The sequence below is a fragment of the Zea mays genome, chromosome 4, assembly GCF_902167145.1.
Source record: "Zea mays cultivar B73 chromosome 4, Zm-B73-REFERENCE-NAM-5.0, whole genome shotgun sequence".
NCBI classification, from domain to species: Eukaryota; Viridiplantae; Streptophyta; class Magnoliopsida; order Poales; family Poaceae; genus Zea; species Zea mays.
The window spans coordinates 160,248,837-160,393,015 of record NC_050099.1 but is presented as its reverse complement, the minus strand read 5'-3'; the positions used below and the strand labels follow the sequence as shown (position 1 = coordinate 160,393,015).

Here is a 144,179-nt window from a genome sequence, read left to right as displayed (position 1 = left end):
ATTCTAGGAACTTCTTTTATTGATTTGCACACATAGCTCATTTATATACCTTTGATCATGTCTCTTTCATATGCTATGACTAATGTGTTTTCAAGTCTATTTCAAACCAAGTCATAGGTGTATTGAAAGGAAATTGGAGTCTTCGGCGAAGACAAAGGCTTCCACTCTGTAACTCATCCTTCGCCATCACTCCGAGCAACACTCCGTCTTTGGTATAATCTTCACTCATTTATTTATGACCAAAGGGGGAGAGAGTAATTCAAGGGCTCTAATGACTCCGTTTTTTGGCGATTCATGCCAAAGGGGGAGAAAGTATTAGCCCAAAGCAAAAGGACCGCACCACCACACCACCACCTAATTTTTTAAAAAAAAATTCAATTGGTATGATTCTCAATTGATAAATTTCAAATTGGTATCTTATTGTGTTCAAAAGGGGGAGAAAAGTAGTATTTCAAAATTGATATACCAAAACCCTCTTGAACACTAAGAGGAGAATTTCATTTAGGAGGAGTTTTGTCTAGTCAAAGGAAAAGCATTTGAAACAGGGGGAGAAAATTTCAAATCTTGAAAATGCTTCACAAAATCGTATTCATTTACCTTTGACTATTTGCAAAAGAACTTTGAAGAGGATTTACAAAAGAATTCGCAAAAACAAAACATGTGGTGCAAGCGTGGTCCAAAAATGTCAAAAATTGAAGAAACAATCCATGCATATCTTATAAGTATTTATATTGGCTCAATTCCGATCCAAGCAACCTTTGCACTTACATTATGCAAACTAGTTCAATTATGCACTTCTATATTTGCTTTGGTTTGTGTTGGCATCAATCACCAAAAAGGGGGAGATTGAAAGGGAATTAGGCTTACACCTATTTCCTAATTGATTTTGGTGGTTGAATTGCCCAACACAAATAATTGGACTAACTAGTTTTGCTCTAGTGTATAAGTTATACAAGTGCCAAAGGTTCACACTTAGCCAATAAAGAGACCAAGAATTGGGTTCAACAAAGAGAGCAAGGGATAACCGAAGTGTGCCCTGGTCTGGCGCACCGGACTGTCCGGTGTGCCACCGGACAGTGTCCGATGCACCAGGGGACTTCACGCTGAACTCTTCACCTTCGGGAAAATCCAGAGGCGCTCCGCTATAATTCACCGGAATGTCACGGTGTACACCGGACAGTGTCCGGTGCCCCAAGGAAGAGCGGCTCTAGAACTCGCCAGCCTCGGGAATTTGCTCCGCTATAATTCATCGGACATGTCCGGTGTACACCAGACTGTCCGGTGAACCAGCAAAGCAACGGCTACTTCGCGCCAATGGTCACCTGCAGAAGCATTAAATGCGCGCCAGAGCGCGCAGAAGTAAGACACGCGCGCGCTGGCACACCGGACACTCTACAGTACATGTCCGGTGTGCCACCGGACATCCAGGCGGGCCCAGAAGACAGAGCTCCAACGGTCGGAACCCAACGGCCTTGGTGACGTGGCTGGCGCACCGGACATGTCCGGTGTGCACCGGACTGTCCGGTGCACCATACGACAGTCAGCCACCACCAAACGGCTAGTTTGGTGGTTGGGGCTATAAATACCCCCAACCACCCCACATTCAAGACATCCAAGTTTTCCCACTTCAACTACTTACAAGAGCTCTAGCATTCAATTCTAGACACACCCAATTGATCAAATCCTCTCCAAACTCCACACAACGCCCTAGTGATTAGTGAGAGAGATTTGCTTGTGTTCTTTCGAGCTCTTGCGCTTGGATTGCTTTCTTCTTTCTTTGATTTTTCATTGCGATCAAACTCACTTGTAATTGAGGCAAGAGACACCAATCTTGTGGTGGTCCTTGTGGGAACTTTGTGTTCCAAGTGATTGAGAAGAAAAGCTCACTCGGTCCGAGGGACCGTTTGAGAGAGGGAAAGGGTTGAAAGAGACCCGGTCTTTGTGACCACCTCAACGGGGAGTAGGTTCGCGAGAACCGAACCTCAGTAAAACAAATCCACGTGTCACACCTCTTATTTGCTTGCGATTTGTTTTGCACCCTCTCTCGCGGACTTGATTATATTTCTAACGCTAACCCGGCTTGTAGTTGTGATTATTTTTGAGAATTTCAGTTTCGCCCTATTCACCCCCCTCTAGGCGACTTTCACCCTTGGTGAAGCATGAATCGACCGAGCTCCCCCTCGATCGTCTCCCTCTTGGTGATCTTGGTCACCTCGTCTCCTTCGTGCGCGGTCTTGAGCACGTTCCAAATCTCCTTTGGACTCTTCAACCCTTGCACCTTATTATACTCCTCTCGACTTAGAGAGGCGAGGAGTATAGTAGTGGCTTGGGAGTTGAAGTGTTGGATTTGTTCGACCTCCTCCGAATCATAATCCTTGTCCCCTTCCTTTGGTACCTGCGCTCCATACTCAACAATATCCCATATGCTTTTGTAGAGTGAGGTTAGGTGATGCCTTATTTTATCACTCCACATAGAATAATCTTCACCATCAAACATAGGTGGTTTGCCTAATAGGACGGAAAGTAATGGAGTGCGTTTTGAAATATGAGGATAGCGAAGGGGCATTTTACTATACTTCTTGCGCTCATAGCGCTTAGAAGTGGTGGATGCCGATTCCGAGCCGAAGGTGGAGGGTGACGAAGAGTCGGTCTCGTAGTAGACCACCTTCTTCATCTTCTTCTTCTTGTCACCCTTCCGTTGGGACTTGATGGAGGAAGAGGATTCCTCCTTGTGCTTGTGGGCGGACTGACTCTCTTGAGTGTGTTCTCCCCGAGCTTGCGGACTTGTCACCGGTCCCGATCTCCCTCATGGCGGATGCTCCCGACATCACTTCGAGCGGTTAGGCTCTAATGAAGTATCGGGCTCCGATAATAATTGAAAGTCGCCTAGAGGGGGGGTGAATAGGCAACTCTGAAATTTACAAACTTAAGCACACACTACAAGCCGGGTTAGCGTTAGAATTAAATGCGAGTCCGAAAGAGAGGGCGAAAAAAATCACAAGCGAATAAGAGCGGATGACACGGTGATTTGTTTTACCGAGGTTCGGTTCTTGCAAACCTACTCCCCGTTGAGGTGGTCACAAAGACCGGGTCTCTTTCAACCCTTTCCCTCTCTCAAAGGGTCACTTAGATCGAGTGAGCCTTTCTCCTCAATCAAATGGGACACTAAGTCCACTACAAGGATCACCACAACTTGGTGTCTCTTGTTTTGATTACAAGTGAGTTGAACACAAGAAAGAAGGAAGAAGAAAAGCAATCCAAGCGCAAGAACTCAAATGAACGCAATTATCTCTCTCACTAGTCACTATTTGATTGGAATGATCTTTGGACTTGGGAGAGGATTTGATCTCTTGTTTGTGTCTTGAAATGAAGTCTAGAGCTCTTGTATGAGGTTTGATGGCTGAAAACTTGGATGCAATGAATGGTGGGTGGTTGGGGGTATTTATAGCCCCAACCACCAAAGTGACCGTTGGTGAGGGCTTCTGTCGCATGGCACACCGGACAGTCCGGTGCGCCACCGGTGACCGGACACTGTCCGGTGCGCCAGCCACGTCACCCGGCCGTTGGGTTCTGACCGTTGGAGCTTCTGACAGGTGGGCCACCGGACAGTCCAGTGGTGCACCGGACAGTCACTATTCACTGTCTGGTGCGCCTTCTGGCGCTGCTCTGACTTCTGCGCGCACTGTTCACTTTTACTGTTCTGTTGCCGACGACCGTTGGCGCTGTGTAGCCGTTACTCCGCTGGCACACCGGACAGTCCGGTGCTACACTGGACAGTCCGGTGAATTATAGCGGAGCGGCTCCTAGAATTCCCGAAGGTGGCAAGTTCAGAGTTGGGTTCCCTGGTGCACCGGACACTGTCCGGTGGTGCACCGGACAGTCCAGTGCGCCAGACCAGGGTTGCCTTTGGGTTGTCTTTTGCTCTTTTTATTTGAACCCTTTCTTGGACTTTTATTGGTTTGTGTTGAACCTTTGGCACCTGTAGAACTCATAATCTGGAGCAAACTAGTTAGTCCAATTAATTTGTGTTGGGCAATTCAACCACCAAAATTCATATAGGAAAAGGTGTAAGCCTATTTCCCTTTCAGTTATCACAGACCACGTGAATCTGCAATCAGAACATATGCTTTGACTAAGGCTGATAGATCATATTCGCAGCGCCCCCGAGAATAGATCAAATGCCAATAAGTCAAATGTGGATATGATATTAATCCCAGGTATATCCACATCTACATCAGGTAGAAGCATTCAGACCAATATGGTTACTCCTCAACAATTTCTGGCAAACTCCATATACACAGGAGTACACACCGAACTATAGGTTCAGTTTGGCTTTTGTGCGTTTAATAGAATATTGAAGCATTACATTATATGGGCATTCCTCCCCCTAATGCCAAGATGTTCTAAAAGCATACAGATAAAATCCCCAACCACAATCATCCAGTTGTGGCCAATGTATTCTATTGTGGTGATTTATTTGGGAAATCTTACGCATATTACAGATCGGGGTTTTATGCAGTGAGCTTTGGACTTAGATTAATGTAGTGGCATGAATACTACATATTTTTCCTTCAACATGAAGGGTTAGTCTCAACATCCAGCGAGACACGCAACAACAAGTTGCTTCGTGTTTACAATTCTGCAAACTTATTGTTATTATTACCAAATGCACAGTAAATCATTAAGATTTAGACTAACATGCACAACACTATTTTATCCATAAGGGTCCTTCAGGGGCTCATGAATACCATTCGTCGTTTAGAGCCATTAGTTGACTTCAGATCAACAAGTAAAATGACCATCAGGGTCTAACGCTCACTAAGACATTCACTGGTTGCATTGTGCGTTTAAGCATATAGGAAAATATGTGTGTAGATAATGGTAGTAAAGTGCACGGCATCAGGCCAATGCTGCCAAGCAAATATTTTTATATGCATAGATGTATAGTCCAGCTCGTTTTTATCACTGCTCATGGTTTACCCATTTACTCATACTATTCTGAAATTGGGTATCAATTTGTGAAATATTTTTAGGTATTATAATTTTGAGAGAGAATTTATAACAATAGTTAATAATTTGTGATGTTGCCAGCAGGGCAAACATTTCTCCTCATATTATATACCAATTTGTTCTATAAAGCATTATTTCGATCTCTTCATTGTTCGGCAAAAAGAGAAGCTTTGGAATAGAACAGACAAGGCCAAGAATTCATTTTTATCTGGGAAAAATCACCATATAACTAGCTTTTCATGAAACAAATGATGATAATTGCTTGGCAAGAACGAAACAAGACTGGTATCCGCCTAGGATCCGTCTTCAACAACAGATAGTACTGCTCTCATACGAAGAAATCATCAGGAGTAGAGAGGATACAATAGGTCTCTACAAGATCTTCATATTTCTATCACAAATTATCATCACTAATAGTCTAGTGGTCAAGACATATGACTCTTCTGGCTCCGAGGACCAAGGACATGATAATGTCTAATCTAGCTTCAAGCTCTGTGGTGATGTGGGATTTCATAGTTATTTGTCTACTCTTCTCACTTCTGGTAGATCGGAGGTAGATAATGGTAAGCATGACAAATGGTGGAGTTCAGTGTAGTTCGGCTACATAAATCTCAGGTATGTGTCCATTCAGGACCGACCTTTACCATTTAGCTTACAGTGTGTACCAAATTGTCAAAGACTATCCCGAGTTAATTCAGTGACTATAAGTATTTACAATTCCGAGAGATGTATGCGACACAAGCATAGAGGTCCTAGATAGATCGAGTAAAGTGGTTCGACGGGAACACACTATGGTTTTCACACCAACATAGTGAAAATTTTCTCAGAATAACATCTCGGTATACTCGCAACTTCGTGTTGCTGGCGATTACATGTCCTTTTATCTCATAGTTTGCTTCATGTCATTTAGCGACAAAGAGAGCAATGTGCTAACATCTGGTTGAGCAATGTATGGCTGAGATTTATAGTCTTAAATCATTTGGTAAGGCCTTTTGCTTACTAATAGAATCCCAATTTGTGATGTCTTCTATGCCAAAAAAGCTTTCATGCATTATATTATATATCTTCGGGTTACTTCGGGTAAAACTTTATGCATGAGGAGAGATCAAAGAATTAACTTATCTGTGTTTCATTGTATTTCAATTTAATTTCTCAGATTATTCAAGCACTATAGAGCTTGATATAGTTGTTATGGCCACTTGGCAATATAAATAAATATATGATGCCACACAAAACAATCAAATAAAATATAGTTAAACAACATTGTTTACGAAGGTTGCGCTATGATGTGACTTCATGGGCTCGAATAATCCACCACATTTCACGCGAGTACAAGCTCCAGCGTATCTGGCGCCAACGCGTGTGCGGTCATCAGGGCTATAACAACACAATAAGCCTCTGTAACAAACGCAACAGGCGCAATTGTGGCTCCACACAACGTGCGCAACAGGCGCAATTGTGACTCAATGATGACGACAGACGAACAGTGTCTGCAGGGCATGCAAAAAAACGCGACCCGACGATGACAGTACAACTCAACGGGAGCGGTCCGACTAAACGAGCGTGTGACATAGCAATCACATGACGCAGCCAAGTTCGTATGACACAAATATTGTGTCGTGTTGCTAGGGTGCAGCCAATGCCATAGCTCAGCCGATTAATAATGTAGTCTGATCAACGTGTTTGAGTACCCACTATATCATTTAATCGCTCGACGTGAGTCTAAAAGCTCAACGCAACACAAATATTTAGAGCGATATGAAAAATACACAACATAGCCTTCACATGCATTTTAATAATTTTCTGCTAATTATTTACTACGAGAAATAAAAGCAGAAATATAAACACAAAAAATAATGCATGAATATAACATATTAGATGTAAAATGCATTTTCCCATATTTAAGTACGTATTTTTCTACTAATTATTTGCGACTGGAAATAATTAATTAAAGTAGAAAAATGCTCAAACCGCCATTTGCATGAGATGATAATTGTTTATTGGTTGCTGCTCTTTTTCTTTTTAGCTACACGTAATAGCATTTTACCAGGCAAGGGAATGAGATTGCATACAGGCTGTCATGGACACAACAACTAAGGGAGTGCGCCCGAGGGCTGAGCCGCTGAGGACCACTAGTTCCAAGCCACTTCATTAGGATCTCTAGCCATCGCATGCATTACAACCACTCGTTCTTATCCAGGCACTAGTTGCATGCATGCAGGACGTGCGTGTGGTCTCTCTGTCCTCGCAGCAGTTCCATCTCTCTTATTTTGACCCACAGCTATCCTCGGCTACAATCGCTTTGACTGATTCTTTAGGAGCTGCCGCTTGGACAGATTGGTTACGGAGCCGCCAGCAGGGCGGTTCGCGCGGCACAGGCACGCGGGGTACGCTATCGAAGCAGTTCACGCGGTGCGTGGCCAGCAGAGCCACCGTCGTCGTGTTTTTTTATTTAGCCACGATAAACAGTAGATTCATTCTACTCACAAAGACATACCACTTGATTTCTAGAGACGGAATCGAAGGCTGTCGCGTAGGACAGTTCGGCTAGATCGGGGGACCTGCCGGCTTGACGAAGAGTTGATGCAGATCTGATTCCCAGCAACGTCGAGGTAGAGCGTGCTGATAACGTGTTGAGAACTACGTCACCACGGATCACCAGATCCGCTCCCTTCCCTCCCGTCAGCAGTAGAGGCGCGAGAAGTTGTGGAAGACCCGTCTCCCTTCTCATAAGCACGACAGAGAAACACATGAGACACGGTTATAGGATTGGACCTCTGGCCTCTTTCTCTTCTCTGTATTATGAAGTGGTGTACAAGTTCCTTATATAGAGATGTGAGACCCCTCAGAGACAAAGCAAGTATTTGCCCACGTAACCCTAACTAGGGTTACTTAACACGTTTGTCCAGACATTATCAGCGCGTATGTGTTGCATTGACAGAGCGGAACAGCCACACAGGCTAGACGTATCTATCAAGTAGTAATAAAAACAATAAAATAAAGTAAATATTACATGTAACAAAATAATACAAGTTTTTAACAAATACACCACACTACTCATAAGTCTCATACAAATCGATTAAAGTTTATTATTTATATATTGGTACATCATAAACTTTTGAAAACATTACAATAATAAAAGGGTTAGGGTAATTCGGGTAATTTAGGAAAATCGGGTACCCAAACTCAGGACCAGAATTACCTAAACTTAAATCGGGTTTTCAAACCTGCTGTCCGAATCAGTGATCGGGTAATTAGGTTCGGGTAGATCAAGTTTGGATGATGAGTAGCGGTTTTTTTTCCTAGCTCTACTAACTAGTATGCGTATGTCCACTCCATTTTCATATCGATAACACGACTCGGTTACTCGACTGGCAGACATGCATCGTCACAGTAGCCTTTTCATTTGTATAATTAAAAATATTTAAAATTTAATTTCATATTCTGGTGCTTAAAAAATATAATTCTAGAAGTCTACCACTTTAGAGAAGAGCGATAGGGATCTAGATGTAAATTTGTTTTATTCTATTTATAAGTTGGTCCGTGTGGCCTATTTTGAAGGCAATAACTAATATGCAATGATAACTTATGTATAAGTGTGCTGATGGTGGAAGGGTTTAAGTATTAAATGTGATAAACATGATCGTAGTTTGTTAGGGTGTTTTTTATAAATCTACATGAACTGATGGTGGAAGAGTTTAATTATTAAATGTGATACTGTTGAATTATAATCTAATAAATCATAAACCTCGCTTCAGGCTTGCACATAAGATCTAATTGTATATTAGTTCGTTGACTATTTTAAAACCTTGCCGCAGCAGCGCCCGCCCAACTCAGGACCAGATTATAGAAGTTGCATGGCTGGGCTCTTCCCTGTTTACGTTAAGATGATCATGGGCTTCGTGGGCTGGCCCAGGCGCCCAGGTAAGCACGGGCTATTCTGCCTAGCTATTGACATTTCTATTTCTATCTATTAAAGCCGAACGAAAACCTGAGTGCTCGTGCGTCCACGTCATCTAAATTCCTATGCACCGTTCGATGATATAATGACGGCTAAGAATGCAAGTGCTCAGCTGCCGTCCACTTTTGCTTTTCAGCGTTTTATGTGGTCTGTGGCATCCACCGGTGCCTCCAAAAAATCAACATACATGGGTCACTGCTGAGTTTGTCGCCTCCCTGTACTGCCGCCGGCCCGCTGCGCTCACCGGTGACCTCTCCTGCTCGCGCCGCCGGAGTTGGAATTCTTGCTTGCTTTTCAGTTGTTAGCTGCTGCGCGCTGTGACTGACTGACGGTGATGCTGATGAGCCGATAGCTTAACTACTAACTACTGATAGAAAAAAAGACATTATTTGTTCTTCTATGTTAGAATCTATAATGACGAATCACTGCTCATCGTTGTACTGTATCTGCGTGTGTATTGTTTGCTTCGATCTTCCTGAAATGGACAGTTTGCTTCGGGCTTTCCCAACTGGACAGACAGTGACCGTATGCATACACATTGATTAAAATATATAATGAAAATGCTTACTTGAAAACCTTAGTTACCTACACGTTTTGAAAATGGTAAATCAAAATGGAAAAATAACGATATTCTCTCTTACCACGTTCTCATAATATATATTCTAGATCTTTTACTGCACGAACCTAATTGTCTCCAAAGTAGTACAGCCTAAAAGGACATGCATACAAATAAAGTACGTTCCAATAAGTGTGGCTTTTTCCAGGTTACAAAGAAGCTAATATATCCACCGTTCAATAACCCTCCTTCAATGTACTTCACTAATAAGCACACCCATACATCCAGTTGAAAGATATTGAACTAACAATTACTTTACTAACAAACAACATGATCTTCAATCCGATATTAGATAAGAAACTACAAGAATATAATTCTTCCTCCTCCTTTTTGCAAGTCATATTCATAAATTTATTGACTATACCTCTCTGTACTAAATAAAGTACATAACACAAAAAAAACTCCATTTTTCTCCTTCTGGACTACATAACAACCACCAGTCAGGTCAAAGGAAAAACTCGCTATGACCTAACTTGGATCTTCTCTAAAAAGGTTAGGCTCCTGAATATATATATAGCTTCATTTTGCACCTACTTGGATATTACCTACTGCACGCAGAACAATTACCTTCCAAATTATAATGCTCCTGAACTCCAATAAACTGTCCTAAAAAATGCTCTGCCCATTTATTTTTGCAAAAATAATTAATCAATTATCTACCCTTATGTATTATTTTACACAATATGTATGCAAGCTGACAAAGGAACATCCTACATAGGAAAACATGAACACGAGGTGCATAAAGGGTAGACATGCTTCTCTGAAAAAAGCATATTTCCTGCTATTCACGTGTCGTTTTGTTGCGGTCTTCAAGATCAATATTTTGTTGTTTCAGGGAATTTGTATATACATATATACACCTAATCCGCTGTCAACTGCGTTGCTTCATGAACTCTCTGAGAACTTCCTTTTGGTGCACAATTATTTTGTCAAGACTACAAACGATAATTCTATTGGTCACATAGATGCTATACTTGCAAACTACTTATGATGCTATACTTGCAAACGGCAAGATTTCAGTGCTACATATATATAACTGCTAATATAGTGTTACCGTCACAATGTAATACACTTTCATAGTTCCATATATATTACTTACTATACCTACAATTTGTCCCTGTATATCTACACCATTTTTTCTCATTGTGTACATTGACAAGGTCAGCTCTATGCATCTATCTTTCGGGAAAAAAACCTGCGAAAGGCGCGGGCAATTTACTAGTATAATAAATTCCTCATGTAAAAGAGCACATAGCCTGGTTCGAATAAAATCCTCGTGTGTGAGTGTATGATTGTCATTTTTACCTGTAGTTGGATCCTAGGAGGCCCCAAAACACGAGTCAGTTTAAGGGTCTGTTTGATTGAGCTGTGGCTGTGAGCTATGAAAAAAGTTGTTGTGAGCTATGAGCTATTAAAAAACTAAAAATCGTTTGATCGAAAGCGCTAAAAACCGTTAAAAATCTTTGATATATGTTTTCACAGTTTCATTCAAAAGCCACTAAAAACATGTCCAAGGATGCTTTCATTTTTACACTGCGAGAAAATCGGTTTTTAGAAGAAAAGTTAATTTCTGGATCTAGCTCCTTGGTTTGACTTTTAGCCTTTACAGGACAAAAACTAACCAAACACACCCTATATCTGTTGCTTACTTTATTTACTAGCTGATAGGCACCACGGCCCGAACCAACAAAATAATTAGCAGGCGTACGTTCTGAAAGGTGGTAGCTGTAGGGAGAGGTCTCTCCGTCGTGCATGTCCGAGCATATATATGCCATGCCCGGCGTTCGTACGTCCTTTGACATGCATCAGGGAACTGGTGGGCTCTTCATCTTGACTCCCTGCCGTCTGATGCATGCATGACTTCTTCTCGCTACCCTCAGAGGCTATGGAGTCGTCTTCCTCTGTCTTGTCCACGTCTCAATAATCTGCCCCAAGTCAACCGACCGACACCCAACCAACTCCTAACCTAATCAATAAAGTTACTACAATCTCTTAATGTTCAATTTTAAATAATCGGTTCTTCTTGGATCCAAGTCTCGAGGATGGATTGGATTGGATTGGTTTGCGGGGCCGTGGTCCCGTGGATGGCCTGTGGTTGCAACACATTCATTCAGGGCCTCTTGACTTGGAGACGAGGCTTGTTTTGGACAATGACAAGTGGTGCTGCATGTTTCGAGCTGTGCATGCGAGTCTTTGGGCCTACTGGAAAAAAATGTCAACATCGTTCTTGATCTATTTAGGTCATGCTTCCCTTTTCGCTCTGTGGAAGGAAGACAACCACCCCCGCGTTTTACATGGTCATCGTGTAGTCCGATAGCACTTTCATTTCTTGCTGTACAATATATAGCCTACCTAACTTGCCATACTTTATTTAATTTTTTATTACTAAGTTTAGTTTCACAATTCGAACGATTAATCTTAGATAAAGTGTGTCACAGTTAGCCGCGAACCAAACATATTGACTTGGCGTGGGGTTGGAGTGTCTGCCTAGACTTTTAAACGGAGCTTTTCATTTTGTTTTGTTTCAGCAGTACGATCATTATTCCACGTTGGAGAGCAGCACTGCGCTTCCGCTGCCTAGTGGGTGCATGAGACGACAGAGTGCCCCACCATCCACTCAGATTCGGGTTTGATGTACACAGGCACACAGCCGGCGACAGTGACGGCTCGTTTGTTTATTTTTTCTTCTCATCTGGCCGCGCCTTAATTAGCAAGCACGAGAAGCTGGAAATTACCTTGTCCGTTGTCAACAGCTTTATTAGCCCTTTAGAAGACGAGAAAATGAAACCCTGTTGGACGATAAACTAGCTAGCTGCTAATTCATTCCACATGCATCCTGTCTTTTAGACAACGGAAACTTTTCCAGTAGCCTGACGACAGGCTTTGGTTCATTCCACAAGGCGTTCATATGCATGCTTGCTATGAGAATGAGGGCTGAGGCCACGAGATCTTGTAATGATGGGTTACGCCACTGGGTGTGCGTGTTAGGTGGGCCAGATAGTCAGATAAGCGAGGGCGATTTGATTTGTCCTGCCTTAATTGTTGCAACGCCGGGGCTGTGTGTCGTTCTTTCTCCGGATGCTACTCACGACCAAGCCTACCTATAAAAATATACTAGTATATGCATTATCAAACATATATACGGAACGACAAACATCATTATTATATGTAAAATCTATATGACAAATATTATCAATATCGTAAAATAACTTCACGTACTATATTATTGGCATCGGTCGAGTCGTGACTGCGTCTCCCGCCTAGGGTTAGCCTCGGGCGAGTCGTGACTGCATCTGCCGCCTCGGGTTAGCCTCGGACCTCGCACTAGTAGAAAAAGGCTCAAAGCCTGCGGTACGGTATATTTTTATAGGCGGATTCGGTTATCAACCGCCTGTGCTATTTTTAGTGGCGGTTTATTAAGAAAACCGCCACTAGAAATCGTATTTCTAGAGGCGGTTTCTTATGAAAACCGTCTGTAGAAATCCATGATTTCTAGTGGCAGTTTTCTTAAGAAACCGCCTGTAGAAATTGATTTTTAGTGGCGGTTTTCTTAAAGAACCGCCACTACAAATCATTTTTATCCTTAATTTTTCGAGTTTTTCAAACGAACTCGTATGATAAAACCATCAAAATAAAAGTTATAAATCTCTAAAAGTTATAAAATTTTGTAGTTGACAACTTTTTATTTGAAATCATTTCGGCTCTCAAAAATTGTATCTAAATTTGTCAAATTTAAAATTCAAATTTTGCAAACGACCTCGGATGAAAAAAGTGTCAAAATGAAAGTTTTAGAACATCAAAAATTATTCAACTTTGTAGTTGAGAACTGTTTTATTTGAATTCGTTTAAGGTCTCAAACAAGCAATTTACATTCAGTTGGTTGTAATATGTGGGCAACAAAACTACAAACTAGACACAAAGCATGTCATAGCCGGAGTGATAGAGGAGGGTACGCGTGAGGGTGAGGTCAGGGGTTCGATTTCTAGCAACCGCGTAGTACACAAAAAATTCCGCGACCTTCGACTTCGACGAAGACAGACAGGTGGGGGTGGGGTGGTGGGCGATTTCCACTGGCGGTTTTATTACGCCGACTGCTAGTGAAAATCGATTTTCACTGGCGGTTCTCAGTTACCCGCCTGTAAAAATGATGATTTCTACTAGCCCCTAGCACTGGCGGTTACGAAAAAGGCCACTATAAATAGTTTTAGGACCGCCACTATAGAGCTTATCTGTACTAGTGTCGAGCATGCCGTAACTGGATATCCCGCTCGAGGTTGGCCTCGGGCGAGTCATGACCGCGTCTACCGTCCGGGGTTGTCCTCAGGCAAGACGTGACTGCGTCTCCCACCGGGGTTGGCCTTGAGCGATTCGTGACCGCGTATGTGTCTACCGTCCGGGGTTGTCCTCAGGCGAGGCGTGACTGTGTCTCTAGCCCGGGGTTGACCTCGGGCGAGTCCTGACTGCCTCTCCCACCTGAGGTTAGCCTCGGGTGAGTTGTGATTGTGTCTCCCGTCCAAGGGTGGACTCGTGTGAGTCGTGCCTTCGTCTCCCGCTCGGAGCTGGCCTCGGGCGAGTCATGATTGTGCCTCCCACCCGGGGTTGGTCTCGGGCAAGTCGTGACTGCGTATACACATTTTCGATCCATGTGCAGTTTAAAAAGCAGTGAATATAATTTTACAAACTCTTCTGAAAAACTCATTGTGAAAATACCACCAGAAGTAAAAGATTGATATTTTACCTAATCAGCAGAAGAAAGTTCACTTTGTGTTTGTGTGCAAGGGACAACACGAAAGGACCAGCTACAAATTAAACAACATCTCGTATGTAAGGACAGGAAGTGCTAGTGGTGTGTTGTGGATGAAAAAGTAAAGAACACATTCTCTAGGATATTCTGTCTCTTAACCATTCAGAATGTTCTGTACACAAAAAAAATCTCATGTCCAAAGAATAGTTGTTTAGCAAGTTGCTTATTAGTAGTAGTTTTCAGTTTAACATCAACACGTTACTCGGCTCCTTGTTGGTAAACAGTTCAGGATCTGAACTTATGGAAGAGTTGGAATGCTTAGGCGATGTCGTGATCTAGGAACAGAACCAACACATCCACACATATGCTTAGGCGTTGTTCTCAGTAGGAAAAAATATATGAAGATGACGCCTACAAAGGAACAATTGAATACACACCTCCCGTTGTCCTCACGGTGGGTGACGACATCGCCTATGGTGCCCCTTTCCCACTCTTTAATAGTAAACGCAGTGTGCTGGTGAAGATTGAATGAGCACGGCGTGAGGGAGAGGATGAGGGGGAATGTAGAGCGCTGATTGGGGGCGCAGATTTGGGGGCAGCTCCTATGGAAGGCGAGACCGGTATGGTGGCGAGGAAGGAAGGTAGATCCCGCCTCTTGTAGCTGGAGACGTTCTCGAAGCGGTTCTTGTAGACGGAGACGTAGGTGAAAGGCGACGGCTCGACAAAGAGGGCGATGCGAGGCGTCCATGTTAGGTTCTTAATTAGAGTAATATAGAAATAACATGAGTGGTATTGTGAGGAATGAGGAGGGATAAAGGTGACAGTGGGCCGGGGACACGCGTTGGAACTTGCTTAGGACGCCTCACTGTGTTTGTTTGGGGTTTCGGTATTCCACCAACGGTAAAGGCTAGGTTCAGAACTCCATTTTTCTAAAAAAGTTATATTTTTTCCAAGAAAAAAAATAAAATAATTTTCTTTGGAAAATATAAAAATAGCCCCAAAGCTTCTTTTTTTACCGTGTTGTTTGGCACCAAAAAGAGCCAGCGGACGGTCCGGCCCTGGAGCCGGACAGTCCGCGCCTGCGCAGAGTAGATTAGGGTTCCGAGTTTTGTGCTATGTTTGTTGGCTAGATTTACGGAATTAGCTTGGAATCTAGTCGTGTAAAGGGTCCAGCCCCCCTCCTCTATAAAAAGAGAGGCATACGACCGATTTGTAATAATCATCAATCGAATCAAACACTTCTATTTCGTATTTTATCCTAGGAGTAGTTCTAGTCTAGTTTAGGTTTAGCCTCTCGATCCCCAAATTCTCCGCCTCTCCTCGACTCTACGTCGATTAGAGGAGTCTAGGTCGACCTGCCCGAGCCTAGACAACTCCTAGGATCTCTCCTCCCCGACGGGGTCCCTCCCGGGAGTGAGATCCAGGCGCCGCCGGCGATCTTTCGCCGCCCCTGCGCACGCGCGGACCGTCGGCCCCAGGGCGCGAACCGTCCGGCCGTCAGGCAGGAAACCCGAGCTCCTGCACCAGGTCGCGGACCGTCCGCGTCTGACCAGAGAGCACCGCCGCCTCACACCAGGTCGCGGACCGTCCGGCCCTGTGCCGCGGACCATTCACGCCTGACCAGAGAGCACCGTCGCCGATTCTTCTTGACTATTTGGCGCTCCAAAAAAACGTCAACACGTGTCCTGGTAGCCGCAGTATTACTATCTGAAACGTTTGCGTTTGACCATATGTCGACGAGACGACCACGGAGATCACAAATATAATGGTTTTTTTTGGCAGTGCGAAATCTGCTGAATTTTATTAGCCCCGACCAAAAGGAGGCAATGCAGCGTAACGTAGCCACGAAGCTACACCGTAGCGTGGGTCATGCGGAATCGCGTTGATTAGTCGTCCATCCTCCCAAAAAAAATACGAGGAGATGCAAAGGAGGATCATATCATATTCATATATAAAGCAAGTAGTAAATGATGTTTGCTCAAACTACCATATCCCACGCCACAGGGAAGCTTTTCAAGTTTTCTTCTTCTTTTCGCGCCTAAAGAAAAAGTTCACCGGATTTTTTTTTCCAAAGCTCGATCGGAAGTGCTCCGGTGGCAATTTTTTTCCTTTTTCTTTTTCCGCTCATGGTTGACGAGGCATGCAGATTGCAGGCCAGACCGCTAGGCGCATGCATGCACGGCACCGGCGGCACGCCCGGGAAGAACACGGTAGCGCTTGTGCAGCTGTCAATGTTCGCTCGCCTGCGAATCAGAGATCGACGTATCGTCGTCGGTGGAAGCGATTCGCTAGAATATTGTCGGCCAGCCCACACCCGGCCGCTGGAGAACGCCTTTGACCTTTGGACATCCCCTGTGTGCAGATTGTCAGTGCTTCTGTACAGACTTCCCATCGTTCCATTGTTGTCTCTCTCTCTCTCTCTAGTGGAGGATTTGGGCGACTTTTTTGGTCGAGGTTGGTTGACCTTGTTTAGACCTGCTAGCTTGACCTTGTAGGCCGAGGGTCACGTCTGACCAACAACTATTCTCCCAGTCCCAGCTAGGGCACAGCAACCCAACCACTCTTTGTCCTTTGGCTGTTCCTCTCATGCATGCATCTTCATTCCCACCTGCTGCATGATTGATTTCCTCGGTTCGCGTGATCACGTCTTGCAAGAAAGAGACAGCTCCAGAGAGCACGGAAGAAGAAAGAACGAACAAAACTAGCTGACAACAGTGACGCGGTCGAATTATTATTATTATTATTATTATTATTATTATTATTATTATTATTATTATTATTATTATTATTATTATTATTATTATTATTATTATTATTATTATTATTATTATATACAAGTGTAGAGAACTTGTAGTGTAGAGTACTTATTATATATATATATATACAAGTGTAGAGAACTTGTAGTGTAGGAGTACTTATTAATTTGATGAGTACGCTGCTGGTACAAACACATCTACTTATATTATTCGATGAGTGACACATGTAGCAGTGCAGCGAGCGAGGTGTCGAGATGATGGCTCCGAGCAGAGAGCAATTGCTTGAGCAGTGCAGTGAGGAGAGAACGGGTAGTCGCGGTCGCGGCCGCGGGCAGGGTGATGCGAGAATCCACTGCCGCAGGGAGGTGGAAGCGTGCACCTCACGTCGCGGGGGAGCCGCAGGATTAGACAACACCTGGGCCCTTCATCGGATTTCCGTCGCCGGATCCATTCCACCCCGCCCGCACGTCGACGAGGTTTCTTCCATTCCTGTCCTTGGGGCGTTTGGACGACGGTGGTTTCTCTCCTTTTTCCTTTGTGGAAAGGAATCAGGGATGGTGGCGAGCTAGCTGGTCCTGTGGTGGTCCATTACACTCTCCTCTCCCGACCTAACAAAGCGCACAGCTAGCCAACCTCTCACGCGCTGTCCCATCACACGAGAAAACGCCAGGTTGACTTGGGCACGCACTAGGACTAGGCTACAAGCCGCAAGAGTTTCAAGTCAGAAGCAACGCTCTCTCCAACTCCGACCTGGATATATGGCTACAGACGGCGCAAAACCACCACATGCATGCATCCATTTAATTCCTGCTGGCTGCCAAAAATAAAGTGGTGGATTTTTTTCTTCCTCCAGTGATCATTGATCGAACTAAAAGCAATTAGAGGAGAGAGAAATCTCGGTGTTAATTACAACTGCCTGGTTTCCTCGTTGTCCCTGCATATGCTTGGCGTGCAGTGGCTGCCGACTCTGATCTCCTGCCATACAATCCAACCGACCTAATTTACATCCTCATCCCCTACTAAAACCTTAGCTTTACATTTGATAACCTCTCTTTTACTTTGTTAGTCGACTGGGAAATCTAGCCGTATATATTATGGTTTGGTCCCACTTATTATCAGCTGTAAAACCCTCGATCTCTCCCTTACAATGAAAAGGGAGACGGCCGTGGCCCACCTTGACGGGGGACAGCCAGCATCGAAATATACACTATCTGTGTGTTTGGTTGCTCAGATGTACGCGTCCAGACCCGTCTCATGCGTTGACTGAACAAGTGCATCCGTTTGGTTACCTGCGTAATGGAGCTAGAAAATGCATGCACGGGTGCAAGGTAGGTTATTTTGGAGAACGTTGGCTGCATCCGCCACTAGTACAATTTGGCTCTATACAAGCGGTAGGATTTTTACATCACAGACGGTTCGGTTAGAAAACCGCCTGTGATGTCCCAGGCGGTTCAGTACGCCTGTGATGTAATAGTATTACAAGCGGTTTTTGTTTAGGACCGCCTGTGGTGCTCTATCATTTTCACAAGCGGACCCTAAGACAAAACCGCATGTGATTGTAAAAATATGAAAATACAATTTTAATATGAAAACAATTTTAATTTTTAACAGAAATATGCAAATACAATTTAAATGAATTAATATTTAATTTTTAACAATAATATGCAAATACAATTTAAATGAATTATAATAGCACACATAGATAACTAGAGAGATTTTAAATTAATTGGCAACCACAATTCATAGTCGATCATACATGATAACAAATACAATTTGATTCATACAATTTTTCATGAACTACCATTTTTCCGCATGTATGGCTTTAAGTTCTTATCAATTTTCTTTTCCACACGCTTGATTCTCTCTGGACCGTTAAAGACGAACATCTCTTCATACTTATTCTATTCCTCATCTTGGTCTCCCACATTCTCAACTCCAACAATTTTTTGCTTTCCAGAAATAACTACATGCATCTTCTCATCTGCTGGATCGAGTACATAGAACACTTGTGCAACACATTCGGCGAGAACCCACGGGTCATCTTTATATCCTACTTTCTTTAAGTCTACCAGTGTGAGTCCGTAGTTATCCACTATCACCCCCACGGGATGTTGTACCCATTGGCACTTAAATAAGGGTATTTTCATGCTTGGGCCATAATCAAGTTCCCATATTTCCTCTATGAATCCAAAATATGTGGTCTTCTGTCCATGTAGGTCAAAAGCATCGATACGAACACCGCTATTTTGTGCAACACTTTTCATGTCTTTTGATTTAGTGTAGAATGTGTACCCATTGATGTCATATGCTTGCCATGATGTCACAAAACACGATGGCCCAGAAGCCAAATTCTTCATTGTTTTCTCATCCGAAGAGTCTCCGAATGGGATGTTTTTATCCATTAACCATTCGCTGAAACGATGTTTGTGCTCCCTCATGATCCAGTCCTCTGTGCGGTTCTGATTTTCTTTACGAAGCTCATTCAGGTGTTCCTCTATGTAAGGCTCGGCTATCGTGAGATGTTGTAGTACACTACCATGAGCACAATGTACTAGCTTGTAATCCTCAACGCGAAAAGTTTTCTTGCCCATTCTCCCTCTCCCACATAGTTTACCCTCATGTTTAGGTACAGGCACACCTATCATTGTTCCGTCACTGATGTAATCTATACAGCTCTCAATCACTTCTTCTGTAGTGTATCCCTCCATGATTGAACCCTCTGGGTGAGCGCGATTTCGCACATAACCTTTTAATACTCCCAGGTATCGCTCCAACTGAAACATATGATGTAAATATAGTGGCCCTAATATTTTTATCTGATCCACGAGATGTATGATTAGGTGTACTTGCATATCAAAAAATGATGGAGGAAAACACATTTCAAGCTTGCACATAGTCTCGATGATGTATGCCTTTAGATAGTCCAAGTCTTCTAAAGCTATTACTTTTTGTGAAACCGCATTGAAAAAGTAACACAAGCGTGTGATGACAACTTTGACATGCTCTGTTTCGAGGGCTCTTACCGCAATTGGGAGGAACACCGTCATCATCACATGGCAGTCATGAGAGTTGTAGCCAAATAGAGACAAGTCCTTCATCCTGACTAGTCTGCTGATATTGGATGAGAAACCTGTGGGCACTTTGACCCCACGCAAACATTTGCAAATCTTTGTTCTCTCCTCAACTGACAAGTTGTAGCTAGCTGGGGGGAGGTAAGGCTTCCCTTTGCCACTATCCACTGGATGAAGTTCCGGTCTGATTTGAAGATCTACTAGATCATTGCGTGATTTAAGTCCGTCTTTTGTCTTACTCGGCATGCCCAGCAAGGTTCCAATGATGCTGTCAAAAACATTTTTTGTTACATGCATCAAATCAATGCTGTGGCAAATTTCCATATCCTTCCAGTATGGGAGGTACTTGAAAAATATTGATTGCTTCTTGAAAGTTGTGTAAGTTGAAGGGTCAGTTCTCTTTCTCTTTTCTCCTTTGTTTTTTCCCTTTCCGAATACAACATGAATGTTCTTTACAATTTCAAAAACAAGTTTCCCACTATAAGGCTTTGGTGCACCTTCACTTTCCAGTTGATTGTTAAATTCCTCTTTCATCTTTCGGTACTTATGCTGCTTCATCAAGAACCGTCTGTGTCCCATGAACACCAACTTCTTGGATGATTTAAGGTACATGGAAGCAGTTCCATCGACGCACACTACACAACCATTCTTTCCTTTAGTCTTTTGCCCTGATAGTGTGGCGCCACCGGGAGAATCATGGATGGTAACAAATATAATTGCTCTTAAGTTGAAATATTCACGGCAATACTCATCCCATATTCTAACTCCTTCATTCCAGAGCTTTTTCATATCTTCCATAAGAGGTTCTAGGAACACATCAATATCAACACCAGCTGATTTCGGACCTTGAATAAGAATAGTCAACATAATATACTTTCTTTTGTGACACAGCCATGATGGAAGGTTGTACATCGTTAAAGTCACGGGCCAGGTGCTATGTACACTTCTTTTTTCACCAAATGGATTCATTCCGTCTGTACCCAAAGCAAATCTTACATTTCTGGTTTCTTTGGCAAACTCAGGATACATAAGATCGAAATTTTTCCATTGTGATGCATCAGCAGGGTGTCGAATCTGTTTGTTATTCTGCTTGCGATTTTCAGCATGCCAACGCATAAGCTCAGCCTCCCTAGGGTTTGAGAACAAACGTTTTAAGCGATCAATTACTGGAAGATACCACATCACCAAAGCTGGGTTCTTTGACTTCTTTTTCCCATCCATGTCATCAAAAGTATCATCGTCATTTTCAGGTCCAATAGTGGATTTCTTGTTTTTATTTTTCTTCGGGAATTTTTTTACACAGTCTTGATTGTAGCTCTTCTTGTATCGACTGACATTGCAAACTGGGCATCTTGATGCGTTCTCAAAATCGCCACGATACAGAATACAATGGTTCGGACATGCATGAATTTTTTGCACACCCAGAGCTATGGGAGATATAAGCTTCTTCGCTTTATAAGTGCTTGTTGGTAGTTTGTTGGGTTTTGGTAGTAATTGAGACAGAAAATTCAAAAGGTCTGTGAAGCTAGTATCAGACCATCCGGCGCTAGCCTTCAACTTCAGAAGTTCTAGAACTGTACGCAGTGTAGTAAACTCTTTATCACAACCCTTTGATTCATCATATAAAGGTTCTTTTGAGGCACTTTCCAGTCCCTCCATTTTAGATAGCCCTTTCTGCGATCCCACAGAACTTAACATTTCTGGTTCCATATGGCGCAACATCTCTTCACAATCAAATTCTTCAAAATCTTGATTAGCATCCACATTATCCACTTTACCATCAACTTTAAGATCTAAAATTCCGACAACTCTCTCGTCATTACCAGGCACTTCACACGGATCCAACTCACCATGTTCTGACCATATCGTGTAATTGTTTTTAAACCCTCTTTTTAGCAGATGTGATTGGATTACTCCTATATCTCTCCAAGCTATCTTATTATCACAATCGATGCACGGACATAATATCTCCTTGCTCTTTCGCAAATTCGCGTGCTTGTTGGCCGCTTCAATAAAGCTTCTCAAATTTCGAATGTATGACGGATGTGGTCTTGGCACATTGTACATCCAACCTCGGTCCATTACCTATCCCTATATTGATTAACGTCAATATCGAGATGTAACATGAAAAAATAAATGTTCATGAAAGTGAAACAAGATCATATCGAGATGTACCTAGCACATGAGACAATTTTTTTAAAAAATATCCCTAATTAATTGAATTTAATCCCTAAATCATGAACGAATTAATGTGCATGAAAATGAAACAAGATTGCAGCAATATAGGTACCTTGAGGTGAGACAACTCTTCAAAAAAAATCTTTAAATTAGATCAACTACAAGTCCAAATCTTGGAATTCCTGAGTTTTTCTTCAATTCTGGTCTATATTACAAAATTGAGGCAAAAAATCGTATCAAAATGAGAAAGAAAACAAACGGAGATCATATATATGCATAAACTCTTGAAATCAAGCCCGAAAATCAAAAACAAAACCTTCTCCCCGTAGATCAAAAAAATCCGCCGCCGCTACAGTAGTGTGCAGCCTAGCGGCGTGTCGGGCTCTGGAAGTTAGGGTTCCTGCGCTGGAACCACCGAGCCTTTTATACTACATACACATCACAGGCGGATTTTTAGAAAAACCGCTTGTGATGTATAACATCACAAGCGGTTTTCTATTTGGACCGCCTGTGAAGTTTACATATCACAGGCGGTCGAAATAGAAAATCGCTTGTGATGTTATACATCACAAGCGGTTTTTTCTAAAAATCCGTCTGTGATGTGTTTACTATATAAAAGTCTCGGTACGGTGGCTTAGGGTTTAGGTTTCGCCCGGAGCTGATACTACGCCGCCAGGCTGCTGCACCGCCGTTCACGTCCCCGTCTCCGAGCCGTGAGCGCCCGCCACGCCGTCGCCGAGCCCGAGCCCAAGCGCCACCGTCTCCGAGCTGGGCGCCCGCCAGGCCGCGCCGTCCCCGAGCCCAACTCCGCCGTCCCCGTCCCCATCTCCGAGCCCGAGCGTCGCCGTCTCCATCTCCGAGCCCGAGCGTCGCTGTCTCCATCTCTGAGCCCGAGCGCCTCTGTCCCCGTCCCCGAGGCCAAGCGCCGCCGTCCCCGTCCCCGAGCCCGAGCGCCGCCGAGCCCGAGCGCCGAGTGCGCCGCCGTGCCCATCTCCGAGCCCTCGGTGCACTCCTTGATCATGCCTTAATTACTTGTTACAAATTCATGCCTTGATTACTTGTTTTTGCTAGTCATGCCTTGATTCCTCGGTGCACTCCTTGATCATGCCTTGATTACTTGTTACAAATTCATGCCTTGATTACTTGTTTCTGCTAGTCATGCCTTGATTCCTCAGTGCACTCCTTGATCATGGTGCACTACATTGCAGATAGTGTACATTAGATTAATTATCAGTGCTTAGATTAATTATTGTTAATCTTATATTGTTAATGTTGGTCATTATGCTTATATTGTTGGTGTTTTCACTTACATATTTTGTTAAGGTCACCATTTTTGCTTTAGTAGCTTGTATCCCTTGTGATTAAATGTTGGTCATTATGCTTATGAAGAATTTTGTCATGGATAGTTGATGCAACTACTAGGACCCCTTCTTGGTAGAAAATCTCCATAGTGATTGGGGCAACAAGTCTATTTTTAGTGCTTATGGCCACATACATCATGGAAGTACATAGCCATGGCAATGTTATTATCTCCCTATGTTATAAGACTTGTTCTTATCTCCCTTCTTAGTTTTTTGACTACCTATCTTTGCTTCCCAACCCTATGTTATAAGACTTGTTCTTATCTCCCATCTTTGACTTGTTCATAGCCATGACAATGTTATTTGGACCCCTATTTTTGCCCTATAAGCCACATCCTTGTTTTCCCTCTGATCCCTGCCTTTGTTGCGATCTCAATTTTGATTGTGAGACTTGGCCATTTTCAGTTTTAGAGATGGAAAAAGAGCCACTTGACATGGTTGAGAGCTCAGTTCGAGTCATCGAGACACATGTTGACATCATTCGCAGTCTAGTGACTGATGGGGTTGTGGATACTAGTGAACCGGAATCAGTGTACACACTTAAGACCACTTTGTTTCAAATTGGAGATGTATGCGACATGCTTGAGAAGTGTGCTCTGTCCATCAAAAAGTATGCTGACTCCAAGAGGGCTAAAATTATTCAAGATGAAGCCCTGCAATATGCTGAAGATGATGAAGCTGCAGATGATTTGGAGGAACTCCCAAGCCCAGATCTCCTTACTCAAGCCGACATATTGGAAAAATATTTTGGAATTGAGTATGATAGCGACCAGTCAAGGGGTTGTTGATGTTTAGTCCTAAACAACACGATATGAGTATCGTAGGTTTCACTCTTAGAGAGAATGTATTTTGTATGAACCTCTTAGAGAGTGCCAAGTCAATGAACTATCTTCGAGTACTATTGGGAAGTGGATCTCTTTGATGTATTTTTTTTTCTAGTGATATCGATGGTGCCGAGTAGCACCAAATTTGGACTTGTGTCCATATCTATAGATGCTAGTAGTTGAGCACTAGCGCCTACAATCTTGACTACCTCATCCCTATTCTCTGTTTGGGACTTATATGGAGAATGGCATCGGCGGAATGCCTGAATCGGCGGACCCCAAGAAGAGATTAAGTCCTGTAGTCTACCACCTCCCGTTATTTGTGGGCTTCACCGATGGCTGGAAACATTTGGTGATAGCAAACGACCTTCGGGTTGAAGACGTCTGCGAGCTTGTTAAGGGGCCAGACGATGGTGAGCCGGTGTACTATGTCCGGATGTGTGGTCACAAAATTTAAAGCTGCCCCGGCTGCATGTGTGTGCTTCTCTTCTCTTAGGTGGGGTGCTAAGTGATCTTAGTAGCCGACATAAGAGAAGAGAAGCGCACAGATGAAGCCGGGGCGGCTTTAAATTTTGTGACCACACATCCGGACAGAGTACACCGGCTCACCATCGTCTGGCCCCTTAACAAGCTCGCAGACGTCCCCAGCCCGAAGGTCGTTTGATGTCACCAAATGTTTCCCGCCCTCGGTGAAGCCCACAAATAACGGGAGGTGGTAGACTACAGGGCTTAATCTCTTCTTGGGGTCCTACAGGGCTTAATCTCTTCTTGGGGTCCTTCAGCATGGCTGTGATGTTATAATGCTGAAGGACCCCAAGAAGAGATTAAGCCCTGTAGTCTACCACCTCCCGTTATTTGTGGGCTTCACCGATGGCTGGAAACATTTGGTGATAGCAAACGACCTTCGGGCTGAAGACGTCTGCGAGCTTGTTAAGAGGCCAGACGATGTTGAGCCGGTGTACTATGTCCGGATGTGTGGTCACAAAATTAAAAGCTGCCCCGGCTGCATGTGTGTGCTTCTCTTCTCTTAGGTGGGGTGCTAAGTGATCTTAGTAGCCGACATAAGAGAAGAGAAGCGCACAGATGAAGCCGGGGCGGCTTTAAATTTTGTGACCACACATCCGGACAGAGTACACCGGCTCACCATCGTCTGGCCCCTTAACAAGCTCGCAGACGTCCCCAGCCCGAAGGTCGTTTGATGTCACCAAATGTTTCCCGCCCTCGGTGAAGCCCACAAATAACAAGAGGTGGTAGACTATAGGGCATAATCTCTTCTTGGGGTCCTTCAGCATTATAACATCACAGCCATGCCTTCTCTGTCTAACTGCATTGGAAAGTGCCCTTCTATCTGCGAGCTTGCTTCCCGAACCGATCCTGCCCCGTAGGGGGGTTTGGGCTCGATTTCTTTTGAATCACCTTTTCTCCAAGTTCCCTTATTGATGGAACCAGTATATCAGACTAATAGTATATCCCTTTATCGATGGAACCAGCTTGAATGGCAGACAACGAGCAGCCTAGTATGGATGTGGTCTGCACCGGTGCGTCTAACAAAGTTGATGAAGACGCGACCAAACTTGAATGGCAGACAACGAGCAGCTCCGGTGAAGGGAGCGGGGAGGATAGTTCTAGTGACGACAATCCTTGTACTCCTATACCTCCAAGGAAGAAAAAAACATCAGATGAGCTTGATGCCGACTATTGTCGGCGTTTCGAGACAGGGGGGTCCCAAAGCCGACGAGTGAGTGTGCCGCGTGCCCCAGCCCAGATGGGTCGAGCGCGTGGGCGAGCGCGAAGGGGGGAGAGGCGAGGTGGCCGGAGTCGAGCGTGAGAGAGGTGGAAGTCCCGCGGCCTTCGTGTTTGTCCCGCGCCCAGGTCGGGTGCGCTTGCAGTAGGGGGGTTACAAGCGTCCACGCGGGTGAGGGAAGCGAGCGGCCCCAAGAGAGCGCCTGTCCCGTCCTCGGTCCCGCGCGGCCAACCCTCTCTAAGAAGGCCCTGGTCCTCCCTTTTATAGTCGTAAGGAGAGGATCCAGGTGTACAATGGGGGGTGTAGCAGAGTGCTACGTGTCTAGCGGAGAGAGAGCTAGCGCCCTAGGTACATGCCAATGTGGCAGCCGGAGAGGTCTTGGCACCTTGCTGGCGTGATGTCGTGGCTGTCGGAGGTGCGACGGAGCCTGGCGGAGGGACAGCTGTTGGAGCGGTCGAGTCCTTGCTGACGTCGCCCTGCTTCCATAAGAGAGCTGGGGGCCGCCGTCGTCACAGAGCTTGTGGAGCGCCGTCATTGCCCATCCGGCGGAGCTGGCCGGATGGGACGCCGGTCTTGTTCTCCGTGACCCGAGTCGATTCGGGGTAGGACGATGATGGCGCTCCCTGTTGACGTGGCGGGTCTGTGCCCTAAGCAGGGTGACGTGGGGGCTCCTCCGAAGCCGAGGTTGAGTCTGTCTTCTGTTGCCGAGGCCGAGTCCGAGCCATGGGGTCGGGCGAGGCGGAGGTCGTTCGGCCGAGGCCAGGGCGGAGTCCGAGCCCTGGGGTCGGGCGAGGCGGAGTTTCGTCGTCTTCCGGGTCTTAGCCCGAGTCCGAGCCCTGGGGTCGGGCGGAGCGGAGTTCGCCGTCTTCCGGGTCTTAGCCCGAGTCCGAGCCCTGGGGTCGGGCGGAGCGGAGTTCGCCGTCTTCCGGGTCTTAGCCCGAGTCCGAGCCATGGGGTCGGGCGGAGCGGAGTTCGCCGTCTTCCGGGTCTTAGCCCGAGTCCGAGCCCTGGGGTCGGGCGGAGCGGAGTTCGTCGTCTTCCGGGTCTTAGCCCGAGTCCGAGCCCTGGGGTCGGGCGGAGCGGAGTTCGCCGTCTTCCGGGTCTTAGCCCAAATCCGAGCCCTGGGGTCGGGCGGAGCGGAGTTCGCCGTGGCGCCTTTGGCAAGGCCTGACTGTCTGTCAGACTCACTCTGTCGAGTGGCACCGCAGTCGGAGTGGCGCAGGCGGCGCTGTCCTTCTGTCAGACTGGTCAGTGGAGCGGTGGAGTGACGGCGGTCACGTCGACTCTGCCGGGGGGGGCGCGTGTCAGGATAAAGGTGTCAGGCCACCTTTGCGTTAAATGCTCCTGCAACTCGGTCAGTCGGTGTGGCGATTTAGTCAGGGTTGCTTCTGAGCGAAGCCAAGGCCTCGGGCGAGCCGGTGATGTGTCCGCCGTAAAAAGGGGGGCCTCGGGCGAGACGAAAGTCTCTCGAGGTCGGCTGCCCTTGGCCGAGGCTAGGCTCGGGTGAAGCGTGATCGAGTCACTCGTGTGGACTGATCCCTGACTTAATCGTACCCATCAGGCCTTTGCAGCTTTATGCTGATGGGGGTTACCAGCTGAGAATTAGGCATCTTGAGGGTACCCCTAATTATGGTCCCCGACAGTAGCCCCCGAGCCTCGAAGGGAGTGTTAGCACTCGCTTGGAGGCTTTCGTCGCACTTTTTTGCAAGGGGACCAGCCTTTCTCGGTTGCATTTTGTTCCGGTGGGTGCGCGCGAGCGCACCCGCCAGGTGTAGCCCCCGAGGCCTCGGAGGAGTGGTTACACTCCTTCGAGGTCTTAATACCTTGCGTAATGCTTCGGCTGGTCTAGTCGTTCCCTCATGCGAACTGGCCGTAGCCCGGGTGCACGGTCGGGGCCCAAGCTCTCGGGCTGGTATGTTGACGCTGTCAACGGTTTGGCCGGAGCCGGTTTTTGCGAGAGCAGCCCCCGAGCCTCTGCACAGGGCGAGAGGACGATCAGGGACAGACTCGACTTTTTATATACGCCCCTACGTCGCCTTTCCGCAAGGAGGAGGGGGGAGTGCGCCATGTTACCCTCGATGGGCATCGAACATGGTGTCTCCGGTGAGCTGCAAGCGGGTAATCCGAGTGGACGTCCGTGCCCCGTTCGTTGGGGGTCGGCTAGGGGCCCAGAGGCACGCCCAAAAGTACCTGCGGGTGATTTGCCGGACCCGGTCCCCTGGCGACGGGGTCCGAGGGCTCGATGCCTCCCTCCGATGGGATTCCGTTACAAGATCGTTCCCGCTGGTCTCGGAAATGTCCTAGGGTACCTCGGGAGCGCAGCCCGAGCCTCGGTTATGTATCGAACGTACCCCTGGTCATCCCTCGCTCGGTGTCTGAGGCGACTGTGAACCCTTCGGGGGCCAGCCTTCGAACCCCTGATCAGTAATGGGCGCGGAGCCCGAGTAGCCTGAGGCGGCCATGGAACCCTTCGGGGGGCTGGCCTTCGAACCCCTGACCAGTAGTGGGTGTCGGGCCCACGCGATCTGAGGCGACTGTTGAACCCTTCGGAGGGCCAGTCTTCGAACCCCTGATCAGTAGGGGGGCTCGGAGCCCGGTTCCTTCGCGGAAAAGGATCCTTTTCGGGGCATCCCCCTTTCCCGGTCCCTTTTGCAAGAGATAGAGAAAGAGGAAAAAGGAAAAGGATACGAAATCGAACGACGTGGCGTACCTTTTCTGACGCGGTTATTACGGCGAAGGTGAAGCGTCGCGCGCTCCTCCCGTCAGAGGCGCCGCCTGTCCCGTCGCGGAGTTAATGCGACGGGGCGAGTGGTTGGCGGGGCGGCCGTTGCGCGTGCGCGATCCGTTCGAGGAACGGGTCACGGGTGCACCGTCTTCACGCCGTGGGAGGAGGCTCTCTTGCTGTCCCAGGATGAGACGTGAGCCTGGCTGACGACGTGTCTGCTCCGCCCGCCCGCCTGCCACCGCCATTACTGCCGGCCCACTTTCGGTCGCTTTGACCAACGCGCCAGGCTGGCGCTGCTGGGTCGCGCGCCGGGTCGCCTCGAGTCGCGGCATAGGCTCCGCAACCGAAGAGGCGCGACGGTGGCACAAGTGGCGGTGCGGTCGCTTGCATGCGGCAACTGGCGCGCCAGTTGCTTGACGCGTGGGCCTGGGCTTCCAAGCTGGCGTGTCAGAAGTCGGAGAAGCGCGTCCACCTGGCGCGGTTGCATGCCGCCTGCATGGCTGCCCGCCCCTTCCGCCCGTTGGTCTGGGCAAAAGTGGGGGGTCACTCGTAACCGCTGGGCGGTCGTGCGCACCACGCGCGGCGGTTTGGCTTCTTCTGCCCTGAGCCGGTTTGCATGACATGCGTGACCCAGCCCCCGAGTCGCAGGGGAGGGCCTTGGAGCGCGTTGGAGAAGACTCAGCCCGTGGCGTCTGGGGGCGCACGTAGGGAGAGTTGCCTTTAAAAGGAGGGAGACTCCTTTCAGAAGGCAACCATGTCCTCTTCCTCCCTTATGCGTCGTGTCTTTCCATCTTCCAAGCCCCCGGATGGAGGGGTATCTGCCGCCTTTCTGCCTCCTCGTTGGAGGAACGCAACCCCATGGGAGTTGGTACCTCTCAGCCATCGTTCGGCTTCAAGGATTTTCATCATGCAGCCCGGCTGCTCCCCTCCACCGGCGGTCACCCGAGATGGTGACCTCCGGCTTGATGGTGGGGGAAAGCGAGCCGGGCTGCGGCCTCTGCCCCTCCCTCAGCCTCAAGGATTTTCATCACCAGGGCTGGGGAGGGGAGTGCGCCGAGTCGAGGTCGGCCCCCGCGTGGGCGGCGGCCCGCTCCTTCACTCAGTGATGGGGGGGAGGAGCGGTTGTTGTACGTGGCGCTGGCAGCTGCAGCGTGCCCGGTCTTCAGACGCGAGTGGCTTCGGAGCCGCTCGCGGCGCCGGCGTCCGCCACGGCAGCTGGAAGAGGTTCTTCCGCTGGCGCGATAGCCGGGGCCGGCCACGGACCGACCTCCAACTCTACGGCCTTCTGTCCGTCCTTGCCTCACGAGTTTTGTCGTGGGCGGGGGCCTCCTGGCAGCAGCATCCGCCCTAGGGTCAGTGCTGCCGCTGTTCGACCCCCCGGAGCAGAAGTCGTCGTCGTCGCCGCTGCTGGAGCAGGTGACGGCGCGCCGTTCGTCGGCCTTCCGTTGCTCCGCAGGCCTTCCCCCTCGGAGTGGGGTTGTTCGTACCTGCGGAGGGGGAACCGGAGTTCCGTTTGTAATGGCATCTCGAATGCCGGTGTGTTTGTTCATTGCGGCTGTCGGGGCCTGAACATGTATGTAATTTCGGCACGGAGCCGTGTTTTTTCCTCATTTTCGAGCACTAAGTCTCGCCTGTTGATTATCTGAACCGCTTTACCAAGCATGAGTCGCCCCGTGTCAAGGTGACGAGTGAGGTATCCGTATCCCGGAGGCGTAGGAATCCCTCGGCCCGTTCGGCCTTGTTGTCTGGGGCTCCTCTAGCTTAGTTAAAGAGATCCCTCGGCCGCCCTTCGATGAGCCGAGGCCAGGGGTAGCGATATCAGTATGAACAGAGGCGGAGTTGGCTCGAGAATGGGAACCTGGTTGGCCGGAGCCTAGCCGTGTTGTCCGTCAGCGGAGCCGACGCCAAAGTCGATCAGCCGAGGCCTCGGGTCGGGCTGGCGCCCTTGGAAGCCTGTTGGCCGAGGCCCCAGGGGTAACCGGCCGAGCCGCCTGCTCGGGCCGGATTCCCGGAGGAGTCCCTGGACCGCGTCGCCGTCCGAGGCTAGGTCGGACTTTGCTGAAGACGTCGTCGATGCCGAGGGTGCTACGGCTCCCTTCAGCGTGAAGACCCGAGCCTGCAGGATCAGATCGTCTTGTAGCGTGTGCCTTCTGCGGCCGCCGAGGCCAGAAAACACACCCTCGCCGTGCTTGCGAAGCTGCGTCTTTTTTCCTCTTGTTTCGAGCATCTGGACTCTGTCGGTAACAGGGATGTTTGTGTGAGCGAGAGTTGCTTCTCGCGGAAGGGACGAGTGAGGTATCCGTATCCTAGAGGCGTGGGAATCCCTCGGCTCGGTCGGCCTTGCCGCTTACGCGTACTTTCACCCGTTCATGAGGCCCTGTCCCCGACTTAGTCGAGAAAGCTTGAAGGACTGCTTCGGCAGGAGAGCTTCCGAACGTGAAGACTTGTTCGGTCCACGGAGTCGCTTTATCCGAGCGCGAGTTACTTATCGCAGAAGGTGATGAGTGAGGTATCCGTATCCCGGAGGCGTAGGAGTCCCTCGGCTCGGTCAGCCTTGGCTGCTTATGTGTACTCCGTCGTTTCCAGGATCCGCTTTCCGAAGTAGTCAAGAAGCACGAAAGTAATCCTGCTAAAAAGAGATCCTTTTTCGAGGAAAAATTCGACGCAGAGGGGGTCTCCCCCCTTTTAGCCCCCGAGGGAGGGTCGGGCTTTGCCGAGGCTAGGCCGACCCTTCCTTGACGACTAAACTTTGCGTAGGTGCGAGGTATATGAACAACTTGGAAACATCTTAAGGGTAGAAGCGACGTAGCTGTTTGATGTTCCAGGCGTTGCCGTAGATCTCGCCTTGATTGTTGGCCAGCTTGTATGTTCCGGGCTTCAGAACTTTGGCGATGACGAATGGCCCTTCCCAGGGGGGCGTGAGCTTGTGCCTCCCTCGGGCGTCTTGCCGCAGCCGAAGCACCCGATCGCCCACCTGGAGGTCTCTGGACCGGACCCCTCGGGTGTGGTAGCGTCGCAGGGACTGCTGGTACCGCGCCGAGTGTAGTAAGGCCCTGTCCCGAGCCTCCTCCAGCTGGTCCAGCGATTCTTCTCGGCTAGCTTGGTTGCTTTGATCGGTGTAGGCCCTCGTCCTCGGGGAGCCGTATTCCAGGTCAGTGGGCAAGATAGCTTCAGCCCCGTAGACCAGGAAAAACGGCGTGAAACCCGTGGCGCGACTCGGCGTCGTCCTTAGGCTCCAGACCACCAAGGGGAGTTCCTTCATCCACCGCTTGCCAAACTTGTTGAGGTCGTTGTAGATCCGAGGCTTGAGCCCTTGTAGAATCATGCCGTTGGCACGCTCTACTTGCCCATTCGACATGGGATGAGCCACGGCGGCCCAGTCCACCCGGATATGGTGATCCTCGCAAAAATCCAAGAATTTTTTGCTGGTGAACTGGGTGCCGTTGTCGGTGATGATGGAGTTTGGGACCCCGAAGCGATGGATGATATTGGTGAAGAACGCCACTGCCTGCTCGGACCTGATGCTGTTCAGAGGTCGGACCTCGATCCACTTGGAGGATTTGTCGATGGCGACCAGCAGGTGCGTGTAGCCCCCGGGCGCCTTCTGCAAGGGACCGACGAGGTCCAGACCCCATACGGCGAAGGGCCAGGTGATGGGTATTGTCTGCAGAGCCTGAGCGGGCAGGTGGGTCTGCTTCGCATAGAATTGGCACCCTTCGCAGGTGCGGACAATTCTAGTGGCGTCATCCACCGCCGTTGGCCAGTAGAAGCTTTGCCGGAAAGCATTCCCGACAAGGGCTCGGGGCGCTGCGTGGTGGCCGCGAGCCCCCGAGTGTATTTCTTGCAGCAGTTCCCGACCTTCGGCGATGGAGATGCATCGCTGGAGGATGCCCGAGGGGCTGCGATGGTAGAGCTCCTCTTCATCGCCCAGCAAGACGAACGACTTGGCGCGTCGCGCTACCCGCCGAGCCTCGACTTGGTCGGGGGTAGCTCTCCTCGACGGAGATATTGCAGGTACGGGGCCTGCCAATCTCGATCAGGCGTGGCCCCGCTCTGCTCTTCCTCGACGTCCAGTGCCTCGCCCTCGGGGGCCGAGGGTACCTCGGGCTGAGCCGAGGGTGCCTCGGGCCGAGCTGAGGGCGCCTCGGCTTGAGCCGAGGGTACCTCGGGCTCGGGCGCGTCGTCGATCTTGACAGAGGGTCGATGCAGATCCCGGGAGAAGACGTCCGGGGGGACCATCGTTCGCCCCGAGGCTATTTTAGCCAGCTCGTCTGCGGTTTCGTTGTAGCGCCGAGCGATGTGGTTGAGCTCGAGCCCGAAGAACTTGTCTTCCAGGCGCCGAACCTCGTCGCAGTAGGCCTCCATCTTCGGGTCGCGGCAGTGGGAGTTCTTCATGACTTGGTTGACGACGAGCTGCGAATCGCCGCGGGCGTCGAGGCGTCTGACCCCTAGCTCGATGGCGATCCGCAACCCGTTGACCAGAGCTTCGTACTCGACCACATTGTTGGACGCCGGGAAATGGAGGCGCAGCACGTAGCGCAGGTGCTTTCCAAGGGGCGAGATGAAGAGCAGGCCCGCGCCGGCTCCTATCTTCATCAGCGACCCGTCGAAAAACATGGTCCAGAGCTCCGGTTATTGGCCACCATGCTGCCATTAGCTTGTGGATCTCTTCGCCAATCACTCTGCGCTTCTCCTCGTCGAATCGGCGCAGAGACTGCCTGACGGGTCGGGCTTCGGCCCGAATATCCAGCGAGTGCTCGGCGACATCCCTCGGTATGCCGGGCATGTCCGAGGGACTCCACGCAAAGACGTCGGCGTTTGCGCGGAGAAAGTCGACGAGCACTGCTTCCTATTTGGGGTCGAGCACGGAACCGATCCGGACCTGCTTGGTGGTGTCGCCACTGGGGTCAAGAGGGACGGCCTTAACCGTCTCTGCTGGCTCGAAGTTGTCGGCATGGCGCTTCACGTCTGGCACCTCCTTGGGGAGGTTCTCCAGGTCGGCGATGAGGGCCTCGGACTCGGCGAGGGCCTCGGCGTACTCCACGCACTCCACGTCGCATTCGAACGCGTGTTTGTACGTGGGGCCGATGGTGATGACCCCGTTGGGGCCCGGCATCTTGAGCTTCAGGTAGGTGTAGTTGGGGACGACCATGAACTTCGCGTAGCATGGCCTCCCTAGTACGGCGTGGTAGGTTCCTCGGTACCCGACCACCTCGAACGTCAGGGTCTCCCTTCGGAAGTTGGAGGGCGTCCCGAAGCAGACGGGGAGGTCGAGTCGCCCGAGGGGCTGGACGCGCTTCCCAGGGATGATCCCGTGGAAGGGCGCAGCGCCTGCTCGGACGGAGGACAGATCGACGCGCAGGAGCTTGAGGGTCTCGGCGTAGATGATGTTGAGGCAGCTGCCCCCATCCATCAGGACCTTGGTGAGCCTGACATTGCCGACAACGGGGTCGACGACGAGCGGGTATTTCCCCGGGCTCGGCACATGGTCGGGGTGGTCGGCCTGGTCGAAGGTGATGGGCTTGTCGGACCAGTCTAGGTAGACTGGCGCCGCCACCTTCACCGAGCAGACCTCCCGGCGCTCTTGCTTGCGATGCCGAGCCGAGGCATTCGCCGCATGCCCTCCATAGATCATGAAGCAGTCGCGGACCTCGGGGAACTCTCCTGCTTGGTGATCTTCGTTCTTGTCGTCGTCGCGGGCCCTGCCACCCTTGGCGGGTGGCCCGGCCCTGTGGAAGTGACGCCGAAGCATAACGCACTCCTCGAGGGTGTGCTTGACGGGCCCCTGATGGTAGGGGCACGGCTCCTTGAGCATCTTGTCGAAGAGGTTTGCACCTCCGGGGGGCTTCCGAGGGTTCTTGTACTCGGCGGCGGCGACAAGGTCCGCGTCAGCGGCGTCGCGTTTCGATTGCGACTTCTTCTTGCCTTTCTTCTTGGCGCCGCGCGGAGCAGACGCCTCGGGAGCCTCTTCCGATGGGCGGCCCTGGGGCTGCTTGTCCTTTCGGAAGATAGCCTCGACCGCCTCCTGGCCAGAGGCGAACTTGGTGGCGATGTCCATCAGCTCGCTCGCCCTGGTGGGGGTCTTGCGACCCAGCTTGCTCACCAGGTCGCGGCAAGTGGTGCCGGCGAGGAACGCGCCGATGACATCCGAGTCGGTGACGTTGGGCAGCTCGGTGCGCTGCTTCGAGAATCGCCGGATGTAGTCCCGGAGCGACTCCCCCGGCTGTTGCCGGCAGCTTCGAAGGTCCCAGGAATTCCCGGGGCGCACGTATGTGCCCTGGAAATTGCCAGCGAAGGCTTGTACCAAGTCGTCCCAGTTGGAGATCTGCCCCGGAGGCAGGTGCTCCAACCAGGCGCGAGCAGTGTCGGAGAGGAACAGGGGGAGGTTACGGATGATGAGGTTGTCGTCGTCCGTCCCACCCAGTTGGCAGGCAAGGCGGTAGTCCGCGAGCCACAGTTCCGGTCTCGTTTCCCCCGAGTACTTCGTGATAGTAGTCAGGGGTCGGAACCGGGTCGGGAATGGCGCCCGTCGGATGGCCCGACTGAAAGCCTGCGGACCGGGTGGTTCGGGCGAGGGACTCCGATCCTCCCCGCTGTCGTAGCGCCCCCCACGCCTGGGGTGGTAGCCTCGGCGCAGCCTTTCGTCGAGGTGGGCCCGACGGTCGCGTCGATGGTGCTCGTTGCCGAGGTGGCCCGGGGCCGCAGGCGCGGTGTTGTGCGTGCGCCCGGTGTAGACCGAGGCTTCCCGCATGAATTGGGAAGCCGCGGCATGAGGTTCCGAGGGATATCCTTGCCTTCGGGAGGCAGTGCTCTCGGCCCGTCGGGCCGCAGCGCCTTCCAGGAGATTCTTGAGCTCTCCCTGGATTCGCCGACCCTCGGTGGTTGATGGCTCCGGCATCGCGCGGAGGAGCATCGCTGCGGCTGCTAGGTTCTGACCAACCCCGCTGGATGCGGGCGGCGGCCTGACCCTGACATCGTTGGCGACGCGGTGCTGGAGACCTTGGGGCAGGTGACGTATTTCTCCGGCCAGGGGTTGGCCCGCCCATACCTGCCCGACGTCCCGACGGATCGGCTCAAACGCTCCTGTTCCCTCGTTGAGCCTGGCCTGCGCCTCGCGGACTTGCTCGAGTTGTGGGTCGTAACCCCCCGCCGGAGCGGGGACCACAGCTAGCTCCCGTGGGATGTCGGCGCGAGGCACCGGCCTAGGAAGATCACCGTCCTCCAGCATGCCGAGATGGTTGCCTTCGGAGGGATCCCCTAGCTCGATGTGGAAACATTCGCGGCTTGGGCCGCAGCTCTCGTCGCCAAGGCTGCGGCTTCCGTCGGAACAGTCGGATAGGCAGTAGTCACATGCGGTCATGAAGTCCCGCATGGCACTGGGTTTGCCAAGTCCGGAGAAATCCCAACAGACGCTGGGGTCGTCATCTTCCTCGGACCCAGAGGGCCCGTAGGTCGAGACGTCCGTCAGCCGGTCCCAAGGCGACCGTATACGAAACCCCAGTGGGGTTGCACTCGCCTCAATGAGAGCGCCCGCCAAAGCGAGGTCGTTTGGCGGGTTGAGGCCGAGTCGAAATGACGTAAGATGGGAGTTAGTCGGTACCTTTTGGTCGACGAGGAGCGACGTAGTCACATCGGGGACTGGTTGCACTGTCATCTCAGGTACGAGGGCGACGTCCTACAGGCTTTCCGCGAGCGCGCCGGCGTCGTCTTCTTGCTCGGGGTCAGCGTGTCGCGGGGGACGGCGCTTGCCTTCGTCTTGAACGCGAGGTCGACGTCCGGCGTGCCTTCCGTCGGGGCGCCGGGGGCGTCGATTCGTTCGACGGCCAAAGAAGCGCGGCCTCCCGCCTGGCCTTGATGGCCCCGCCTCCTCCTCCGTTGGCGGGGGAGAGAACGGAGCGAGCTCGAATGTTGTTCTTCCACCACGCGGGGAAGGTGTCGTCGATTCCGCCGCCGGCGAGCGGGTTGTCGGCCGCCATTGTCGTTGTCGCGCGGCGGTGGAAGAAGTATCATGTCGTAGCTGCCGTCGAAGGACATGAACTCAAGGGTCCCGAAACGAAGCACCGCCCCGGGCCGGAGAGGTTGCTGGAGACTGCCCATCTGGAGCTTGACGGGGAGCTGTTCGTCAGCACGCAGCAGGCCCCTACCTGGCGCGCCAACTGTCGGCGTTTCGAGACAGGGGGGTCCCAAAGCCGACGAGTGAGTGTGTTGCGTGCCCCAGCCCAGATGGGTCGAGCGCGTGGGCGAGCGCGAAGGGGAGAGAGGCGAGGTGGCCGGAGTCGAGCGTGAGAGAGGTGGAAGTCCCGCGGCCTTCGTGTTCGTCCCGCGCCCAGGTTGGGTGCGCTTGCAGTAGGGGGGTTACAAGCGTCCACGCGGGTGAGGGAAGCGAGCGGCCCCAAGAGAGCGCCTGTCCCGTCCTCGGTCCCGCGCGGCCAACCCTCTCTAAGAAGGCCCTGGTCCTCCCTTTTATAGTCGTAAGGAGAGGATCCAGGTGTACAATGGGGGGTGTAGCAGAGTGCTACGTGTCTAGCGGAGAGAGAGCTAGCGCCCTAGGTACATGCCAATGTGGCAGCCGGAGAGGTCTTGGCACCTTGCTGGCGTGATGTCGTGGCTGTCGGAGGTGCGACGGAGCCTGGCGGAGGGACAGCTGTTGGAGCGGTCGAGTCCTTGCTGACGTCGCCCTGCTTCCATAAGAGAGCTGGGGGCCGCCGTCGTCACAGAGCTTGTGGAGCGCCGTCATTGCCCATCCGGCGGAGCTGGCCGGATGGGACGCCGGTCTTGTTCTCCGTGACCCGAGTCGATTCGGGGTAGGACGATGATGGCGCTCCCTGTTGACGTGGCGGGTCTGTGCCCTAAGCAGGGTGACATGGGGGCTCCTCCGAAGCCGAGGTTGAGTCTGTCTTCTGTTGCCGAGGCCGAGTCCGAGCCATGGGGTCGGGCGAGGCGGAGGTCGTTCGGCCGAGGCCAGGGCGGAGTCCGAGCCCTGGGGTCGGGCGAGGCGGAGTTTCGTCGTCTTCCGGGTCTTAGCCCGAGTCCGAGCCCTGGGGTCGGGCGGAGCGGAGTTCGCCGTCTTCCGGGTCTTAGCCCGAGTCCGAGCCCTGGGGTCGGGCGGAGCGGAGTTCGCCGTCTTCCGGGTCTTAGCCCGAGTCCGAGCCATGGGGTCGGGCGGAGCGGAGTTCGCCGTCTTCCGGGTCTTAGCCCGAGTCCGAGCCCTGGGGTCGGGCGGAGCGGAGTTCGTCGTCTTCCGGGTCTTAGCCCGAGTCCGAGCCCTGGGGTCGGGCGGAGCGGAGTTCGCCGTCTTCCGGGTCTTAGCCCAAATCCGAGCCCTGGGGTCGGGCGGAGCGGAGTTCGCCGTGGCGCCTTTGGCAAGGCCTGACTGTCTGTCAGACTCACTCTGTCGAGTGGCACCGCAGTCGGAGTGGCGCAGGCGGCGCTGTCCTTCTGTCAGACTGGTCAGTGGAGCGGTGGAGTGACGGCGGTCACGTCGACTCTGCCGGGGGGGCGCGTGTCAGGATAAAGGTGTCAGGCCACCTTTGCGTTAAATGCTCCTGCAACTCGGTCAGTCGGTGCGGCGATTTAGTCAGGGTTGCTTCTGAGCGAAGCCAAGGCCTCGGGCGAGCCGGTGATGTGTCCGCCGTAAAAAGGGGGGCCTCGGGCGAGACGAAAGTCTCTCGAGGTCGGCTGCCCTTGGCCGAGGCTAGGCTCGGGTGAAGCGTGATCGAGTCACTCGTGTGGACTGATCCCTGACTTAATCGTACCCATCAGGCCTTTGCAGCTTTATGCTGATGGGGGTTACCAGCTGAGAATTAGGCGTCTTGAGGGTACCCCTAATTATGGTCCCCGACAACTATATTCCCAACGATGAAGAGGTAAATAGAAATATGCCGACTATATTGTAAAATAATGTTCATATATGAAAGGCCATTAATTTTTTCACTATATAGATTTCAAATGAAGAGAAGAAAGAGGATGCATCTTCTACACGAAACACGGAGGATGCTCCGATGCCTGAATCATCCGTTTCACATAAGCGGAAACGAGAGCGACGAGGTCCAAATCAGATGAAAGAAGGTGCAGTTATGTATGTAACAAAACTAAATGCAGAGGGGTTTCCTGAAGAACCACTTGACGTGGTTACAAAGTTTCGAAATTCCTGCGGGGCTACTGTTAGAGATATAGTGCCAATCACACTTCAAAAATGGAAGGATTTAGATGAAGACACCCGCAACAAGCTATGGGCTAAGTTGTCTGAGTCATTCAAGTTCCCAAAAGGCACAGAGGATGCAGTAAGGAAGTCGATGCTCTCTGCTATGGCCAAGATGTTTCGTGGGTGGAAGGCCGAGATGAATAGGGACTTTGTTAAGAAGAATAAGGTTCCTCCGCCCAAGAAAATGGGGAAAATCACTCAAGCTCAGTGGGAGGAATTTGTTCGTCAGAAGACCGAACTGAAGGCCAAAGAACTGGGCGAAACTAATTCTCAGAGAGCGAAGATGAACAAACACCCCCATCGCCTGGGGTCAAGCGGATATCACCATAAAGTTGTGCAGTGGAACAAGATTATCGAGGAAGCTATAACTAACGGCACTTTGGACCCAATATTAAAAGATATCGATGAGAGAGCTATTCGTTGGATCTTAGGTCGAGCAGGTTTGAGTGAGGACGGCAAACTTTTGCATCCAGAATTGGTAGGCGAAGTTTCGACAAAAATTTAAGAATACGCAGATAAGAGAAAAAAAGGAGAATTTAAGCCTCGGAGGGAGAATGACATACTAACTGCAGCACTAGGCAATCCTAAACACACTGGACGGGCTCGGGGAATCTCTTCTAAGATTTCCTGGAGAGAGGCGTTTCCAGAGTATGCGTCGTCATATAGGAAACACGAGAAGTCGAAAAGGACCCTTGAAGAGACTATTGATGAAAGGGTACAAAAGGCTATTAATGACGTGATGAACAAAATGAAGAAAACAGAATGCATATCATTTGAACTCAAGCCAAGCCACATGAGTCCACCGATAGTCCCTAGCAGCGTTGGATCTGTGCAAGACTTGACCAAGTACCCTGTAGACGATATTGTTGAGGACAAGCCTTGCTTTCTTCATATTCCAATCAATCGATCTGGGACAAAAACAAAGCAAGCTGCTACTGGTTTGGTAAAACCAGGACTTGTTAACTACAAGGACAATCCTGTCCCGCCACACTATGCTGTGGTCCAAGTTCTAGAAATCACAGACAGTGGTTGTGAAGATTGGGAGATAGATTTTCCAGTTGAGGGGATCATAACTTTGCAGGAGGCAATGAACGAGTTGGTCCTTTGGCATCGACGCGACATCAAGTTTGGTGATGAGCCGAATTCAACACCAATGCAACAAAAAGCTAGTTCGATCATTCCACACCCCATGGTGCAGGAAGATATGACACCGACCTCCAAAAAAATCGTTGAAACAATCATATCGCCTCTTGCGAAGGAACTCGACGAGGGGGACGTAGACAAAATTGTTCCTCAGAATGTCGACGTCAACATCAAAAAGGAACCAAAGGTTGGCACCAATGTTGAAGGGCCAACTATTTCAAAGAAAATTCATAAGCGAATCGCCACAGACGATGTCAAGAAACCGTCAGAATCAGTGGCACGCTACCTGCATAAATTGCAGAGAGTTATGACTAATCAATCAAAAGCAGTATCAGCATCTCATGGAGTAGGCACACGGTCGGCCCAAATAGACAATTTCGAAGTATGGGAAGAAGATGGAATGATTCATACTCGAGAATCATTACGTCTTAAAACCAATATCTCGGTATACAAGGAGGATGTTCCTCCTAAATTTGTGAATGGGAGGCCGTTCTTAACGACGGTGCAACTTTCTAAGTTGTCGACTCTGGAGATTAGAATGCATGAGTGGTACATGGTGGCTAGCAACAAATACAAACTCGAGGAATTCACATTTGTTGTGCCAGAAGATGCATTTGGAGCAATGATCATATAAATCCTGTGCGGCATTTATTCTTTGACGATCTCTGGTCGTTGTACCACCGACAAAGGATGGAAACCAACTACTTAACCCTCTTTTGCTTGTAAGTACCTATAAACTTTCATATTTGTTAGTTTTGTACACGCACACATAAACGAGAGTCTAATGATTAACACTATTACACGTAGGATGCAATACATGGATGATAAGAAGAAACAACTTAAGACAGGGTTTCTTGACCCGTTGATGATATCCCAAGCTCGCTACAAAGTAGTTGCTCGGAGGCAAGGAGAAGAATACAAAGACTTGGACGATGCTGAATTTGAGAAAGCCGTCAAACAGAATCAGAGAAAGAAAATGAAGGTAATGGCGGCATACATTGGACGAGCCATGTATAATCATGTACAACATGGCAAGGACTTAATAATAGCTCCGCACCACTTTAAGTTATCGACATGGTTTAATTTTGAACTATAAATTATGGCAATCGTGATATTAACATGTGTTTTCGTCTATGTCTATATAGTGACCACTACATTTGTATCATGATCTGGCCAAAGGATGGTAAAGTCGTGGTCTTCGACTCATTGAGAATGGAAAAGGCTACGTATAATGACTTCTTGAAGATTTTAGAGAAGTATGATTATTATTGCACACTTGTACTTATTACAACTTAACAAATGTATTCTTAATCTCACAATGCTATTCTTATATGCAGTGCATACCGTTTTTATTGGAAAGATCTTGGCGGCGAACATCCAGAGGACAAGCCTAATTTGTCAATATCATTATTTCCATATGGTGACAAACAACCTCCGGGTACTGTCCTGTGCGGTTATTATGTATGCGAATGGTGTCGTGTCACCTTCCATTACATGGTCAATCGTGAGGATGTAAGTTCGCTATCATTGTCTATGTTGCAATTTTTATGTTATATTGTTGCTCATCACATTACTCTTAGCACCGATTGCTTTTTGCTTTCATTGCAGGTTCCTAAATCTAAGATCAATGCTGAATGGTTAGAAAGAGATATGGTTTCCACCGGCGTGGCTAAGGTTGTAAGAGACTTGCTTTACTTTATGCGCCGTGAAGTTCTTCATCAACAAGGGCTATTCTACAATGTAAATGGAAATTTGCAAAAATTCCCAGAACTAAGTTTGTACACAATATCACACAGTGTTTAGGTCTTTAGTTAGGAACTTTAGATGTTTAGTTGTCTATGGAACTTTGAGATGTTGAGTTGTTATGCAACTTGATGTGTATAAATCTTGGTATGATGGAACTTGATATGTGGATGAATCTGTGTATGGAACCTGCTATAGAACTTGTTTGAATCTGTGTATGGAATCTTTGTATGATGAATATGTGTATGGAATATGTGTTTGAATCTGTGTTTGAATCTGTTATTAATTCTGTATTTGAATCTGTTATTAATTCTGTTATGTGTGCTTATAGTCGGACTTATAATTAAAACCGCTTGTGATGTGTCCTAACACAGGCGGTTCTTTTAAACCGGACCGCCTGTGATGTGTGTCTATCACAGGCGGTTTGTGATTGACCGCCTGTGATGTTGTTTTACATCACAGTCGGTGCACCACAAGCGGTTCCTGGAACTGCCTGTGTAGAGGCTAATCGGACCGCCTGTACAGAGGTTCCCTGTAGTAGTGCGCAGAGACGTGGAAAAGACCGGTATGCTGCCGTGCAGGCGCGAACGGGCCTGTACGTCTGCATCTCGGCATCCAAACACGTGATATTTGCATGATTGGATGCTTGTATCCGGACGCGCAGGCTCGGGTGGCCCTGGCTAACCTGATACGGTATTTTTTTTACGTACGAGTGGATACAACCAAATGGCTATAAAATGGCATATTTTGCATCCGCTCATGCAGCTTGCGTCCCCCTTGTGCAGGCAACCAAACATGAGCTCAGACAGAGTCAACGCATATGATGGTCCAAGATATGACGGTGCGGGTAACCAAACATACGGTATCTGCCTTATTGGTTGCCTGGGCCTCACAAACCAGGCTCGTGCCATCCAGGCCGGCTAGAAACCGAAGTTTTTGACGTATGAGTGGATGCAGTCAAATAGCCTCAAAATAAATTATTTTGCGTCCACTCATGCAGCTCACGTTTCAAGTATATAGGCAACCAAACAAAGACTTAAATAAAGTCAATGCACGCACTGATGCAGTATGAGACAGTGCGACTAACCAATCAGATGGTATGAGTTCATTGGCTGGTTCAACCTAGCTAAAATCAGCTAAAGGGGTGTTTGGTTAGAGGGACTAAAGATTAGTCTCTAGTTTTTAGTCTCATTTAGTCCCTTTTTTGCCAAACACTAGGGCTAAAATATGGACTAAAATGATTTAGTCTTTAGTCCTTCACATATGTGCTAAAAGGGACTAAATCATATTAATTCCACATTTACCCCTTATTTAGTTCAATTGTACTAATAGCAGAAGAATGTTAAAGGCCATTTTAGTCTTCTTATGAGTCATTTAGTATATTCTTACTATTTTTAGCTTCTAGAACCAAACATGTTAGGGACTAAACTTTAGTCCCCTAACTAAACTTTAGTCACTAGACTAAAGAAACCAAACATGGCCTAAGTTAGCCAACTGCTGGTTAGCTAGCTTGAGTGTAGTTACATGTTGGAGTGTTTGCAATAATTACGATGCGTTTTTCGTATGTTTGCAATAATAATGGATGAGAAGTAACAAGTGCGGCTGCAATGATATAAATAAAGACAGCCAAACAGGCTACAAAACTATATACATGTTTGGTCGGATTGATTACGATAACAATTTTTTTTTGGAAGTTGGTGTCTACCAGCCACATATATATCCTCTAATTTATGACGAAATTGTATATAAGCTGATTTGGTTAGACCAGAATAATCATGTCAGGTGCATCGTCATATCAATCCATGCTAAAGCCTGCGTACACTCCCGATATTAATTATGCCTGATATTAATTATGCACGAGTTGGACCAGCCGACGACGACGCGCCTTTAGGGCATGTACAGTGGTGTTTAATGTGGAGGCTCTTAAGAGGTTTAAGGGGTTATTTGCAAAAATATCTTAGAGCCGTCTCTCCGTGAAGAGACGCCTCTGGCTCGTAAACCAAGTAGCAATAGACGTCTCACTTCCCACTGTACGAATTTGTCGTCAGTTCTATCGATCTGATGCTATACAAATACATTTAATTATGTATTTATTAATAGACTACGTTTATAGACACTCCATTGTACAATAGAGTCTCTTAGTTGTCTCCTGTGCTTCGAGAACCGTTTTGGTGTCTCTCCACTATACATGCCCTTAGAATGAAGATGGTAAAAGTAAAACCCTCGATCGACGAGCTAGTAGTAGTGACCGCGGCCAAGGCTAGGAGCTAGGAGGCCCTGCATGTACGGACGGACGGTCGTCGTCAGGCTTCGATCGGCGCCATGACAAATGCCGGCCGGCCTGATCGTTGAAGGCGCATCACATGCACGCGCCGTACGTGAACCCCTGAAAAGGCCAAAGCACAGTACCACCACGCATGCACGCCGCTGGGCGTACGTGGACAAGCTGAGTGAGGATCGACGACCGGCCGGAGGAGCTGCCTGCGACTGCGACAGGTCCGCGCCTCCGCACTCGCGTAGCCCGAGTATGTATAGGCCACTATCGGCGGCTAGCTCAAGCTGGGCGCTCGGTCGTGGCGCGATGATAGCATGCGCATGCCGACGCTACCAGAAATTAAGCCGCCCTAGGGTTTTGGCTACACCTGACGACGCTACTACCAGAAAGCCGCCGCAAGCTTTTTCGCTCGCGTGGCAGCAGAGGCTTCATTCAATTCGTAAAGATGTCAGCGCTTGGGCGGCTCTCGATCCCCCCTCCCTCTGCCCCCCCGGCATAGTGGAATTCAGTGCATGCCCTGCCGGAGCCGCCCGGAGCTTTGCGCGGCGCCATGCATTTTTCCTCCGCAATGGCGGTTGCAGCCTTATTGCAGGCGGTGCCGGCCGGCCGGCCGGCCTGCCGGGGGCAGCGGCATATCTGGCGGGTGGCGGTCATAAAAAGTTCGCCGGCCCTGAATGCCGGCTGCTGTTGGCTCGATCGTTGCCGCGACGGGGCGGAGCACTCGATCTGCGATGCCCTTTTGCTTTCCACAGCTAGCGTCCACGCGAGGTGGAGAGTTAGCATAGCATGGTCAGGTGTGTACGTACGGCATGAGCGAGCGTGCATGGTGCGCTTTCACCGCCCTGCTCAATCCATCCCACTCACTTAATCCAATGCAACAGAGCAATGATGGCTGATGGGTGATGCCAAGCGAAGCGCATGCATCAGTGAGACTTTCAATCATTGCCGTGCAGACGACGCGAAACGCTACAGAAACCAAGCAAAAGTTATTATTATTATTCGAAATTTTTGTCGGGGTTGGGACCGGGACTGCCGCAGATCAGTGATTACTTAGATTATTACTCCTCTTTTACTCTATGCGCGCGGCTGTGGCACCGGGCGCATGCAGGCGAATCCATCTCAATGGGAGGATATAAACCTGCCGTCGTTAATTAATTCTCCAAATACGCGCTGGTTTCTGCTCGCGCGCCTTGTGGCTTCTGAGTTCTGACAAAAGCAGCAGGGCGCATTTTAGCTAGATATTAATTTGTGGAGCTTAGGCTACTCACAACAGTCATTTCATAACACTCTTTCCAACACTGCCACATCATCAAAAGTGTCATGAAACTAAATAATAAAACATTGCCTCTCGATTCAAAATTTTACTTTACTATTTTCATAGACTAACATGACAATTAAATGCTGCAACTAAACAACCAATAGAAATCAGTAAAATATGTGAAAAATGAAACAAACCACTCTCAATGGAGGATTCACACGATTTCCAAGACCTTGGAAATTGGTTGATATGATTTCATCCCCATGAACAAATGTCATCCCATAAAATTCATTTATCTTTATTAATATGTCATGTGATCTAAAATAGTGATGTGCCACACTATTAGATGTGTATGAAACCACACTGTTAAGAGTGGCCTTGGGAGCTCATTTGATTAGAGATGCTCTGGTTACGATGGTTACAAATTATGATGATGGTATTCATGATAATGGTTCCGACAACATATCTTGGTATTTCCGCTATGAGGGGATATGTTTTGGTCAATGACTTGGGATTTATGATAAAACTTGGCTTACATTAATGATAAAACTTAACGAAGTAAAAGCAACTGCTATCAGTCTAACTCCACATAAAGCTAGTCCAAAATTCTACTCCCTTGGAGCATCAGCATAATAAAAAAAAACCAGATTACTCCTTTTTGCATACCTTTGGTCGTGCATGCTGGTCTAATCTACGCTCTTATTATTCTATAGTAATGAACCGATCTCTTGAGAACTTAGGTTTCTGCACATATAGTACGTGACAACTTTCTCGAAACAGTCTTAAATTTTTATTATAGACTCTACATATGATATCAGTACTGTAAACACTCGACAAAAAGTGAGCCTTTGCCGACGGGGAGCTTCTTTGCTGAGTATTAGTACAGTGGACACTCGGCAAAGAGTATGCCTTTGCCGACGGGGAGCTTCCATGCTGAGTGCCAGTACAGTGGACACTCGGCAAAGAGTGAGCCTTTGCCGACGAGGAGCTTCTTTGTTGAGTGTCAGTATAGTGGACACTGGGCAAAGAGTGAGCCGTGTGTCACTCTGTGGGCACTCGGCACATGCTCTGTCATCGTTACCTGGCGCTGTGATGATGGCTTTTCTTTTCCGAGTATCGGATGACACTCGACATAGGATTTGTCGAGTGTCCGATAAAAAGTACTCGACAAAGAAGCCGTTGTCGATGTACAGTTCGCCAAGCTTTTTTTTGCCGAGTGTCATACTCGGCAGACCCTCCACCAAGTGTTTTCTAGGCTTTGCCAAAGCAGTTGTTTCCGGTAGTGGATGGCGAATTGCAAAGCTGTTGTCATGTCACTTTGAGTAAGTAAGAAGTTATCACTTCATGAAGGATCTTCTCCATGATCAAATGATGCCATAAGATATAAAATTGTGGTAGGAGCTCTTCAATACTTAACTTTGAGTAGACCTGATATTGCGTTATCAATAAATAAAGTATGTTAGTCTACGCATGCTCATTGAACAATAGTTAAGAAGATATATATTGAGGCATATCGTCAAGCAGAAAACTAGTTAAGGACTGAAAAAAGGTGTATGCAGGTTCTACTCTTGTGCTTTCTTTGATGTAGATTGGACACGAGATATATATGATAAAAGATCTACAGATGGTTTTGCGGCTCATTTGTGCAGTAATCTCATCTCCCACGGTGTGAAGCTTATGTCCGACGGCCCGCTTTGGCCGTCGGAAGTTGTTCCGTTTACTGTAGTGGAAGTTCTAGTTCTGAAGTATAAAACCATAGCAGTTAAATACTATAGAAGTTTATGTGGTGTGATAATATTGGAGCAAAGTATTTGTGTTACGTAGTCCTGTATTCTATGATAGAAAAAAGCGTGCTTTTTTCGATCAGGTGGCTGGTGGATCCACCAAAGCTTTATCCGTAAGATTGTTAGAAAAATCTAAGCACAACTAGTCTTAGAGGTAGTTAAGACGATTCAGGGAATCTGTTAAGAAGAGTAGTGTATAAGATGAGAAGTTACAATCCTGTAGACCGTATATGATTTTAAAACAGAATAGAATGTAGTTAAAAATCTGTGTTGTATTTACCGTGTCGTTTTTCCTCGTCGTCCGATAGAATACTGGACGGGTCACGATTCTGTATTTTTTACAAGCAAATAATATCGAACGGCGACGATTCTGTATTTGTTTTTTACACTACTCCGTTGGCAAAGGAATTTCGATGGATGGTACGTGGCCATCATGCGCCCCACGGACCACCACCGATCGCCTCTCTCTCGCGCGGCCGGGGCATGGGCAGGGGCAGGGCAAGGGGAGGAGCAGTTGCCAGTCCGTCCCAGTCCCACCGCGGCACCGCACCCGACCCCATCCGGCATCCGCGCGCGCGCCCCCGCGCAGGCGTGCGCGGCCACTTTTGTGCTTGTCGGGGGCGGAGGGACCCGCGCCGCACCGAGGCATTCGGCGATCTCATCTCCCTAGTCCCTCCGCGCGGCCACGGCCACCCGCGTGGTTGCGGCGTCCGCTGTCCGCAGATGGTTGGTTGGGTTGGGTTGGGACTTGGGAGCTGCCGCTGCTGCGCGGGCCCTCCGTTCCACTGCGCCTTCCTCACCAGTTGACGACGAAGCGCGGGTCAGCGCAGATGAACCTGGGAAACGGAACGGCCAGGTGCCGATGGTTGGGATGTGAACACGACTAGCGCGTGCAAAGCAAAGGCATGTGTAAAGGATCCGTACTCCGTATCGTACGTGCTTTTCATTTCTTAATGGTGAATCATCAAAGCTATACAGAATTTCATTTAGTATTAGGAGTGTTGCCTAGGATTTGAAGGAAAACCGCAGAGACGAGACGCCAGAGATTAAAGTTTTTTTTTTTTTTGCAAAGTTGACATACACAACACTCTGACTTCTGTTGCACCCTTCCATCCGCCTCGTTCACAACTTCACATGCTCACCCTGGTAGGTGCTAGCTGTGCCCTTGCATCTATGCTCTGCTCCTGCACTGCGACAGCAGCAACACTCTCCCGACATGTCCTCCGTCACCACCGCTCACATGCCCATGCCCGACCCGCCAACACCCTACCTAGACTGCTAGTAGGCATTTGCATTGCACCTAACCGATGGTAGGCCTTGAACGTGGCGTGCCGGCTGCAACATGAAAGACACCCTTGCTAGCTAGCTCTCTATTGTGTCGCTCCCAATGGTGTTTGAGCAACAAAAATCAAGTTCACAGACAAACATCGCCAAGCTGTGTTGGGACATTCCTTCGCAAAATTTGAACAAATATTGCACTGACGACACGAGTTATCAGTAGGCTGTAAATTTCATTCAACACACAGACGACGGCAGCGTCGTTGATCGATCATGCATGTGGGTTCGTTTCATCGTCGTTCTTCTTGATTCATGCTCTCTCCAACAAGATCCTGTAAAGGATCATGTCCAGTATATTTAACACATACTGAGCTCACCCCTACGTCTACAACAAAGTCATTGTCGGTACCTTTAAACAGGGGTACACCTTACTACAGCATGAAGACGCGGTGCCCACGCGGCTATCTCTAGTCGCGTGGTGAACAGCAATCGGCCCCACCACGTGGACGGCTTCGGGGCCGCCACGTGGTCAGAGAAGACGATATACTCCAAGGTATCAACAGTGGGTCCGGACCCCCATGGGAAAGTGTCGAACCCCTGTGTATGCAGACCGGATCTCCGGGTAAGTTCCAGGACCTCCATGGGTGCAAACCGGACCCCTAGGATGGGTTCCGGACCCCTCTGTGTGGGGTCCGGGCCACTCACATCAGGGTCCCGGGATTTCAGGACAAAGAATAACCAGGCCTTAATCGAGGCCAGGCGGGGGTCAGAAGCCGACACGTGTCCGGACCATACCGTGTACGCCTCTGCTCCCCGCTCAGGCGGAGCCCCGATGCTGCCACGTGGCCTACTGCCCGTGACGTAAGCCAGTGGGCGGAGCCTGACGTAAGGCCTCTGGGCCACACGGGCTCTGCATTTATTGCGGATAAGGCGCGTCGCCTGTCCATTCCACTAGCAGGCGATGTGCCGCCTCAGCATTTAATGAGCCCTGTCCACTCCGCTGACGGGCGACGATCAGGCTATCTTGCAGGCGACATGCATGTCCATTCCGTTGGCAGGCAGTACGCCCATGCTGCCGCACTCATCATGACTCGCGCGTTACCGAGGAAGAAACCACGACATATCAATACTATATGCACTACGGACATTATGGCGTTCGGAGATCACCCTGACGCTACACGCGTTACTTCCTTCCTTCCGTTTTGCTCCTAGACCCACATGTCGGGGCTCAGCATCATTGTACGTGCCCCCTTAAACTATAAAAGAGAGGGCACCCAACGTTACAAAGTAAGTTCACTCAGGCTCACTTATACTCTCAAACTCACAAGTTCATACAAGCTCACAAGCTCAATACAACACACAGTGGAGTAGGGTATTACACTCCGGTGGCCTGAACCACTCTAAATACTCGTGTTCACTCGTGTCCATCGTTTATCTAGCAGAGAGACAAAACACTTAGGATTTAGGACGAGTGTGTTCCGTCACCCAGTCGGAGAATTTCCTCTTCGACAGTCATCTATTGTGTCCTCTAAAATTTGGCGGCCTCTTCTCGTTCTTTAAACATAGCGATACTCCTCGAACATGCGCTATACGCTAGACAGGTCTCCTCTCGCATCGATGTTAAAGACTCGATCCCTCTGTTCTCCACATGTTAGGCTCATGGACATTATTTAACGTACGGTTTAAATTAATTGAAGTTGCGAGTAACCCTTATCGGCGAAACGAAGAATATTTTTTAAGGCACGGACGTCAAGGTGCACCGTTCTTCTAAATTGCAAAAAGAAATCGTTTTTCAGCTGGGTGACAATGAGTTAGAAAAATGTTACAGTTTTTTGTTTTGCGTTACATACATAAGTTCAAATTGTATTAATATGATTGTTACCAAAAAAAAAATTCTTCAATTACAATGCCACACGTTGCATACAAGTTGAACGTTAAAATAAAAATGAATAAATAAGGTAGTTGTGTATTGTTTTGACAATGTAGATATTGAGAAAAAAATAGAGTTATCAGACTAAACGAAATTTAGATAATGTCGCTGGACGCTGGAGAGAGTCTCTGAAACCAAAAACACACCGCTTGGTTGCTGGCACGTGGCACGGGTCCCTACGCACGTGCGAGGCCCCACGCGGACCATCATCCTCCATTCCTCCAGGGCTGCTTCGCGGCTAGCTGCCCCTCTCGCAGTCTCGCTGTCCATCGACTGCTGTCGTCACCGACTGTAGCCGAAGCCTACACGGACGAATTTCGACGCATTTCCAAAAAAAAAAAAATTGCCAGGGGGCACCAATTTTCCTTGCTGTTCCTCCAGCTAGCGTGGCAGACGCATAAAAAAATATTTGCGAAAAAGAATCGCACTATCTACATGACATATGAAGGAGAAGAGACTAGCTAGGGAAGGAGCCGGGAGCAATTCCACTACTCAGGCCATCCACGGGACATTCCTCCGCTCCGCCTCCGCCGCCGCCCGTCCCCATCCGGCTCCAGTAGGCTCCTCGTCGTCGTCCTCCCCCCTCGTCGCGCCGTCGTCCCGAGCTCGTCTGGCAAGCGCGCGCGCGCGGCACGGGAGACAGAGTCGCTCTGGCGAGGAGCGGGATTGGGATCCTTGCATGCATGGATGCGGCGCAGTGGCATCAGGTAAGCCGATCTGCACGGCCGTCTCGATCGAACCAAACAAGGCGCGCGCTAGCTGCAGCGTGCATCGGGGCCGGGAGCCATGAGTACGAGCAGATCTCTCGCCTGCCGGCTTGGATCTTGGTGTCTTGTTCTTGGTTACTCTAGCGGTTCTTCGCCTCTCTGGCTGATCTGCCTTGGTCCTGGAGCTTGCTTTCTTATAGTAGTAGATATAGGAGTGAGTGTGTGGGCATGATTTCGTGTTCTTGGGATACCGCCATGCCGAGCCTTTTATATTCTTTGTGTAGATCTACGCGAGCACACCGTCATCTCCTCTCTGTGCATGCGCGCGTGCCGTCAAGCTCTTCTAGCTCCATTGGCTTCGAGCTGGGGGGCCTTTAATCCTCCCTGCTTGTCTCCTCCCTTTTAATCCTTGAAAGGAGCGCACACACACGGCCGGGCCGCCCCCTTTTTTTCCCCCTCCCTTTGTTCCTACCTTTCTTTCTATCTTATCCATCCCCTCCTTTCCGAGCTCTCTCTTCCCTTTTATCCCTCCTTTTTCTCATATGGAGGAGAGTAGTAGCTTTACTCTCTCCACGCCTTGCATCAAAAGAGCGGCCATGTCTTGGGTGATGGAGTGATTAGAGGTGCTACTACGCCACAAGCGCAACCCTACAAGAGCACAAACAAAGTGGAGTTTTACGTACGTGGTGCTGTGTTGTGCTTCTCTCTCATCTTTTGCTTGCCCTTTTTTTCACCTTTTAATTTGCCTTTCAATCTCACTTTGTATCCATTTGTTTGGTTCTTTTGTTGCACTGCGCTGCAGTTGCGCCATAAGAATCCAAAGAGACCTCCACGCTCATAACCCCCCTCTGCTAAGACTGCTATGTGCTATCATTCTCTTCATTCTCCATGTTCTTGCTTCCCCTAGCTAGATAGGATCCATCATTAAGTTCTGCGGTAGTAACATCTAACATGAGCAATATGTGTGCATCACCAGGGGCCGCTAGGGCTAGGCAAGCCCATGGAGGAGATGCTCATGGCTGGAAACGCCGCGAATCCAAACCCACCGCCAGCTGCTGCGCCCTCGGCACCCGGGGCCCAGACCCAGAGGGGTGGTGGCGCTCCTCCTCCCGCTGCGGGTGCGGCAGCGCCTAGGGCTGGCGCGACCGGAGGGGCGGCGCCGGCGGGCACGGAGCGGCGGCCGCGGCCGCAGAAGGAGAAGGCGCTCAACTGCCCGCGGTGCAACTCCACCAACACCAAGTTCTGCTATTACAACAACTACAGCCTGCAGCAGCCGCGCTACTTCTGCAAGACCTGCCGCCGCTACTGGACCGAGGGCGGCTCGCTCCGCAACGTCCCGGTGGGCGGCGGCTCCAGGAAGAACAAGCGCAGCTCGTCCTCGGCCGCCTCCTCCACCTCCGCGGCGATGTCCGGCACGGTCTCCGTGAAGAACCCCAAGCTGGTGCACGAGGGCGCGCACCACGACCTCAACCTGGCTTTCCCTCACCACAACAACGGCCGCGCTCTGCAGCCACCGGAGTTCCCGTCGTCGTTCCCGAGCCTGGAGAGCAGCAGCGTGTGCTACCCCGGACCCGCCATGCTGGGCAACGGCGCCGCCGGCAGGGGCATGGGCGCGCTCTCGGCTATGGAGCTGCTCAGGAGCACCGGCTGCTACGTCCCCCTGCAGCACGTTCAGCTAGGGATGCCCGCCGAGTACGCAGCACCCGCGGGATTCACGCTTGGCGAGTTCCGCATTCCCCCGCCGCCGCCGCCGCAGTCTCAGAGTGTGCTCGGGTTCTCGCTGGACACGCACGGCACGGGGGGTTACAGCGCCGGCGGGTTGCAGGAGAGCGCGGTGGGCAGGATGCTCTTCCCCTTCGAGGACTTGAAGCCGGCGGTGACCACAGCTGGCGGCGGTGCAAGCAACGACGGAGCTGATCATCGTCAAAACGACCACAGGAAAGATCAAGCTGCAGGCGACGGCAGCAGCGTCACCGGTGGCCACGAGACTCCAGGGTTCTGGAGCAATAGCTTGATCGGAAATGGCAGCAGCAATGGTGGTGGAGGCCCTTGGTAAGGCGGCGCGGCATGCATGGCTCATGCACGCGCGCGCCGTTGTCAGCATGCGGAGATAGGGATAGAGTCATAGAGACAAGGATCCAAGTTATCAAGAGGGTACGGTGGAGGAGGTGATTAGTGTTCACATATATGGCGTTTGATTTTTCTCTGGTTGTTTAATTTTTCTCGGATCTTCGTGTTCTTGTGTGTAAATCGACTTGGGGGGGCTAACACAGCAGGATATACAGATTGTTAAGGTGGTGAACCGGTGATTTACAGCTAGCTTCTCTTATCCAATGGATCTCTTGTTTCTGATTGTGCAATATATAAGCGGTCAATCCCGTGTCAATTTGTTGTGCATTGCATGCATGCATGTAGAGTATGCATCAGCATCACTACTTGAGCAGCTCTGTTGCAGCTCTGTTGCAGTGTTGTAAGTTAAAGTCACACCGTACGTGCACCGTACACATACGTAGTTTTTGCTTTTGTCCTGATAACACACAATTTTGTTAGCCATATACAATTATTATATTCTTCTTGGGTTTGTTTTTCTGATTGCAGTGCGTGCATCATTCTTCATTAGTAATCGCATTGTGATACAGTTGCTTAATTGGTTTTGTATAGTGAAGAGTGCATGCTAGATCAGTGGTGATCAGTGATCATCATGTGAAGGAGCATACAATGCTGTGCTGATCTATCTTGAGGGTACTCGGTAACAGTCATATTTTTGTGGTTGGCTCATTTATGGTGGTGTTTGGTTTGTGCCTCATTATCCTCAATGTCTCATTCTATTATCTCAATTTTAACCAAGCATATTCTGATTTTTTATTGGATTTTGTGTCAAAATCTCACAATCCCCAACTTATATAGGCGGTATTTGGTTCCGGGGGATAGTGCACAAAATCCAATACAAATCTCATTATCAGGTTATAGAGAGATTGTGAGATTCTAGCACAAAATCCAATGCAAATTTCATGAGATGTTTGGTTTATAATGAGATTCTAAAAATAAGGTAGGAAACAAACAGGGCCATAAATCATCGATAATGGGATATGCATTGAATTTTTGTGCAGTATCCAACTTCTCAAAATCTGTAGTACTAGGTAATAACCAAACACCACCTATGTCGTCTCATCCAGCTTTTAGGCCTTATATATTGCCCTGTTCTAAATTGTAGTGCCCTTTAACTTTGTCTAAGCCAAAATCAAGTTTTTTTTAATATATGAAGATAACAAATACACTATTAATACATATATATATTTAAACAAACTTCCATTACATATTTAATGAAGGATTTACTGAAACTAGCAGATGCCGTTTTTCTTTAATAGATTTGATTAAAGTCAGAAAATTTTGATTCAGGATAGAGATAAAAAAACTAGATATATTTTGGAACGGAGATATATAATACTTTGTGTCTGTATTTTATGTTATTTGTGACATCCGTCGTCTCTGTACGTAGACCGGCCGGCCGATCTCTCCATTTGTATAGCTCTGAGGAGACGCCATATCTGCTGGGCCATCATCACGAAACCAAGAATCTTCCAGCCATGAAAAGCACTAGGAGCTAGCTAGGGCCGTCGTCGTGGAGAAAAGGAGAATGAAGGAATATGTATGTATGGCAAACACCATGCTTTTGCACCTGCGCTGTCTGCTGTCCACATGGTACTATTATTATCATATGTTAATAAGCCATCTTCTACAACTGCAAGGGCTACCTTGTGCAGGCCATTATGCTCTTTGCCCTCTCTCATGACCTCTCATGTCAAGGTAATATATTGAGATGAATACTGCCAGCCCTGTTGTTTTCTTAGCTAGTACGTACGTTGATCATTCACTTGCAAAGTTCAACTGCCCGCACCAGAAAGTTGCCATCAAATTATTCTCTCACTCACTTTACCATTTTCACGTATATATATGGCAGCCTCTGGTGGCCCGTGTCTGTGTCTTCTTCAGTGGATGGACTGTTACAGCAACCTTCACCGCACGGAAGCCATTCTTAATCTGGCGGGCCCACAAGACATTCCCCTCACGTACTACCGAAATTCGGCTCTTTTCCGAGTACTCGCGACTTTGCTGAGTGCTTTTTGTTAGACGCTCGACAAAATTCTACTCGCTCTCGGTAACGACCATATTTACCGATAGTAGAACACTCGGCATAGACCGTGTCAAACACTCAGCGAACCGCAGCACTCGGTAAATGACCGTCTATAGCAGAGGGCCGTTATCTTTGCCGAGCGTTAGACGTTGACACTTGACAAAGATGATACTTTGCCGAATGTCGTCTATCCGACACTCGGCAAACCATGCTTTGCCGAGTGCCAACCTTAGACACTCGGTAAAGTATATTTTTATTTTTTTTCCTTTTCCCAACCAAATTTTTTTGTGGTTTATTTCTACATTATGTAGACCTATATGTTAAATTTTGGCACAAATATAAAAGTGTTTGCTATAACTATTAGATTTTGTTCGTTTAATTGAATTTCCTTGGATAATTCAGATTTGAACTGCAAGTGACTCGACATATGGAAAACTATGAATGTAAAAATGATATCCATGTTATTTAGCACAAGTTACGGCCGATTTCAGGAGCAGACCGGAATTTTCGAGCACCATGCTCATGAACACATGACCGTGAACTTGTCATACAGTTGTTTAAAAATTGTACAAAACACAAAGTAAGAAAATCATGAAACTTGTCCACATGTCATGATATCATATGTAGAGTATGTGATAAAAATTGAAAATATTTCGTGAAAGTTTTCATGCACTGTGTGTAGAAACCTAAGTGTCCTACACATGAAATCATAGAACTTCAATGTAGACCGGGAGCTTCCACTCGACAAAGACTGAGTACAGTGAACACTCGGCAAAGACTGAGCCTTTTCCGAGTGTTGATAAATCATAGACGTCAGGTTTTTTATTTTCATAGGATAAACATCACCCATTCAATCTAAATATAATGATTAAACCTCGTCTTTAACCCTATGACCAAACATTTTTTATTAGGGCATGTACAAAGCATCTTAATGCACTATGTTTTGAGATGTGTCTAGTAAGGTAAATGTAAAAACGAACAAACCATGTCTTCATCAAAACATACCTCTGGCTCCGTTTTCTAAGCCTAAGACACAACTTTACTAGTACAACCCACATAAATAAGTCATTTCTTAGGAATTTTTTATTAAATAAGACACAAGGTTTACATACACTCCATTGTATCTATACATGTGTTAGTTATGTCTTTTACTTAAAAAACCGCACCGTGATTGTGGCGGAACTGCCCGAATTATTCCAACTTAAGTGCCTAAGCCCCGCCTTAGAGGCTAGACCACACTTAAATGGGAATAACCCGTCAATCCCTCGGATCTAGTCCGGCACGGCCACTGACAGGATCAAGTACCACAATCTCACTCGATGGTGAGTCACAGAGCAAATACAATAAAGCATAAAACCATGCATGTAAGAGTATTAAAATTATTACATCACCATCAGAGTTTTGCAAAAGTAGTCATCATTGTTTAAAGTGCAGCGGAATAAAACTAACGGTAAATAAACAGAGAGATGGGGAAGCCTGTCCCATCACTCCTCATGCTCCTCCTTAGCCGAGGTAGGGTCCCACTCGACAGTCCAACCCGGTGGCAAGATGGACGGCCAAGTCACTCCAGCAACCATGTCCTCCAGAGAACCTGTAAAAATTATGCCACAAGCAAGGCTGAGTATACTAATACTCAGCTAGACTTACCCGGTGTGAGGAGTCTACTCCTCTACCTCTAGACATACAGCTGTTTGGCTGTGGGGTTTGGTTGCCAAAAGCACTAGCTGAGTTTCTAAGTCAAGTTTTAACTTTGTCAATTTAAGTGTGACTCTCTTAAGGCTAAATGTGTACTATCTACTCATATATAGTAGCAAACATTATTAGCAATCAACATCTTATATCAACTCATCATATTTGCACTTGTTACTCAATGCAGTACAATGGATCAAACAGTCTCATTAGCTGCGAGAAGCAGACGATTCGAATCGAGTTTTTATCCTTGCAAGGTAAACCTAAACACACGACGTGGCGAGGCACTCCGTCCCCACACACATCAACCATCCCCATCGATTCCCCGTCAGCAGAGAGGGACTCACCGCATTGGCGTACAATGCCTCACTGACCCCGACCGCCGTCGTGCAGTGACCGCACTTGTACCCACCATAACCGGAATGGGAGACCACGTCTCAGGTCGCGTGAGGAGGGCAATCTGCTGCCAGGTTCAATCAGGTACTAGGCTTACCGGTTTACCATATTTCTCGGCATGTGCTTAGTACGTTCAATCGCTTGACACAGGTATCCGCACGTTAATCCTTATTCCAATTTCACCTCGTAGACCACGCATCCCCATGGATCCGTGTCCACCAACCAACTATCAATATGATATGAAAAGTGGGTACAACCAATTCCTGATCTCGCGTGAGTGCTAGAAAAATCACTCGTCTTCTACCGAGATCCTAATTAAATAAAGCACTACTCGACCTAGCATACTAGTATCCATCTTAAAAGGAATCCTGAGTTCATGCAACTAGGGTTTCAGTCAACTCCTACACTTAAGTGCACAATACAAGCATACAAACATTAAGTGCAGTAAAATAGCATATATAACGGTTATGCATAAAACCGGGGCTTGCCTTCCAAGGCTGTGGCAGGCAGATCCTCTGGTGCAGACTCGGGTGCTGGATCCGGGGCTACCTCCTGAGCAGTTCCTTGCTCCGGCACGAGGACGTACTCTCCGTCAGCAAGGTTATAGTCTATCGAAATGCAATGAACATGTATGTCATGATTATGCAGGATTTAATAACATTATGCTAGGAGAAGAAAAACTAAGTTAATGAGCAATTTAGGGTTTCTGGGTCATACGTGGCTTTTAATGGTTTATGCTTATCACTTCTAGGTTTAGGTTTTGCTAGGGATAGGCATAGGGAATTGGTATTGCCTCTATATATTTCAGTGGACAAGTTATAAAGGGTTTTAGGATGACACTAATTTTCTATTATTCATCTTTCCCTTTCTTTATTTTCTATTTATGGTTTCTAGTGTAGGTTTGAACTACGACAGTGGTTTAATATTTTTCAAAATTTCTTTAAAAAGTACAGTGGGTTGCCATTGGTCATTATAGCCTGTTCTAGGAATTTGAGGTTTAAAATAAAAAGGCTATGCTTCAGACAAAAATAACAAAAGTTGTGTAAAATGGGCCACTTTGCACTACATCTCTTAATTAGAGGTGAGTTCTGTCCTAAGGGTTATTTTTGTTGGCATCTAACAGTAATAATAGGCTTTTGTGCCGAAAATCATAGAAAGCTAAGGGATGGTCATTTAATTATGATTTTCTAAAGTTAAATGCCAAAAAGGCACTTTCTACTACATTGTTATTTGAAAAATGTCAAACAGCAGATTTCAGATTTTTCCTAAGTTCTTAATAACCAAACATTAGTTATCCCAAGGGTTGGGGTGTTTTCACCTTGGGGTCATTTTTGTAGGGTTTTTCTAAGTTTTCCTCATTTTCCTAAAATAAAAGGGATCCTACTTATTTTATACTAACCCAGGGTATAATGGATTTTTCTAGTAAACTACATTGAATAAGTACTCTAACAAAAATAGAGGTGCCCTCTGGTTCATTATTTAAATCACCTTTTCTATTTTTCTTAACCTTAATCATATTGTAAATTAAATGGCAAAAACTAACTTAATGGGTTGGACAGAGAAGTTTAGCATTTTTAAACAGGTCAGTAGGTGGATATAAACTTCTCCAAATTTTTCTAACCCTAGTCAAATAGTGCAACTATTTTTATCCCTATTATTTAGCTTTTGGTCAAAACAATAATTAAATCAGAACCTTATAGTTTTATGTAGTACTTAAGGGTTTTATATTTTTCCTAAGCAGTTTACATTATTTAAAGTCTGACAAAATTGGTTTGACCAAATTTGGATGAATAAAACAGAAGTTATGAGTTATTAAAGTTCTGTTCAAATTTAAAATCAGATTTAATAAAGGTTTTCTGGAAAAGCAGTTTACACCGAGGATCCTGGGTTATTTCCAAACTAACTCTCTCAGTTATACCCCCGCGCTACTATTCATTTGAGTCTCTGACATTTCACAAAACCCCCAGACTTCTTTCCTTCTCCCCCGCGGTCCTTCCCTAGGTTTAAACAGTACTCGCAAGAAAGAAAAGGGTGGCACGGCTTATTGGCGGCGAGAGAGGTCCAGCAAGGGGCAGGGTTGGCTTGGGGAGGCTCTGGTGGTCACAGCGATGTACGGCTCGACGGCAGGGATGGCCGGAATCGCTCGGTCCACGTGCGCAGGCGGGTGTCCTTGTCGGCGGCGGGTGTGCCGGCCAAATCACGGCGATCTGGTTCAATCCAATGGCACGGTGAGCTCCACGGGGTGACGTAGAGACTGTGTGCACAAGGAATCGGAAAATGGTTCAGTGGATTACCCGGTCCACGCACTCCGGCGGGGTTGTGAACTCCGGCGACCGTGGACTGGCCTCTCCGGCGAAGCAGACTTCGATTCCTCGCTCGGGGAGCTTCACCGAGGTGTGCTCACTCGTCTCTGAGGGTTGGACGGGGTTGGGAAAGGCTGGGCTGGACGGTCTACGGCGGCAGGGGCTCGGGTGGCCGCAGACACGCCGTGCACGGGCAAACGACGGTGAGTTGAGCTCCGGTGAGGTTTGAGCGTGCGCGGAAGGGTGTGGTCGACGCCTGAGTGGGCTTTATAGGCGCGGGCGCGGGTCATGGCGTCGGCTGGCCTTTGGCGCGACGCGGGGCACGCGCGGGCGTGCTCTGGCGTGCACAGAGCGCGTCGAACACATGGAGCTTTTCTTCTGCCCGTGTTCCACAGCTCGCCCAAGTCGCAAACGTGCGAATCTTGGCAAAAATCCGGCGCGAGTCTTTTCCTGGCACCTAGGGCTGTCTCTCATCCGTGAGTCGCCATGGCAGATATGGCCTAGGTAGGAAGATCTTTGGTCGCCAAATCAGGTATGTCTCTCTGCCCACCTCGCGACAAAAACCATGCCAAGGCATGTCAAACGTCAAGGTCTCGGGCTCAACTTTTTCCAGTGGGTGCCCTAGGTGGTATGCCACATTTTTGGTATAGAACATATGTGGGTTTGGTGCCATCTTCAAGGTGAACACGGTTGATCTTTAGTGTAGGTGTAGTTTTTGACTTAGAGAGAATTAGAGAGCTCTAGCTCTCTCTCCACTTAAGGAATGGATTTGGGGTTTCTCCAGGGGTCTTTTTGCAACATTTCCTTCCCACAATTGCTGGTTATAAAGTTACTTAAAGTTTGGTTAAAGATTAACTCATGGTTTGCACAATTGCTTATTCTCTCCCCCTCTCAACCATGGTTTTGGAAGATAGGGTTCAAGAGAGGTCTAGGGTTTCCCCTCTTCTTGCCCAAGGTAGTAAGTGCACAAAAGCTTGAGTGATGCTTCTTAGGTCATTAACAATCTTGATTAACACATGGTCTCCAAGGTTCTTATGTTCTCCTTAAGTTTTTACCACATGTGATCACAGTCCTTAGTACCAAGGTGTGCTCTAGCCATGGTAACACCTGAGGTGTTACAATGATGTCAGGATTGTATTTTTTAATATTCAACCCTCTAAACACAGCCGAAGACATAGCTCAATACATCCATTATACATGCCCTTAATGCTAGTTTTTCACATTCAGCCACATGTAGGATAGATAATGTGAAATAATTTAAATACAACTCTTACTTATGTTGTCCATATATGTCCAGTGACATTAGACAGATACATAAGTTATGTGTTCTTTTCTAGTCATACCGTAGGGGTTAAAACCCCATCGGAATCTCGTACCTGATTAGATACCCACACCACATACTAAATTGCACAAATTTAATAGATATATGACACAATTAAAATAATAAATCATCAAATATGAGTGAATAAAGGGATGACGGTAATGAATAATACTATAACATGCAATTAGCTGACTCTATTTTGCTAATATATGCTTAGTTGAGTAGGGTGTATATATGATTGAGGTGGGTATAAATTACCCACGAGCATGTGAGTATGGGTAGTATATAACTATACTGAAACCCACCTACTCGACATGTATATGATTGTGTCCATTAACATAATCATGGGTAAAGAAGTCATCCCATAGTTGTCCTTACCGGGTAAAACCCATCGAGTACTCAGGTTTCAGATATCCATTGCCATCTCTACTCTCGTGCTAGGGCACCTAACTATATAAGTCCTTGGGACCCTCGTGTTCTAGGGCACCTATCAATATAAATCCCTGAGTCCCTCACGTCATGGGGCACCATACGATATAAGCTCCTAGGACCTCTCGTGTCTCAAGACACCTAATTGTGTAGGACTTTAGGACCCATTGTTCTAAAACAATAATGGGTAATTGAGACAGATCGACCCCTAAGCTCTTGCAGCACTTGGCTGCTTAGGACTCTTCATAGGCCCTAGAACCCCTAAAGCTCCTGACCTCATACTCCATGGATGATCGGTATCCATGCCCTCTTGGACCTAGGGGTCCCTCGGAGAAGTTGAGGACTTAGGCTGGCTAAGCCTAGTCCTATCTCATGGAAGGAGGATGTATCTGACCCACCGAGTATAGTACAGCCTAGGAGATGGAGCACAGAGCTAAGGGCCTAAATACTATCCCTTAGTAATAGCTTAAGGGATAAGTCTTAGATATAACATATTAAATGTGCGATATTGCATGTCTGACTTAGCATAATTGCATATAATTTAGGTTGCAGGGCACTTGAGACCACTATACAATATGTGTGCACATAGATTATATAAAAATACAATAAAGTATTGAGGGTAACACTAGCCACCAATTATGTTATGGCATACCTTTCTTAGGAATCATAGACCCTTACATCGGTACCATTCAGATGAGACATGATGGTCTGCTCAAAGTAGTCGATCTGGGCGCACAGAAAGAGATACCAGTGTAGTCCTTTGAGCGGTTGTTGGGAAGTAGTCATTCGCTTAATGAAGCCCATAGATGTTTGATCAAATCATCTAGAATAAAGGAGCATGAGGAAGACTAGTCATGCAGATGCACTCCCAAAAAAACTTGATTTTATATTTACCCGTGTAGGCATGCGAGCGGATGGAGTCTCATAGTCATAGACCTCCTTGTCCAATCTCTTGTGCATGCAAGGAACTCAAGGTGGAGATCATATAGACAGCTTCAAGCACAAGAATGTACTGGACGGAGTGAGGGAGGAGAGGTGTCTTCTCTAGGAAGGAGGTGGTCCACTTTTAAGTAGCCTCTAGACTATAGGATGAATCTAGATAGGTTCCCATGGTGGCAAAGAGGTAAATTAATGATTGTACTGTTGTCAGTGTTAGACCCATATATTTTACCCATGTGCCCTAAGGCCCAACACATTTATGTCTTATACTCTTGCTAACCGTCATTGTGTCGCAAAAGGTGACACATCACGTCGTACGGAGCACATCACTTGGCATTAATTGTGAATATTTCAAAATTTTAATTAATTGATAGCCTAATTATGGATTGATCCTAACTAATCTAGCAACAAAATCCAATGATGTGTTGAAAACGTCAGATCCAATGAGGGGTTGAAGCAGTTGTCGGATGTTATGGCCCTTTTTGCGCTCTCTTTGGCAAGATACAAGGATAGACATACCTTGGACATTTAGAAGCTAGTGGAGAGCATTAGCAAGTGTTCAAGTTGAAGATTAAGGATTTGCTAGAGTAAGGGAGTAGCAAGTGTGCATCATTTTAGGGCCAGGATTAGATTCCCAATCAAGTGACGACTAAATCTTGTCTTTTGCTAGGACCTGGATGGCTTGGTGTTGGTGTTCTCAGTGATCTTGCATTAGTGGGGATTGTTGAAATTTGTTATCCAGTTTTTTTAAATCAGATAGACCACCGGTGGAAAACACATATAGTTTTTTTTTATGATGGCGGTGAATTGGTGAGGTACAAGAGCCTTTTCGTTGCAAAACAAATTGTGCGAGCATCTGAAACACAGAAATAGCAGAACTCAAACCGGACGACACCCGATTAACTTGTAATAGATTGCAAGCATGCATGAACACGACAATCATATGGCGGGAAGAAGTAAAATGCAGCAGCGGTCCTTGAACTTGGCACGCTGTGTATCAATTGGGCACGTCCTCGAACTCAGGAAACCAGGAAAACATGCCATGTAGCTTGGTCGGCCCGTGAAAAACCTGGTTTGCTCAAACCGGATGCAGACGCGGCGTGCCACGTTTGAATGCGCACTAATTAAAGTTGGAGGATCAAAGGGACACAATATGCCAAGTTTAAAGACCCAAGTGAGTGAGTGAGTGGCTCTAATGTAGCACAACACGTCGATATCTGGCCTGAGCAAACCCGATTTTGGACGGTTTTAGATAGACCGGTAAGTTCCAGCACCATCTGTTTAGTTTAAGGAGCGAAACGACACACCGTGTCATGTTCGAGGATGTCTGATGCATATTGCTCGGCGGGAAGGCTGGGTACTAAGCTAATGTGACGCGGAGCGGGGCAGTGTTGTTTCTATCAGGAAGGACCGGCGTGCATGAAGATGTGCCGGCGCGCGTGCATGCCACTTATCTCCACATGTAAGCATGTTCGCGGTCATATGATGGCAACAAATGGCTGGCTGGAACAGTACAAATCACGGAACCTCTGGAGTCAGCAGAGAGCCATCACTCGCGGTGCAGTCTGTGGTTGAAGATCCTCTAGCTAAGTATATATATTCTCGAATCGATGTTTCAGCCATGCTGCGAACGATGTTGCGCGTTTGTGTCTGGCACTCTGGATTCAGAGAGAGAGAGAACAGCAAATACACCGAAGCGCACTCTTCGCCAAAAAAGAAACATTGTTTCATGCTCGCACTGTAGACCAACTCGGCTGACGGCAGCTGATGGGAAGCATGCCAGGTACAGTAAAGAAAGGTCGTGGCAAGTTTGTTCTAGCCGTCATCCGCACCCACTCGCGGACAAGGGAAAAAAATTTGCTAGTGACGGCTGACGGCTGAGAAGCGTGAGCCAGCGGGCGGCCGGCCGGGCTCAAAAGACGACAGGGACAGGCTCACCGTCGTCGGCACGCGATTCTTTACGTGATACTGTTTTGTTTTGTGTATGTACAAGGCCGCCGAAACAGCGGTCCGTACCAGCGGACTAGCAAGGTCCACGGACCATCTGCTGCAGGTGTCTGCGTGCGACTTGGACGCTGCGCAGTGGATGTCGCTGTATTACCGACTTGGATGCTGCGCAGTGGATGTCGCTGTATTTACCCCGCGTGGCGTGCGCCGCTCTGCTCGACTTCATCTGCGAGGAAGCTGCAGTGCCATCTGATGGTAACTGGTTTAGTGATGACTTTTACCATGGAGGCGGATGGACGGACCTCCGTTGACTTCATCTGATAGTTCATCTTCGTACGGTCGGTTCATGCCAAATGTCAGGCAAGCAAACAGTTTTTCCCGCCAAGAAATGTGTATCGGACGGTCCGTGCAAAACTGTTTGTAATAATCTTGCCCCTCAATCCATCATCGCCTGTCCACAGGCACCAGCCAGTGCTGTACTGCTGCTATCTTGGCATTACGGTAGCCGAGGAAACACATCGCTCTGCAAGAACCACACTGTACATATAGCAACCGACAGATGCTTGCAACAAACCGTATATATAGCAACATTAAGAGTGTACAGAATCCGTGCACATCAGATGTACAGCACGCCTCCGAGCATCTCTCTATACAGCGACCAAGGCCCATCCTGCTAACAACTTTTTCAACACTGGTGCTCTGATGAGCCCAACTAAAGGCACTAGAAGGGGGGGGGAACACACAAAACCGTTCTGAAAAGCGCATATAGGGTAAATGTCTGGCGAAGGATGACGTTGCTCAGTTCTCGGCATTTATTCCGAAAATCCGGACCTTGTGCATATTCGGTAGTTTCGCGACCACAAGCACACTGACGGCAAGGGTATTGAGGAAGAGCATAGGTTGTTGGTAGTCTGTGGTGTGCAGAGCTATCAGATACCTGTCAAGAAAATGTGGGGAGGAAGCAAGCTACAGTTAGTATCTTTCTGCGAATAATGGATAAAAATAGTGCAGTTCTGCCGCTCATTGCTTTAGCATACGAGTAGTAACGAATAAGGCATGAAAAGCAGTTAACTTTTTTTAGGATTAGCTAGTGCATCATGCATGTTCACTATATACCATGTGAGCCTGATGGAGTGACGAACGCAGAAGTCACATGAAAGATCAGTCTATATTAATTGCACTACAGCTCTACAGTCAGAACACACTCAGGATAATGAACAGTCAGCAATGTGTACAGGCTGACAAATATCTGAAAAAATACTGCAGCATTGCACTACCGTGAACACAATTATGCTATGCAAATGGAAGGTAAGGCATCCAATTGTACACATCATATACCCAAGACAAACTCTAATGTCCATGCTACATCTAGAAAAGGTGCTCTACCACCTACATGGCAACGTTCAAGGTTTATCCCACATTCACCATAAGGCGTGGCAGTGGCTTCTAAACAAAGTGAATTGGAGGCGGAGCTTAGTTCAGACCAAGGTGGGCCATGCTCCCCTGTCAACTAATTCTCCACTAAATAGTAAATAAACAATAATTTTAGTATTGTTCATGGTTATTATAGTTTAATTTAGCTAGACCAGACCCTCCTAATTGTTTGGTCAAGATCCACCTCTGAAGTGAACATTTGATTGCTTACACTATAATATACTCCCTCTGTTCTTTTTTGTCGTCGTTTAGTTCAGATATGAACTAACGAGCGACAAATATTCGAGAACGGGTGTAGTACCATTTAACGTTAACTTCCTAATTAATAAAAGAAAGGCTATTTTCCTCTTAGCAGCAAGCAGGGGCAATATTCCTGAAATCTAAGTGCATGGTGCCATCAAATGGCATTAAAATGTCTTCAATTATCAAAAGAAAGCGCTATTCCAGCTTTCCATCAGGTATTCGTATTGAACTACTGAAGCCATTAAAGGGACAGATTGCACTATTTTTTTGTGAGGATAGAGTAATGTTGTAACACAATCAACTAGATCGCACTAGGGCTGGAAAAAAAGCTCGAGGCTCGTCAGCCGGCTCGGACTTGCTCGGGCTCAGAAAGGCTCACGAGCCTGAATGAGCCCGAGTCAAACCTACTTTTGTGGCTCGCTCAAACAGTGAGCCCAAGCCAGCTCACGAGCCGGCCTAATGATATGGTGCTATGTTGTTACACTTACACTATTACATTATTATGTTATTGAATTGTTTTCTTATTTTTTATGGACCCAACACTAGATATAGTTTAAAATATGTTGCTGAATTTTTTATACATGTTTTTTTATTTTATATACAACGAAAATATACAATTTATGCTCTAAATGAGACTTAGTGTGGCGGCTTGCGAGCCTGACCCTGAGTCGAGCCTAATCTTCCTGCTCGCAATGTGATTGAGTCAAGCCGAGCTCGGCTCGTTTCCAACCCTAGATCGCATTACCAAGCACAAAAAAGGCAAGCTCATAAGTCATATCTTTCACAGGAACTGTCTTGACTATCTGCGCAAAAGCTATACAAAGAGTATTTAGTTTCCAAAGGGCAAAATTGTACCTATTTCTCTGACATGATCATCAAAGAGGATTAGATTTGTGATCATGTTTTCATTTCATTCCTTGAGAACCATGATAGAAGTCATATATTCATATGCATAAAAAGGTAATACCTTACACTACACAATTTTCTCTATAATTTATTTGTACAGTAATGTTCTTAAATAAGTCAAGTAAGCTACCTAAATAAACAGATGGTTTCCTAGTTCCTATATAACCGCGGCCAAGTCACTACTATGTGGTGTCTGACTAACCTTCTTTTGTTTCTGTCAGGGATAACATTCATGGGCCATTTGGCACGCTCCTTGGAGCAGCTTCTATGCGAGAATCACTCAACCAAGGCAAACAGTAAAATCTGTACAGATTCTGATAAAGAGTAAACATCAATCACTTCTCCATTTGCACTAGAAGCTGGGAGCTAAAAAAACACCCTCCTCACTGCTACCTATTCAATCTCCACGAGAATCATTCTAGAATTGATTCTCACCTGCTCCCCACTCCACTCACCCACCAGAATCACTCCATCAAAGAATCAAGGACCTGGAGCTCTACAAACAGGCCCTCGAATATCAGGGAGCACGGCTACCTACATAAAGTCTCTTAATAGCAGATTTCATTTAATAAATAGATGAGGATATACAAATAAGAAACTAATGTGTCCAAAGAAATTGCACACCAATGGACTCAAAGGTTGCGAAAGAGCCTCTAGCTGAGTTGGTTAGGTGGTCTAAGTAGCACTCCTCAGATCCTGTGATTGATTCCACGTGAGAGCGAATTTCAGGTTGTGGTTAAAAAAATCCTCTCATCTGTCCCACGCCAAAGCACAGGTCTAAGGCCCGGTACCGGTCGTTCTCACATGAGCTATGGTGCCGCTGTGTATAGGTCACAGGGGTTCTAGGGCTTTCTCGACTTGTGTGAGGTCTTCTTCTTAATACAAGGATGTGGGGGCGTCTTACCCATGCAGGTCGAGTTTTAATGGAGTCAAAGATTACACACAAAAGTTTTTATTTTCTACAAAACAAGGATAGGGGTTATGGACCATATGTCAAACCTCAAACAACACAGTTGGTGAGGATAAACAGTGAGATCTCACACAATAGTGGATTCATTTGCATTTCTGAAATACAATATACTATTGACTAGTCCAAAGTCACACAGATTATGGTTTCACCGTTTCAGTGATTAGTAATGGTCATTGACCTAACAGGGTGGTAAACAGTGATATTTTCCCACAATCGTGGTCTCAAATGAACTGAAATATAAGAATATTGTTACTGATGCATTTGTAGGCTGCAAGTACCAGAGGCGCAGGCGCCAGGATCCAGCAGCATAATCAAACAAGGAAAGTGATCAGAAAAGTGGCTAGCAATCGGGTTAGTAGGCAAGTTTTTATTACAGGGAGATATGCATTAGTTTGTTTCCAGAATAAAGGATATGCATTAGTTTACTTCCAGTTTCAGTTATTTAGTTCCTTTTGAAGGGTCGCCTCATACTATAAAGGCAGACCCGTAGTTTGTATTAGGATCATCGAGGAATAAAGTCTCCCTGCAGTTGGGCGGGACTATCTCGATCATCGTGGCTCGGCAAGCTGCCAGCCACGGTGACGACGCCCGCCTACCTAGCCACAGTTCTTACCCTCTCAGATCTATCCCTGGTTCTAGCCTCCTCCTCCTCTCACCTCTACGGTCGCCAAAGAGGCCCTCCAGAGGGGGCCGCATCAATTTGGTATCACAGACCAGTGGAGCATCGACACCTCTGTCCGGCTCCATGGGGGACGTTCCTGAGGATTCCATTGACGAGAAGCTGGACCGCCTGCTCGCCCAAGTCTCCACGCTCAACACGCACATGGCGCTGCACGATCAACGGCTCGCGCGTATGGAGCAGCTCGTCCTGCCGGGGACCGATACCGCGGCCGGCCTTCACGGCACCCAGCAGAGCGCGGGCGGCGATCACACTGACAAGGGGGGCGCCGCCAAGATCGACGCGGATCTTCTCCAGGAGTCTGATGGATCCCCCTTGCCGCTCGACCGTCGTCTCCACGATCGACGTCGCGCCACGGGGGCGCCTTCTGATGACAACGACGGCAGCGCCACCGACGACTCCCTCAACACCGATTGGCGGGAGGACCGCCGCATCTCCAAGGGCCGGCGGGGCGCTGGACGGGAGGACTTCCGTCCGGAAGACAGGCGCAGTGGGGACTTCCGTCAAGAGGACCGGCGCGGTGGGCGCGATTCCGCTCGGGGCGCTTTCCAACGGCGCCGCAACTGGCGACCAGAGGGCCGGGACCGGCGTCGGCGGGACGATTTCTACGACCGTGATCGCTACGAGGATCACAATCAACGGCCCAAACTGAAGTTTCCATCGTTCGACGGTGAATCCGATCCCCTCCCATGGCTCAACAAGTGTGAAACTTATTTTAGGGGGATGCGCACACTCGACGATGACCGAGTATGGGTGGCGTCCCTGCACTTGGACGGTGCAGCACTGGATTGGTACTTCGGCTTCGAGCTCGACTACGGCCTGGTGCCGTGGCGCCGCTTTGCCAAGTACATCAACATGCGGTTCGGGCCTCCGCTGCGACACAATAGCCTGGCAGAGCTGAAGGACTTGTATCGCACCGGCACCGTGGAGGACTACCAGCGACAGTTCTCTCAGCTCCTGTGTCGCGCGCAAGACGTCACGCCGCACCAGCAGGTCGAGCTCTTTACTGCAGGCCTGGGGGAACCCTTGCGAACGGAGGTCGAGCTGAAGCGACCACCGAACCTCCAAACAGCCATGAGCTTGGCCCGGGCTCACGAGCGTCGGCTTACCCACGCTGCACTACCAGCGGGCCGATCGTCCTCGAAGGCCCTCCCTCCGGCGACCACGTCCAAGCAGGGGGGTGCACCACGACCTCGCATGAAGCGACTCTCGTCAGAGGAGCTGGCAGCCAAGCGCGCCAATGGTGAGTGCTATCACTGCACCGAGAAATATACGACAGACCACAAGTGTGCAGGCAAGGGCGTTTTCCTCATTGAGATGGACGACGACGCCGACGCGGAGTCCGTCCAAGAAGAGCTGGGGATCTCCCTGCACGCCTTAACAGGGATCGACGTGGGCAACACGATGAAACTCCCAGTCGTCATCAACGGAGTCTCCCTGGTCGCCTTGGTGGACTCGGGATCGACTCATACCTTCATCCAGGAGGGACTGGTGTCCAAGCTGGGGCTCATGGTGGAACGTCGGTCCGGCCTCTCCGTCAAGGTGGCGAACGGCGATCGTGTCCCCAGCGCGGGCGTATGCCGCCAGGTGGCCATCTCCATCGACAAGGACACCTTCGACATCTCCTGCTACACACTCGCGATGGATGGCTTCGACGTCGTCCTCGGGGTACAATGGCTGCGTACCCTGGGGCCGATCTTGTGGAACTTCGCCGACCTCACCATGGCGTTCTGGCACAAGGAACGGGCTGTCCGCTGGTCCGGAATCGGTGGCCCTCGGCCGCAGCTCGCTGCACTGGCCGTCACAAGGGATCTCCTGACGACCCTGCTCGACACCTTCACCGACATCTTCGACGAACCGCGCGGCCTTCCACCCCCTCGACGCCATGACCATCGCATCACACTTCTGCCAGGTACAACACCAGTTGCGGTCAAACCATATCGTTACCCGCAGCTGCTGAAGGATGAGATCGAGAAACAATGCGAGGCTATGCTGCAGCAAGGCATCATCCGGGAATGCTCATCGGCATACTCCTCCCCGGTTCTCCTGGTCCGGAAATCGGATGGGTCATGGCGATTCTGCATCGACTACCGTGAGCTCAACAGCAAAACGGTAAAGGACTCCTTTCCTATCCCAGTAGTGGATGAACTGTTGGATGAACTCCGAGGTGCGAGGTTCTTCACCAAGCTTGACCTCCGCAGCGGATATCATCAAGTTCGCATGAGTCCGGACGACATCAACAAGACAGCTTTCCGCACACACCGCGGGAAATTTGAGTTCCTCGTCATGCCCTTTGGGTTGACCAACGCACCCTCCACCTTTCAGTCCTTGATGAATGACGTCCTCAAAGCTTATATTCGGAAGTTTGTCCTGGTCTTTTTTGATGACATACTGATTTTCAGCAAGACATGGGCAGAACATTTGCAGCATGTGAAACAGGTCTTCCAAGTCCTACGCGACAACAAGTTATTCCTGAAGCGCTCCAAGTGTTTCTTCGGGGAAGAAACAGTGTCTTATCTAGGACACATCATTTCCAAGGCCGGCGTCGCCATGGATCCCGCAAAGGTCGAGGCGGTGGAGGCATGGCCTCGCCCGCAGTCTCTCCGGGCGCTGCGGGGCTTCCTTGGCCTCACCGGCTACTACCGCAAATTCATCGCTGGCTATGGCGAGGTGGCTGCCCCGCTAACAGCCCTCTTGAAGAAAGAGGCCTTTCGGTGGTCGGACGCTGCGGATGCAGCCTTCCTACAACTTAAACATTCATTGATGACAGCACCACTCCTCCAAATGCCGGACTTCTCCAAGCGCTTCATGGTGGACTGCGATGCCTCAGGAGCAGGGTTCGGCGCTGTGCTCCATCAAGGTGATGGTGCGATTGCCTTCTTCAGCCGGGCAGTTGCGCCCCATCACCAGAAATTGCCCGCTTATGAGCGGGAATTGATCGGGTTGGTAAAAGTCGTCCGCAACTGGCGCCCATATCTCTGGGGACGTGCATTTACAGTCAGGACGGATCATTACAGTTTGAAGTTCATCTTGGACCAGCGGCTCTCCACCATTCCCCAACACACATGGGTCAGTAAATTATTTGGCTATGATTTGACTGTTGAATATCGTCCGGGCAAATTGAATGGTGCTGCAGATGCTTTATCTCGGCGGGAAGAACCAATGGGCACTGTGCACAGCATATCACTTCCCATATTCTCGCTGTTTGACAACTTGCGAGATGAGGCGGCCACTAATTCCCAGGTGCAGGCTATCCGTGCTCAGTTGGAAGCAGGAACAGCCAAAGAAGACTGGACTGAAGTAGATGGGTTGCTGCTGTTTAAAGGCAAGATCTTCGTCCCAGATGCATCAGCTATGTGGCCACTCCTCTTGGCCGATGCCCATGATGGGGCGCATGAAGGTGTGGAGAAGACAGTGCACCGTTGGCGGGCTACATTTTATAATGCTCATGCCCTCCAACGAATCAGAGAATATGTGAAGGGCTGCTCCGTATGTCAACGCAACAAATCAGTCCACTTACATCCTGCCGGGCTACTGCAACCATTACCAATTCCAGCAGGCATTTGGAGTGATATTTCCATGGATTTTGTGGAAGGTTTTTCCAAGGTGGGCGGTAAATCAGTAATTCTCACAGTGGTGGACAGATTTTCCAAAATGGCGCACTTCATCCCATTAGGCCACCCATACACAGCAGCCTCAGTCGCCAAGGCCTTCTTTGATGGCATTGTCCGGCTTCATGGTTTTCCTTGCTCCATTGTTAGTGATCGGGACACGGTTTTCACTAGTGCTTTTTGGACCGAGCTGTTTCGCTTAGCTGGGGTAAAACTGCACATGAGTTCAGCCTTTCATCCTCAATCTGATGGCCAATCGGAAGTGGTCAATCGGATCATTATCATGTATCTTCGCTGCCTAGCCGGCGACCGTCCAAGAACTTGGTTACAGTGGTTACCATGGGCAGAATTTTGTTACAACACTTCGTACCACTCCGCTCTCAAATGTTCTCCCTTTCGGGTAGTTTATGGCCGAGAGCCTCCAACATTGTTAGCTTACCATCCTGGTGTCGCAAAGGTGGCAGCGGTCGATCAGCAGCTCCAGGAACGAGATGAATTTCTGACTGAAATCAAGGAAAGGCTGGTACAGGCACAACTTGTGATGAAAACATATCAAGATCAGTCACGACGAGAGGTCGAATTCCAAGAGGGCGATTGGGTCTGGCTCCGTTTACAACAGCGAACAGCTGTGGGTGTCACCGCGGCTGCTCCGTCGAAATTGGGTCCTCGCTTCTTTGGGCCATACCAGGTAACAAGTCGCATTGGGAAAGTCTCTTATAAGTTGCAGCTGCCAGCACGGGCCCGGATCCACGACGTCTTCCATGTATCCTTGTTAAAAAAGTTTGAAGGCACAGCACCAACTGCCATCGTCCCATTACCGGAAATTCTGCATGGCAGAGTCATTCCAACTCCAGACAAGGTCCTCAAGGCTCGGCTGAATCGAGGAGTTTGGGAACTCTTAGTCCATTGGGTGGGTCGGCCAGCATCAGATGCCTCTTGGGAGCAATTGGAAGACTTCACACAGAAGTATCCTTTTTTTAAGCTCGCGGACGAGCTGTTTCTTGCGGAGGGGAGAAATGTTACTGATGCATTTGTAGGCTGCAAGTACCAGAGGCGCAGGCGCCAGGATCCAGCAGCAGAATCAAACAAGGAAAGTGATCAGAAAAGTGGCTAGCAATCGGGTTAGTAGGCAAGTTTTTATTACAGGGAGATATGCATTAGTTTGTTTCCAGAATAAAGGATATGCATTAGTTTACTTCCAGTTTCAGTTATTTAGTTCCTTTTGAAGGGTCGCCTCATACTATAAAGGCAGACCCGTAGTTTGTATTAGGATCATCGAGGAATAAAGTCTCCCTGCAGTTGGGCGGGACTATCTCGATCATCGTGGCTCGGCAAGCTGCCAGCCGCGGTGACGACGCCCGCCTACCTAGCCACAGTTCTTACCCTCTCAGATCTATCCCTGGTTCTAGCCTCCTCCTCCTCCTCTCACCTCTACGGTCGCCAAAGAGGCCCTCCAGAGGGGGCCGCATCAAATATAAACCTGGGTTCATACAGATTACAGTTCACATTAAAAATCTGAGCAATCGAATAGTTCTGAATGGATAGAGAAATAGCATATAGCTGCAGCAACTGCAGATTTTTTTTTCTTTAGGAAAAAGGACAAGTAGTGGATTGATATACAGATCAAGATGCTATGGAGGATTATGGAATATTCCTATTCAGTCAACTATCACAAAAACAACTACATCAGGGATGTGTGCAGACAATTCAATAGTTAAGAAAAAGAAAAAAAAATGAACACAGATTGGGCTGTGAAAAACAGGATAGATATTTGCATGATCTAATTTAACTGAAAGAAACTACACCTGTCATTCAATATTAACAGAACTTAACCATATCCTATATAAATAAACATTAAGCGGTTTCAAATATCTCTCATGGTATTGTGTTGTGGGTCAGCAAACATTTTGAGTGTATCTATCACATAATATTTCTCCTAAACATAGCCATAGAGAATGAAAATGAAATTGAACAGAGATACGATGGGCAGCACTTACAGGACAACAGGAACAACAATGAGGAACTTCCTATTACGAGTAAGCTGTTTGCCATTATCCATTTGCTCCCACCAAGTCAATGCGTTGTACATTCCCTGGTCATCAGCAAAAGGTGTTCCTTTCTTCCAATGGAAAAAGTGGTATGTGATCTGAAAAATAAGATTCACATTCCAGATGGCAAGTGTTATCTGGACAAAGTTGCTTAGAGAAATGTTTAATAGATAGTACATGAAAATTCAAGAAACCAAATATGTCCCCTCTGCTTTTTTTCACTTTAAATGAAGATAGGGAATATTTACGATATGTTTGGCTAGGCTGTGAGCTGTGAAAAAAGTTGTTGTGTACTGTGAGCTGTAAAAAAGCTAAAAGCCGTTTGATGGAAGCCACTAAAAGTTCTTTCATATATATTGTAAAGTTCTTGCATCCAAAAGCCGCTAATAGTAGGTCCAGAGGTGCTTTCAAATTTACACCATGAGAAAGTCGACTTTGGAAAAAAAATGTTGGCTAGATTAGTCCTTTGCTTTGACTTTAGGCTTTTGGGGGCAAAAAGACACAACCAAAAGCCAAACCAAACATACCCTTAAACACCTATATGCTAACAAAGTGAGAGAACAATTTGCAATGTTATTGTTAATATTCTAATGAACAATTTGCACATATTTGAAAGTTTCGAAACAAGGCTTATATGCTAACAAAGTGAGAGAACAATTTGCAATGTTATTGTTAATATTCTAATGAACAATTTGCACATATTTGAAAGTTTCGAAACAAGGCAGGCTACTAGGCAGGCTAACAAAATATGTAGCAACATCATAAATGCTGATATTTGTGTGATTTGGCCTTCAGAGATTACGAATTTACGGACTTTGTTTGCAAAAGATATGCTTCAACCAATGTTGATCATTTTACGCATGAAGTGCATTTTCACTCAATTGATTTACACAAAAAAAGAATGGTTCTGTCTTTAATTATATGATCACCACTCTGAACAGAACTAACTAAACTCGAATGCTAAAGTACCTAAAAATTCACAAAGCTACGTGCCAATGTTCACCTTTACGCACAATTTGGTGAAGTAATTCTGCCAGGTGACGCACCTAAACTAACTCCTATATTTTGGCTGTCCCAGGAGTCCAATTGAGTGAGCACGGAGCAAGCTTCATATGTAGATAGCATCGCCGGATTAATGCCTAAGTTGGGCGGACCTAAGCATTTGTAACAACCACTCGAAGAGTTCAGATCCATAAAGTCACCCAGGGTCACAATTCAGCAGCAAATGGGAACCCCGCACGCACATACGAGGCGGGAGGGGAGGCTTGGGACTTGGGAAGGAACGGAAGAGGCGGTTACCGCGAAGTGGAAGAGGTTGACGACGGTCCACGCGGTGCCAGGGGTGCAGCCGAAGACGGAGAGGACGAGGAGCCAGGAGAAGAAGACAATGAGGATGTAGGTCGTCCAGACGCCCGGATACATGAACCACTCGGTGTTCTTGTTCAGATCCGCGGGCGGGAACGCCTGCACGTACAGCTTCGCCATCGCGGGACTCCGGAGAAATCCCTAACCGCCCGCCGGCCTCGCGAACCCTTCCGCCCCCGGCGACGGGAGCACGACAGGACACGGGAAGACGGGAGCAGCAGTGAGCTGTGTGGTTACGTGCTTGCGGCCCGCTGTGGCGGCTGAGGCGACTGGATTTATAGGGGCGGGATCGGAGGGAACGAAGAGGGAGGAACGGTGGAGTTGGAGTCCCGGCGTTCAAAGATGGGGGCGAAAAAATAACGAGGCGGTGAGAGGGACAGGTGGGACCGTGGGATGGAGGAAGACGAGGGCGAAGAGGAGCGGGCGCGTGGAATGAGACCGGGGAAGGAAGAAAACACGACGTCGTCAGGCGGTCAGGGAGGACTGGGTCAGAGATGGAGGGAGGCGAGTGATTCTGGGCTCTCGTGGGCCGGGCTCTGTTTCGGCCTGTTTGAAGGAGTGGCTAGCGCGGGGGCGGAGGCTGGTATTTGTGGATCAACGGGGCATCGGTAATACAGAACAAGCTACGGTTTGTATATTTGCTTAAATAAGATATACTAGATATGTGCACGTGTGTTGTCACGGAAGTAAAAAATAGTATAAATAAAACATATATACGAAACGACAAGCATGACGTATGCGGAGGGGAGGCGAGGGCACGACGGGTGGGAGCCGCATGGCGCATTGTGTAGGTTTTTGCGATGGGGCACACGATGTGGTAGAGCCATCGTGGTGGAGGAGGTCGTGGAGTCGTCGACACAAATGTCATGGAGCTACAATAGTAGTTTACGGAGGTTGCGGAGGTCGCGTGCAGAGGTTGGCTATCCGACGCAGGTGGGCGGGGGTTTCATGGAGTCGGAGCTCCATGTGCGCGGAGTCGGCGTCGATGTCGCGGATGTTTCGCGGAGGCGGGGGCACGCGCGGAGAGGGGAGGCGGGGGCACACGACCTCTGCAACCTCCGTAAACTGCTATTGTAGCTCCATGACATTTGCGCCGACGACTCCGCGACCTCCTCCACCACGATGGCTCTACCACAACGTGCGCCCCATCGCAAAAACCTACGCAATGCGCCATGCGGCTGCCACCCGCCGTGCCCCCGCCTCCCCTCCGCATACGCCATGCTTGTCGTTTCGTATATATGTTTTATACTATTTTTTTACTTCCGTGGCAACGCACGGGTACATATCTAGTAAGTCAGAAGATGATTATCCCTATCCGCCTCCGCTTACCTTAGATGTCACCGAGATCCAAAAACAAGAACAAGAGCGAGCAGAGCGTGGCGACAAATCACCCGCTGCCTTTTATCCCGCAACCAGCAGAAGCGAGGCCGCGAGAGGCAGGTAGTAGCCGCACGCCACATCAACCCACCACGGATGGCAAGCGGCGGCGATCGTGATGCATCCGACGCGGAGCTCCGCGCGGGGTTTGAAACCCTAGTGATAGTCGCCTAGAGGGGGGGTGAATAGGGCGAAACTGAAATTTACAAATATAAACACAACTACAAGCCGGGTTAGCGTTAGAAATAATAATGAGTCCGAGAGAGAGAGAGAGGGCGCAAAACAAATCGCAAGCAAATGAAGAGTGTGACACGCGGATTTGTTTTACCGAGGTTCGGTTCTTGCAAACCTACTCCCCATTGAGGAGGCCACAAAGGCCGGGTCTCTTTCAACCCTTACCCTCTCTCAAACGGTCCCTCGGACCGAGTGAGCTTCTCTTCTCAAATCAAAACCGGGAACAAAACTTCCCCGCAAGGGCCACCACACAATTGGTGCCTCTTGCCTTGATTACAATGGAGTTTTGATCACAAGAACAAGTGAGAAAGAAAAGAAGCAATCCAAGCGCAAGAGCTCAAAAGAACACGGCAAATCTCTCTTGCTAATCACTAAAGCCTTGTGTGGAATTGGAGAGGATTTGATCACTTGGGTGTGTCTAGAATTGAATACCTAGCTCTTGTAAGTGGTTGAGAAGTGGGAAACTTGGATGCCATGAATGGTGGGTGGTTGGGGGTATTTATAGCCCCAACCACCAAACTAGCCGTTTGGTGGGGTTGACTGTCGTATGGTGCACCGGACAGTCCGGTGCACACCGGACATGTCTGGTGCGCCAGCCACGTCACCAAAACCGTTGGGTTCCGACCGTTGGAGCTCTGACTTCTGGGCCCGCCTGGATGTCCGGTGGCGCACCGGACATGTACTGTAGAGTGTCTGGTGCGCCAGCATGGGCGTGCCTGACTTCTGCGCGCGTTGGCGCGCATTTAATGCGTCCGCAGGTAGCCGTTGGCGCCGAAGTAGCCGTTGCCCCGTTGTTACACCGATCAGTCCGGTGTACACCGGACATGTCCGGTGAATTATAGCGGAGCAGCTGTTGCGAATTCCCGAGGCTGCCAAGTTCCAGAGTCGCGTCCTCTTGGAGCACCGGACACTGTCCGGTGTACACCGGACATGTCCGGCGAATTATAGCGCGCCGGCTCCGAAAATTCCCGAGGCTGAGGAGTTCAGCGCGAGGTCCCCTGTTGCACCAGACACTGTCCGGTGGCACACCGGACAGTCCGGTGCGCCAGACCAGGGAGCCTTTCGGGATGCCTTTAGCTCTCTATTTTGAACCCAACATTGGTCTTTTTAATTGGCTTGTTGTGAACCTTTGGCACCTGTATACTAGAGCAAACTAGTTAGTCCAATTATTTGTGTTGGGCAATTCAACCACCAAAATTATTTAGGAACTAGGTGTAAGCCTAATTCCCTTTCAATCTCCCCCTTTTTGGTGATTGATGCCAACACAAACCAAAGCAAATATAGAGGAGCAAAATTGAACTAGTTTGCATAATGTAAGTGCAAAGGTTGCTTTGGAATTGAGCCAATGTAAATACTTACAAGATATGCATGGATTGTTTCTTTGTTTTTAACATTTTGGACCACGCTTGCACCACATGTTTTGTTTTTGCAAATTCTTTTGTACATCCTTTTCAAGGTTATTTTGCAAATAGTCAAAGGTAAATGAATAAGATTTTGCAAAGCATTTTCAAGATTTGAAATTTTCTCCCCCTGTTTCAAATGTTTTTCCTTTGACTAAACAAAACTCCCCCTTAATGAAATCCTCCTCTTAGTGTTCAAGAGGGTTTTAGGATATCAATTTTGAAAATACTACTTTCTCCCCCTTTTGAACACAAAGAGATACCAATCTGAAAATCATTAGTTTTTAAATAAGGTGGTGGTGTGCGGTCCTTTTGCTTTGGGCTCATACTTTCTCCCCCTTTGGCATGAATCGCCAAAAACGGATACTTTGAGTGAGATATAAGCCCTTGTTAGAACTTTCTCCCTCTTTGGACATGAATAAGTGAGTGAAGATTATACCAAAGATGAAGTCCTTTTGCTTTGAACTCTCCCAAAAAGATGGAGAGATGCGCGGAGCGACGGCGAAGGATGAGTTACGGAGTGGAAGCCTTTGTCTTCGCTGAAGACTCCAATTCCCTTTCAATACACCTATGACTTGGTTTGAAATAGACTTGAAAACACATTAGTCATAGCATATGAAAGAGACATGATCAAAGGTATACAAATGAGCTATGTGTGCAATTTAGCAAAAGAAATTGCGCGAATCAAGAATATTAGCTCATGCCTAAGTTTGCTAAAAGTTTGTTCATCAAGAGGCTTGGTAAAGATATCGGCTAATTGATCTTTAGTGTTAATGTAAGAAATCTCGATATCTCCCTTTTGTTGGTGATCCCTAAGAAAATGATACTGAATGGCTATGTGTTTAGTGCGGCTATGCTCGACGGGATTATCTGCCATCTTGATTGCACTCTCATTATCACATAGCAAAGGGACTTTGGTTAATTTGTAACCGTAGTCCCGCAGGGTTTGCCTCATCCAAAGCAATTGCGCGCAACAATGGCCTGCGGCAATGTACTCGGCTTCGGCGGTGGAAAGAGCAACCGAATTTTGCTTCTTTGAAGCCCAAGACACCAAGGATCTTCCCAAGAACTGGCAAGTCCCCGATGTGCTCTTTCTATTTATCTTACACCCCGCCCAATCGGCATCCGAATAACCAATCAAATCAAATGTGGATCCCCGAGGGTACCAAAGCCCAAACTTAGGAGTGTAAGCCAAATATCTCAAGATTCGTTTTACGGCCGTAAGGTGAGATTCCTTAGGGTCGGATTGGAATCTTGCACACATGCAAACTGAAAGCATAATGTCCGGTCGAGATGCACATAAATAGAGTAATGAACCTATCATCGACCGGTATACCTTTTGATCGATGAATTTACCTCCCGTGTTGAGGTCGAGATGCCCATTGGTTCCCATGGGTGTCTTGATGGGCTTAGCATCCTTCATTCCAAACTTGGTTAGAATGTCTTGAGTATACTTCGTTTGGCTAATGAAGGTGCCTTCTTGGAGTTGCTTTACTTGAAATCCTAAGAAATACTTCAACTCCCCCATCATAGACATCTCGAATTTTTGTGTCATGATCCTACTAAATTCTTCACATGTAGATTCGTTAGTAGACCCAAATATGATATCATCAACATAAATTTGGCATACAAACAAATCATTGTCAAGAGTTTTAGTAAAGAGCGTAGGATCGGCTTTTCCGACTTTGAATCCATTAGTGATAAGGAAATCTCTAAGGCATTCATACCATGCTCTTGGGGCTTGCTTGAGCCCATAAAGCGCCTTAGAGAGTTTATAAACATGGTTAGGGTACTCACTATCTTCAAAGCCAGGAGGTTGCTCAACATAGACCTCTTCCTTGATTGGTCCATTGAGGAAAGCACTCTTCACGTCCATTTGATAAAGCTTGAAGCCATGGTAAGTAGCATAGGCCAATAATATACGAATTGACTCAAGCCTAGCTACGGATGCATAGGTTTCACCGAAATCCAAACCTTTGACTTGGGAGTATCCTTTGGCCACAAGTTGTGCTTTGTTCCTTGTCACCACACCATGCTCGTCTTGCTTGTTGCGGAACACCCATTTGGTTCCTACAACATTTTGATTAGGACGTGGAACCAAATGCCATAACTCATTCCTAGTGAAGTTGTTGAGCTCCTCTTGCATCGCCACCACCCAATCCGAATCTTGAAGTGCTTCCTCTACCCTGTGTGGCTCAATAGAGGAAACAAAAGAGTAATGCTCATAAAAATGTGCAACACGAGATCTAGTGGTTACCCCCTTATGGATGTCGCCGAGGATGGTGTCGACGGGGTGATCTCGTTGGATTGCTTGGTGGACTCTTGGGTGTGGCGGTCTTTGTTCTTCATCCTCCTTGTCTTGATCATTTGTATCTCCCCCTTGATCATTGCCGTCATCTTGAGGTGGCTCATTTGCTTGATCTTCTATTTCATCAACTTGAGCTTCATCCTTGTTTTGAGTCGGTGGAGATGCTTGCGTGGAGGAGGATGGTTGATCTTGTGCATTTGGAGGCTCTTCGGATTCCTTAGGACACACATCCCCAATGGACATGTTCCTTAGCGCGATGCATGGAGCCTCTTCATTACCTATCTCATCAAGATCAACTTGCTCTAATTGAGAGCCGTTAGTTTCATCAAACACAACGTCACAAGAAACTTCAACTTGTCCAGTGGACTTGTTGAGAGCACCTAGAGGGGGGGGTGAATAGGTGATCCTGTAAAAACTTAAACTTATAGCCACAGAAACTTGTTAAGTGTTAGCACAATGATTGCCAAGTGGCTAGAAAGGAGTCTCAGCAAAACACAATACCACAAGAGATCAAACACAGAGATGACACAGTGGTTTATCCCGTGGTTCGGCCAAGACCAACGCTTGCCTACTCCACGTTGTGGCGTCCCAACGGACGAGGGTTGCAATCAACCCCTCTCAAGCGGTCCAAAGACCAACTTGAATACCACGGTGTTTTGCTTTGCCTTTCAATATCCCGTTTGCGAGGAATCTCCACAACTTGGAGCCTCTCGCCCTTACACTTAAGATTCACAAAGAAATACGGAGTAAGGGAGAAACTAGCAACGCACACAAGACTCAAAATCAGAGCAACAGCACGCACACAAGTCGCAACAAGAGCTCGCAACACAACTCAATGAGTCCACAACTCAACAAGAGCTCTAGATGCTATCACAATGAACCAAATGCGTGGAATCGATGTCTTGGTGCTTAGGAATGTTGTAGGAATGCTTGGTGTACTCCTCCATGCGCCTAGGGGTCCCTTTTATAGCCCCAAGGCAGCTAGGAGCCGTTGAGAGCAATTCTGGAAGGCTGATCTTGCCTTCTGTCTTCGGGCGCACTGGACAGTCCGGTGCACACCGGACACTGTCCGGTGCCCGATTTCTTTCCTTAAACGGCGCAGCCGACCGTTGCGGATCTGGGAGCCGTTGGCGCACCGGACAGTCCGGTGCACACCGGACAGTCCGGTGCACACCGGACAGTCCGGTGCCCCCTTCCGACCGTTGGCTCGGCCACGTGTCGCGCACGGATTCCGCGGCCGACCGTTGGCCCGGCCGACCGTTGGCTCACCGGACAGTCCGGTGCACACCAGACAGTCCGGTGAATTTTAGCCGTACGTCGTCGGCAAATTCCCGAGAGCGACCACTTCGCTCGAGGCAGCCTGGCGCACCGGACACTGTCCGGTGCACCAGACCGAACAGCCCCTTGGTTGTACACAGCCAACTTTTCTTTGACTCGATTTCTCCTGTTTCAAGCACTTAGACACAATACATTAGTCTTCAAAACAATGTACTAAGGCTTAGAAACATACCTTTACTCTTGATTTGCACTTTGTCCATCCAAGGGTATAGATTCACATTTTAAGCACCTGTGTTGGCACTCAATCACCAAAATACTTAGAAATGGCCCAAGGGCACATTTCCCTTTCAATCTCCCCCTTTTTGGTGATTTATGCCAACACATCATAAAGCAACTAGAACAAGTGCAATATCACTTCAAATAAAAATTCAAATTTATTTTGATTCAGTTTTGGCATATATGGATCATCCTTTGCCACCACTTGGTTTGTTTTTCAAATCAACCTCAAAATCCTATCTCTAAGTCAAATCCACTTGTAGAGACATCAAGAGAGGTTTTCCAGAGAAAAATGATTCAAGATTCCAAAAACTCCCCCTATTTCCCATAATCAATACTTCTACCCACAAGAAGTCAACTTTTGACAAGAGAGACAACAAAAGAGATTTGACAAACCAAAAGCTCTATTCTACTGTTTTCAAAATCTCTCAAGTGGTAGCTGATCCATTTATCACTTTGGCCTTTATTTTCTCCCCCTTTGGCATCAAGCACCAAAACGGGATCAATCTTGGCCCTTTAACCTCATTGCCTCACCAAAATTTTCAATTAAGAGCAAAATAGGCAATAAGAATTTAAAGATGAACTTGGAAAAGTTACTCTTTTCATCGGAGTGCAGTGGAAGCCTTGCATGGTCCAAGTCCACCTTTTCCCTTTCAATCCTTCTTTAAGACTAAAGCATCAAACTCAAGCACAGGGTTAGTCTCAAAGGGTCAAGTTGTAACACATCTCCCCCTAAACATGTGCATCACTTTGCAACGGACTTGTGAGGTCCAGGGAGTGTTTGTACAACTTGAGCACCATTATTAAGCAACAAAATGCATAAGGAATATGATCAAAGGCATAAACACATGTATGCTACAAATCAATCCAAGTTCCGCGAATCTAAGACATTTAGCTCACTACGCAACCTGCAAAAGGTCTTCTCATCTAGAGGCTTGGTAAAGATATCGGCTAGCTGGTTATCGGTGCTAACATGAAACACTTCGATATCTCCCTTTTGCTGGTGGTCTCTCAAAAAGTGATGTCGGATGTCTATGTGCTTTGTGCGGCTGTGTTCAACAGGATTTTCCGCCATGCGGATAGCACTCTCATTATCACATAGGAGTGGGACTTTGCTCAGATTGTAGCCAAAGTCCCGGAGGGTTTGCCTCATCCAAAGTAGTTGCGCGCAACACTGTCCTACGGCAACATACTCGGCCTCAGCGGTGGATAGGGCAACGGAGGTTTGTTTCTTAGAGTTCCACGACACCAGGGACCTTCCTAAGAATTGGCACGTCCCTGATGTACTCTTCCTATCGACCTTACATCCAGCATAGTCGGAATCTGAGTATCCAACCAAGTCAAAGGTAGACCCCTTTGGATACCAGAGCCCGAAGCAAGGCGTAGCAACCAAATATCTTAGAATTCGCTTCACCGCCACTATGTGACACTCCTTAGGATCGGATTGAAATCTAGCACACATGCATACGCTAAGCATAATATCCGGTCTACTAGCACATAAATAAAGTAAAGACCCTATCATTGACCGGTATGCTTTTTGATCAACGGACTTACCTCCTTTGTTGAGGTCAGTGTGTCCGTCGGTCCCCATCGGAGTCTTTGCGGGCTTGGCGTCCTTCATCCCAAACCGCTTTAGCAGATCTTGCGTGTACTTCGTTTGGGAGATGAAGGTGCCGTCCTTGAGTTGCTTCACTTGGAACCCAAGGAAATAGTTCAACTCGCCCATCATCGACATCTCGAATTTCTGCGTCATCACCCTGCTAAACTCTTCACAAGACTTTTGGTTAGTAGAACCAAATATTATGTCATCGACATAAATTTGGCACACAAACAAATCACCATCACATGTCTTAGTAAAGAGAGTTGGATCGGCTTTCCCAACCTTGAAAGCATTAACAATTAGAAAGTCTCTAAGGCATTCATACCATGCTCTTGGGGCTTGCTTAAGTCCATAGAGCGCCTTAGAGAGCTTACACATGTGGTCGGGGTACCGTTCATCCTCGAAGCCAGGGGGTTGCTCCACGTACACCTCCTCCTTGATCGGCCCGTTGAGGAAAGCGCTCTTCACATCCATTTGGTACAACCTGAAAGAATGGTGAGCGGCATATGCTAGCAAGATACGAATTGATTCTAGCCTAGCCACAGGAGCAAACATCTCCTCAAAGTCCAAACCTGCGACTTGGGCATAACCTTTTGCCACAAGTCGAGCCTTGTTCCTTGTCACCACCCCGTGCTCGTCCTGTTTGTTGCGGAACACCCACTTGGTTCCCACAACATTTTGCTTGGGACGAGGCACCAGTGTCCAAACTTCATTGCGCTTGAAGTTGTTGAGTTCCTCCTGCATGGCCAATACCCAATCCGGATCTACCAAGGCCTCCTCTACCCTGAAAGGCTCAATAGAAGAGACAAAAGAGTAATGCTCACAAAAATTAACTAATCGAGATCGAGTAGTTACTCCCTTGCTAATATCACCCAGAATTTGGTCGACGGGATGATCCCTTTGAATCATCGCTCGAACTTGGGTTGGAGGTGCCGGTTGCGCTTCTTCCTCCATCACGTGATCATCTTGTGCTCCCCCTTGATCACACGCCTCCTTTTGATGAACCTGTTCATCATCTTGAGTTGGGGGGTGCACTGTTGTTGAGGAAGAAGGTTGATTTCGTTCATCTTGTTCCTGTGGCCGCACTTCTCCAATCGCCATGGTTCGTATAGCTGCCGTCGGAACATCTTCTTCATCTACATCATCACAATCAACAACTTGCTCTCTTGGAGAGCCATTAGTCTCATCAAATACAACGTCGCTAGAGACTTCAACCAAACCCGATGATTTGTTGAAGACTCTATACGCCTTTGTATTTGAGTCATAACCTAACAAAAACCCTTCTACAGCTTTGAGAGCAAACTTAGAATTTCTACCCTTCTTTACTAGAATGTAGCACTTGCTCCCAAATACACGAAAGTAAGATACATTGGGTTTGTTACCGGTTAGTAGCTCATACGAAGTCTTCTTTAGGAGGCGATGAAGGTAGACCCTGTTGATGGCGTGGCAAGCTGTGTTTACGGCTTCCGGCCAGAAACACTCAGGGGTCTTGAATTCTCCAAGCATCGTCCTCGCCATATCGATTAGCGTCCTGTTCTTCCTCTCTACCACACCATTTTGCTGTGGTGTGTAGGGAGCGGAGAACTCGTGCTTGATCCCTTCCTCCTCAAGGAACTCCTCCACTTGAAGGTTCTTGAACTCGGACCTGTTGTCGCTCCTTATCTTCTTCACCTTGAGCTCAAACTCATTTTGAGCTCTCCTGAGGAAGCGCTTGAGGGTTCCTTGGGTTTCAGACTTATCCTGCAAAAAGAACACCCAAGTGAAGCGGGAAAAGTCATCAACAATAACTAGACCATACTTACTCCCTCCTATGCTCAGATAGGCGACAGGTCCGAAGAGGTCCATATGCAGCAGCTCCAGGGGTCTTGAAGTGGTCATCACATTCTTGCTGTGATGCGCTCCTCCCACTTGTTTACCTGCTTGACAAGCTGCACAAGGTCTATCTTTTTCGAATTGCACGTTAGTTAAACCTATCACGTGTTGTCCCTTTAGAAGCTTGTGAAGGTTCTTCATCCCCACATGTGCTAAGCGGCGATGCCACAGCCAGCCCATGCTAGTCTTAGCTATTAAGCATGCATCTAGACCGGCCTCTTCTTTTGCAAAATCAACTAAATAAAGTTTGCCGTCTAATACACCCTTAAAAGCTAGTGAACCATCACTTCTTCTAAAGACAGACACGTCTACATTTGTAAACAAACAGTTATATCCCATATTGCATAATTGACTCACAGATAGCAAATTATATCCAAGAGACGCTACTAAAAACACATTAGAGATAGAGTGCTCATTTGAGATTGCAATTTTGCCTAACCCTTTTACCTTGCCTTGATTCCCATCACCGAATATTATTGAATCTTGGGAATCTTTATTCTTGACGTAGGAGGTGAACATCTTCTTCTCCCCCGTCATATGGTTTGTGCATCCGCTGTCAATAATCCAGCTTGAACCCCCGGATGCATAAACCTGCAAGGCAAATTTAGGCTTGGGTCTTAGGTACCCAACTCATGTTGGGTCCTGCAAGGTTAGTCACGATTTCCGTAGGGATCCAAATGCAAGTTTTATCACCCTTGCATTTTGCCCCTAACTTCCTAGCAATTACCTTTCTATTCTTTCTACAAATTGTAAAGGAGGCATTCAAAGCATGATATATTGTAGAAGGTTCATTTAATTTCCTAGGAACATTAACAACATTTCTTCTAGGCATATTATGAACAGCATTTCTCCTACCAACATTTCTATCATGCACATAAGAAGAGCTAGAAGCAAACATGGCATGAGAATCAAAGGCATTATATGCATTACAACTCCTATAAGCATTTCTAGGTTGTCTTCTATCATAGTACATAAAGGCATGGTTCTTTTGCACACTACTAGCCATAGGGGCTGTTGGGGGCCTTCGTCCTCCGAAGGTCCTCAAAAACATGATTTGACAATGTTTTCCAAGTGAATTATATGAACAGGTATTTTCGGATTCAGAATTATGGATATGGAGCACGACCAGGACGAAGGCTGAGCCAGACGAAGGTCGGGGGCAGCCGAAGCTGTACGCAGGGAAGCTTCGGCGCGATGGCACAAGGGGGAACCGACCTTAAGATGAAAAGACTTCGGGGTCCTCAATAGATTTCCATAAACCGTTAACAAATGTAATGGACATGGATGTAATTTTACGTGGGCTGCGTCCCGCGTCTATAAATAGATGAACAGTACTCCCGTACTGTTCACGCTGACTTTACATTTGCTTTTGCGTCACGCCTGTACTTTTTACCTTCTCTCAGGACCGAAGGTACATTTGTAATTTGAAATCATTTCTATTTTCCCATGTTAATAAAATAGAAATGATTCCATGTTGATGCTTATATTATATCTCATGCTTTATATGAGTCTTTCGTTATTACCTATTATATTTACGAAGGTATGTCTCTTACGACCTTCGTCCGAAACTCATTATTTCCCGAAGGGACATAATGCTTCGAAGGACGAAGGACTTTAACACTTAACACTTTTCATGTTGCCTTGTTCTTAACTCTTAGCATTTGAGAACAAGTCACCAACATTGGCGCCCACCTCCGGTGAACTCACTTCCACTTCTTGAGTTTTTCGGCACCTTCGGCAAGCATCAGCTTCGTCATGCCGCCGAAGAAGGCTCCAGCACCAGGGGCTGGCACGCTGCAGCCGCTGGACCCCAATCAAGATGTCCTTTCTCTCAGAGAGGCACGAAGCCAGAAGAGGAAGGCTACCAGTCCAACACATCCGGAGGATGATCTAGATCAGGAAATTCAGAATCTGGAAATCCTTCAGCAACAGGTTCAACGCAGGAAGGAGAAGATGGCCAGGCTAGCTGAACTGCAGAGGCAGATAGATGAAGCCTCTGAAGAAGTTCGTCATCTTGCTCAGGATGAGCAACTCCGAAGGCCTCAGCATCAAGACCTTCATCAGGAGGGCTTTCACAACGAAGATGACTGGTATGACAATTTCCATCATGGGAATTTTGTTTTTGATGATGCTTCTCCCTTGTCCGCTGAGTTGCAGGCTACGCCTTGGCCTCCGTCCTACAAGCCGCCTCAGCTCCCCGTATTTGATGGCCATTCTGATCCGAAGCAGTTTTTGATGAGCTACGAAGCAACAGTGTCTTCGTACGGTGGCAATGCTTCAGTCATGGCCAAATCTTTCGTTATGGCTGTCAGAAGTGTTGCTCAAACCTGGTATTCCTCCCTTCGACCAGGAACGATCACTTCATGGCAGAAGCTGAAGGACTTGTTGTTAACCAGCTTTCAAGGATTTCAGACGAAGCCGGTCACTGCTCAGGCTCTGTTCCAGTGCACTCAGGACCCCGAAGAATACCTTCAGGCATATGTCCGAAGGTTTTTGCGTTTGAGGGCACAGGCACCAACGGTGCCCAATGAAATTGTCATTGAGGCCATGATCAAGGGGCTTCGGCCAGGTCCGTCAGCTCAGTACTTCGCCAGGAAGCCTCCTCAAACGCTGGAGAAGCTGCTCCAGAAGATGGATGAATATATTCGAGCTGACAATGATTTTCGCCAAAGAAGGGAGGAGGCCTTCAGATTTTCTGAGATGACCAGGGGCTTCGGAGGAAGACTCTATCCGAGGCATGTCAGATCAATTCATAATTCCAATCAAAATGATGATAAAGGGAGCCAGCAGCAAAGGCCACAGTACTCCTCACAGGCTTCGGGGCAACAGCAAAGCTCCTTCCGACCACCAGCTCCAAGAGGCAGAGGCGCCAGGGGCTTCGGAGGAAGATTTGGCGATCAACCAAGAAGAATCTTTTGCTTATTCTGTGGTGAGAACAAAGGCCATACTACCAGGATGTGCCATGTTACTATACAGAAGCAAAAGGAAATAGCTGAAGCAGCAGCACAACAAGCCCAGCCGAAGCAGGTCATGCATACAGCTTCGTATCATTCGCCCTACATCCCAGAATATGTGGGCAATCATCCTGTAGTCTCTGCTGCTTCGGCAAGTCAGCCTTCAGCTTCCTGGCAACAGCCTCCGCCTCCACCTCCGTTGCAACAAGGTCAGCAGCCAGAAGGGAGCCAATATGCTCCACATCAAAGGGACTTCAGAGAACAGTCCGAAGCTCGCACGGTCAACAGCACCGTGCCAGAATCAAAGCACATCTATTGACAAATATCCTACCTTAATAGCAATCTTTTTCATTCAGTTTTATTCTCTGTAATAAAGGACATTGTTTTCATGTAATTAGTTTCGTTGATTCCTACAAGAAAAATATGTTTTCTTCACAGGTTTGCGACAATAAAAAGGACCTTCGGACTATCGAAAATCCTTTGAAGCAACGAAAAGTCGTTCTAAGAAACGCAGAGTAAGTCTGACGAAGTCACAAAAAGTCGTTCCGAAGGGAGCGCAGCGTAAGTTTTCTGCTCCAAAGTCGTTCCAAAAGGAATGCAGAGCATACAGCGAAAAGTCAACGCTGATACCGCCTAAGTAAAAGGCGAAGAAGCTCCAAAGACGTTCCTAAGGGAATGCAGAGCTTATACCGCCTAAGTAAAAGGCGAAGAAGCTCCAAAGACGTTCCTAAGGGAATGCAGAGCTTATACCGCCTAAGTAAAAGGCGAAGAAGCTCCAAAGACGTTCCTAAGGGAATGCAGAGCTTATACCGCCTAAGTAAGAGGCGAAGAAGCTCCAAAGACGTTCCTAAGGGAATGCAGAGCTTACAGCGAAGAATCAGTGCTGATACAAAAATATTGTGTGGGGATATGTGTGTATCTTTCGGAACAAATGTCATCTACGTAGCATAACATCATTACATCATTTTGCATAGCATAAGCATCATACATCATGTTGCATATGGCCCAAGAAGGGGACACGATATTGATCTTCGGAAGTATGATTTGAAAGAGTGAAAATCGTGGTCCCAAGAAGGGGACACAATATTGATTTTCGAAAGAATGATTTGAAAGAGTGAAAATCATGGTCGAAAAGAGAATCAATCTTCATCTTCGGAAGTATAGCTTCGGAGAATTTTTTCACGAAGTTTGGATATTCTTCACGAAGCATGAAAAGAAGGGAAGGTGTTTTTTTCGCCAAACTCAAAAACGGTACGTGTGTAAAGTTTCATGCATCGTAAAGAATTGAGTAGCAAAAATAGATATATTACATTCGGGGTTACAAAAATGTTACATTACATTACATTTCCGAAGTTTTTTACAAAAATGTTTAATCCTCTCTCAAAACGACTCCTGCAGCTTCATTCAGAAGCCGATTGACGACTTCGTCCATAATATCTTCGGCCATCTTTTTAATTTCGTCGTCCCCCTTCGGCTGAGGGCCCGAAGGCGCTTTAGTCGGATCTGAAGCAGGACACGACTACATTACTATTACAAATCGCAAACAGATCTTAAAAGCCTAAAGATTACAACACGGTAGAAGCTATTATTTAGTACCTAATTGACCTTCGGGCTCCGTGCTCTTTTCAGCAGCCTTAGCCACTTCTCTAGCATCATGGATGCCCTTTTCACTTCTCTGAATAATTTCTCTTGCCATTTCTCGGCCACCGTTGTCCCAGATGTCGGTGAAAAATTTTCCCCCAGCCGCGCTAGCTTCGGCTGAAGGATCTTTTATATCTTCAGTCGACAAGGTGGCTTCGGACTGTGCTAAAATTTTCACATGTTCACAGCCCTTCTTCTCTAAAATAGTGGCAATCCCTCTGGCGCCAGAGAAGGCACATATATCTCCTCGGCTATTTAAAATTTCTTCGAAGGCTTCAGCTTCGTGGTCAATCCATTCAATGACACTTTCGGGATTGCCCCTTAGAAAATTTTCTTCACTTGAGAATGCGCCGACCTTGGCGAAGCTAGCCTTTAATTTTTTAACACAGTCTATAGATTTATTGTAGCATCTCTTTTTGGATGAACGAAGCTCTTCAACAGTCACTTCTAGGTGATCTGCCCATTGATCGCTGAGTTCACGCTTTGTTTCTTCAAGTATACGTTCCTCTGTGGCTCTGGCCAGTTGTTTCCGAAGGTCTTCAATTTCGCGTTTCTGAGCTTCAGCCTGACTTTTGAAAGCAGCTTCGTCCTCCTTTATTTTATCTATCAATGAGTATAATATTTTGTCTTTTTCGAGACCTTCGTTCCTCAGTTCAATTACTTCGGAACGAAGGTTGCTCAGGGCTATAGTACACCCTTCGTCTTCAGTATCTTTCTGGGCTCTGAGAGCATTGCTAAGAATCAAGCCCTGCAAAAAGGAATATGCGTGTGTGTCAGAGGGTTTAAATGAACGGAAAAATACAAGGATTTCATTTATCATACCTTTAAACTGTTATAAGCTAGGCTGTCAGCCAGATCGTTTTTTGATAGCACCGAAAGTCCATCTTCTAAAGTTGGGAATCCGAAGCTTCTGCTTATCTCCCGACAGACAGAAATTTCCTTGTTGTCGGGAAGACAGTACAAGAAGTCTTCTTCTCCACTGCCATTAAATATTAATGCTCCCTTCGGATATTTCAGTTTTTGGGCATAATGCTGGGCCTCTTGTTCTTCTTTTTCTGATAATTTTTTCCCCGAAGCATGACGAAAAATATAATCACGAGTCTTGGGGGATGCTTCGGGGGCAACAACACTAGATTCTTCAATAGTTGGCTTTGTTATTTTCTCTGTCTCACTTTCCAAAGTTTTTGCGGGCTCTGAGGGTCCAGCTTCGGCTGAAATCTCTTGCTCTGGAGCTGTAGAACCAGAGATTTCAGCTGTTGTTTCAGGAGTAGCAGCAGCTTTCTTCGGAGGTGTGCTCGAAGATTTGATCGTTTCCAATACGTCTAGCACATTAGCCATTCTTTTTCTCTTCGGAGTTGCAGCTGGCACTTTTTCATTTTTTGCTGTCCCAATGATTGCTGTAGGACTCAAAACTTCTGATATTTTGAAGCCTTCAGTTGCTTCTTTTACCTCCTCAATTTTTTCTGTGAGCGGCGCTTCGGTTTTCTCTTTTGTTTCTGGCAACAAAATGTTTGAGTGTTCTGATTCCATCTTTGGTGGCATTTCGGCCGTTTCTGCGATCTCTGGCAACAAGGCTGGCTCGATTAGTTTTTCAGCTTCGGTGGCTGAAGAAGTTTTCCCGGTAAACTCCGGCACCGAAGCTGGTTCAATATAACGCGGCCGGTGCGTAAGAACCTTTATCTTTTTCCTTTTTAGTTCTGGCTCGCCAGGAGCAGCTGCAGCTTCTTCTTTTGCAGAGATTGTGTTTTTTCTCTTATGCCTTCGAATGGGATAGCAATAATCAGGGTAGAAGAACCCGATTGCATCAAACACTCGGTTCAGTCTCTTCTTTTTTCGGCCTCCGAAGGCTGCTGATAGTGCAGTATTTTCAGCCTTCGAGAATGCCCCAAGTAATTCATCACTTAATGTTTCAATGCTTTTCAGCCAGTCATCATCAGGTTCAATAAATTTATCTGCATATTTGAATGTGTATTTTAATCTGACTAGTCCGCCTTCGTCGGACTCTTTGATGGTTTCTTTCGGCATTTCCCACTTTTCTGCAAGTGGCCATACCCTGAAGGCAATGTGCTCCTGGACCAAGTCCCTTGACCCAATGAAGGAGCAGACTGCGCCGAAGGCTCTTTGGCATTCTTCGGCTGCCTCATCCATTTCAACCTTCGGCCTTCGAAGCCCGAAGCGTTGCCAAATTGGGTACATAATGATACTTTTGACATTATTTTGCGCTGTTAGATCATTTTTCACATAAAACCATTCAGACATCCAGGCTCCGGGCCACCTCTTCCGAAAGGTTGGCACAGGGTAGCTTGACCCGGAGCGGGCGCCGAAGCTGTAGCACCCAAAGTTGTTGTGGTATTGCTCCTTTCCCCAGGGCTTCGTCTCGTACAATAACTCGTGTATGTTGCAGAAGCTTTTAGCGTTTGGCTCCAAACCTTGGCTTCTCACAGCCCAGACAAAAATCCCCATTCTTATAATAGCTTCGGGAGTGAGTTGATGAAGGTAGATTTGGAATGTTTTCAGTACCTCAACAACAAAATTGCTCAGGGGGAATCGAAGCCCAGCCTTGAGGAGGCTTCGGAAAATCACAACTTCATCTTCTTCAGGGGTGGGAGAAGTCTTTTCCCCGGCATCAGCTCTCACAATAGATATGTCTCGGAAGTATCGCCCCCTCATATTATCAATGTGACTCTGCTTGATGGTTGTTTTCCCAAAAACTGAGTGACTTGGTCGCCACGGTCGATCTTCGGCCTCTTCCCCATCACTTTCCACATCATAGCTGTCGCTGTCATCAGTATCTTCGGACAAATCTTCGAGAATCTCCTTCGTGATTTTCTCTGTATTAGTCTCTGCCATCGCTATCAGGAACCCCAGATTCTTCTCCTCCTCGAGACTCAGCTTCGTCTCAGCAGGGATCTTCTTGTCTTCAGACATCTTCGGAAACGCTAAAAATTTGTTCCCGAGGCCGAAGCTTCGAAATCAAAAAGACCAGCAAATCTCAATGAGCAAGAGCTAAAAATTTTTAGTGGGCCGAAGCAAAAGGCAAGCGTGTGTACCAAATGAATTCACGATGTGTTCTTATTTATACGCCTAGGGCGTTGAAAGTTAAAAGGCCCCGCTTGTCAGTGAATGTTGCTATTCTAGCAAAGGGAAGGTGTTTTTTCGGACCTTCGGCTCAAGGCCTTCGTCCATATCGCAATCTGAATTTATTATTTACAAATTAATATTGCGAGGGGCTACTGTTGGGGGCCTTCGTCCTCCGAAGGTCCTCAAAAACATGATTTGACAATGTTTTCCAAGTGAATTATATGAACAGGTATTTTCGGATTCAGAATTATGGATATGGAGCACGACCAGGACGAAGGCTGAGCCAGACGAAGGTCGGGGGCAGCCGAAGCTGTACGCAGGGAAGCTTCGGCGCGATGGCACAAGGGGGAACCGACCTTAAGATGAAAAGACTTCGGGGTCCTCAATAGATTTCCATAAACCGTTAACAAATGTAATGGACATGGATGTAATTTTACGTGGGCTGCGTCCCGCGTCTATAAATAGATGAACAGTACTCCCGTACTGTTCACGCTGACTTTACATTTGCTTTTGCGTCACGCCTGTACTTTTTACCTTCTCTCAGGACCGAAGGTACATTTGTAATTTGAAATCATTTCTATTTTCCCATGTTAATAAAATAGAAATGATTCCATGTTGATGCTTATATTATATCTCATGCTTTATATGAGTCTTTCGTTATTACCTATTATATTTACGAAGGTATGTCTCTTACGACCTTCGTCCGAAACTCATTATTTCCCGAAGGGACATAATGCTTCGAAGGACGAAGGACTTTAACACTTAACACTTTTCATGTTGCCTTGTTCTTAACTCTTAGCATTTGAGAACAAGTCACCAACAGGGGCCTTCCCTTTTTCCTTGGCGGAGATGGGAGCCTTATGGCTTGTCAAGTTCTTGGCTTCCCTTTTGTAGCCAAGTCCATCCTTAATTGAGGGATGTCTACCAATCGTATAGGCATCCCTTGCAAATTTTAATTTATCAAATTCGCTTTTGCTAGTCTTAAGTTGGGCATTAAGACTGGCCACTTCATCATTCAATTTAGAAATTGAAACTAGGTGTTCACTACAAGCATCAACATTAAAATCTTTACACCTAGTGCAAACCATAACATGTTCTATACAAGAGTTAGATTTACTAGCCACTTCTAGTTTAGCATTTAAATCATTATTAACACCTTTTAAAGTAGCAATGGTTTCATGACAAGAAGATAATTCACTAGAAAGCACTTCATTTCTTTTAATTTCTAGAGCAAGAGAATTTTGTGCACTAACAAATTTATCATGCTCCTCATATAAAAGATCCTCTTGTTTTTCTAGTAATCTATTCTTATCATTCAAAGCATCAATCAACTCATTAATTTTATCTATCTTAGATCTATCTAAGCCCTTGAACAAGCATGAATAATCTATGTCATCATCATCACTAGACTCATTATCACTAGAAGAAGCATAAGTGGAGTCTTGAGTACTCACCTTCTTCTCCCTTGCCATAAGGCATGTGTGATGCTCGTTGGGGAAGAGGGATGACTTGTTGAAGGCAGTGGCGGCGAGTCCTTCATTGTCGGAGTCGGAGGAGGAGCAATCCGAATCCCACTCCTTGCCTAGATGTGCTTCGCCCTTTGCCTTCTTGTATGTCTTCTTCTTCTCCCTCTTGTTCCCTTGTTCCTGGTCACTTTCATTATCGGGACAGTTAGCAATAAAATGACCAAGCTTACCGCATTTGAAGCATGAGCGCTTTCCCTTGGTCTTAGTCTTGCTTGGCTGTCCCTTGCGACCCTTTAGCGCCGTCTTGAATCTTTTGATGATGAGGGCCATCTCTTCATCATTAAGACCGGCCGCCTCAATTTGCGCCACCTTGCTGGGTAGCGCCTCCTTGCTCCTTGTTGCCTTGAGAGCAATGGGTTGAGGCTCATGGATTGGGCCATTCAACGCGTCGTCCACGTACCTTGCCTCTTTGATCATCATTCGCCCGCTTACAAATTTTCCAAGAATTTCTTCGGGCGACATCTTGATGTACCTAGGATTTTCACGAATATTGTTTACCAAGTGAGGATCAAGAACGGTAAATGACCTTAGCATTAGGCGGACGACGTCGTGATCCGTCCATCGCGTGCTTCCGTAGCTCCTTATTTTGTTGATAAGGATCTTGAGCCGGTTGTATGTTTGTGTCGGCTCCTCGCCCCTTATCATCGCGAATCGTCCGAGCTCGCCTTCCACCAACTCCATCTTGGTGAGTAAGGTGACATCATTCCCCTCATGAGAGATCTTGAGGGTGTCCCAAATCTGCTTGGCATTGTCCAAGCCGCTCACCTTGTGATACTCGTCCCTGCACAAAGAGGCTAGCAACACAGTAGTAGCTTGTGCATTTTTATGGATCTGTTCATTAATAAACGAAGGGCTATCTGAGCTATCAAATTTCATTCCACTTTCCACAATCTCCCAAATGCTTGGATGGAGAGAAAATAGGTGAGTACGCATTTTGTGACTCCAAAATCCGTAGTCCTCTCCATCAAAGTGAGGAGGCTTGCCAAGTGGAATGGGGAGCAAATGAGCATTTGAGATATGCGGAATGCGCGAATAATCAAAAGAAAAGTTTGAGTTAACCGTCTTTTGTTTATCATAGTCGTTGTCGTCGTTGTCCTTTTGGGAAGAGGAAGATTCGTCGCTGTCGTCGTAGTAGACGATCTCCTTGATGCGCCTTGTCTTCTTCTTCTTCCCTTCCTTTCGTCTATGGCCCGAGCCGGTGTCGGTAGGCTTGTCATCTTTGGGCTCGTTGACGAAGGACTCCTTCTCCTTGTCGTTGATCACGATTCCCTTCCCCTTAGGATCCATCTCTTCGGGCGATTAGTCCCTTCTTGAAGAGAACGGTGTTAGAAATATGCCCTAGAGATAATCATAGAGATGAGCATATTTCTTTGTATCCATGATATATATATTGCTTAATTGAATATCCATGGAAGGCACCTTGTATTGATTAGCAATTATGTGAATTGTTTGTGAGATTCTTTACTTATATGGTTATTCTAAATGATGTCCCTAGTCAGAGTCGATGACTAGCACATGTATTAGTTGATGACTACATTTCACAAGTCATGAACATGGAGATGTTAAACTAATAATGTGGGCGCGTGTATGACATGAGGCTGGACCGACCCAATGTGAGATATTGTAATATAGTTCTCTTCTTGCAACATGCATACTGTATCCTTAGACCTGAGATTGTCGCATGTTCTCAAGATGTGAATTGACTTACTTAGGGACTATCAAACGCTATCTCGTAACTGGGTAGTTATAAAGGTAGTTTTGGGTTTGTCAGGAAACATGCTGTGAGGCATGGTCAGTCAAGATGGAATTTGTCCCTCTCTTTGTGAGAGAGATATCTCTGGGCCCCTCGAGTGATTGGATCAAGAAATGCATGGCCGTGCTAGGGTTAAGAGTTAACCATTGAAAGGATTCCAATTCACAGTATCGAGAAAGAGAGGTCAGCTTAGAGCCAGACCAAATATCGTGAGACAAAGGGAACAGCATGTACGTAATGTCGCAATGGTTCGTCTGATATGATCTTTACGTACACATAGGAGTTGACATGTCTTGCTAGAGGCCGCTGTCAATTATTGGGCCAAGTAAGAGTACTCGGCCTATGTCTATTTGTACGTGAACCTATAGGGTCACACACTTAAGGGGAAGGAAGCCTAATTCGGATTAGATCCGAAATTAGACTGGGCTTTAGGGTTATTGATGGGCCTCGGCGTCAGAAGCCCACCATAACGCCTATATAATGAGGGGCGGGGGCGCGGTTAAGGATAACCTAATTCGCCACCAGCGAACTAACAGCCGCCGCCCACCTCTCGCCCTCGCCAAGCCGCCGTCGCGAACCTAGCAGTTCGGTACGCGACGCTTCCTCCCTGTACGTGTGGATACCTCGGAGGTGCTACATCTGGAGCACTTGGACGAACCGTGCGAGGACGTGAAGGACGCCGGCGACTGCACGGCACTGCTCGACGCGTTCGTCTACATCGAGACGTCTTCCGCTGCTCTGCGCGTCTAGTGGTAATTCCATGACCTATAACCGCAGTAGTTCTTGGTATTATGGGGTTGAAAATTTTGTTTTGCGCTAGTGTAGCCTCCCCGTAATCCTACAAACGGCTCCGATACCAATTGAGAGCACCTAGAGGGGGGGGGGTGAATAGGTGATCCTGTAAAAACTTAAACTTATAGCCACAGAAACTTGTTAAGTGTTAGCACAATGATTGCCAAGTGGCTAGAAAGGAGTCTCAGCAAAACACAATACCACAAGAGATCAAACACAGAGATGACACAGTGGTTTATCCCGTGGTTCGGCCAAGACCAACGCTTGCCTACTCCACGTTGTGGCGTCCCAACGGACGAGGGTTGCAATCAACCCCTCTCAAGCGGTCCAAAGACCAACTTGAATACCACGGTGTTTTGCTTTGCCTTTCAATATCCCGTTTGCGAGGAATCTCCACAACTTGGAGCCTCTCGCCCTTACACTTAAGATTCACAAAGAAATACGGAGTAAGGGAGAAACTAGCAACGCACACAAGACTCAAAATCAGAGCAACAGCACGCACACAAGTCGCAACAAGAGCTCGCAACACAACTCAATGAGTCCACAACTCAACAAGAGCTCTAGATGCTATCACAATGAACCAAATGCGTGGAATCGATGTCTTGGTGCTTAGGAATGTTGTAGGAATGCTTGGTGTACTCCTCCATGCGCCTAGGGGTCCCTTTTATAGCCCCAAGGCAGCTAGGAGCCGTTGAGAGCAATTCTGGAAGGCTGATCTTGCCTTCTGTCTTCGGGCGCACCGGACAGTCCGGTGCACACCGGACACTGTCCGGTGCCCGATTTCTTTCCTTAAACGGTGTAGCCGACCGTTGCGGATCTGGGAGCCGTTGGCGCACCGGACAGTCCGGTGCACATCGGACAGCCCGGTGCCCCCTTCCGACCGTTGGCTCGGCCACGTGTCGCGCACGGATTCCGCGGCCGACCGTTGGCCCGGCCGACCGTTGGCTCACCGGACAGTCCGGTGCACACCGGACAGTCCGGTGAATTTTAGCCGTACGCCGTCGGCGAATTCCCGAGAGCGACCACTTCGCTCGAGGCAGCCTGGCGCACCGGACACTGTCCGGTGCACCACCGGACAGTCCGGTGCTCCAGACCGAACAGCCCCTTGGCTGTACACAGCCAACTTTTCTTTGACTCGATTTCTCCTGTTTCAAGCACTTAGACACAATACATTAGTCTTCAAAACAATGTACTAAGGCTTAGAAACATACCTTTACTCTTGATTTGCACTTTGTCCATCCAAGGGTATAGATTCACATTTTAAGCACCTGTGTTGGCACTCAATCACCAAAATACTTAGAAATGGCCCAAGGGCACATTTCCCTTTCACTTGTTAAAGACTCTATATGCCCTTGTGTTTGAATCATATCCTAGTAAAAAGCCTTCTACAGTCTTAGGAGCAAATTTAGATTTTCTACCTCTTTTAACAAGAATAAAACATTTGCTACCAAAGACTCTAAAATATGAGATATTGGGCTTTTTACCGGTTAGGAGTTCATAAGATGTCTTCTTGAGGATTCGGTGTAGATATAACCGGTTGATGGCATAGCAGGTGGTGTTGACCGCCTCGGCCCAAAACCGATCCGAAGTCTTGTACTCATCAAGCATGGTCCTTGCCATGTCCAATAGAGTTCGATTCTTCCTCTCCACTACACCATTTTGTTGTGGCGTGTAGGGAGAAGAGAACTCATGCTTGATGCCCTCCTCCTCAAGGAAGCCTTCGATTTGAGAGTTCTTGAACTCCGTCCCGTTGTCGCTTCTTATTTTCTTGATCCTTAAGTCGAACTCATTTTGAGCCCGTCTCAAGAATCCCTTTAAGGTCTCTTGGGTTTGAGATTTTTCCTGCAAAAAGAATACCCAAGTGAAGCGAGAATAATCATCCACTATTACAAGACAATACTTACTCCCGCCGATGCTTATGTAAGCGATCAGGCCGAATAGATCCATGTGGAGTAGCTCAAGCGGCCTGTCGGTCGTCATGATGTTCTTGTGTGGATGATGGGTACCAACTTGCTTTCGTGCTTGACATGCGCTACAAACCCTGTCTTTCTCAAAATGAACATTTGTTAGTCCTAATATGTGCTCTCCCTTTAGAAGCTTATGAAGATTCTTCATCCCGACATGGGCTAGTCGGCGGTGCCAGAGCCAACCCATGTTAGTCTTAGCAATTAAGCAAGTGTCGAGTTCAGCTCTATCGAAATCTACTAACTATAGCTGACCCTCCAACACTCTCTTAAATGCTATTGAATCATCACTTCTTCTAAAGACAGTGACACCTACATCAGTGATAAGACAGTTGTAACCCATTTTGCATAATTGAGATACAGAAAGCAAGTTGTAATCTAATGAATATACAAGAAAAACATTGGAAATAGAATGGTCAGGAGATATAGCAATTTTACCCAACCCTTTGACCAAACCTTGATTTCCATCCCTGAATGTGATAGCTCGTTGAGGATCTTGGTTTTTCTCGTAGGAGGAGAACATTTTCTTCTCCCCAGTCATGTGGTTTGTGCACCCGCTATCGATGATCCAACTTGAGCCCCCGGATGCATAAACCTACAAAACAAGTTTAGTTCTTGACTTTAGGTACCCAAACTGTTTTGGGTCCTTTGGCATTAGAAACAAGAACTTTGGGAACCCAAACACAAGTTTTGGAGCTCTTGTGTTTGCCCCCAACATACTTGGCAACGACCTTGCCGGATTTGTTAGTCAAAACATATGATGCATCAAAAGTTTTGAATGAAATGTCATGATCATTTGATGTATTAGGAGTTCTCTTTTTAGGCAACTTGGCACGGGTTGGTTGCCTAGAACTAGATGTCTCACCCTTATACATAAACGCATGATTTGAGCCAGAGTGAGACTTCCTAGAGTGAATTCTCCTAATCTTGCTCTCGGGATAACCGGCAGGGTACAAAATGTAACCCTCGTTATCCTGAGGCATGGGAGCCTTGCCCTTAACAAAATTAGACAATCTTTTAGGAGGGGCATTAAGTTTGACATTGTCTCCCCTTTGGAAGCCAATGCCATCCTTGATGTCAGGGCGTCTCCCATTATAAAGCATACTACGAGCAAATTTAAATTTTTCATTCTCTAAGTTGTGCTCGACAATTTTAGCATCTAATTTTGCTATATGATCATTTTGTTGTTTAATTAAAGCCATGTGATCATGAATAGCATCAATATCAACATTTCTACATCTAGTGCAAATAGAAACATGCTCAACAGTAGATGTAGAGGGTTTGCAAGATTTTAATTCTACAACCTTAGCATGTAATATATCATTCTCACTTCTAAGGTTAGAAATAGTAACATTGCAAACATCAAAATCTTTAGCCTTAGCAATTAATTTTTCATTTTCAATCCTAAGACTAGCAAGAGAATCATTCAATTCATCAATCCTAGCAAGTAAATCAACATTATCATCTCTAGGATTGGAAGTCGAAACATTGCAAACATGAGAATTAACCTTAGCAACTAATTTGGCATTTTCATTTCTAAGGTTGGCAATAGTGTCATGGCATGTGCTTAGCTCACTAGATAATTTCTCACATTTTTCTACCTCTAGAGCATAAGCATTCTTAACCTTAACATGCTTTTTATTTTCCTTGATTAGGAAGTCCTCTTGGGAGTCCAAGAGATCATCCTTCTCATGGATGGCACTAATTAATTCATTTAATTTTTCCTTTTGTTCCATGTTAAGGTTGGCAAAAAGGGTACGCAAGTTATCCTCCTCATCACTAGCATTATCATCGCTAGAAGACTCATATTTAGTGGATGATTTGGATTTAACCTTCTTCCTCTTGCCGTCCTTTGCCATGAGGCACTTGTGGCCGACGTTGGGGAAGAGGAGTCCCTTGGTGACGGCGATGTTGGCGGCGTCCTCGTCGTCGGAGGAATCGGTGGAGCTCTCGTCGGAGTCCCACTCGCGGCACACGTGGGCATTGCCGCCCCTCTTCTTGTGGTACCTTTTCTTTTCTCTCCTCTTGCCCTTCTTGTCGTTATCCCTGTCACTGTCACTTGATAATGGACATTTAGCAATAAAGTGACCGGGCTTACCACACTTGTAGCAAACCTTCTTGGAACGGGATTTGTAATCCTTCCCCTTCCGTTGCTTGAGGATTTGGCGAAAGCTTTTGATGATTAAAGCCATCTCCTCGTTGTCGAGCTTTGAAGCGTCGATTGGTTGTCTACTTGGTGTAGACTCCTCCTTCTCCTCCGTCGCCTTGAATGCCACCGGTTGTGCTTCGGATGTGGAGGGATCATCAAGCTCGTTGATCTTCTTTGAGCCCTTGATCATACATTCAAAGCTCACAAAATTCCTGATAACTTCCTCGGGAGTCATTAGTGTATATCTTGGGTTGCCACGAATTAATTGAACTTGAGTAGGGTTAAGGAAAATAAGAGATCTAAGAATAACCTTAACCACCTCGTGGTCATCCCATTTCTTGCTCCCGAGGTTGCGCACTTGGTTCACCAAGGTTTTGAGCCGGTTGTACATATCTTGTGGCTCCTCCCCTTGGCGAAGACGGTAGCGACCGAGCTCCCCCTCGATCATCTCCCGCTTGGTGATCTTGGTGAGTTCATCACCCTCGTGCGCGGTCTTGAGTAGATCCCAAATCTCCTTCGCATTCTTCAACCCTTGCACCTTGTTATATTCCTCTCTACTTAGAGAGGCGAGGAGTATCGTTGTGGCTTGGGAGTTGAAGTGCTCGATTTGGGCTACTTCATCCTCATCATAGTTTTCATCCCCTACGGATGGTACCTGTGCACCAAACTCAACAACATCCCAAATACTTTTGTGGAGCGAGGTTAGATGAAATCACATTAAATCACTCCACCTAGCGTAATCTTCACCATCAAAAGTTGGTGGTTTGCCTAATGGGACGGAAAGTAAAGGTGTATGTTTAGAAATGCGAGGGTAGCGTAGGGGAATCTTACTATACTTCTTACGCTCTTGGCGCTTAGAAGTGACAGATGTCGCGTCGGAGCCGGAGGTGGATGCCGATGAAGAGTCGGTCTCGTAGTAGACCACCTTCCTCATCCTCTTTTTCTTGTCCCCACTCCGATGCGGCTTGTGGGAAGAGGATTTCTCCTTCTTCTCTTTGTGGTGTGAAGAAGATTTCTTCTCCTTCCCTTTGAAGGAGTCCTTCTTCTTCTCCTTCCTCTTGGTGCGGGACTCTTCAGATGAAGTGCTCCCGTGGCTTGTAGTGGGCTTTTCGCCGGTCTCCATCTCCTTCTTGGCGTGATCTCCCGACATCACTTCGAGCGGTTAGGCTCTTAATGACGCACCGGGCTCTGATACCAATTGATAGTCGCCTAGAGGGGGGGGGTGAATAGGGCGAAACTGAAATTTACAAATATAAACACAACTACAAGCCGGGTTAGCGTTAGAAATAATAATGAGTCCGAGAGAGAGAGGGCGCAAAACAAATCGCAAGCAAATGAAGAGTGTGACACGCGGATTTGTTTTACCGAGGTTCGGTTCTTGCAAACCTACTCCCCGTTGAGGAGGCCACAAAGGCCGGGTCTCTTTCAACCCTTACCCTCTCTCAAACGGTCCCTCGGACCGAGTGAGCTTCTCTTCTCAAATCAAAACCGGGAACAAAACTTCCCTGCAAGGGCCACCACATAATTGGTGCCTCTTGCCTTGATTACAATGGAGTTTTGATCACAAGAATAAGTGAGAAAGAAAAGAAGCAATCCAAGCGCAAGAGCTCAAAAGAACACGGCAAATCTCTCTTGCTAATCACTAAATCCTTGTGTGGAATTGGAGAGGATTTGATCACTTGGGTGTGTCTAGAATTGAATACCTAGCTCTTGTAAGTGGTTGAGAAGTGGGAAACTTGGATGCCATGAATGGTGGGTGGTTGGGGGTATTTATAGCCCCAACCACCAAACTAGCCGTTTGGTGGGGTTGACTGTCGTATGGTGCACCGGACAGTCCGGTGCACACCGGACATGTCCGGTGCGCCAGCCACGTCACCAAAACCGTTGGGTTCCGACCGTTGGAGCTCTGACTTCTGGGCCCGCCTAGATGTCCGGTGGTGCACCGGACATGTACTGTAGAGTGTCCGGTGCACCAGCATGGGCGTGCCTGACTTCTGCACGCGCTGGCGCGCATTTAATGAGTCTGCAGGTAGCCGTTGGCGCCGAAGTAGTCGTTGCCCCGTTGTTACACTGGACAGTCCGGTGTACACCGGACATGTCCGATGAATTATAGCGGAGCAGCTGTTGCGAATTCCCGAGGCTGCCAAGTTCCAGAGCCGCGTCCTCTTGGAGCACCGGACACTGTCCGGTGAATTATAGCGCGCCGGCTCCGAAAATTCCTGAGGCTGAGGAGTTCAGCGCGAGGTCCCTTGGTGCACCGGACACTGTCCGGTGGCACACCGGACAGTCCGGTGCGCCAGACCAGGGAGCCTTTCGGGATGCCTTTAGCTCTCTATTTTGAACCCAACATTGATCTTTTTAATTGGCTTGTTGTGAACCTTTGGCACCTGTATACTAGAGCAAACTAGTTAGTCCAATTATTTGTGTTGGGCAATTCAACCACCAAAATTATTTAGGAACTAGGTGTAAGCCTAATTCCCTTTCACCTAGCCGTGACGCACCCGGACCCTTCCGCGGGGTCTATGAGGTCCGCATCAACCGCCCGGCGCAGCGCAACGCGCTGAGCCCAGTCGCGTTCGCGGAGATCCCACGCGCCATGTCTCTGCTGGACTGTGCCCCCTCGGCGCGCGCCGTGGTGCTGTCCGCTGCGGTTCCGCACTTCTGCGCGGGCATCGAGCTCGGGGGCCCCGGGGACCCGCTGTCCGCCGCCTCCGCCTCCGCCGATCCCGTGGCCGCCGCGGAGGGGCTCCGCCGCATGGTCCTCGACATGCAGGCGGCGCTCACGGCCATTGAGCGGTGCCAAAAGCTCGTCGTCGCGGCGGTGCACGGCGCCTGCATCGACGACGACGGCGACCTCGTGGCCGCCTGCGACATCAGGTGCTGCTCCAGGGACGCCTCCTTCGTGCTCAAGGAGGTGGACATGGCCATCGTCGCCGACCTCGGCGCGCTGCAGCGCCTCCCGCGGATCGTCGGCTACGGCAACGCTGCTGACCTCGCGCTCACCGGACGCAAGATCACCGCCATGAAGGCTAAGGAGATGGGGTTGGTGAAAGGGAAATGTGCCCTTGGGCCATTTCTAAGTATTTTGGTGATTAAGTGCCAACACAAGTGGACTTATGCAAAGTGATGGACAAAGTGCAAATCAAGAGTAAAGGTATGTTTCTATAACTTAGTACATTGTTTTAGAGACTAATGTATTGTGTCTAAGTGCTAGAAACAGGAAAAGACCAATCTAGAAAAGACTTGGCTAAGCAGCCAAGACTCTGCGCAGTCTGGGTGCACCGGACTGTCCGATGGTGCACCGGACAGTGTCCGGTGCGCCAGGCCGGCGACTGTCAACTAGCTGCTCTCGGGAAGCAATTAACGGCGTACGGCTATAAATCACCGGACTGTCCGGTGGTGCACCGGACTGTCCGGTGAGCCAACAGTCGGGCGGGCAACGGTCGGCTACAGAATCGCGAGCGACGCGTGGCAAGTGCCAACGGTCGGAAGGGGCACCGGACAGTGTCCGGTGCGCCAACGGCTCCAAGACTGCAACGGTCGGCTTCGCCAAATAAGGAAAGAGATCCGCACCGGACAGTGTCCGGTGCCGGTGGTGCACCGGACTGTCCGGTGCGCCAGGTGACAGAAGGCAAGAATTGCCTTCTTGAAATGCTCTCAACGGCTCCTAGCTGCCTTGGGGCTATAAAAGGGACCCCTAGGCGCATGGAGGAAAACACCAAGCATTCTTTAAGCATTCCTAAGCACCAAGACTTCGATTCCGCGCATTTTATTCTTTGTGATAGCAACTAGAGCTCCATTTGAGTTGTGAACTCGTCGGGTTGTGTTGTGAGCTCTTGTTGTGACTTGTGTGCGTGTTGGTACTCTGATTTCATGTCTTGTGTGCGTTGCTCATCCCTTCCTTACTTCGTGCTTCTTGGTGAACATCAAAGTGTAAGGGCGAGAGGCTCCAAGTTGTGGAGATTCCTCGCAAGTGGGATATAGTAAAGTGAAAGCAAAACACCGTGGTATTCAAGTGGGTCTTTGGACCGCTTGAAAGGGGTTGATTGCAACCCTCGTCCATTGGGACGCCACAACGTGGAGTAGGCAAGTGTTGGACTTGGCCGAACCACGGGATAAACCACTGTGCCATCTCTGTGTTGATTTCTTTGTGGTCATCGTGTTGTGCAAGTTCTCCTCTCTAGCCACTTGGCTTAATTGTGCTAACTCCTAATCAAGTTTTGTGGATTAAGTTTCAAGTGTTTTACAGGATCACCTATTCACCCCTCCTCTAGGTGCTCTCAATTGGTATCAGAGTCGTTCTCTTCAAGAAAGGGACTAATCGCCCGAAGAGATGGATCCTAAGGGCAAGGGGATGGTGGTCAATGATAAGGAGAAGGAGCCCTTCGTCAATGATCCAAAGGAGGACAAGCCTACTGACTCGGGCTCGAGCCACAAAAGAAAAGATGGGAGGAAGAAGAAAACAAGGCACATCAAAGAGATAGTCTACTACGACAGCGACGAATCCTCTTCTTCCCAAAAGGACGACGACAACGACTACGAGAAAAAGAAGACGGTTAATTCAAACTTCTCTTTTGATTATTCTCGTATTCCTCAAAGTACCAATGCTCATTTACTCTCCATTCCACTTGGTAAACCTCCTCATTTTGATGGAGGGGACTACGGATTTTGGAGTCACAAAATGCGTAGTCACTTGTTCTCTCTCCATCCTAGTATATGGGAGATAGTAGAAAGTGGAATGAAATTTGATAGCTCAGATAGTCCTTTGTTTATCAATGAACAGATTCATAAAAATGCACAAGCTACTACTGTGTTGTTAGCCTCATTGTGCAGGGACGAGTACCATAAGGTGAGCGGTTTGGACAATGCCAAGCAGATCTGGGACACCCTCAAGATCTCGCATGAGGGGAACGACGTCACCATGCTCACCAAGATGGAGTTGGTGGAGGGCGAACTCGGGAGATTCGCGATGATAAGGGGGGAGGAGCCAACCCAAACGTACAATAGGCTCAAGACCCTCGTCAACAAGATAAGGAGCTATGGAAGCACGCGATGGACGGACCACGATGTCGTTCGCCTAATGCTAAGGTCCTTTACTGTACTTGATCTACATCTAGTAAACAATATTCATGAAAATCCTAGGTACACCAAGATGTCGCCCGAAGAAATCCTTGGGAAATTTGTAAGCGGGCGGATGATGATCAAGGAGGTGAGATACGTGGATGATGCATTGAATGGCCCAATCCATGAGCCTCAAACTGTTGCTCTCAAAGCGACAAGGAGCAAGGAGGCACTACTTAGCAAGGTGGCGCAAGTTGAGGCGGCAGGGCTTAATGAGGAAGAAATGGCCCTTATCATCAAGCGGTTCAAGACGGCGCTAAAAGGTCACAAGGAGCACCCCAACAAGAACAAGACGAAGGGGAAGCGCTCCTGCTTCAAATGTGGTAAGATTGGTCATTTTATCGCTAATTGTCCCGATAATGATAGTGACCAGGAAAAGAAGAGTGGAAAGTGGGAAAAGAAGAAGAACTACAAGAAGGCGAAGGGCGAGGCACATCTTGGAAAGGAGTGGGATTCGGATTGCTCCTCGTCCGACTCCGACAATGAAGGACTCGCCGCCACCACCTTCAACAAGTCATCCCTCTTCCCCAACGATCATCACACATGCCTCATGGCAAAGGAGAAGAAGGTATGTACTCGAAACAATACTACTTATGCTTCTTCAAGCGAGGATGAGTCTAGTGATGATGATGAAATAGACTATTCATGCTTATTCAAGGGCTTAGATAGAACTAAGATTGATAAGATTAATGAATTGATTGATGCTTTGAATGATAAGAATAGATTACTAGAAAAACAAGAGGACCTTTTATATGAAGAGCATGATAAATTTGTTAGTGCACAAAATTCTGTTGCTCTAGAAGTTAAAAGGAATGAAATGCTTTCTTGTGAACTATCTACTTGTCATGAAACCATTTCTACTTTAAAAGGTGTTAATGATGATTTAAATGCTAAACTAGAAGTAGCAAATAAATCTAACTCTTGTGTAGAACATGTTATGATTTGCAATAGGTGCAAAGATTTTAATGTTGATGCTTGTAGTGAACACCTAGTTTGCATTTCTAAATTAAATGATGAAGTGGCTAGTCTTAATGCCCAACTTAAGACTAGCAAGAGTGAATTTGACAAGCTAAAATTTGCAAGGGATGCCTACACGATTGGTAGACACCCCTCAATTAAGGATGGTCTTGGCTTCAAGAGGGAAGTCAAGAACTTAACAAGCCATAAGGCTTCCATCTCCACCAAGGAGAAAGAGAAGGCCCCTATGGCTAGAAATGCTCAAAAGAACCATGCCTTCATGTATCATGATAGGAGACATTCTAGAAATGTTTATAGAAGTTATGATGCTTTTGATTCTCATGCCATGGTTGCTTCTAGTTCTTCTATTATGCATGATAGAAATTTAGCTAGGAGAAATGTTATTAATCACATGCCTAGAAGAAATGTTGTTCATGTTTCTAGGAAAATAATAAATGAACCTTCTACAATTTATCATGCTTGCAATGCTTCATTTACGATTTGTAGAAAGGATAGGAAAGTGATTGTTAGGAAACTAGGGGCAAAATGCAAGGGAGATAAGACTTGCATTTGGATCCCTAAGGATATTGTCACTAACCTTGTAGGACCCAACAAGAGTTGGGTACCTAAGACCCAAGCCTAAACTTGCCTTGCAGGTTTATGCATCCGGGGGATCAAGCTGGATTATCGACAGCGGATGCACAAACCACATGACGGGGGAGAAGAGGATGTTCACCTCCTACGTCAAGAATAAAGATTCCCAAGATTCAATCATATTCGGTGACGGGAACCAAGGCAAGGTTAAAGGCTTAGGCAAGATTGCAATCTCAAATGAGCACTCTATTTCTAATGTATTCTTAGTAGAGTCGCTTGGATATAATTTGTTATCCGTAAGTCAATTATGTAATATGGGATATAATTGTCTATTCACAAATGTAGATGTGTCTGTCTTTAGAAGAAGTGATGGTTCATTAGCTTTTAAGGGTGTATTAGACGACAAACTCTATTTAGTTGATTTTGCAAAAGAGGAGGCCGGTCTAGATGCATGCTTAATTGCTAAGACTAGCATGGGCTGGCTGTGGCATCGCTGCTTAGCACATGTGGGATGAAGAACCTTCACAAGCTTCTAAAGGGAGAACACGTGATAGGTCTAACTAATGTTACTTTCGAAAAAGATAGACCTTGTGCAGCTTGTCAAGCAGGGAAACAGGTGGGAAGCTCTCATCATGCCAAAAATATGATGACAACATCAAGACCCCTGGAGTTACTTCATATGGACCTCTTCGGACCCGTCGCCTATCTAAGCATAGGAGGAAGTAAGTATGGTCTTGTTATAGTTGATGATTTTTCCCGCTTCACTTGGGTATTCTTTTTGCAGGATAAATCTGAAACCCAAGGGACCCTCAAGCGCTTCCTAAGGAGAGCTCAAAACGAGTTTGAGCTCAAGGTGAAGAAGATAAGGAGCGACAATGGGTCCGAGTTCAAGAACCTTCAAGTGGAGGAGTATCTTGAGGAGGAAGGAATCAAGCACGAGTTCTCCGCTCCCTACACACCACATCAAAATGGTGTGGTAGAGAGGAAGAACAGGACACTTATAGACATGGCAAGGACGATGCTTGGAGAGTTCAAGACCCCCGAGCGCTTTTGGTCGGAAGCCGTGAACACGGCTTGCCACGCCATCAACCGGGTCTACCTTCATCGCCTCCTCAAGAAGACTTCGTATGAGCTACTAACCGGTAACAAACCCAATGTTTCGTATTTCCGAGTTTTTGGGAGTAAATGCTACATTCTAGTGAAGAAGGGTAGGAATTCCAAATTTGCTCCCAAAGCGGTAGAAGGGTTTTTGTTAGGTTATGACTCAAATACAAAGGCGTATAGGGTCTTCAACAAATCATCGGGTTTGGTTGAAGTCTCTAGCGACGTTGTATTTGATGAGACTAATGGCTCTCCAAGAGAGCAAGTTGTTGATCTTGATGTAGATGAAGAAGACGTTCCAACGGTCGCAATACGCACCATGACAATTGGAGATGTGAGGCCACTGGAACAAAAGGAGCAAGATCAACCTTCTTCCTCAACAATGGTGCATCCCCCAACTCAAGACGATGAACAGGTTCATCAAGAGGAGACGTGTGATCAAGGGGGGGGGGGCACAAGATGATCATGTAATGGAGGAAGAAGCACAACAGGCACCTCCAACTCAAGTCTGAGCGATGATTCAAAGAGATCATCCCGTCGACCAGATTTTGGGTGACATTAGCAAGGGAGTAACTACTCGGTCTCGATTAGTTAATTTTTGTGAACATTATTCCTTTGTCTCTTCTATTGAGCCTTTCAGGGTAGAAGAGGCCTTGCTTGATCCGGACTGGGTGTTGGCCATACAAGAAGAGCTCAACAACTTCAAGAGGAATGAAGTTTGGACACTGGTGCCTCGTCCCAAGCAAAATGTTGTGGGAACCAATTGGGTGTTCCGCAACAAACAAGACGAGCACGGGGTGGTGACAAGGAACAAGGCATGACTTGTGGCAAAAGGTTATGCCCAAGTCGCAGGTTTGGACTTTGAGGAGACTTTTGCTCCTGTTGCTAGGCTAGAGTCAATTTGCATATTGTTAGCCTATGCTACTCACCATTCTTTCAGGTTGTTCCAAATGGATGTGAAGAGCGCTTTCCTCAACGGGCCAATCAAGGAGGAGGTGTACGTGGAGCAACCCCCTGGCTTTGAGGATGAACGGTACCCCGACCACGTGTGTAAGCTCTCTAAGGCGCTCTATGGACTTAAGCAAGCCCCAAGAGCATGGTATGAATGCCTTAGAGACTTTTTAATTGCTAATGCTTTAAAGGTTGGGATGGCCGATCCAACTCTTTTCACTAAGACATGTGATGGTGATCTTTTTGTGTGCCAAATTTATGTCGATGACATAATATTTGGTTCTACTAACCAAAAGTCTTGTGAAGAGTTTAGCAGGGTGATGACTCAAAAGTTTGAGATGTCGATGATGGGTGAGTTAAGTTATTTCCTTGGGTTCCAAGTGAAGCAACTCAAAGATGGAACCTTCATCTCCCAAACGAAGTACACGCAAGACTTGATCAAGCGGTTTGGGATGAAGGACGCCAAGCCCGCAAAGACTCCAATGGGAACCGACGGACACACCGACCTCAATAAAGGAGGTAAGTCCATCGATCAAAAGGCATACCGGTCTATGATAGGGTCTTTACTTTTTTTATGTGCTAGTAGACCGGATATTATGCTTAGCGTATGCATGTGTGCTAGATTTCAATCTGATCCAAGGGAGTGTCACTTAGTGGCTGTGAAGCGAATTCTTAGATATTTAGTCGTTACACGCCTTGCTTCGGGATCTGGTATCCAAAGGGGTCTACCTTTGACTTGATTGGATATTCAGACTCCGACTATGCTAGATGTAAGGTCGATAGGAAGAGTACATCGGGGACGTGCCAATTCTTAGGAAGGTCCCTGGTATCATGGAGTTCTAAGAAACAAACCTCTGTTGCCCTATCCACCGCTGAGGCTGAGTATGTTGCCGCAGGACAGTGTTGCGCGCAACTACTTTGGATGAGGCAAACCCTCAGGGACTTTGGCTACAATCTGAGCAAAGTCCCACTCCTATGTGATAATGAGAGTGCTATCCGCATGGCGGATAATCCTGTTGAACACAGCCGCACAAAGCACATTGACATCTAGCATCACTTTTTGAGAGACCACCAGCAAAAGGGGGATATCGAAGTGTTTCATGTTAGCACCGAGAACCAGCTAGCCGATATCTTTACCAAGCCTCTAGATGAGTCGACCTTTTGCAAGCTGCGTAGTGAGCTAAATGTCTTAGATTCACGGAACCTGGATTGATTTGTAGCGTACATGTGTTTTATGCCTTGATCATGTTCCTTAATACATTTCGTTGTTTATTTATGGTGCTCAAGTTATACAAGCACTCCCCGGACCTCACAAGTTCATTTGCAAATGATGCACATATTTAGGGGGAGATGTGCTACAACTTGACCCTTTGAGACTAACTGTGTGCTTGAGTTTCCTTAATTTAGTCTCAAAGGAGGTTTGAAAGGGAAAAGGTGGACTTGGACCATGCAAGACTTCCACTGCACTCCGACGAAAGTGTAACTAATTCCAAGTTCATCTTTGAACTCGTATTGCCTTTTTTACTCTTAGTTGAAGATTTTGGTGAGGCAATGAGGTTAAAGGGCCAAAATTGATCCCGTTTTGGTGCTTGATGCCAAAGGGGGAGAAGATAAGGCCAAAAACAATAAATGGATCAACTACCACTTGAGAATTTTGAAAATAGTAGAGTTAGAGCTTTTGTTTGTCAAAATACTCTTGTTTGTCTCTCATTATCAAAAGTTGGTCTCTTGTGGGGAGAAGGCTTGATTAAGGGAAAAAAGGGGAGTTTTTGAATCCTTGATCAATTTCTCGTGAAATATCTCTCTTTATGTTTCAACAAGTGTGTTTGACTTAGAGATAGGAAATTGAGTTTGATTTGCAAAAACAAACCAAGTGGTGGCAAAGAATGATCCATATATGCCAAATTTGAATCAAAACAATTTTGAGTTCTCATTAGTATTGATGTTGCACTTCTTTTAGTTGCTTTTTGTTGTGTTGGCATAAATCACCAAAAAGGGGGAGATTGAAAGGGAAATGTGCCCTTGGGCCATTTCTAAGTATTTTGGTGATTAAGTGCCAACACAAGTGGACTTATGCAAAGTGATGGATAAAGTGCAAATCAAGAGTAAAGGTATGTTTCTATGACTTAGTACATTGTTTTAGAGACTAATGTTTTGTGTCTAAGTGCTAGAAACAGGAAAAGACCAATCTGGAAAAGACTTGGCTAAGCAGCCAAGACTCTGCGCGGTCTGGGTGCACCGGACAGTGTCCGGTGCGGCAGGCCGGCGACTGTCAACTGGCTGCTCTCGGGAAGCAATTAACGGCGTACGACTATAAATCACCGGACTGTCCGGTGGTGCATCGGACTGTCCGGTGAGCCAACAGTCGGCCGGGCCAACGGTCGACCGCAGAATTCGCGAGCGACGCGTGGCAAGTGCCAACGGTCGGAAGGGGCACCGGACTGTCCTGTGTGCACCGGACAGTGTCCGGTGCGCCAACGGCTCCAAGACTGCAATGGTCGGCTTCGCCAAATAAGGAAAGAGATCCGCACCGGACAGTGTCCAGTGGTGCACCGAACTGTCGGTGCGCCAGGCGACAGAAGGCAAGAATTGCCTTCTTGAAATGCTCTCAACGGCTCCTAGCTGCCTTGGGGCTATAAAAAGGACCCCTAGGCGCATGGAGGAAAACACCAAGCATTCTCTAAGCATTCCTAAGCACCAAGACTTCGATTCCGCGCATTTGATTCTTTGTGATAGCAACTAGAGCTCCATTTGAGTTGTGAACTCGCCGGGTTGTGTTGTGAGCTCTTGTTGTGACTTGTGTGCGTGTTGGTACTCTGATTTTGTGTCTTGTGTGCGTTGCTCATCCCTTCCTTACTCCGTGCTTCTTGGTGAACATCAAAGTGTAAGGGCGAGAGGCTCCAAGTTGTGGAGATTCCTCGCAAGTGGGATATAGTAAAGTGAAAGCAAAATATTGTGGTATTCAAGTGGGTCTTTGGACCGCTTGAAAGGGGTTGATTGCAACCCTCGTCCATTGGGACGCCACAACGTGGAGTAGGCAAGTGTTGGACTTGGCCGAACCACAGGATAAACCACTGTGCCATCTCTGTGTTGATTTCTTTGTGGTCATCGTGTTGTGCAAGTTCTCCTCTCTAGCCACTTGGCTTAATTGTGCTAACTCCTAATCAAGTTTTGTGGATTAAGTTTCAAGTGTTTTACAGGATCACCTATTCACCCCCCCTCTAGGTGCTCTCAGTTGGTTACCAGGGTATTCGATTCCAAGCAAGACTTAGATGCGGGCGTCACAAGAGGGGGCGTCGGGACGCGGAGTGCTCGAAGAGGAGGCGGGAAGCCAGAGGGAGCAGTGTGCTTTGGAGATGCAGGCAGAGTATTTGAGCCGTGACGGAGCACAGATGGGGAGGAGTCCATTGGGGGACTGGGGGGCTTTGGAAGCTCCACGAGGACGACGTGATGGGCGAAGCGCACGAGGCGAGGAAGAGGACCGGGAGGAACGAGGGGGGAGGGGGCGCGGGTCATGCAACCGCCATTGCCGGCTTACGGTCGGGGGGGGGGGGGGGAGGGGAGCACGCGCAGAGAGGAAGGCGGGGACAGTCTTCACTAACGTCTTAATAGTTAGTAGAGAGTAGATATTAGTGTTAAAATATAGTACATTTTTTTTATTTTGTACCTCTATTTGTATCTATATATAAAAAGGAATATTTTGATCTATATAAAGCTAAAAACACAAGATATGAATAGTTATGATCATTAATGTTTTTATGTTGGCTTAACTATTTTTGGCGAGCTATGCAGTTTGATGGGCATTTTAGGGAAGCCAGACGTCGTCATATCTCCACGCCAACGACACGAACACTGTGGCCTGAATCACGAGGCATAGCGACAAACGGTAGTACAAGCAAAAGCCGAGACCGGGGCGTGCTGGTGAATAGCCGGGGGTCCCCACGGCAAAAAAAAAAAATCTCCGTGGACGGCAGGATCCACATGGATAGACAGACCATCCGCGGCGCCGAGGCAGGGACCCGGGCAAGCATGAGCGATCCCGGTGCTTTCCCCAATAAATCCTGCGCTTTTCGGGAAAGAACCCTGAACCCCAGCGCCGAGAGGAAGAGGAGGGATCTCGTCGACACGCCGTCGGGAACGCGCCCCCCGTTCCCTCGCCGCTGCCCCGACACGGTGCCATTCTCGCCCGAATCGGCGAATCCCTCCCACCGCTTCGCCTATAAATCTCCCCCTCTATGGCCCTAATCCTCCCGTACAACAGTGCCCAGTGCCCACCGCGGCAGATCTTCGATGCCTCCAAGGTACATTACGTGCTCCCCCACCGGCCCCTTCCCACCAGAATATTTTCTTTGAACCATGGCCGTCGCGTGATCTTTTTTCGAGCCTCGCGCTCTCTCTCTCGTTTTCTTTTAACTTTTCTTGAAAAATTCATGGGCGGACAGGGCGATGGAGGAGGACGGCGGCTCCGGCAGCGACAGCATGGAGTTCGTCGCGGGAGCGGAGACTGGCGCTGGTGTAGGCACAAGCGCCGGCAGGAACCGCGGTGTGGGTGCAGGACCAGCGCAGGCGGTGGCGGCGGCACGAAGCTGCCGCATGTGCTGCAAAAGAGTTTCGGCGAGGTGCAAGGGATTCTGGAGCACAACCGCGTCCTGATTTAGGAGATCAGCTAGAACCAGGAGACGCGCGACGCGGACGGCCTCAGCCGCAACGTGGCGCTAATCTGGGAGCTCAACACTAATATCGCCCGCGTCGTGGACATCTACGGCGACATGTCAGGCTCCTTCGCCCGCGCCGTCGCCACCAAGAAAGACGCCGCAGGCTACAAGTCGGGCCCTAAGGGGCCATGGCATCCGAGTTGGCGTTGGACGGCGGCTGCGGGATGGGGAACAGCGACCCTCCGTCGGCTGTGAGTGAGCCCATGAGACCACCCAGAGCCCCGCCCTGCACCGCCCCAACGACCGTGGTCACCGCGGCCTCGATGTGGATGGGCTGCTTCGCCATCCATGCACGGAACCTGGCCTCAATCGCTTTTACGCGGCCGCTCCACTCCTCTAGAGGGTTACTACCGCCGCGCAATCCGCGAGCCATCGGCACTGACGGCGAGGTCTTCAATGCCACGACCGAATTCCCCCTTCCCTTGCCGTCCGCCATCTCCTTGCAACCTCGCGTCTGCCACTCCCTCTCGAGTCTCGATGGCCACTGTGCCACTCTTCATTATCCCCTCGGAATCTTCTTCGCTTAACCCCTTAGCAAATCATCATGCGGTCCTCCTCGCACGGCCGGCCCAACGTTTCGTTTCATTAGGCCCAGCTAGACGGGGGGAGCACGCGGAGAGAAGGGCGGGGCAGTCTACACTAACGTCTTAATAGTTAGTAGAGATTTATTTAAACATGATCCAAAATCATATATTCCCCTCCAAAGGAACTCAACCGTGGAACATAACAAGGTAAACACACACCAGTAGTCAGCGCACCTTCGGATCGAGCCAAACCAATACTGAACTAGACATGTGGCGATGCCATCGTTGTCAGTATGGCGGATCCCACGATGCACCTCACAAAGATTTGAATGCGTGGCGGCACGCCACTGGAGTTGGTATGATTCAAAGTGGGACTGTGTCGGTCCAAAACGAGAACCCTGGAGCTGATATGACTTAGTGTGTGTGTATATATAATATACTAGGTGTGTGCCCGTGCGTTGCAACGGGAGTACGCTGGGATGAGCATCGACACATATCTGATCGAATCTTATATTTCCTTGGGGTCTGGAGAAAGTTCGCTCGGAAGCCAAACATGTTAAGACCTGAGCATGTGTTACCCTTGTGCCTCATCAGCACACTGTTCCGCGCTTGTATGAGTCTAATTTGCATGCCTCGGGCATAGCCTCTCACCATCTATTCACTATAATATATAGAATCCGTGTGATAAACATTATCAATATCGCACAAACTATTTTAAAGAGTCAATATAGAATTTTTGATAATAGGCAAATATGTCGACAATCGTACATTAATCTAATCCTTTTTAGCGATATTGATAAGTCTTTGTTGTATGTTTGCAGGGTTGACATAGCGACATGAATTGTCCTCGTAACTTAACAGTTCAATCACAAAGTTACTTCGAAAAATCTTTGCATCCTACACACAAAGACATAAGAGAACAAAACGTCAAATTTATATTATGTACCTGAAATGTATGTTTGAACATGAAACAAACGTACTCCACTCACCCTATCAAATTTCATTCGTCTATCATTTCCCCACATGACCATAGATTGTAGAACGAAGTAGCTGGTATTAACACTATAGAATAATGTTTGACCAACTATATTATATACATGGTTATCATAGAAAAAATTTAAGCTGTTGAGAACTTGGTATTGAGAAAATACCCTTTTAAGTCAATTGGAACACCAGACCGAATTGTATGTTCCCACTTAAAAATATCCTCTACCCATCCAGAATGTTTCTTGTTGTAAGCAATCTTATATTTCTTTGAGGCCCTGATAATTGCTTCCGCAAACCTCTTGTATGGCATGTGTTTACACCAATCTTAGCCATTGATGCTTCGTCCCAAATAATGAGCGACGCTTTCTGTAGCAAAGAGCGACCCATGCTAACAAATAGTCGAGTTCTAGTGATGACTGCAACTACAGCCACTAAGCTTGCTGGTTTGATAAGAATATATCAATGATTGTGATGTTTTCAGTTATGCATGACATTTTCCTGTTTTGCCTTTGTTTTTAACTGCTTTGTATTATTAGCATCTTGTCAGATGCACTTGGAAGGGAGCTTATGAAGCATCTCACTATAAACTCCAGAACTGAAATGGAGTTTTGATTAGTGTGCCCAACAGCTCTTACGTTACACATCATCTGGTATGATCAATGCAGACCCTTAATAGAAAAAATATGAATGCATTATTGGGTAAGAAACAAATGAAAATGCCATTTTGTCACTTGTCGGCGTAATCAACTAAAGCATGCTGGTTGTATTTAAGTATCATGATCCAGCTTTATCTTCACTCTGTCTAATACGTTTGCCACAAATAGAATGTTGGATATATATTGTACACAAATAAAAAAACAAATCAATCATCTCTTGATTCCAAACCCCCACACTGCAACGCCCTCCTTGGCGCCAAAAATAGGAGTATATGACTACAGTGGTACTTGGTAGAGTCAGCTTAAACTGTCCGTTTGCAAGGCATGGGTCGGACATGCCTCTCTAAAACATACAAGAGTTTGATCCAAAAAACCACAAATCCACAACAATCATCCTCATACAATTCTTCACAAATCCATGAAACCCAATGCGACATCCATCAAATCTCGCCCAATTTCAGTGTCATGTAGCAGCTAGAACAGAATGAACAAGCACAACACCAAAGCCAACACATCAAGAGAACACACGAGAGTGCAAGTGAAAGAACTAAACTATCAACTAAGAGCCCTTGCTCCCAGAATGAATCTTCTGTTCACCAAAGCATCCCACTGATGACTGATCCCCTCAGCTCTAGAAAACAGGGAATGGGAAGTATAATAGTCCCAGCTTGATCTCTAAACACCCATTCTAGCTCCCGGAATTTCAGTAGAGAAAGGGGAATAGCGGCCTGGAATATCCAGACTGAGCTCCATTGTAGCACATAAGAAGAAGAAAAACAGCACAACGCCCATGAATTCCGTCGTAATCAAGCACCATTTCAGGTCGGCGCACAAAGAGCACGAGCTCGCACGAAGTTCCGCGGGCGGAGAGCACGTAGGTGATAGATGATCTTTCAATCCACTCGTGGGAAGGGAAATCGATCCGCGCCACGCGGGAGGAGACGTAAGTGGTAGATGATGATCTACCAATCCTCATCTCAGTTGCACACGCAGTGGAACCAGGGACTGGGGAGGAAAAATCGATCCACCCAGAGAAGGGTTAGCGGCATGCACCTGCTCGATGTCACGCTCCACGGGCCCCGCTCGGATGCCACCGAGATCCGACGAGACATCCGACATGGCAGCGGCCTCCGCATCAGCCCCGACGCCAGCACCGCCCCATCACGGCCAGGCGCGAGCGGACCACTGGCCTCGTTCACCGAGCCCTGCCACCACGCGCGGTGGGAGGCGACGCGCTTCAATGGGGGCTCGCTCGTCTGCGCGGGTCAGGGTGGGCAGGGCAACTCGTGGATCAGGGTAGATAAAGTTCACGAGGTAGGGCGGGCAGGAGGGTGGATTGCAGCGGTCACGACGGTTGTTGGCAGATTGCTCGGGCGGGAGGGAGGGTGGATCGCGACTGTGCGCGGTGGGGTTTGCGACGGGCGGGCGAGCGGGCGTAAGGAGGCAGAGGCAGTCTACAGTTGAAAGGGAAATGTGCCCTTGGGCCATTTCTAAGTATTTTGGTAATTGAGTGCCAACGCAAGTGCTTTTGTGTTGATCTATGCAATGTGGTGGACAAAGTGCAAATCATGTCAAAAGGTATGTTTCTAGACTTAGTACATTGTTTTATGGACTAATGTATTGTGTCTAAGTGCTGGAAATAGGAAAGATTGAATTGGAAATAAGATGGCTCTGTTCAGCCAAAGTCAGCTCGGTCTGGGTGCACCGGACTGTCCGGTGGTGCACCAGACAGTGTCCGGTGTGCTAGGCTGGCTCAGGCGAACTTGCCGCTCTCAGGAAGGAATTAACGGCGTACGGCTATAATTCACCGGACTGTCCGGTGTGCACCGGACTGTCCGGTGAGCCAACGGTCAGCCAGGCCAACGGTCGGCTGCGCGATCCGCGCGGGACACGTGGCCGAGCCAACGGTCGAGAGGGGGCACCGGACTGTCCGGTGCACCAACGGCTCCAAGGCTGCCAACGGTCAGCTTCGCCAAATAAGGAAGGAAATCCGCACCGGACAGTGTCCGGTGGTGCACCAGACTGTCCGGTGCGCCAGGCGACAGAAGGCAAGAATTGCCTTCCCGGATTGCTCTCAACGGTTCCTAGCTGCCTTGGGGCTATAAAAGGGACCCCTAGGCGCATGGAGGAGTACACCAAGCATTCCTTGAGCACTCTTGATCACTCACACTCCATTCTTGCGCACTTGTTCGACATTCTAGTGATTTGAGCTCCGTTCTAGTGTGCTAGTCTTTTGAGCTTAAGTCTGGGTCTTGTGTGTACGTATTTGCTGTGATCTTTGTGTCTTGTGTGAGTTGCTAATCCCTCCCTTACTCCGTGCTTCTTTGTGAACATCTTTGTAAGGGCGAGAGACTCCAAGTTGTGGAGATTCCTCGCGAACAGGATATAGAAAAGAAAAGCAAACACCGTGGTATTCAAGTGGGTCTTTGGACCGCTTGAGAGGGGTTGATTGCAACCCTCGTCCGTTGGGACGCCACAACGTGGAAGTAGGCAAGTGTTGTACTTGGCCGAACCACGGGATAAACCACTGTGTCTACCTGTGTTGATTCTCTTGTGGTTATTGTGTTTCGCTAAGACTCTTCTCTAGCCACTTGGCAATACTGTGCTAACGCTTAACCAAGTTTTTGTGACATTAAGTTCAAGTTTTACAGGATCACCTATTCACCCCCCTCTAGGTGCTCTCAATTGGTATCAGAGCCGTTCTCTTCAAGAAAGGGACTAACCGCCCGAAGAGATGGATCCTAAGGGGAAGGGAATCGTGATCAATGATAAGGAGAAGGAGTCCTTCGTCAACGAGCCGAAGGATGACAAGCCTACCGACTCGGGCTCGGGCCACAAACGAAAGGATGGGAAGAAGAAGAAGACAAGGCGTATCAAGGAGATCGTCTACTACGACGATAGCGACGAGTCCACTTCTTCCCAAAAGGACAACGACTACGAGAGAAGGAAACCGGTTAATTCGAACTTTTCTTTTGACTACTCTCGTATTCCTCAAAGTACAAATGCTCATTTCCTCTCCATTCCACTTGGCAAACCTCCTCACTTTGATGGAGAGGACTACGGATTTTGGAGCCACAAAATGCGTAGTCACCTGTTCTCTCTCCATCCGAGCATATGGGAGATTGTGGAAAGTGGAATGAAATTTGATAGCTCGGATAGTCCTATGTTTATCAATGAACAGATTCATAGAAATGCACAAGCTACTACTGTGTTGTTAGCCTCCTTGTGCAGGGACGAGTATCATAAGGTGAGCAGCTTGGACAATGCCAAGCAGATCTGGGACACCCTCAGGATCTCACATGAGGGGAACGACGTCACCTTACTCACCAAAATGGAGTTGGTGGAGGGCGAGCTTGGAAGATTCGCAATGATCAGCGGAGAGGAGCCAACCCAAACATACAACCGGCTCAAGACCCTCATCAACAAGATAAGGAGCTACGGAAGCACACGATGGACGGACCACGACGTCGTTCGTCTAATGCTAAGGTCCTTTACTGTACTTGATCCACATTTGGTGAACAATATCCGTGAAAATCCTAGGTACACCAAGATGTCGCCCGAAGAAGTTCTTGGAAAATTTGTAAGCGGGCGAATGATGATCAAGGAGGCGAGATATGTCGACGACGCGTTGAACGGTCCAATCCATGAGCCTCAACCCATTGCTCTCAAGGCAACGAGGAGCAAGGAGGTGCTATCTAGCAAGGTGGCGCAAGTTGAGGCGGCCGGACTCAATGATGAAGAAATGGCCCTCATCATCAAGCGCTTCAAGACGGCGCTAAAGGGTCGCAAGGGGCAGCCAAGCAAGACCAAGACAAAGGGGAAGCGCTCATGCTTCAAATGTGGTAAGGTTGGTCATTTTATTGCTAATTGCCCCGACAATGATAGTGACCAGGAACAAGGGAACAAGAAGGAGAAGAAGAAGAACTATAAGAAGGCAAAAGGCGAGGCACATCTTGGCAAGGAGTGGGACTCGGATTGTTTGTCGTCCGACTCCGACAACGAAGGACTCGCCGCCACTGCCTTCAACAAGTCATCCCTCTTCCCCAACGAGCATCACACTTGCCTCATGGCAAGGGAAAAGAAGGTAAGCGCTCGTAACACTAGTACTTATGCTTCTTCAAGTGAGGATGAGTCTAGTGATGATGATGAAATAGATTATTCATGTTTATTCAAGGGTCTAGATAGAACCAAGGTGGATAAAATAAATGAATTGATTGATGCTTTGAATGATAAGAATAGATTGCTAGAAAAGCAAGATGATCTCTTATATGATGAACATGATAAGTTTGTAGAAGCTCAAAAATCCCTTGCTTTAGAAATAAAGAGGAATGAAATGCTTTCTTGTGAATTGTCTACATGCCATGACTCTATTTCTAGTTTGAAAAGCATAAACGATGACTTGAATGCTAAGTTAGAAATAGCTAATAAATCAACATCTTGTGTAGAACATGTTGTAGTTTGCACTAGGTGTAAAGATTTTAATGTTAATGCTTGTAGTGAACACCTAGTTTCAATTTCTAAATTGAATGATGAAGTGGCTAGTCTTAATGCCCAACTTAAGACTAGCAAAAGCGAATTTGATAAGTCAAAATTTGCAAGGGATGCCTACACGATTGGTAGACACCCTCAATTAAGGATGGACTTGGTTTCAAGAGAGAAGCCAAGAACTTAACAAGCCATAAGGCTCCCATCCCCGCCAAGGAGAAAGGGAAGGCCCCTATGGCTAGTAGTGTTAAAAAGAACCATGCTTTTATGTATCATGATAGGAGACAGTCTTATAAGAGTTGTAATGCTTATGATGCTTTTGATTCTCATGCCATGTTTGCTTCTAGTTCCTCCTATATGCATGGTAAAGATATGTCTAGGAGATATTTTGTTCATATGCCTAGGAGAAATGATGTTAATGTTCCTAGGAAAGTTAATGAACCTTCTACAATATATCATGCTTTAAATGCTCCCTTTGCTATTTGTAGAAAGGATAGGAAGATAGTTGCTAGAAAATTAGGGGCAAAATGCAAGGGAGACAAAACTTGCATTTGGGTCCCTAAGACAATTGTGACTAACCTTGTAGGACCCAACAAGAGTTGGGTACCTAAGACCCAAGCCTAAATTTGCCTTGCAGGTTTATGCATCCGGGGTTCAAGCTGGATTATCGACACCGGATGCACAAACCATATGACGGGGGAGAAGAAGATGTTCACCTCCTACGTCAAAAACAAGGATTCCCAAGATTCAATAATATTCGGTGATGGGAATCAAGGCAAGGTAAAAGGGTTAGGTAAAATTGCTATTTCATCAGAGCACTCTATATCTAATGTGTTTTTAGTTGAGTCTCTTGGATATAATTTGTTATCTGTTAGTCAATTATGCAATATGGGATATAATTGTCTATTCACAAATGTAGATGTGTCTGTCTTTAGAAGAAGCGATGGTTCATTAGCTTTTAAGGGTGTATTAGACGACAAACTTTACTTAGTTGATTTTGCAAAAGAGGAGGCCGGTCTAGATGCATGCTTAATTGCTAAGACTAGCATGGGCTGGCTGTGGCATCGCCGCTTAGCACATGTGGGGACGAAGAACCTTCACAAGCTTCTAAAGGGAGAACACGTGATAGGTTTAACTAATGTGCAATTCGAAAAAGATAGACCTTGTGCAGCTTGTCAAGTAGGCAAACAGGTGGGAAGCTCTCATCACACCAAAAATGTGATGACCACATCAAGACCTTTGGAGATGCTTCACATGGACCTCTTCGGACCCGTCGCCTATCTAAGTATAGGAGGAAGTAAGTATGGTCTTGTTATAGTTGATGACTTTTCCCGCTTCACTTGGGTATTCTTTTTGCAGGATAAATCTGAAACTCAAGGGACCCTCAAGCGTTTCCTAAGGAGAGCTCAAAACGAGTTTGAACTCAAGGTGAAAAAGATAAGGAGCGACAATAGGTCCGAGTTCAAGAACCTTCAAGTGGAGGAGTACCTTGAGGAGGAAGGGATCAAGCACGAGTTCTCCGCTCCCTACACACCACAGCAAAATGGTGTGGTAGAGAGGAAGAACAGGACGCTTATAGACATGGTGAGGACGATGCTTGGAGAGTTCAAGACCCCCGAGCGCTTTTGGTCGGAAGCCGTGAACACGGCTTGCCACACCATCAACAGGGTCTACCTTCATCGCCTCCTCAAGAAGACGTCGTATGAGCTACTAACCGGTAACAAACCCAATGTTTCGTATTTTCGAGTTTTTGGGAGTAAATGCTACATTCTAGTGAAGAAGGGTAGGAATTCCAAATTTGCTCCCAAAGCCGTAGAAGGGTTTTTGTTAGGTTATGACTCAAATACAAAGGTGTATAGAGTCTTCAACAAATCATCGGGTTTGGTTGAAGTCTCTAGCGACGTTGTATTTGATGAGACTAATGGCTCTCCAAGAGAGCAAGTTGTTGATTTTGATGATGTAGATGAAGAAGAAGTTCCAACGACCGCAATACGCACCATGACAATTGGAGATGTGCGGCCACAGGAACAAGATGAACAAGATCAACCTTCTTCCTCAACAATGGTACAACCCCCAACTCAAGATGATGAACAGGAGGCGTGTGATCAAGGGGGAGCACAAGATGATCATGTGATGGAGGAAGAAGCACAACCGGCACCTCCAACCCAAGTTCGAGCAATGATTCAAAGGGATCATCCCGTCGACCAAATTTTGGGTGATATTAGCAAGGGAGTAACTACTCGATCTCGATTATTTAATTTTTGTGAGCATTACTCCTTTGTCTCTTCTATTGAGCCTTTCAGGGTAGAAGAGGCCTTGCTAGATCCGGACTGGGTGTTGGCCATGCAGGAGGAGCTCAACAACTTCAAAAGAAATGAAGTTTGGACACTGGTGCCTCGTCCTAAGCAAAATGTTGTGGGAACCAAGTGGGTGTTCCGCAACAAACAAGACAAGCACGGGGTGGTGACAAGGAACAAGGCGCGACTTGTGGCAAAAGGTTATGCCCAAGTCGCAGGTTTGGACTTTGAGGAGACTTTTGCTCCTGTGGCTAGGCTAGAGACCATTCGTATCTTGCTAGCATATGCCGCTCACCATTCCTTCAGGTTGTTCCAAATGGATGTGAAGAGCGCTTTCCTCAACGGGCCAATCAAGGAGGAGGTGTACGTGGAGCAACCCCCTGGCTTCGAGGATGAACGGTACCCCGACCACGTGTGTAAGCTCTCTAAGGCGCTCTATGGACTTAAGCAAGCCCCAAGAGCATGGTATCAATGCCTTAGAGACTTTTTAGTTGCTAATGCTTTCAAGGTTGGGAAAGCCGATCCAACTCTTTTTACTAAGACTTGTGATGGTGATCTTTTTGTGTGCCAAATTTATGTTGATGACATAATATTTGGTTCTACTAACCAAAAGTCTTGTGAAGAGTTTAGCAGGGTGATGACTCAGAAATTCGAGATGTCGATGATGGGCGAGTTAAGCTACTTCCTTGGGTTCTAAGTGAGGCAACTCAAGGATGGAACCTTCATCTCTCAAACGAATTACACACAAGATTTGATCAAGCGGTTTGGGATGAAGGACGCCAAGCCCGCAAAGACTCCGATGGGAACCGACGGACACACCGACCTCAACAAAGGAGGTAAGTCCGTTGATCAAAAAGTATACCGGTCTATGATAGGGTCTTTACTTTATTTATGTGCTAGTAGACCGGATATCATGCTTAGTGTATTCATGTGTGCTAGATTTCAATCTGATCCAAGGGAGTGTCACTTAGTGGCCGTGAAGCGAATTCTTAGATATTTAGTCGCTACGCCTTGTTTCGGGATCTGGTATCCAAAGGGGTCTACCTTTGACTTGATTGGATATTCAGACTCCGACTATGCTGGATGTAAGGTCGATAGGAAGAGTACATCGGGGACGTGCCAATTCTTAGGAAGGTCCCTGGTGTCATGGAGTTCTAAGAAACAAACCTCCTTTGCCCTATCCACCGCTGAGGCCGAGTACGTTGCCGCAGGACAGTGTTGCGCGCAACTACTTTGGATGAGGCAAACCCTCAGGGACTTTGGCTACAATCTGAGCAAAGTCCCACTCCTATGTGATAATGAGAGTGCTATCCGCATGGCGGATAATCCTGTTGAACACAGCCGCACAAAGCACATTGACATCCGGCATCACTTTTTGAGAGACCACCAGCAAAAGGGAGATATCGAAGTGTTTCATGTTAGCTCCGAGAACCAGCTAGCCGATATCTTTACCAAGCCTTTAGATGAGCAGACCTTTTGCAAGTTGCGTAGTGAGCTAAATGTCTTAGATTCGCGGAACTTGGATTAATTTATAACATACATGTGTTTATGCCTTTGATCATGTTCCTTATGCATTTTGTTGTTTACTTGTGGTGCTCAAGTTGTACAAACACTCCCCGGACCTCACAAGTCCTTTTTGCAAGTGGTGCACATATTCAGGGGGAGCTATGCTACAACTTGACCCCTTGAGACTAACCGTGTGCTTGAGTTTGCGTGTTTTAGTCTCAAAGGAGGTTTGAAAGGGAAAAGGTGGACTTGGACCATGAAAGACTTCCACTGCACTTCGATGAGAGGGTAACTTATTCCAAGTTCATCTCACATACTCTTATTGCCTTTGTATTCTTATTGAAGATTTTGGTGAGGCAATGGGGTTCTAGGGCCAAGATTGATCCCGTTTTGGTGCTTGATGCCAAAGGGGGAGAAAATAAAGGCCAAAGCAATAAATGGATCAGCTACCACTTGAGAAATTTTGAAAATAGTAGAATAGAGCTTTTGGTTTGTCAAAACTCTTTTATTGTCTCTTTTGTCAAAAGTTGGCCTCTTGTGGGGAGAAGTGTTGATTATGGGAAAACGGGGGAGTTTTTGAAATCCTTGATCAATTTCTTTTGGAATACCTCTCTTTATGTCTCTACAAGTGAATTTGACTTAGAGATAGGAAATTGAGTTTGATTTGCAAAAACAAACCAAGTGATGGCATAGAGTGATCCATATATGCCAAATATGAATCAAAACTATATTGAGTTTTCATTTGCATTGATATTGCACTTGTTCTAGTTGCTTTATGTTGTGTTGGCATAAATCACCAAAAAGGGGGAGATTGAAAGGGAAATGTGCCCTTGGGCCATTTCTAAGTATTTTGGTGATTGAGTGCCAACACAAGTGCTTTTGTGTTGATCTATGCAATGTGGTGGACAAAGTGCAAATCATGTCAAAAGGTATGTTTCTAGACTTAGTATATTGTTTTATGGACTAATGTATTGTGTCTAAGTGCTGGAAACATGAAATATTGAATTGGAAATAAGATGGCTCTGTTCAGCCAAAGTCAGCTCAGTCTGGGTGCACCGGACTGTCCGGTGGTGCACCGGACAGTGTCCGGTGTGCCAGGCTGGCTCAGGCGAACTTGCCGCTCTCAGGAAGGAATTAACGGCGTACGACTATAATTCACCGAACTGTCCGGTGTGCACCGGACTGTCCGGTGAGCCAACGGTCAGCCGGGCCAACGGTCGGCTGCGCGATCCGCGCGGGACACGTGGCCGAGCCAACGGTCGAGAGGGGGCACCAGACTGTCCGGTGTGCACCGGACAGTGTCCGGTGCGCCAACGGCTCCAAGGCTGCCAACGGTCGGCTTCGTCAAATAAGGAAGGAAATCCGCACCGGACAGTGTCCGGTGGTGCACCGGACTGTCCGGTGCGCCAGGCGACAGAAGGCAAGAATTGCCTTCCCGGATTGCTCTCAACGGTTCCTAGCTGCCTTGGGGCTATAAAAGGGACCCCTAGGCGCATGGAGGAGTACACCAAGCATTCCTTGAGCACTCTTGATCACTCACACTCCATTCTTGTGCACTTGTTCGACATTCTAGTGATTTGAGCTCCGTTCTAGTGTGCTAGTCTTATGAGCTTAAGTCTGGGTCTTGTGTTTGCGTATTTGCTGTGATCTTTGTGTCTTGTGTGAGTTGCTAATCCCTCCCTTACTCCGTGCTTCTTTGTGAACATCTTTGTAAGGGCGAGAGACTCCAAGTTATGGAGATTCCTCGCGAACGGGATATAGAAAAGAAAAGCAAACACCGTGGTATTCAAGTGGGTCTTTGGACCGCTTGAGAGGGGTTGATTGCAACCCTCGTCCGTTGGGACGCCACAACGTGGAAGTAGGCAAGTGTTGTACTTGGCCGAACCACGTGATAAACCACTGTGTCTACCTGTGTTGATTCTCTTGTGGTTATTGTGTTTCGCTAAGACTCTTCTCTAGCCACTTGGCAATACTGTGCTAACGCTTAACCAAGTTTTTGTGGCATTAAGTTCAAGTTTTACAGGATCACCTATTCACCCCCCCTCTAGGTGCTCTCAACAGTAGTCTCTTGATAGTTAGCATATATATAAGTGTGTTTGGTACTGCTCCAGGTTTCAACTCTAATTCCATGGTTTTCTGGAGCATCTAATGATCTGCCCCACCAAATTTTCCAGAACTAGAGCAGTCTCAAACACACCTATATTTACAATATTTAGGCCATCTCCAACAATAATGTGCAAACGAGCGTGCAAAATATTGTTTTACCTTGTAGATGCACTATTTTAATATGTTTTTTGTGTAACACAAGTAAACAATAGTTGCATTGGTTAGGGATGTTTTGTGCGGTTAGGCATAAGGGCCTGTTTGGTTCGCTGCCTAACTTGCCACACTTTGCCTAACTTTTCTGCCTAAGGTTAAACATCTCTTCAATTCGAACGACTAACCTTAGCCAAAGTGTGGCACAGTTAGCCACGAACCAAACATACCCTATCTGCGCTCGAACGCGCATGTACGGTCTGACATTTGAGCGATCGACCGCGGGCGCACGGGGAGATTCCTACTTAAATATAGTAAATATAGGATAGTAGAGATGTTTAAATTCATTTTTTCAAAAAAAAAGTCCCAGCAGAAAAATTGTGTGTCCAAGGATTTTCCTTTATTATGTACTTTAAAATTTAAAAACATAGGAACAATATTTTAGACAATTGTTCTACGGACGTTTGGAGATCGAGTCAAAGTTTATATGGTTTGTGTGTCTCTCTCCATGTCGTTTGGTTGTATCCGACCTCTATCAGCTATAAAGCTAGTTAATTGTTGTTCTTCAGCAAATTTACCTTGTTATTCACGTCAATCACCCTACTTATCGATCTACTGTCGTGAAGATCGGGTCATCCTATTATCGAATATAACTCAATAACTATCAATGTATAATGTATATCATTTAATGCTCCAAATAACCTTATGGGTCAGTACTATGCGAAATACATCTGTAAGTATCTCAGAGCCTACGACAAATTTAGCACTAGCTATAGACAATTGAAGAAGTCACTAAACTGGTGGGAAAAAAAAGAAAAGATAACCCATGAGATCATCATCGGAACAATTAGGGACATATGTATGGATAGTGAGTTAGGGATGCTACAAGAAGCTCATAAATTGAACCCCATGCTATGCATTTAGGATTATAAGGTTACCGACATCTTTTTAGATCATGTCATGGTAGGTGATCGATGTGATGTAAAGGCAACTTTAACTTGTAGCTTGAACATAGGATGTGATGAATCGTGTGTATATATATAGATAGATAGATAGATAGATAGATAGATTGTATATTAGGAGCCCTGTGCTTCCAATAACTAAAAGAAGCCCAGGCCAGACAGTGCAATCCGGTCGAGCCGGACCAGGTTCAGACGTCTATAAAAGAAAATCCGTAGTGCTAGGCATCAGTTTTTCACGCCCTATCTCGATTCATTAGCGACGGCGGTTGCCCGATAGCGCGCGCGGCGGTGGACCCTCGGCCGGTGGCTGCGGTGGCCGCGGCTCCCCGACCTCGACATGTGGTGGCGGCAGTTCCCAAGCCGGCGGCGGCGGCTCCCGATCCAGAGGGCGAGCGACGGCAGTGCCCTTATGCGGTGGTGGCGGTTCCCAGGCCGGTGGCCGCAACTCCATTACCTCGACGCGCGGTGGCGGAGGTTCCTCGATCCGGAGTAGTGGCGGCGGTTCCCCGATCCAGAGGGCGAGCGACAGCGGGGCCCTTGTGCGGGCAAGCGGCGGCGTCCCCGAAGCCCCGAGGAGGCGGCACTTCCAAGGCCGGCGATCAAGCGACGCCCGTCGACGGACGAGTAGCGACGGCGACGCATGAGGCGTGATGTTCAAGCGAGCAACGTCACGGAAGGCGCGAGATGCGCGCAGCGATGATCGCGTGTGACATCCTCCGATCCGGCGCAATTTTATTTTCGATTATTGTGTTTTATGCCTACCACATGTATTATTTACGCTAAAAACTGTACGATTTTATGCTTGAACACAGAGTTCGTATATCAGTTTACTGCATGCACATTGGAAAGGCAATTCCTTGATTTATGTTGTTCGTAATTTGCGCACATGCAATGGAAACTCCCATGATTTTGTCATAATTTTTGGATCTGTATAAAAATAGAAACCGCATACATGCGGCTGCCATGTTTTTCGGATCTATCATAAAAATAGGATCGTAATAACAACCTACTAAAGCTATCAACCTCTCATTGACTCGGTATTTACGCTTATAATTGAGGGATTTTATGCTCAAAACTTAAGGTTTTTACGCTCCACCCGGAGATGCGTCCACCAGTGAATAACATGCCAGATTTTTTACGCAGTGTAAGGAATTGCATAAATACCTACACCGTGTAGTATAATTTGTTTCAGTATACATCATAAACTAGTTCTAATGCGTTTAGCTGCATGGCTGTTGGAGGGATCCTATATTTATGAAGTAAATAAAACATTAAATGCGATTTTTTGTTTCTATGCATGCAATTCATTTCCTTTCATTGCATATTCTTTCCATCATAAATTCGTGTGCATGCAGCTGGTAGCAGATTTTTACGTAGTCTACCGAATTGCATAATTATCTACACAGTGTAGCATATTTAGTATTAGTTTATATCATAAAATGGTCATTACGAGTTTAGTTGCATGTCTGTTGCAGCGATCCTAAATTTATGGAGGAAATAAAGCATTTAAAATAGAAACTGACACACATATCTTTCCTAAATTTACGTGCATGCAAGGGAACGTGTTTGACTCATGCATGCATTTTGCCATAATTTTTGGATCTGTATAAAAATAGAAACAACATGCATGCGGCTGGCATATTTTTCGAATCTGCCATAAAAATAGGATCGTAATAACAACCTATCAGAGCTATCAACCTCTCACATTGGCCAGGTATTTACGCTTATAATTGAGAGATTTTATGCTTAAAACTTAAGGTTTTTACGCTCCAGCCTGGAGATGCGTCCACCAGTGAACAACATGCTAGATTTTTTTATGCAGTGTACCGAATTGCATAAATAACTACACCATGTAGTATAATTAGTATAAGTATAAATAATAAACTAGTTCTAATGTGTTTAGCTGCATTGTTGTTGGAGGGAAACTATATTTATGAAGCAAATTAAACATTAAATACGATTTTTTGTTTCTATGCATGCAATTCATTTCCTTTTATTACACATTATTTTCATCATAAATTCGTGCGCATGCAGTTGGTAACAGATTTTTACGCAGTATACCGAATTGCATAATTATCTACACAGTGTAGCATATTTAGTCTCAATATATATCATAAAATGGTTCTTACGTGTCTAGCTGCATGGTTGTTGCAGCGATCATAAATTTATGGAGGAAATAAAGTATTTAAAAATAGAAACCGCCACACATATGTTTCCTAAATTTACGCGCATGCATTGGATCGTGTTTGACTAATGCATGCATTCTTATATATATATATACATATACTAATCAATTAAAAATCTAATGTGGGTATCTAGTGATACCACCGTTTCACCCTCCATGCTACCACGCCGTGCAAAAAATATTGGAAAGCGAGCACTCGAACCCACACCCCCTTGTGCTTCAAACATTTAGGAATAACCACCAAACCACACATATCTTAGTTTTTATACATAAAAAATATATACTTGTACTAATCTATTAAGAACCTAATGTGGGCACCTGGTGATATCATGACTTCACCCTCCGTGCAAAAAATAGTGCAAAGCGAGCACTCGAATCCACACCCACTTGCTCCAAACATTTGGGGGTAACCACGAGACCACACATACCTTAGTGTTTATAAATATCTCAATACCTATTTATCTATATCTCTACTACTCTTAAGAGATTAGTGTAGGCATCCACAACTAATGTGGTGCACGGTTCTGCCAGTGCCATCCGCGCCCTCAGCCGAGGATCTCCACCCTCCTCCCCACGTAGAATCCGCCGCGAGGTCTCCGCCGTCCTAACCGCGCCCTTCCATCCATGGTTCTGCAGCCACGCCGAAATCCTCCTCTGCCCCAAAATCTCGTCGGCCTGGCTATGGTGAGTGCGCCTTCTCTAACCCTTCTCTGACCCTGGGCTTTTGACCCCTCGTCAGGTTGCAGTGGTGCCGTGCTCCCTAGATCTACCACGCGCACGTGCCCGGATCTAGCCCGACGAACAACGGTGGAGCTCGCGCGGTGTTCCATTCATGGATTGGGATCTCAAGATGTCGGTCTCCTGGGACCTACCCGACCTAGAGCACGACGCCATGCCGCCGCCGCCCCGCCCGTCTCCGCAACTTCTCCCGCGACGGTGTCGGGCATTGCCGCCGCAGCTGCCGCGCCTTCCCCCGCAACGGCGCCGAGTCGGGCGGAGTGCTCCGTCGACCTCGAGATCGGCAGGCTAGGCGAGTTCGGAATTCAGATTTCTCGCCAATTTGTCACCAACAGCCATAGGTGTGATGAACTCGAGTGTAGCAATTAGCATACACCTGCCTGAGTGGCTGTCTTGCTTCAAGGATGCACATCTTTACCTTTCCGTTCCACCTTTTCAGCCTTTTCATATGAACGTACATCGATCGTTCCCTGTTTCCCTTTATCATGTCAACATGTATTACCTGAATCAACACCACCTCTTTTTTCTACTTGTGCATACCAACTTTCTAACCCATCAGTGAGAATCATTATCGGGTAAAAGTCAGGACGCACATCATGCGCTAGAGAATCATCATCTTTTCTTGTGGCAGACTGTCTCTTCCCCTGACCCCTGTATAACTTTCTTTTAAAAGTGAACGATGATTTGGAATTTGTATCTGGGATCACCATATCAGGCTTCGAATCCGTCATCAAAGTTGATGTTGCTCTGGGTTAGCATAAAACAGAGAGGACACATTTTGAATCACATACACAGATCAGAAGCTGGTCTTTCTGATAGAATTCTTTAAGGTTGTCTCCAGATCATATATATGGTCGTGCAAAATATTGTTTTGCACTATAGACTTCACGGTTCACATAGTGAGGTTTGAAATTGAGGATGGGATAAGAGATAGGATGGATAAGCTGATGGAGACAACCTAAGGTGCATAGACACTTTAATCAGGATTTGTGCAGTTTTTGCTTTGAGAAGTACTCTTGAAAATTTAAGGCCCATCTTGGAAGTTGTTGCATATGTACTATTTTTTAAAAAAACCGTTCCTTGCTGAATTAACAATGAGATCTGTATGTTTCTTGCATGTTTGTCATGTATTCATCCACACAACAGTATTTGTTTCGTTCTTTTTTGTGTGGGGTGGGGGTGGGTGGGGGGCTCTTTACACTTAAATATGTTGAACATGAAATTCTATTTAATTTCCAGCATACACTGGCCTACCACTACCTTGCTTGCTCCTGGCCTGCTAGGTGCTGGACATGAACAGTGCATTTATATGCTGGAAGGCAATACATATGTCTGAGACATAGAAATTTGATATTTGAGAGACAGTAGGTGAACCTTTTATGTACAGTTTCGGTGTACCCATTTTGTCTTAGTAACCTGCAACATAACTTGGAAATCTAGGTTGCCTTGTTAACAATTCAAAATCTTTTGCTATTTTATATCTCAGAATGTGAATACTTATGTTTTCTATAATAATCATGGGTCATTTTCACTATCCTGGGGAATTCGGATCTGTGTTCGCCTCAATTTCTGGACCCATCTTTGCAGCTCTATATCTGTTTCAGACCATGATATCCTATCTGGTGCACTTGTGGATATATATATATATATATATATATGCTAAATAATTCACTGTGTGAGTAATCAGGACTACACATTGTAGGCTCACTCAACTGCAACTGAGACCTTTTTCTAGAAGTACTATGCCTTTACCATGCTTTGGGTATCCAGGGACTGATGCAAAGAAAACATGATCGACCCGGGAGATAGCCTTTCTGTGCTAATTTTGTGTTTATTGTCTCCCATCTTTCAGCGGTAATGGTCGTCCTTGTTATTCCTGGAATTATGTTGTTATCTGCTCATCTCTAAGAGCAGGTCGTATGATCAAACACTTTTAGTAACTATATGTATGTATGCTCAATATCCACACGCATTGTTCTGCCATCTGGTTTTCCAATCAGCTTCTTCAAATTTTCAGTTTGTGTCGTGTATGATCTCTAACATAGGAACGAAACCGACTGATACATGCACAAAGAGAGGACAAATTCCAGCGCACACACGGAAAAGTTTAAATCTTCTGTTTTGAAAAGTGAAACTGGAGTGGTATTAGTTTTGAGTACACCAGTATTGTTTTCTGTTCTTTTTTCAGGTCCTCACACTGTATTGCTACTGTACATAGAATTCCAATCACTAGATTAAAGAACTGCCAGGGAGACCGAGGAAGGAAGAAGGAGTTAAGGAGAAAAGCAGCATCGGGAACAACACCGCTGTTCTCGTCCACCCCCTCGACGACACTAAGGTACAAGAAGAGGATGAAGCACACACCTTCTTCCCCTGGTCCTACTACATCCCCGCTAGCCGGTTCTCTCACTCCACCGTCGCTGCCAAATGACACCACGTGTTCTCCCCTTCCGCCGCATCTCATCACCTCAACACCCTCGCCTACGTTGTGTGCGGGATCTGAGGGCACAAGCAAGAGGATCCGATACGTTGCATGCGCGAATGTCCTAGAGATTGGTTAATCGCTCTTTTTTGTAGTGCAGATATGCTCATAGCTCCTCTATTTAACTGTATAGACTAGTGCGAAGGACAAGGCCAGCGTGATGTATGTGAAGGACAAGGAGGGGTGGGTGCTGATTCACTCCATGACGATCTCCGGCTCGGTGGGAGGACAAGGTAGGCTAGCGTGCTGTTCTTCAAACAAATTGGGGTTAGTAGGTGTGCATTTTTATTCCATAGCAAAAAAATGCATAAGGATTTTCGTAGAAATATTACGTGCCTGGTAACAGTAGAATGTAAAGGAAATCCTCATAAAAGGTTATTTTTATATTGCTCTTCCGCACATAAGCAACTGCTCCTTTTGCTTCCTGTAGTACTAAATCACGATTGCTTGTTTAAAAATAAAATGTAGGTTCCATTTGCCATAGTGGATATGTTTTCACTCTCTGTTGAATGCTATTGGAATGATGTTTTCCTTATGTATTAATTCTTTAACTTGTAATGCACATGATGTTTTCCTTATGTATTAATTCCTTAACTTTTAAAGCACACGATGAAGGCTGGTTGTCGGGTAAGTTCTCTTAAACTTTGGTAAGCTTACGTACTTTTGCTATGGATCTTTTGAATCAATTATAAGGTAATTCATTTAAAAATCGTAGTAACACACGTGTACCTAAATATCATATATAAAAGTCTGCATGGTACTGATGGTTGCAATGTAGTGGTGAAACAACTAGATTAAAATAACAAAATTTATGTATGAATAGGATCACAAATGTATTAAGAAACCTTTTCTAAGCTTACGTACTTTATGTAATTATACTCATAGTTTCTCATAACAATACTGTGGTACTACATTTTTTGTTCATAAGACCTTGTTTGTCCTTTCCCTGCAACTATTTAGGATGTGGAGGTAACAATTCATTGTGCGGAGTGGCTCTCAATAGTTGGAGGATCTAGCACTGGAGACCAAAGGATCATGTGGTCCATTCACTCTTAAAAATCTGTAGGTTAGCTAGATATCGGGGTACTCGTTCAAGAAATAATTTGAGAACTTCACTCTAAGATATCTGCACTCAAAATCTTTGAATTTACTTCAAAATTTTCTTAGGCAACACTATTTGTTTTCTCTGCACTATGTTTACCATTACCCTTTTCGGTTACTGGTATTTTTTGCTCTGCAATTTTGTGACAACCTTCTACTTTCTGTTCTTTTTAAGGCGTGAAGAATCATTACCTATTTTTAAAAGAGATTGTTGGGTGACTTGCTTGATTTTTCTGCCAGGGAGCTTCAAGTTCAGGTACTCCTTTTCTTGACATGATCTACATGCTAAACATGGATCTTTTTATACATTGTATTGGCAGTTGTTTCTTATATCTCTTACTGTTGCTACTTCCTACAGTTAATTTTCATGTTTTTGTCTCTTCCTATAAAATAAATGTTTTATTATCCTTCTCTGCTTTAAATTGTGATACATTATGGGGGGATGGGGGGATAGGAATAGGTACAAATGATATATAAATAATGATTATGGGCAATTCTTATGTTTGAAAAGAGTTCGTGGTAGTTTTGACTACATTCCCTACTAGCTGCTCAAGTATAACAGGTTGGTGGCACCTAGACGCAGTAGCACTGCTATGTAACAACATTTTTTTCTGTTATGTTGTCAGGAATACTGACACTCAATTACATTTCTATTTGTAGTTGTTTTATTTTAGAGGATAGCTGTAATATATTTGTTATAGTTAGAGACTGAAAACCTAACCTTAATCAGGGTTGGGTGATATATTTATAACAGAGTTGTTGGGCCTAAGCCCATTACACAAAGACTCCATTACAATTCAATCACCATAACTCTAATAGTTATAATTCTGAATGGTTTACATAATTACATTATATCATCATCATGCAGAGTGTTGCATTGGGATAGAGTTATGTGCTATTCTTCTGTAACGTCTTTCTTTTGCTTGTATGTCCAGCAGACCGAAGTAATTGCAGCAGTTGCAGCTGAGGGTTTGTCTCCCGAAGAAGCAAAAATTCAAGCAGAGAATGCTGCTCATCTCTCAGTAGCACTAGCAGAGAATGCAATAGTTATTCTGATGCTTGTGGAAGATCATCTGAGATCACAAGCTCAACATTTTTGCACATCCCTTACAGGTGATAGCATCACATCGTCCACATCAATGACTTCATTGGTTGCGAGTCGGTCAAATTCTTTTAGCACAGCTGGTAAAGAACCCATGGCTGCTGGGGTCTCAAGACGGGCATCTTTGTCCAGTGATGCTTGTGGCCTTCCTCTGGATGTATGTAACACATGGCGGCTATATGTCATTGCATTTTATCAGTTATGAATATTAACTTCATAAAGTAATTGTAACTGTCAAACCATGCTTCAAATTTGAGCAGTTATATTCGGTATTTTACCGTCGGTAATAAATTTGAGTATTTTTCAGAAAAATATTAAATCTGAACTAATCTTTATAAATTCATAATAAATTCATCTTAGCTTAGAAAAATATGAAACTAATTTTATTATTCTCCTAAAATCAAGATCTATCTAATGGTATATAGTTTAGAATCATTTGAAACGTTTATAAATCTTGTTTATGTATTCTTACTGCATCTTGTGTAGCATGAAAGCTAAAACCTTTTCTTTGTGCTCCAACAACATTTGATCTTATTCTACATTCTTGCATGAAATTTTTCTCTTCGGTCAAGGGTTTTCACCAATGGCGATAAAGATGAAGGGGATCTTCAAAGGGCTGAAGATAATTTCTCAAATGTTTGGTAATAGCACCATCCATCCTCTATACTCTTACTTTGTTTCTGCATTTCTGCATTGCTTGAATTTAAGTTTCTATGAATCGGTTTCTGCATCCACATTCTAAAAATTCATATAGTAAAATGCATGAAAAAGTACCTAAAAGCATACGGTGAAAGCACAAGTACCTGACTAGACATATGCTCTTTCACAGTGCATAAGGAGCATGAGATGGAGATTGAGTACCCTACATATGTTAAACATTTGGTTCACATAGGTCTGGACACCAGTGACACATCTCCAAGCTGGGTAAGAACAATAAGCAGCGTTGTGCTTTATTTGTTGTCATGAGTTTACACATTGTTGACATAGTACTTTAACTGATAGTGGTGTACCTTTTTTTAACCTTTAGATGGTTGAATTCAAGGGAGCAGATGATTTGTCTATAGGCTCTATGAGCATAGCTGCGTAGTCAAGGCAGACTTCTTGGGCCTCTATGAGTACAACTGCTAAGATGTAACCTTGTTTAGAAACAAATAATCCCTTGTAATGTGCTACATTTATTAATCATAATCGCAACTATAGGTTATGCAGAAACACCAGAAGTGTTTTGATGTAATCTCCAAGTCCACCGACAATCTGCTACCGTATTTTATTGTTATGAGAGGTTTTCCTCCATATATTTGACAATTGAGTAATGTGTTTTTAACGTTTTGTTTAACTCACTTTTCTCTTATGTTGCCAAATGGTTCAATTAGCGAGGACGTTGTTCACAAAGGGAATGAAGTTGTTCTCAGGTTATTCAAAGGCCCTATGATGGTTTTATAAACAAGTTCTGACATGCATTGCAAAGTCAAGTTTGTTGCATGAACAACAATCGCCATAGTCAACTAAACAACATTATGATTGAAGTGTTGTTTTTGTGCCCTCTAGATTTTTTGTTTGATTATAGTACTTTAATACTTCAATTAGCTTTAAATTTAAAATTGTCATGCAATGCAGTGCAAGATATGAGGATGCCAAATTCTTTTATAAGATGGATACACAAAGAGATTTTCTGAATTCTGAGGCCAACTTAGTGGTATTATTTTTCATGTAAGTATACTATCATGAATTCTTCCGCTATTTCTTTTGTAATGTTTGTCTTTCATAAAAATTACATCCTAATTGAATAGGAAAAACTTGGCATGATGCTCGATAAGATAAAATGACACGTGTCGAGAATAATGATGCTGAATTGTCCCTAATTCTTGGAATAAATGAGAGAATGATCCTAATTATCAAAGATGCGGCTGCATTGGCTATGTCAGATCTTGCCACTTCTATTGTCATAGAATTTACTTCACTTGCTGGAAATATGGCATACTTCACTTGCGGAGGTTTCAGAGGGGAATGTGGTGGTGGTTATCGTGCTCCACCCATTGCTCCTGCAATTCAATACCAATCTCAATTCACTTTGTTTGGTGGAAAGTGAAAACATATCTGGTACCTGAAAACTCATATCATCTTTGCTACCAAGTTGGTTTCTGCGTCACAGATTATTGTGCCACTGCTAGCCAGACATAATGTGGTCCAATGTGTTTGTTTCATGTTGTTATTTTACTTTGTATATCATAGTTTTGTTAGGCTATTTGCCCGTTTACTCAAGAATTGGTCTTGAGTTACCAGGTTTGTTTCCTATTATATTCAGTTCATTATATTCGAGTCGGTGTATTTATAATAATATTACATATTTATATTACCAATATAATATTAGTATTACAGTGATATTTTGCATATCATAATGATATTTATCATTCTGTATCTATATTTTATACTAATTTTTAATTCACGTGGCAACGCACGGATACATACCTAGTTACTCTATTAAAAACCTAATATGGGCACCTGGTGCTACCACAGCTTCACCCTCCACGCTGACACAAAATTTCCACCTCCATCAACTCTAATCGAAAGATCGAGCTCCCATCTACCTGTTGGGTTTATCAAGTGGTATCAAAGTTTCAGGTTGCTCGGTAAGAGATCTCCGTCTTCCTTGTTTTATTTACCTACAGTCCACTTTTGCCCAAAGATATATTTAGATCAGAAAATCACCTAAAATTTTTTGAGCCTTTGCTTTACTACTTAGTTTCTGACTTGTTGAATTCACGGTTGCTCCATTTGTGTCGAGTTGCTGGTCTAAAGTTTTCTTACCACTAGAGTTTCGAGTTCGTATCACCTTGCTTAGATCGCCATTTTAGACCTCTAGCTGCCAAAAAAAGAAAGGAAAGGCAAGTGCACAAAAAATCCGCACTAATTATAAAAAGAGAGCACATATAACAGAAAAGAAAAGAAAAATCACAGCAAGATTATAGGATCAGATTTCATATTGATGTTTCCAAGTGCAACAAAACATAAGGCAATTTGTGTGCATTCATTTTATAGTATTAGATTTTATATTGTTATTCTGAGCGTTTGGTTATACCATTTGTGAAACGGCTCGTGTCTCTAGCACGGTTTGGACTAGAACCAGCACAACGCCATTGTGGAGCGTTTATTCAACTCGTTGTGACTAACGTGGTACTAGCTATTTCTTAGATCTATTATTTTAGCAACCACCTATAAATTCATAAATTTTTCTACAACACCACCAGATTGTGCTCACAACCACCATTGTTGTTGTTCTTGCGGTTTGCCGGCGCCTCCTGCTTTACATGGTGAGAACTTGTTTGACCAGTTTGATAATGAGAGATTACAGTAATGGTTCCAAGTAGTTTATAGGATCTGAGATATTATTGTGTTTGTTTCTTGTTTTTACTGAACATGGCAGGTGATGCGGAGATTTTTGAGCCTACCGAAGTTTATATTCAAGACATCATTCAATAGTTGTCTTCATACGCTAGTAAATTCGATCCTCATGTATACATTGATTGGGAGCTTAGAATAGATAAGGAATTTGATAAGCATGATCTATCTCAGAAACAAAAGATTTATATTGCCTCTAATGTGTTAACTGAGCATGCATTGATGGAATGGAAACACATTTGTAGGCACAACAAAGTTCCACAGTCATGGGAAGAATTCATACTTTATTTTAGAGATGCATTCATTCCTGCATACTATGCGGATCACTTGTTTTCTAAATTGGACACCTTAAAGCAGGGTGATAGGATTGTGAAATATTATTATCATGATTTTAAAATTTGTACCATGTTTGCTGGTTCAGATGAATGCAGGGAAGATGTAATTACTAGGTTCATGAAAGGACTTAGTTCTAAAATTCAAACTATAGTCATGCATGAAGCATACAAACACATTTCTCACTTGTTTTTTCTTGCATGTAAAGCTGAAAATGAGTTTTATTATACAATTATATAAGCATTAAACATGTGACCCATAGTTCCTCTTTTTCGTATGCTCTACATGCTGTCAAGAACACAACATAGTGAAGCCAACTATTGTTTTTCCATCATCAGAAGAAGGAATGATTGTGGACCCTTGTGATAGCGAAGAGTTGTGGGATAATGATTCACTTGTTCTCAGGCAACACCTAATAAATGAACATGTTACATTTGTTATTGCACCAAACATTTTGGCTAAAAAGGAACATGTCATTTGCATTGCAAACGAAACTGAAGAACTAAAATTGCTCTCTTCTTTAAATACCTGGGGCTATATTGAGTTTGATGATCTTTCTGAGCTCAGTAATTTGGACAATATTTTATTTGATAGATCAAATATGCCTTGTCCTTCTCATGCTATATTTTACATTGCTGGCAAGTACAACAAAAACAAGTCAATTTTTAGTGCATAGAGTTTATATTTCATCAATATATGGTGTTTCTTCATATTGTGAAAATAAGATATTGGTATGTTCTCAAGAAGAGGAGAAATTATTCTTTCCATGTACTTTAGTAGAAGCTTCAGGTTTGTTTTTAGAATATCAAGATACAACCTTAGTCATGAACATCAATCATGATGCAAAACCGAGGATGGTTTGTTGTCAAGAAGGGGCGAATGATAAGAACATAACCCGCTCAGATATGACCATGTTAAAGGCTCCTGTTGCGAAGGTGAAACCCTTCCACATTGTAAATACATTTGATATATTTGAAGAATTGATATTGCGTTGTAAAGTCTGTATGTTTTTATTTATAGAACTTCTTACATGGATCAAGCAATGTGTTGAGTGTACAAGGAAGGCATTGAAGAACAAAGAAGTTGATTGGGGACCAAGTAATGATATTTCTAACATCCCACCCAAGCAACCATGTCATTAGGTTTGAAGCCATACTTGGGTGAGGAGTACTGAGTACACGCCAGAGTCGAGGATGACTCTACCGCAAGAAGGGGAGGATGATGAGGACATCGCTGCCATCAATACAACCACACCAGCGACCCCTTCACCATTTAACCAGAGACCAATGACATGAGGCCGTGCTTATAAACGTAATTATCAGGTGAACTCGTTCCTTGTTGTTAAAGCTAATTCTTCTCTAAATGTGGTACTAAAGCCTTGTGGTCACTTTATTATTCTTAGGTGTTTGGGAGCTAAAACATCTTGAAGTGGAGAAGGAAGAAGACAATAAAAGTTGTTGCACCTGAGTGGATTTCGTAACTGCAGCAAGTGCAAGTTTAAGAGGGCATATCTTTTAGCCCCCAAGGTTGTTTATTGCAAATAAGCACTTGTTGGAAAGGTCTCTTCATATACTTTCTAGTGGATCAAGAATGAATGAGAGATCAGACCCGAGGCGTCCACGAATGGCCGAGAAACTTCGTAACTCCACCAGCCGAAGGGATTTCGTAACTGCAACAAGCACAAGACTAAATGGAGCATAACTTTGAACTCCCAAGGCCGTTTAATGCAAATAAGTACATGTTTGAAAGCTCTCTTCGTCTACTTGCTGATGGATCATGAATAAATGGCAGATCACACCCGAGGCATCCAGGAACTGCTAAAAGAGCTTCATGACTCCAATTCAATTTTGTTCCTCTATTCAAGCAACTAGCAACCACCAAAGAAATTGGGTTTTTGTTTGATGTAAGTTTAGCCTTTGTTACTTCCTTATAAACGCGTGTGGCGGCTAGACCACCCGGTTACTTGAAACACAACCCCAACTTCATCAGATTCGTGAATGTCTGCTTGCTATCTTGTTCTTGCTTGTTCTCGATTGCTTGCAGGATCAAGGCTGTTCTTGTCAAGACATGAGCAGCAACAATAGGAGTCGGTGTAACTATCGCTAAGACGTAGCACCCTTGTGGTTGTTGTAGTCGGATACCACAACGTCGACCTCCACCCAAGTTGTAGTTATCAGGAGACGGTGTACCTGTCGCTCAAGGCGCCACACCATCTTGGTTGTGGTAGTCAGGCAGCCAACGTCGGCCTCCAACAAAATTTCCACCTCCATCATCTCTCATCGAAAGATTGGGCTCCCTTCTACCCATCAGGTTTATCACACTTTGGGCCCGCCCCACGCGCCACGACTGGTTCTCTCATCCCTCTCTCAGCTACTGCCTTGTGGACACGCTGACACTCTAGGCTTGCCCTATGCTGTCTGATTGGTTCTCCCGCTCCTCTCTTAGCTACCGCCCTATGGACCCCATCACCCACACAACCACTACTGCGCTTGCTCAGCACCCGACCCCACCCACACAGCTACCACACTACGCAAAAAAGTGCAGAGCGAGCACTCGAACCCACACCCCAACTCCGAAAATTTGGGGCTAACCACCAGACCACACATACTTTAGTGTTTAGAAATAAACAATAATTATATTTGAATAAATATTTTAATACCTATTTATATGATATATAAAAACCATAGCAAAGCACGGGCAACTGGCTAGTATATATATGTGTGTGTATGTGCGTGCACGCTTCATATTTATATTTATTACCTTTCATTGGTGTTTCATTTGCACAACTACAGTTTAAATTGAATTCAAATTTATATTCAAACATAAATTTATTATTTTTTAAATCGAAAATAGTTAATTGAGGCGAGCAATTAAGAAACAATCGCCTCCGTTAAAAACCAAAGCGGTCAGCACAACGCAACCATCTCAGTTAAAGTATTAATGGAGGTGAAAGTCCCCTAGAGGGGGGGGGGTGAATAGGCGAAACCTGAAATTTATAACTTTAAACATGTACTAAGGTCGGGGGTTAGCGTTAGAATTAAATTCAAGTCAGAAAGAGAGGGAAAACAAATCAACCAAGAAATAAGGCGAGTGAACACGATGATTTGTTTTACCGAGGTTCGGTTCCAAAGAACCTAGTCCCCGTTGAGGAGGTCACAAAGACCGGGTCTATTTCAAGCCTTTCCCTCTCTCAAACGGTCACTTAGACCGAGTGAGCCTTCTTCCTTAATCTCACGGGTCACTAAGACCCCGCAAGGACTACCACACACTTGGTGTCTCTTGCCTCACTTACAAAGCACTTGAGAATAAGAATGAGAAAAGAAGAAAGGCAATCCAAGCGACAAGAACTCAAATGAACACAAAATTCTCTCTCAGAAGCCACTAAGTGTTTGGAGTGAATTTGGGGCTCGAAGAGGATTTGATCTTTTGTATTGTGTCTTGGAGTTAATGCTAGAGCTCTTGTATTGAATGTGATATTCAGAAAACTTGGATTCTTGAAGTTGTGGTGGTTGGGGGTATTTATAGCCCTCAACCACCAAAGTAGCCGTTGGAGAGGCTGCTGGCGATGGGCGCACCGGACAGTCCGGTGCGCCATCGGACACTCATTGTTTAGTGTCCGGTGTGCCGCCACGTCACCCAACCGTTAGGGTTCTAGAGCAGTTGACCGTTGGCGCCTTTGTCTTCTTGTGGCACCGGACGGTCTGGTGGTGCACCGGACAGTCCGGTGCTCCTCTGACCCGCTGCTCTGACTTCTGCCGCGGTAGTGTGCAGCACTGTTCCGCTGTCAGAGTCGAC

General features: G+C 46.8%; 3 protein-coding genes and 1 pseudogene across 7 annotated transcripts; 3 read left to right on the top strand and 1 right to left on the bottom strand.

Annotated features, from left to right (window-relative positions):
• Nucleotides 1-50,937: 50,937 nt before the first annotated feature.
• LOC100278484 (uncharacterized) lies at nt 50,938-53,631 on the top strand. Of its 2 annotated transcripts, none has more exons than NM_001371980.1 (2): nt 50,938-51,312; nt 52,289-53,631. In NM_001371980.1, exons 1-2 carry the CDS (start codon nt 51,289-51,291, stop codon nt 53,366-53,368), a joined length of 1,104 nt encoding a protein of 367 aa, NP_001358909.1. In that variant the 5' UTR covers nt 50,938-51,288; the 3' UTR covers nt 53,369-53,631. The 2 variants fall into 2 exon arrangements, with proteins under 2 accessions (NP_001358909.1, NP_001358908.1); NM_001371979.1 differs by lacking the exon at nt 50,938-51,312 and adding an exon at nt 51,942-51,991.
• Nucleotides 53,632-64,996: 11,365 nt separating this feature from the next.
• Nucleotides 64,997-76,190, bottom strand: LOC100274524 (uncharacterized). 3 transcript variants are annotated; one of them, NM_001148881.1, is made up of 4 exons: nt 75,662-76,063; nt 74,312-74,460; nt 73,698-73,794; nt 64,997-65,408 (listed from the first exon to the last, which is right to left on the bottom strand). In NM_001148881.1, exons 1-3 carry the CDS (start codon nt 75,845-75,847, stop codon nt 73,746-73,748), a joined length of 384 nt encoding a protein of 127 aa, NP_001142353.1. In that variant the 5' UTR covers nt 75,848-76,063; the 3' UTR covers nt 64,997-65,408; nt 73,698-73,745. The 3 variants fall into 3 exon arrangements, with proteins under 3 accessions (NP_001142353.1, XP_020406981.1, XP_008676888.1); XM_020551392.3 differs by having other exon boundaries at nt 65,030-65,408; nt 73,744-73,794; nt 75,662-76,189; XM_008678666.3 differs by lacking the exon at nt 73,698-73,794 and having other exon boundaries at nt 65,030-65,408; nt 75,662-76,190.
• Nucleotides 76,191-77,200: 1,010 nt separating this feature from the next.
• LOC103655617 (delta(3,5)-Delta(2,4)-dienoyl-CoA isomerase, peroxisomal-like) lies at nt 77,201-114,095 on the top strand. The gene is made up of 4 exons (XM_020551895.1): nt 77,201-77,269; nt 89,688-89,689; nt 104,423-104,978; nt 113,892-114,095. Exons 1-4 carry the CDS (start codon nt 77,201-77,203, stop codon nt 114,036-114,038), a joined length of 774 nt encoding a protein of 257 aa, XP_020407484.1. The 3' UTR covers nt 114,039-114,095.
• A 536-nt stretch (nt 114,096-114,631) lies between these two features.
• On the top strand, nt 114,632-116,434 carry LOC103653905 (protein ELF4-LIKE 4-like; annotated as a pseudogene). Its single transcript, XR_565798.3, has 2 exons — nt 114,632-114,957; nt 115,099-116,434. The product of XR_565798.3 is annotated as a protein ELF4-LIKE 4-like (transcript).
• Nucleotides 116,435-144,179: the final 27,745 nt, after the last annotated feature.

Coding starts and splice junctions, on each gene's coding strand:
- LOC100278484 (NM_001371980.1), top strand. CDS start 51,289: ATGGATGCGGCGCAGTGGCATCAG. Junction 51,313..52,288: donor ATGCGGCGCAGTGGCATCAG/GTAAGCCGATCT, acceptor GTGCATCACCAG/GGGCCGCTAGGGCTAGGCAA.
- LOC100274524 (XM_008678666.3), bottom strand. CDS start 75,847: ATGGCGAAGCTGTACGTGCAGGCGTTCCCGCCCGCGGATCTGAACAAG. Junction 74,461..75,661: donor TCAACCTCTTCCACTTCGCG/GTAACCGCCTCT, acceptor CTTATTTTTCAG/ATCACATACCACTTTTTCCA. Junction 65,409..74,311: donor ATTGTTGTTCCTGTTGTCCT/GTAAGTGCTGCC, acceptor TTTTCTTGACAG/GTATCTGATAGCTCTGCACA.
- LOC103655617 (XM_020551895.1), top strand. CDS start 77,201: ATGGCAAGCGGCGGCGATCGTGATGCATCCGACGCGGAGCTCCGCGCG. Junction 104,979..113,891: donor AGGCTAAGGAGATGGGGTTG/GTGAAAGGGAAA, acceptor AGGTGCTCTCAG/TTGGTTACCAGGGTATTCGA.